General features: G+C 39.3%; 2 protein-coding genes across 4 annotated transcripts; both read right to left on the bottom strand.

Moving 5' to 3' along the window:
- Window positions 1-11,348: 11,348 nt before the first annotated feature.
- On the bottom strand, window positions 11,349-35,631 carry LOC134549390 (desmoglein-2-like). Of its 3 annotated transcripts, none has more exons than XM_063394946.1 (16): window positions 34,994-35,631; window positions 34,252-34,298; window positions 28,956-28,991; window positions 27,954-28,088; window positions 26,835-26,993; window positions 26,439-26,583; window positions 25,075-25,235; window positions 24,109-24,243; window positions 23,782-23,967; window positions 22,622-22,881; window positions 21,679-21,821; window positions 20,834-21,061; window positions 19,130-19,360; window positions 17,964-18,110; window positions 16,487-16,827; window positions 11,349-14,478 (listed from the first exon to the last, which is right to left on the bottom strand). In XM_063394946.1, the coding sequence occupies exons 1-16, from the start codon at window positions 35,466-35,468 to the stop codon at window positions 13,453-13,455; spliced, it is 3,855 nt and encodes a 1,284-aa protein (XP_063251016.1). In that variant the 5' UTR covers window positions 35,469-35,631; the 3' UTR covers window positions 11,349-13,452. The 3 variants fall into 3 exon arrangements, with proteins under 3 accessions (XP_063251016.1, XP_063251012.1, XP_063251024.1); XM_063394942.1 differs by having other exon boundaries at window positions 16,487-16,831; window positions 17,968-18,110; window positions 34,994-35,630; XM_063394954.1 differs by lacking the exon at window positions 34,252-34,298 and having other exon boundaries at window positions 34,994-35,177.
- An 8,974-nt stretch (window positions 35,632-44,605) lies between these two features.
- On the bottom strand, window positions 44,606-71,125 carry LOC134549415 (desmoglein-1-like). Its single transcript, XM_063394964.1, has 16 exons — window positions 70,722-71,125; window positions 63,691-63,726; window positions 63,164-63,292; window positions 62,336-62,491; window positions 62,055-62,202; window positions 60,965-61,128; window positions 60,586-60,720; window positions 59,791-59,976; window positions 59,361-59,620; window positions 58,258-58,400; window positions 57,889-58,107; window positions 56,215-56,748; window positions 53,981-54,129; window positions 53,434-53,494; window positions 51,789-51,997; window positions 44,606-50,309 (listed from the first exon to the last, which is right to left on the bottom strand). The coding sequence occupies exons 1-16, from the start codon at window positions 70,767-70,769 to the stop codon at window positions 49,338-49,340; spliced, it is 3,549 nt and encodes a 1,182-aa protein (XP_063251034.1). The 5' UTR covers window positions 70,770-71,125; the 3' UTR covers window positions 44,606-49,337.
- Between the last annotated feature and the right edge of the window lie 73,054 nt (window positions 71,126-144,179).

Genomic DNA, 144,179 nt, shown 5'->3' on the forward strand with positions numbered 1-144,179 from the left:
TGTTGGTTGTACTCAGGTCTAAGAGAAAGGAAGTTTGAATTCCTGACTCCCAACAGCTTGCTTTACAAACATGGAGTCCTCATAGTGATTTTAAGCATTTTATAAAAAAAAACAAACAACAAAAACACACTCTGCAAGTGGAGTGCTGGATGAATATGGAGCTATTGGGGAATTATTCCCACTCCTTACTCTCATGAGGTGTGGAGGTCAAGTACGAACTGTGATTGCTGTACTGCCCTTCTAACAGTAGTTCCCAGACCAGCCCACTCCTGCTCCTCATCACCCCAGCCTTCATCCAGAGCTGACCTGGGAGCCACATCTGATCCTGGTAGTGCCCTCCCTGTTTGTAGGGCAGCACTATGGTCCCTTCACTACTGCACGATGTGGTACACAGCATCCCATGTCCTCCTGAAAGTGCATCACAGCCCATAATATTGGAGCCACTGGACACCAGCTTAGGGAAATATGTACTGGCAAACTAAATTCGTTTAATCCCCTTCATCTCTCTGATTTTCTCCTCTAAGCGTGATTCAAAAGAATTTTAATCCCTCTCATGTAGGCCAGAGAAGGCATCAAGGCCAGCAGCTTGTCCACACCTAGCAGAATTGTTGCCACACTTCATGTTTTCATTCTGCCTTAACAAACTCTCAAGTATGGCCAAATAGACAAGTCCTTAGAATTGCTTGGATGCTTCAAAAGGCTTTGAAATGTCAGATCAAAATCCTTACCCACTCTTGCTAACTAGCATTCTCCCTCAATAGAGGACAAAAGACTCATGCACTCTGAATGCCTTTCTTTATTCTGCTCTCCTTCTTGCAATTTAAAAGATTGCCTCGGTCTTTAGTATTGGACTTCACTACACTGTTGGCTACTGCTTTGTATGGATGATTTCCAATGAGCTTGACATCATTAGCTATCGGGCTCCTGGTGGCAAGAAAAAGAAAATTTTAGCTTTTTCTTTAAAGATGATACTCAGCACGTAGGTGCTTTAGTCTTTGAAAAATGATGAAAGAAGCATCGCCTGAGGTGGGAAAAACCAGCAAATAACTCCAGCCCACGACTATTATCTGGGGAATATTTGGCTATAGACAGAACTGTAGATCTTTTATTAGTATCAGCTTGATGAGTCTATTGAAGTTTCTCCACAAAGTACAAAAAGTCACATGAAAAGAGGAACACATACTAATTTTGCTCTTTCTTTGTGCCATTATGTGAGGAAGGCTGTAAATAGCAGAAGTGTGTAATTGCTAGTCACACTCCTTTCTTTTGAGCAATTTTTCTTTTTTTTTTACACCCAGGGTTGCCATGCAGAAGCTGGGGAGATCTCAGTTCATGAAAACACTGAGTTAATACATGGCTTATGAGACTTTTTACCTCCTCTGCCTGAAGTGCAGGCACAACTGTGTGCTGCATACACCCTGCTATTTGGGATAGTGAATTTATTCCCTGCACAAGTCCGTAAGTGCTCTCGTAACATCGACCAGCACAGGTGTAATTGCCTTGAGAAACCACCCCCTGGGCTCTCTGGAAAGCCAGAACTCCTCTGACTGTTCCTTGCACACAGCCACTCAAAAGAGTAGACAAGAGGTAACAGAGTGCCCTATTCTGCCCTTCCTCTTTGCCTGCTGTTCAACTACTTCCTGAGGGGACACAGTCCTGTGGCCCATGGCAGGGTACCCAAGAGCCATGGAGCTCTGCAGGCCCCTTGGACAGACCCCTGCCACTGTGTTTTGTTTGGTCAGGAATGAAGATCTCCAGCAATCTGGAGTAGAGCCATGCTGTGGTACAAAGAGCCTCTCTGTAACAGGGTGCATGGGTCTGCATAGGCTTGGCTGCTCAGTTTCAGAGCAAAACATTACTGTAAAAGAAAACAAACAAAAAAAGTGCCATGTCCTTGGCTGAGGATAAATCCAGCAAAGCAAATCCAATCCTTTTAAAATGTAAATATTAATTTAAACTTTAATTTTAACAGCACCCTTGGGTCTGTTTCCCTTTGGCTGGAATACCTCCACTGCTGCTGGGCAGCACTACTGGGATGGGAGCCCATCCTTTTCCATAGCACTGGGGACAAATTGCTCAAGGTGGGAAGAAGCTGTCGTGGTAGGAGTCTTGTCTCCAAGGATCATGACACGAGCAAAGGAAAAGGCATCTGAGTTGGACTATGGGAAGAATCTGCTGAATGCCAAGCAGGCCATGCAGTCTCACCAGGCATTCCAGAATGTGGCTGAGCCTGCTTGTGAAGGCTTCTAGCATGTCTTTGAGCTGTCTCTGTCCCAGACTCACAGCAGCACTGCGAAAGACGATGCCTTGGCTGACTGCTCAACTCTGTAGTCAAGAAGCACAGGAAAAGAAAAAAGGTAAGAAAAAGAAGGGAAAAATAAAAGGTAAGAAGGAGATGGAAAGAAGAGGCTGAGATATAAAGAGCATGGTGGCAGGCACCCAAATTTACCTCTTTTCTGATGCTTATGAAAATAGAGGAACCTAAGAGAGGCCTCAGGTATGCTGGCACTCTGTTGGCAAAATGTCTCTCAAAGATAGGACAATGAAGGCCAGTGGCTCTAGGTAGGGATCATTGCTAAAGAATACCACCCTCCTGCATCTCTCCTGAGCATCTCTGTGACACTGTGAATCTCCCAAAAATATGACGATTGCTGTTTGACCCACCAGTTAAGAACAATTTCCAGTGCAGCAGTTTTGGCCCAACAGTCCTTTCTTCCACATTCCCCCTTCCGAAGATGTATGATTTTAATGAAGTTTGTGGACATACGTGTCTGGATTAAACTTGTATCTCTGCGAGTAAAATTTACTAATTGTTATAAACAATGTTATTTGCCCAACTGAGCTGTTCTTCAGGCATCTTGAAATTCAGGTGTCTGTACTTATATTGTGCTGAAAGGCACAATTCCCAGTAGCTGGCAAACCTGTTGTGTCTGCTCAGAGAGGGACCTTTTTTCATCTCTTCCCAGCAAAGAGAGGAATTTTAAGTCAACCTGGCTTTCCATGCTCAGTTTGTAATTCTGTTGCTAAGTGGCAATGAAAGAAGATTATCGGATCACAGATTAACAGAAACCTCTATTCAGTGCTCTTGTGTAATTATACATTTCAGTTACTTATTTGAGAACTGAGCTTTAGCTTCTGTGCTCCTACTTTAGCCTCACCCCTCCAGAGATTTTTATCCTTGGGGTCTGATCAGGATCCTGATAAATTTGCCTTTCCTTTCTACACTTAGCCTCTGCACCCTGGGGTGGCTCTGCTGCAATAGTACCATCAGGGTCTCTGCTCTCAGGGGGTCTCAGAAAATAAAGTCCTACCCTAGTCTTTTGGAATTATTTCTTTTGGGAGAAAGCAGGAAGAGTATATAAAATGGTTTAAAAGAATGCAGACCCTTCAGAGGTTACCCATTTGCTTCCTCCACTGATAAATTCCCTATTTTTTTCTCTCTTTTACAAGCAAATATGTTTCGCTCTCTCAGAAAAAAGTGGCCAAGCAGCACCAAAAAGTGGAGGAAGACACAAGCATGAGTGGCTGAGGTAATTATTAAATGTTAAGGGTGAGCCTCTGGTAGAAATTGTTTGGAGTGGGTTTTGAGGGGAACGCAGTGGAAAGGGCAGAAAAATCAGGAAACAGCATATCTGGCTAATGTTGGGAATGCAGACAGAAAGGGAAGGAGAAGTCTGGGAAGGAGATGTAGTTTGTTAGCTGTGAGGGGAAGGTGGTAGTACACAGAACGTACATTTATACAAGTGTGAGGAACAAAAGCCTCCTTATGTAGGAAAAATTTTTGATTATTTTAAGTAGAAAAGCTGCACCAGGGAGAACCATGCAAGGAACGGGAGTCAGAAGGGCAGAGCTGTTTGGGGACCCATCTCTGTAACTGAGCAGGAGGAAAGAACATGAACGAAGCATTTAACAGGAGCAGGGAAGGGGGATGGTTGGAGGAATTGCCTGGTGTAAATTCAAGTAAAAGGAAAAAATGGCATGCAGGGATGGTGAGAAACAAGAGCTGCAAAAACAACAGAAGGGAAGGCTGTGTGCAGGGAGAGAGGATTTCAGGCAGTGATGGACTGTCACACAAAACACAGAAACAGAAAGCAGCAATGTACAGAAAAGCAAATATGTTGGCAGTTCAACATGCCTACTTTACAGGGGACTGGTATTTTCAGTATCTTATGCTCAAGCCTCCAAGGGAAGCAGTAACTCAAGAACAAATAAGGCTGAAATAATATTTTCTGAGTCAGTCTCTGTGTTTTAAACTGTAGCTGACATTAAACATGTGCTGTCCCTGTGCCTACTCAGGACTTTGTTTGCTGGACATCCTGTTTTACAGAGCTTTTGCAAAGGAGACACTGGGTTCTTTTGTCTCAAATTTTAATACGAATGAATGAATAGGAAGACATGCTGTCTTTTTCTTATGAGGAGCTTTGTAATTCTCCTGTCAATCCACTCTGCTGTAGCTTTGCATGTACTTTCTCTCTGAAGGTAATTATGCTGTTTCCAAACAGGACAGCCTGGACACTAAGATCAGTTTTAGCTCAGTGGCCGGAGCAGGGCAGCCACAGCCAAGAGTAGTGGGTCCAAAAATGGAATTCCTCTTCTGGGATGAATCAGCTGTTCAAACATAGGATAAACATTCGCTTTGCGGTTCCTACACCAGAACAGATTTTTTCCATGTATATTACAGGTCTCTTTCAGACTCAAAGAAAGAGAATTTGCAAACTGCAGGAGGTGTTTGCTGCACTTGAGGTTTGGGCACTACACTCCAGATGAGGACAGGATGTTACTTCCTTTCCTTCCTCCTCCCAATCAAGTAGGATCTGAGACAAAGTTTTTTCAAATTTCAGTCTGAAGAGGTCACATTGACTTCATCATGGCAGTGCCCATGGACCACTCCAGACCTAAGAGCCTGGAAGGGTTTGCCATGTGGAGATGGTGGAAAACAGAGAAGTGAGCAGGCAGATGAGCCAGCTTGTACTTCTGAGCAGTGATATATAGCTTGAGACTGCTGGCCCATAAGCAGCGTAGCAGCCTGGGAGAGAAAAAAAAAAAAAAAAAAAAAAAAAAAAAAAAAAAACACCAAAAACCCACAAAAAAAACCCCAACAAAACCCCCCCCAAAAAAAAACCCCAAAAAACAAAAAAAACCCAAAAAACAAACAAACAAAAAAACGAAACAAAAAATACCCCACAACTTTTGTCTAGTATTAGGTAGGGCCCCAGCCTTTGGGCTGCAACGAGGCTGGAGCAGTCTCACCGAGACTGGCGTGTGGCGGGGGGCAGTTCTGCTGCCCGCCCCGGCAGAGCTGTCCTCACCCCGGCCCGGCACACACGGGCACCGGCTGCCACCTGCTGGCCTCAGGCACCGCTCGCCTCCTCCCCACACCCCTGGGCGTTCTCCTCCCATTCTAGGAAAAACACTTCTTGTTGTTGTTTCTGTTGGTTCAGTTTTGGTTCCGAGGCCGTGGGGCAGGAGCTCCCCTGCACAGAAGGAAGGCCAATGGGATCCACACCGGGAAGTGTGGCCAGCAGGTTGAGGCTGGTGATCTTCCCCCTCTAGTCGGCCCTGGTGAGGCCACATCTGGAGTGCTGTGCACAGTTCTGGGCTCCTCAGTACAAGAGAGACAAGGAACTACTGGACAGGGCCACAGAGCGAGGGTCACAAAGATGATTTGGGGTCTGGAGCATCTCTCTTATGAGGAGAGGCTGTGGGAGCTGGACCTGTTCAGTCTAGAGAAGACTGAGAGGGAATCTTGTTAATCCATATAAATATCTTAAAGACAGCTGTCAAGAGGATGGTGCCAGACTCTTTTCAGTGCCCAGACACAGGACAAGGAGTAATGGCCATAAACTAACACTCAAGTATTTCAACTCCACAGAAGGAGGAATCTCTTTCCATTTAGAGTAGCAGAGCACTGGAACAGATGCCCAGGGAAGTCATGGAGTCTCTCTCTCTCTGGAGACATTCAAAACCCACATGGACACATTCTTGTGTCCAAGATTACTCTAACTGACACTGCCTTGGCAGGGAGGTTGCAGTAGATGATCTCCAGAGATCCTTTGTAACCCTCACAATTCTGTGATTCCATGTAAAAAAGATTTAATAGTTCTGCTTTGTGAAATGTATTACGCCTTTAGTGACTTCTGTGAAGCAGCTGGTCATCTGTTGGTAATAAAGATAACAAATCAATTCTTTTGTTTTCTTTTAACTGACACCAGGAAAAATGTCACTCATTCCTCTGTTGCTGTGATACAGAAGTTTATCTGTGGTGGCAGACAGAGCCAGACATAATAAAAAAAAATCCCCCCAAAAATCATTGTTACCAAAGTAAACAATATATATATATATACACATATACTGAAAGCAGATTTCCATTTCCCTTCCATTTGAAAGCTTGGGTTTCTTTTCTAATGTTCTGCAGACAAACCTAATGCACTTAGATTGATATTGTCAAACTCCAACTCCTCTAAACAAAAACCCACCCAGTCTGCTGGATGAGTAGGCAGCACTGTGGAATATTTCAACTCCTGTTGATCCTTTAATCTGGCTAGTAGAGCACAGCAGGAAAAGGTGGACATGGGAAAGAAAAAAAGAGGGGTTATCTGAGGGGCAGGGCCTTCCAAAGCCGCTCTCTATGAAATGAACCTGGTGGTACTAGCTGATGATTTATTTGTGGTACAAATTCCTTCCAGTGCAGCAAACATTCCTCACAGAGTATTTCTCTCTGACACAAAGTAATAGCTTCTCTTCTCCTTCCACATGATATTGTGACACATCTTGTGTCACATTGTCCTTTTCTGCTAATCTCAAATTTCAGCTGATGCAGTAAGAGAGCCTCAAATTGCATTTACAGCAGAGCCTCACTGCTTGGAGGATTTCTACCTCGAATTATTTTATTGCTCTTCAGACCACACCACATCAAGAACGTTTTTGTTCCATTCATGTTCCATTCCAGAAGTAGTATTCTTCTTTTCTCATAGGTCAGAATACTCCTTCTCAGTGAAAAACGCGTATAAGATACCTGAGAAATAAGTGAAGCATCATGTTCTGCCCTTCCCTTTGGATTTTGCCCTGTGGATGTAGTGTCCTGGCTGAGTCTTTTCCTTGCCCAACCCCAGCCTGCTTGCTGACAGGACAATTTGAGCAGCAATAAAGGCATCAACACTTTTCAAGTGCTGTTCAGCAAAAACTAGCACAGCCCTGTGTTAGCAACACCATTTTGGTCATAAATGAAAAGCAGCACCACAGGAGCTCTGTGAAGAAAATTAATTCTATCCCAGCCAAAACTAGTATGGTGGGATGACAGACTGCAGTACAAGTTACAAGTGTGATTTGTAGAAAGGGGATCACATTAAAGGGGTGAGATCTTTGGTAAATGATACACTGAAATACCTCTTGTAAATGTGTTGGTGGGTGTCTTGAAAGTCTGTGATTTTCTAGCAGAATGTTTGTTCAAATATCTCCTTTAAAGGACTTCCTTAATCCTTAAACAGACAGCTATACTTCTACACTGACCTGGATTCATTTACAAGTCAAATTTTATTGTGGCTGCTTTCCCAGCTCCTGTTACTGTGTTATGGTACTTGTATAGTCTTTTAATTTGACACTGGTTTGTAAGAATTTTCTTGAATTTGAAAGGAGAACACCACAATGGAAAAGGGTGAGGATTTAAAGGCAGCTAAGTTTTTTTCTTATTTTAACCCTATCTTAAAAAAAAAAAAAAAAAAAAAAAAAAAAAAAAAAAAAAAAAAAAAAAAAAAAAAAAAAAAAATTATCCTGCATGTTTCATGAGTATTTTGAACTAATCTTTTGAAGTCATACAAGCAGAGTGAGCCAGGTAATTTATTAGAGTTTATAATGATAGTTGGCTCTATTCAAGTTGTAAGGGGGATTTTCATGTGAGGGAAGATCTTGTTCAGCTCCATTCTATCTTCCCTTTCTTCGATAAGGCATCCTAACTAACAACGGTGCTGTAAGGTCACTCTGTTTGGACTTGCTTCACATGGTATCAAATATTTAAATGCTCATTAATTCAAAGAACAGGGGTGTGAGAATGACCCTTGTGCTCCTTGTTCAGGACACATCCTTGAGATCTGTCCCAGCTTGTTTACCTGCTGTAGTAGGGACTTCATGTGCCTCAGGTGACAGCTGTTCATCCAAAATGAAGGAAGCTCAACTACTAAATAATTCCACTAACACCACCTAGAAACGGGCATTTGAAGCATTTCTTTAACCCATCTGACACCAAGTGTAATTTGCTTGCCTGCTTAAAGAGATACCTGAGAAACCTCACACAGAACCCTGACTGATATGGTTTGGTTTGTCTGTGTTAGGGAAAAATATTTTATTCCAGTCAGGCAGAGTATAGGGAGTTTCAAGTTACCAGGACTATGAAAAAACAAATATTTGCATATATCTGTATTTCATCTCTCCCACCTCTTTCCCACAAAACCAAGATGGATGACAAGGAAATTTTTGTTAACAGAGCAATTACTTTGACAGTACCTCTCCTGGAGATCTGATGCAAAAAGGGTGTGAGAGGCTTCTTCTTTTCTGATGTTGCAAAAAAATCAAGCTTTGCTGGTTACAGAAGTGTAACACAGATGATAAATAACAAAACAGGGCAAATCTGTCCATCAGTACTAGCTGTGCCACTGACAGGTGTGTGATAGATCAGGAGAGATACATCACTTGGGAGATGCAATTGGGCTCAGTCTAAAAGCTGATGCTGTGAGTACATCATTCCTTCTAGTTGGAAGCTCTGCTTTTAGTCTTATTTTAAAGAAATAAGTAAGTGGTAATACTTGGGGAATAATAATACTAGTAATAGTAATGAAGTAAATCTGCCTTAGAGAGGGACCTGAGAGCTTTTTATAAGGGAAAGAATTCTAGACAAGCAAGGAAGGCACCAGCTTGACTAGAGTGAGTGACAAGATGAGGTGGCAAGAACACCCAGCTGGGATGGAGGTTGTCCTGGGCTATCACAGCTCTGCCCCTGGTACCCAGCCCAGGATATGTGCCCTCCTGCTGTGCTGTGCCATGTCATGCTGTGCTACTCCCAGCAGCTCAGTGTCTGCCACCATCCCATGTCCCACAGCTGTTTGGGAGGCTGGATTCAAGGCCAGAGGGATACCCACAATTGGTACTAGCACTGTCTGCTCAAACTCCTGCTCTCCCCCAAGGTTTAAACTTTAGCCACACTCCAAAGATCTTGGATAATCATTAGCCAGAGAATCAACGCTGTTTTTTGCGTAATCATTGTGAGTGATATCTCCGAGTTCTATTTGCTCTAGCAAATAACAGATAACAGATCTAAGAGAAATAGTCTGATGAAACATTTGAAACATAGGTCAGAAACCAGCTTGGAGCTGAGGTGGGAGGGTTATAAACTCTGCTGCTTACCCAGCGCACAGTAGAACAAATTTTGCCATGTGGTTTTCCCCCAGATTGTCCACAGCACCTTCTGGATGCACTCCTACCATATGGCTGAAGACGCTTGCTGTTATATATTGCAAGGAAATGAGTTTCAGAGCAATTTTAAAACCAGTGCTACCACTCCATGCACACCAGTATCTAACAGAAAATAATGAACTAAGTAGAGGGAATATCTGCACAGTGTGAATCCTTCTCTCCCTAAGCTTCCTTAACAATACAAGATAATGTTGGAAGTTTCACCATTTGGTATGTAAAAGAATTTACTCAGAATTACACAAAAGTAAATTTTCAGCTGTTGGCCCCAGCCTCATGCCCCCTTTTACTATAGCCTCTGTGGCTCCACAAATGGGTAGCTGAAAAAATGAGGATAATTTCCCAACGTACCAGCCTCACACAGATTTTCGGCTGCCAGGGTGCTGAGCTATATGATGCGTATATGATGTGACCACCTGCAGTGCTGGCTCCTGGGGTGAGGTCACAAGGAGAAACTGGGAGCTGGGGACTGGAACCACTTTGTGTGGTTCAGGAGTCACACTGGCAACATGTGCAGTTGTTTCTTGGCAGTGACTCCCACTAGTCACACCAGAGGGTTGGGGCACTGGGCATAGATTATTGGGCAATCAGGGCCCTGCCCCACATATTTTTTTTTATTCAGTGATTGCTGTCTATGCAGGGAAAGCAGAACACCATTTCTCCTCATCCAGTCATCTTAATCCATCGTTTTGCTGCAGGTGAGTGCTGTCCTGTTACAACTTGACGCCAAGCCTCTCCCAGATCATGCCCTAAGTCCTTGTCATCCAGTATCCCAATCCTGTAGCAGCAGCCACCCGAAGATGCCTGTGGAAGAAGGTTTTCCTAACAGGGCTCTCAGCTTCTCCCATGTCTGGAAGCAATTTCTGTGTGTTCAGTGACCCTCAGTGCCTTGGTTCTCCATGCACTTGGGCCTTGAAAAGGTACCCTGAAACGGTGCAATGTCTATGTGCTTTGAAAGCCTGCACAGCAGCAGGCAGAGGCCAACTTTCCTACACATAAGGTAAGAAGAACAGATGGCTGTCAATGCAATCTGAGCTCCCTGGAAACTCAAAAGCCACCAGGAAGGAGAAGGGGCCAGGATAGGAGCCAGCCAGCACCACCAGCTCCACCACTGCAGTGCACCCAGGAGGAGTGATGCATTTTTGAGATGCCTCAAGGCCATAAACACTTCCTATCTTTCTCCTAGAGATAGCAGATGATTTACTTAACTTTTTAAAAACTGATTTACTGCTGATAAGCCTGGCAAGCTTTAAACCTTTGATAGTGGACTATGGTCAAATTCCCAGTAAAGTATGGAGCCTGGAAAAGATTGTACTGTCTTGCAAAGTCTAACCTAGCTCCAACTAGACACTGAGAGATGACACAGAAATAGTTCCTTGTTTGTATGCAGAACACAGGCCGCATCCTTGTTGGGGCAGGCTGGCTCATATTAATGGAGTTCAACATACTTAGCAAGGATTCACAGGTAACATAAATCACAGAAGAGCAGCATGGATATAATCCCTGTCATGCTGGCATTTCAGCATAACTGTGCTCTATTATTCTTAGATAAGAAAATTACAGCCTTTGCTTTTCCTTTTGAAGTCACAACAAGGCATCTCTCACAAAGATAAGTGTCTGGGGCTAGTCCCCCTCTCGGGGTTATCTAGTAGTCAGATGCTAACCAGGAACTTCCATTCATTTGGGTCCGTACATTCCTTCCCCCAGTCACTATCGTTTACAAAACACAGCCCCATTAGAAGTGAGTGACTTAATCTGATGGATGTTCTGCCAGCATTAACACATGCTGATACGCTGAGAGCAGCTGCAGCCTTGGTACAAGACTAAGTCAAATAATGGAGACTCGCTCTGAATGAATCTATTCAAATAGACTCTTAACAAGCAGATCTGTGAAAGGAGTTTATATACAAACATTACACTCTTACATCTTCTTCTGCATATTAACAACTGCATGTTTTAACATGTTATAAAACAGAGACTGTTCTATGCAATGTTGTCTGGAAGCATAAACTGATTTGAAGGGTTTGACTCAAAGCCCAGTAAATCTACAGAGGGGATGCTGCTCTCTTGCATCAAGTTAGTACAGAATTTAGTGCACTTAACCACAAGGCAGAATTCACATTTTTGTTATATCCTTCAAGTTATAGCAGGACACCAACTTTTTCTACATCTGTATCTTTCAGATATTCCTTGAGGCTGTTTGGGAAATCTCAGTTCTCATTCCATCTTTAAACTCTTTATTTGCAGAAGGAAAGCCAGTATTTTCACTGGGGTAGCTGTTTGAATGAAGAATACAGTAGAGTTCTTTATTTTAAGATTGCATAAACCCACAAAGATACTCTATTAGAAAATCAGAAAAGTGGTAACAACTTAGAATTGCAGGCTTGCTTAGAAATAAATACATGTATTTTAAAAATATAGCGTAAGAGATAAATAACCAATAGGTCCAAGCAAGCAGGGAGTCTGATGTGTTTGGAAATACCACTCAATGTAATGGCCCATCTGTCATGGCTGAGCACATCCATGGTTCCTAGTTTATGTATTTACGTTTTTGAAGCAACTTTTACTATTAGCAAACACGCTGAGAGCATTTCTAGTCAAAGGTAGAACACATGCAGCTGCAGGAAAACTCCACGAGATGGAGACAACCTGAAACTTCTGCAGGTCCACAGGATTTGTAGTACCTCATGACCAACTTGCTGATTTCACAGTTATGGAGATAAACACGCTACCTATGCCTCATCTAAAATACTTCTACTCTGAGAAAACATAAGGATTGTAAGTGAATTTTTTCCTGTATAAAATTAACTTCAGAATGTTCCAAACGGCATACAAATATTTACATGTATATATATACATACTGCCAAACAGTGCAGTACTGTGTCCTGCTTTTACCACATAAACTTCAAGGAAAGCAAAGTAAACTCAAATATTGCAGAGCTAAAGGGAGCCTCCTCTTGCCTCATCACAGCCAAGGGAAACAGTCATTGCACAGCACTACGCCAGCCACTCAAGCTCTGGTACTGAAACTAGTGGCACCTCCTACACACAAGGCTGATTTCTCTGTGAGTGCACAGACACAATTCCAAATACTGAATTGCACCTCTAAATCAGATCCTACAGATGTCCAAGGGCCATAAACTTTGCTGACAAAGCCACTGACTGAATCCCTGGCTCTAGGGCTAAGGTAAGCCTTGGCTGTTTCTCATAAGTTAAAATAAAATAAAGGGGAAAATGTACACAATGCAAATGCTTACTTGTCCATGTCAGTGTAGACCCACACCAAGTAATGGAACTTTTAGACTGAGGTAATGAAAAATTGCAGTTCTCAGCATTTTTGCTACTTGCTTTTTTTAACAGCTGTGGTAACATGCAGATATTGATTGTTTAAGTTACAAATTCTGATAAACTGAATTTGTGACATCCCTTCAGGAGATCAACACATCACTGCCCTGAAGGCATACCAGCTTTGCCAGCCTGAGCCTCTCAGGAAGATTTCTTAGCAAGACTCAGGAGGAGCTACCATGGCCCTCAACATAATGGTAAACACACTATGAAAAACTGATTCCCCTCACAGGACTTCAGATACACTCAATAGCAGTTCAAAAACTTTACTTGTGCTTTGCAGGATACTATCCATCACTAGATTGGAGACTTTTTTCCTCTTTTCCCTCCCATACTTACTCAGCTCTGGTTATGTGGCATTGTTACACTATCTGTATAATAAAAAGCAGTAACAAAAATAGCAAACCAGGGAAAAAAAGGTATTTCCCACATCTTTCCACTTCCAAATCATCCCTGCCAATGTAACATAACACCAGATTTCCTTACTTGCTTCCTGGTCGTATAACCCAGATTTACACAAACTAGTGCAAATAAGTACATGTCATTCTGAAAGCTCCTGCAAATTTGGATCTCATGGAAAAGCCTGAGGCAGGATACGTGCAGACAGAAGGGTGCTGGACCCTGCCACCCCTGCAAGGAGGCAGGCTATGAGCGAGTGTACTGCACTGTGCTGTATTTGGTGACCCTGGAAGACTTGCTGAGTGTGGCACTGGCAGGAGGTGGCCCTTGTAAGTCGGAGCCCATCAGGTTAAGTGGGGAGTCTGCGATCAGGGCGTGCTCTTGCCTTCCTGAGCTGGCAGCTGCTGCCTGCTCAGCTCTGCTCTGCAGCCCCGAGGCTGTCACCACCCTTTCATTCAGCCCCGTGCTGTGCTCCTCTGTCGAGGCAGGGAAGCCGAGCGAGCCCTGCTCTGCAGCAGGCACCAGCACCCTCTCTCGCTCCCTCACCACGACGTACTGCGAGTCAGGAAGATCCTGAACTGCCAGCGCTCCTGGCCCTGCACCCGCCGACTTCACCACCCTTTCTGTAACCACCACGTTGCCTCCGTGCGGCAAATCGGGGATTTTCACCATCCCCTGGAGGCTCGATGCAGGTGCCAGCACTCTCTCTGTCACCACTACGTTCTCCTTAAACTGGGGGTCTAAAAAGACAGGGGCTGAGCGGGCAGGGGCCCCCACAGAATAGGATGTTTCTGTCACAGTGACATTGCTCTCCGTGTGGCCTGTAGGGGGGCCCCGGGCACTGTGCTGCCCAGAATGGGATGAAGAAAAGGTTGTTTCTGTGACCACCTCCTTGGACAGGGTGCTTTCTCCTGTGCCACTGCCTGCATGCACGGGTGGGATGGACTGGAAAACACTGCCTGAGGCAAAGGCTTTTTCAGAAGTGGAAGCATTTTGCTGACCTAAGAACTGTGACTTTGCTTCACTAAGACCAAAACCCGATTCATTCTTGTAGCCACCGTCTTTCATGTTGATCTGTCTACCTATACATATTTCTGCTAGAGTCTTAAACTTGTCTCCTAAATCATCAAGAAAATGGTCATCAAAATCCCCCTCAATGAAGCTGCAGCAGCCAACGGAGCCGTGAGGGGAGCCTGATTCTCCCTGGGAATAAACCAGGAGACAGTCTTTTGCAGCTTGCTCTTCATCTTCATCCGCAAAAGAGACAGCTTTCTGCAGAGAGAAAACAAAAGCAAGCAAAAGTTCATTAATGCCAGCTCTAGACTTAGTAATTTTGAAAAATCAGAAATGCTTGGACAAAAAAGTTGAAGTGAAAGATTTAACTGATCCCACAGAAACAGTCAACCTAGCAAGGGCTGTACCTAACTTTTTTTGCTTTTGTAAAATTTGTCTGAACTTGACAGTACACTTGATGAGAAGAAAAATCTGAGATTATATTTAGAACCTTGGATACCATCACCACTTGCTGCTGTTCCTTCCAGTAAATGTCCCATTTGTGCTACTGCTCCATATTAATGAAAAAAATGTTTTAGTTTTAGTTCAGTGAATGAACTTCACCTCTAACTAAGTTTTTGTGGGAGAACAGCAAGACCATTTCTGAGAGTATCCTTACATTTAAACACACTTTTACTGAGTACAGGCTGACATGTTATCACCTACCATGGCCCTTTTCATTAGTGCAGACTACAGGATCACATCCAAGATGCCCAAAAGGAAACTAATCAAGAAGTTAAATGGATTGGTAAAGCATGGATGCATAGTCCATCATGTAGATTCTTAGACTCTATGAAGGACATGTGGCAATGAGAAGGGCTCACAAGTTCTGGCTTACAGGATCAGCTCAATCTGAAAGCAGTATCTCCCACGGAGCTGCTGCGGTGCTGGTACAAATATCTGTGTATGTGTTTGCATCAGCTCCAGTTCCAAAAGCAAAGACAGCCAAACCCTCTGGGCCTGCTGAACCAGCTTTATCTAATATGGCTCCTGGCTTGTGCTCAGAACCACCTTTCTGCCACATCTGGAGTTCTGGACTGCCAACTATCTCAGGCATCTGTGTAATGTACTATATATCCAGACCCAATTTGCATGTTTATCTGCATTTGATCCTGGAAGTAGGCACACAACCCAAGATTCTGCCACAAAAATCAGCAGCTAATGTTATTTGGTTTGGTTACTTGTCTGTTCCCTTATCCCTAATCTGAGATATTTTAGCCTCCCACAAGTTGTATGGATACTGAGTATGGCGTTCCTCCTGAAGACTTCATCAGGCACTTATGCTTCATGTACGTCACAAAGAGTGGAAGAAAAGGAGATTGCTACTCTTGCTATCTGTTTGCCCAGGAGACCAGTAGCTAGAGCACTCTGAGACATACAAGTACCTAAAGCTCAAATCCTTCCCTGGCCTGAGGTGGCGATTCAAATCTGCACAGCTACTCCCTGGCAAAACCACACCAGCTGCCAGCTGTAGGGTGAAGATGTTTTACTTGTACAGGTGATGGTACATGGAAGTCAAAACTTTCACTACAAGGAGCTCACCAGCCAAAGGACTAATGATGTGTGTAACATGAAGAGAAACAGCTTCAACAAGCAGGAACAACCTACTGGCTAATGGTTAGGTCAGTAAAAAAAAAGAAAGAGGATTGCAACATATGCCTCATACACTTTTGATGATTGGCCCTTTACCCAGGCTGCTGGGCAAACAGACAAGTCAGCACCACTTACTGCATCAGCTACTTTGAAAATACAGCCCCACCCACTGGTGTATGACATCTTCAGCTTATCTTTCAAAAACCTGCTCCGTGGTAAAGTTTGGAGCTGTGACTCATGATGACTCACAGGTGCCTCCCTAGAGACGAGTTTCACGTTCTTAAGTCCCTGAGATTTAGATCACACAGTCTTTCTCAGGGTTTTTTCCCCCGGAAAGGCACTCCTTTGCTATTGCTGAATATTCTGGATTCCATCCACAAACATTTCCTTGATCAAAAGATCTAGTTGTGTGATATCTTGCAAGCATTCAGTGCTAGAAGACTGAGCATTGTCACACCCCAAGCCCTGCACGTGTGGCTAATCCAAAAAAAACCTTAATGCCCCCAACTTCACATGCATAATATCAGGACTGTTTATATCTACATATCTACTCATCTCTGTCATAACATGAATGACATTTCACAATGCTAAGTGTAAACATCAAAATACTGTTATTTTTGGGTCACATGCTTACATCATTGAAGTAGTCTCTTAAGAATTCTTCATTCATGGCTCCTGCTGCTCCCACAGCAACTCCTCCTCCAGACACGACTGTCTTGCCGTCTACACCTGCCATGCCTCCAGCTGCTCCAGCTGCAATGGCTCCATAGTCAGCAGCAGAAAGAAGACGCCTTTGCTCTTCCCATCTTTCCCTGGTAACAGTGTTGTGATGCTCTCCTACGTGAGAGGCAGAGCTGCCTGCTCCTATTAGAGCTTCCTCTCCACTCATTCCTGCCGCTGCTGCTGCTCCTGCCGCTGCTGCCGTTGTTCCTCCTTTCAAGTTCCCAAGTGCAGTGGGTGAAATGAAGCTCAGCACTGACTACATAAATAAGACAAATTAAGATGTGACATGAAAGCTTTGCTGTATAGCACATGGAACTCACCAAACCAGCAGTGGGGCTGGGTGGGAACAGGGAGGGTGCTGTCTTACGACTTGTTTGAATTTGCACTTATACATGTTGCTGCAAAGAGTAAAAGGCCTCCTAAAACAGGGTGCAGCTTCCACAAATGTATTGCCAAGAAGGTTCATGGAAATGTTTCTATAGATCATTGTTTTCTTGAAACTCAGAGGATTGACAATGAAAAAACCAAGAACAACAGAAAAACCAAACCACCAAAAAAAGGCTTGCAAAACTCTAGGGAGCTCAGCTGTTCCAAGAAAAACTCTGCCCAGTCTTCCTCAGACACAAAGTGGGGAAGTATGCGCTGCCTGCCTCCTCTGTGGTGCTGCCTGCTTTCTTCTTTCCTAGCAGTTTGGCTTCCATGTTAATTATCTTTTAACAAGAATTTGGTGCGAGCACTGGCCCTAAATCAAAGTCTTTTACCTTCTGTTTCTGTTACTGTGCAAAAGCATGTCAGTGTCATGCCCTTTTTTGAAAACCTTGTTTTGTAGTGTAATAACAAAGGGCAAATTTCTCTTTGCATTTACTGTTCCCTCTGCAGATTTGCACCTTTTTCTGCCTTTTCCTTTTTCACTATGGAATTTCCTCTGTTTAAAAAAGAAAATACACAGGGAAGTAATTTAAAACAGGCTGAAACTTTAAACCAATGAAGGGAAGCCCAGCATTACAACCCATTATTTTGCTGCCTTATCATTCTCCCAAACGGGTGCAGAGCATTCCAGGCTTGCAAATGCAAACGTTTCACTCTCTGTTGGTTCAACACTTTCCACACAGTCCTATCTTTTGCTCAGATATGATCAACATCTGCTTGATTGCTTTCCCTATATTTTGGGATTTAAGTGCTACGGTTGCTTTTTCTACAGCTGCTGGTGGAAGCCATCTCCTCCACGTGCCCTTCGCTGAGCCTCACAGGGTTAATTTTAATTAATGTCCATGTGTTGTTAAAATCTGTTGTAGAGCTGTGACATATCCACGTGTATTGTGGAAGAGGCCCCAGGTGCCAATCTGAACCCTGGGACAGACATCAAAGAGAAGGGCTGTTAGGGATACATGCCTTCTCCTCAGGAGCTGCTCCTTCACTGTTCCACTGACGCAGCATCGCTTCACTGTGGTCTGGTATGTCGGCAAACGTCTTCGCTCCACCAAATCCCTTTGCTCCCAAGCCACCAGGACACAGCAGCAGTAACAGTGGAACAACTGCAGGGAAACAGAAAGTTGCTATTAACCATGGTTATTAGGACCTTAGCATACTTACAGCCACTGTAAGTTTGGCCAGCTCCCATACCCACATGTATTTTCAATGAGCTAGTGATCAGTATGAGGGCTGGCAAGGACTGAAGACAGGTTCCCAAATACTCAAGGCATTTCCTAGAAGCATATGCCAAGGCCAGTTTCCTAGAGAGCAAACTGACAACTGACACATCACGGCCTGAATCCTGCAGATGGCCACACATGTATGTAGCTATACTTCTATAAAAGATTTCATATACCAGTTCCATGCCCTGGCTGTCACTGTACAACCTCAGCATTTCTAACTCCTCTTCTTCTTTTAGTACTAGATAACAACATGGCATCATGTACATTCCACCTCACCACTCCTTTGACATGCCTGGAGTGTTGCCTGGGGGACTCAAAATAACCCAATTTCAGAAGCAGAGAATATTATTCCTGTGGCATGGACTTTGTTTTATCACAATTAGATTGCTGCCAGCACAAGCAATAAACTATTGGGAGTTTAAATGCAGCACTGCTACACCTGGCCACACCATAATTATAAATATTCTTATTTTTCTTCTGTTTTATCTCATCGAAGAACAATGTCACATGCTGCTCTGAGCAAGGCAGTGAATCTGCAGTGACAGAAAAGAGAGTGGAGAATGTGCTGTGGTTTGAGTAGGAAGAGTTCGGGTTCACTTGGGGACATCTCAGAATACCAAAAGCACTCCCCACTGCTTCCCCACTTGTTATTTACTGCACCATAAACAAATATTAAAAGTTGTTCATATTAATTATAAAATGCAGAGCTTGAAATCCTTTGAGGGTGAAATGCTGATATTACCAAAATTAGCTGGGGATCTGCCATGACTTCCCACAAGACTAGGAGTTTACACAGAATGTACCAACATGATAAAGCCTGGGAGCTGGACTGTTTCTTTGCTGATGCCTTGCAGACCACATTTACAGTGCTTCTGAGATAACATGAAACAATTACTTACGCAGCAAAAGTAAAAATGCCAAGATGATTAGTGCAACTGCTGCTGGTCCCAGACCCACCGACTTTCCGCCAACAAACTTCTCCTGGCACACACCATCATCTGCACACTCACAAACAGTCAGCTGCAGAGACTGTGGCAGAGCACAGCTGACCCCTTGGAAATCCTTTATTAGCATGGGAACTTCAGTTCTGCCCGGCTTCAGGTTTTGTGGTACCAGCTGTACACTGGTGTCTGAGGCAGAAGTGGAGGGAGGTTAAAGAAAAAAAAAAAAAAAAAAAAAAAAAAGGACAAGAAGTGACCAGAGAGAAAACTGACTCCTGTAAACTAATTAAAATACAACTGTTACAGTCTTCCAACAAATCCCCTCTAGTTAAGCCCAGCCAATGCAATGGAATTAAGTTTAATTAGCTGCTCTTATAGTATATGTGTTTTTACTTTTATCAAGTAATTCATGGTGGTAAGTGAGCCATATTCACTTGCAGCCTCAGATAATTGTGAAATTTTCACATGACACAGACTTAGCATGGAAGATAGCTCAGTCACCTGTATAGCATCAATTACGTCATCTGGATAGATACAGGCTGAACTCACAAAGAAACAGCTTCAGTCTCGAGAAGATTACTCTGTTGTAGGCCACAGAAAGAGATCAGGAGCCAACAAAATACCTGCTCCTGTGGCTATGTCATGTCAAGGACTAACTAGGCAGAAGATCACAGAATGATTAAGGTTGGGAGGGATCACAGTGGAGCATCTGGCCCAACCTCCCTGCTCAAGCAGGGCCATCCTAAAGCTCATGGCACAGGATTGCATCCAGACAATTCTTGAGTATCTCCAGTGAGAGAGACTCCACAACCTCTCAGGGCAATCTGTTCCATTGCATAGTCACTGCATTGCACAGTAAAGAAGTTCCTCCTTGTTTTCAGGTGGAAACTTCCTGGACATCAGTTTCTGCCCATTGCCTCTCGTCCTACTGCTTGGCACCACCAAGAGCCTGACCCCATCCCCTTGGCACTCTTCCATTAGATACTTATAGACCTTGATGAGGTCTCCTCTCAGTCATCTCTTCTCAAAGCTGAACAGGCCCAGCACCCACAGCCAGACCTCTTAAGAGAGATGCTCCAGCCCCTTAATTATCTTTGTTGCCTTTCACAGGATGCTCCAGCAATTCCGTGTCTCTCTTGTTCCAAGGAGGCAGAACTGGACACAGCACTCCAGATGTGGCCTCACTAGGGCACAGGAGAGAGGCAGGATCACCTCCCTTGACCTGCTGGCAATGCTCTTCCCAAGGCACCCCAAGACAGCATGGATCTTTCGGCCACAAGGACACCCTGCTGGCTGGTGGACAGCTTGTCATCTATGCCCAGATAATGTACTGCTGCATGTTTTGCATGAGAAGATGGGGACAGCTTGATCCTAGAATTATTCAGGAAATCCTGGTCACCACACATGAAGTATCAAGCCAGGCAAAGATGATCCAACTGAGGGAAGGCAACACACCCTAGAGGACATGTCTGGACTTTGACCTTTAAAGAGAACCTTCAGGGACAAGGGAGCAGAATGCAAATTATGGTCTTAATGCCTGACTCCATATATAGGGTTGTTTTATTGGTCTCAGTCAGCCAAACTGTCAGTTTGACTGGAATGAATAAATTATGACCTTAGGACTTCAAAGAACTGAAAGTAATTAAAAATACATTTTCTTACCATTTCCAGATGCAATTATCCATTTTTCTGCTGTCCCTTCTGGCTCATCAATGACAGAAAAGCTGAAGGGATAACTGTTTGGGTAACCATCCAAATCATGAGCTGTAACATCAACTAATTTTGCATCTGAACACACAGTCTGCACCGGGTTCACAATAACTGGGCAGTTATCATTCTCATCTTTAACTTGAATGACAACTGTGCCAGTGACTGTTTTCCTTGGGGAATCTAAGAATTTAAAATATGAAAAATTAAATTGACTTATGCACAAAAATTTATCTTAAAATAAAAAAAAAAAACCCTAAGTATTTGCCAAAACATCAACATTGCTGAAGTAAGTAGAAAGAGATCTTCCTGGAGCTTATGAGAGCAGTGCTTCATTCCCAATGTTAATAAATATATTGACAAAGTTCTTCTGAAGGCAAGCTGTTTTATTACTTGGAAAAAAAATCCTGTATAGTTGCACATAACATGCAGATTATAAATGAAGAATTCTATTTAGATACAAAAGAAGTTCAGAGAGTCTTTCTTGCTTAGAAGTCAAGGAAACATAGGATTATGAAGTCTGATGATAGGCATACTGAGATATTGGCAATTCCCACCATGACCATAGTTTCCTATCAGAACTATCTTTGAAAACTTTTATAAAAAGTTCACCTCCATCTAGTCAAAGGGGAGAAACAGACACCTTGAGAACCCATTCCAGAAAAGGATTTGCCTGCATCTCTCCTTTGATTACCAAGACTGCACTTGGTGCCCAACTTCAGAGATGGGTAGATTAAACCAACTACTCTTGTAGATAGGCAAACAAACCAATTTGAGTGAAAAAACCCCTCTCAACTTACCAGTAGTTACACCCAACATGGTGATAGTGTAGGTACCATTCACTACATGAGGTGATTCGTAATCAAGATTTTTAGCAAGTCGGATTTCACCTGTGACTGAATCTATAGTGATCCAGTTTGCTGCATCTTTTCCTTTCATGTATCTGATGAAAATCACACAAGGATGGACACACTTATAATGATGAAAACAACCATCAGTAGAAAAAGCAGCTTCACTGTACGTTTACTTGTCATTTAAAACAGATCAAATCCCTAAGTCTGAGGTCTGATGCTCCTGCCACTGTAATTGCTTACAACTGTAAACCTACCCTGAACATTGAGAGCTGCTTTTCCCTCTAGATCAAAGATTTAGGTATGAGTGCATTACAGAAAGTACAATCAGGGAGCAAGACTGGAACAGGAGATGGAGCTGCACTGCTGGGCACCATCCTCTTCCCCTCTGTCTGGGCTCCCAGCAAAAGTTGAGCATTAGACACTCATGAAAAACTGTATTACAGGCATGGGGGAAAAGGGTCCACCCCTGGGTGTGCAACTCTACTTTGCACCATAAAGGCTATGATTCAAAACGCATGCATACACATGCAGACATAGCTGTGTCACACCCTTTCTGTCTGACTGATAAATGTTTCTGCATATTCCTAGTTTTACTGGAGACAATCGAATCAGATGGGTAAATCTAATCTCAAAAGGTACGACAAACACACCAGGCAAACACAGACAACTTAGGCCCAAACACTCAAGTCTTGTCATATACAACAAAAGGAGGATTTTCATATCACCTGTTTTCTGCATAATAGAATATTGAAAATCATGATGATGTTTAAGGTGTGAATCATCCTTAGCAGAAAATTATTTTAAATTATTTCTGTTCAACATGCAAGTGTTGACAATAAGATATGACTTCTGACATACTCAGTTATGATGGTTATAAGAAAATTCTTACGTAATGTGCTCTGCTATTTTTCCAGTGTCTTCATCATAGGCTTGATACTGTCCAATAACCTGTTTTATTTGCAGTTTCTCACTTGCTTCAATAATTTTTGTGCCACCAGGGAACACAGGGCCTTCCCGCACATTGATCACCTTAATTTTGATTGGAATTGTTTCTGCTTTGTAACTGGGTTTAATTGACTTGTGGAACTCTGCTTTGTTTGTAACAACAATACCCAAGTTTAGGCTTTGCATTTTTTCATAATCCAGCTCCTAGAGCAATAAAGAAAATAATAAAAAAATCAGAATTTGTCAGAATCTGATATCTAGAAAACATGCATACATTTAAATATTTAAATAATACTGTAGTGTCCTTATTTAAATAACAAGGATGTAAATATTTAAGTAATATTTAAGCAGTAGGGATGTTACAGTGCAAGGAAGTTTCTTAACCGGTTACTCTCGCTCATTTTTAATGGATGACACCATAGGTATGGCTTTATACTATTAAACTAAACTAATTTAAGGTATGTGAAAGGATATTCTGCCTGTGCATTCAGTGAACCAATCCTCAATTACCTGGCTCCTCCAAATTTATGTCTGCCTTTTTTTTTTAACCAAATCATTTACTTAATAATGCTCAATTTTTTTTTTTTTTTTAATAATTAGCAGTTTTTAGATAAGGAAACCTGAGCAGGGAAAAAAAAGGCTGCTTAGGGCACTATGCATCTTCAGTACTTGTGGACTAAAGAAAAGCAAAAATTTTAAAACAGACATCTCCATTAACAGAAAATAATTTCATCATCATTTCAACTTACCAAAATTCATAACATAGTCTGTGGCCAGGGGAAATAAAGAAATTTATACTGAGATAATCAAGCACAGCAGAAATGTGAAAGTTTACAGCATGTTAATACTGTTGCCCAAAGGGCAAGGGAGGTTGTGCCCTACTAGGTATATTTGAGATCACACAGAATGCAATCAGAAAAGCTTGACAAAATTATTATTTTGCATGGAATTACTGAATGTATTAAAAATATGGCAAAGGAGGAGTATCCACATATTTTACATACTGACTGAATTTTACATACTGACTGAATAAACATAATTTGTCAACACAGGTGGATAAATTATTCTAATATTTAAAGTAGAATCTCTAAAACCTATACTTACCTTCACAACAGTCAAAATTCCTTCATTTGTTCGGGTATCTGTTACAATTTGGAAAAAACCCTCTTCATTGCCAGAAACAAAGGTAAAGTTTGCCAGCCAGTTATCAGAAAACTCTTCATCTTTGTCAAATACTTTTATTCGCATAATTTCCACATTTGCTCTGTTTTCTTCAATGCTTCCTTCAAACTGCAATTAAAAAAATCCACTCTTCAAAAAGATGTCATGGTTTACCTCATTTCATCAGTGCAAGGAATTTTTGCACAATGTCTTATTATGGGATATTAGCAGGTGGAGGAACATGCTAAAAACTGTGATAATTGTACTTACTGCATGACTTTCAACAACAGGTATATTGTCATTGACATCCAGAATCTTGATTTCTAAAGAACATGTTGCAGCATTCCCACCTTTTTCACCACCACGGTCCTTTGCTTCCACCACCAAGGAATAGCTACTTTGTGTCTGTCATGGTAAGAAAAAGGTGTTTAATCCAGGCTAAAAATTTTTCCTTTGCTGTATTATCTCTATTACATTTTGGTAATGTCTCTTATGGTCAATTGTAATTCCTCTCTAGATAGAAGTAAATCTCACACACAAGTACCTTGACAGATTCTGCTGGAGTAGAACTGAGGCTTTCAAAAGGATCCAGGACTTTCACATCTTCCCCACAAAGACTCAAACTGTACTTAAGTAGCAAAGTAAGAAGATTCTAGTGGCCATGAACAGGGACAGGACCAGTGACATCTGCGTGTCAGGACACGGCCAGAGGCAGAGCCACATCCCTCAGCCACAGAGCTAGCATTCCCATCACCATCTGCTGGCCAGGGAAAACTCTGCAGGCACAGGTCATGTCCCTGGTGACGTGTCTTTCAATGCAGTTTCACAGTAGCACCTGTCCTAACACTCTGAACCATGATTTGCATGGCAGGCTACAAAAGTCCAAATGCAAGCTGTAGTTTTGCAAGTGGTGATCTAGGTTTATCTTTGCCATGCACTCCCCAGCAGGAAGAAATGATGCCTTGTTTTGGGTACCTGCTGCCCTGACTGCACAGGAGGGATAGAAAGAAACAGCCATTGGGCTGGTGCTGTGCAAGGGAGGTGACGGTGGGGACACAGCCTTGATCCCATCACCTCTTCCCTCAATCCCTGAAAAGCATGCATCAGCCAGACAAGGCTTCGATCCCAAGGGAAGTTAAGAGGGCCAGCTCTTCACCCTGCAGGCAGGCCTGAGGTTGACACAACGGGCACCAGAAAACCAATACTAACAAATATCAAAATGGGAGGATTTTTTACCTCTCTGTCAAGGTTTATTTTTGCTACTCGAACCTCGCCACTATTCTTATCCATGCTGAATGCAGTGCTAGGACTTTGGGAAACAATCCTGAAAGCAATTTTAGAATTTAGATTATTCGGTTCATCTGCATCTGTTGCATTTATCCTCATTACAATTGTACCTGGAAAATACAAACAAAATACATCCCTTGTTTACACCACCATGCCCTAGTAAATATCTTTACTGTAATGTCAAAAACAAGATCATTTTATTAGATGAACTGCACAATTTTTGGATGCTCTTGACTTTATTTATTTAATGCATGAAGTTGAAGAAGTGTTCTTAAACCCAAAAGGTACAAGTTAATAGCATATTTCTAGCCATGAAAAAGATTGTATCCACACAGCTGTAACTCACAGAATTCAATGCACAAATTAAACAACAGGTTAATACAGAAAAATGTAGATGCCACACAGAGCAGAAAGTACAGGCTTTTGAACAATGAGCTACATTTCCCTCACACATCATTCTAAATAGAGCTATTCCTCTACCTGGACATTATTAAAACCATTGATCTGTGCTGATGCCCTCCAACAGCTTCACTCAAAATACACAGTGGTACCCATGGTTCAATGCCCTTACAACTTATGGCACAGAGTTTTATCCTTTGGGAGAGGATGCACCTCAGCATCTGGAATTCATGCCAAGAGCCACTACATATGGCTGCTATTGACTTGAAAAATGGCTGAGGTTACTCAAGACCTCACCCAAGTGGATGGACAAGAATTTGTTTCTTCAGATTACAGTGACATTGAAATGGACACACTGCCAGGTATTTATTAGGTTGTTTTATTCTAGCTTTCCTAATGTTCTTGAAAATAATCTGTTGCTCTTATGTTCACTAATGTCAATAGGAAAATGGCCACTAACTTGTTCTTCAACGGTTATGGCATAGCCACATGTGCTTACCAGCAAAGTACCTCTCCAGCCCACAGATAAAGCAGGGCTTTGGATGAGGGTGGCAGAGTGAAGTCCCTCCTAAATAGACTGTGACTGGTAGGCCAGAAGGCAGATTGCATTTCCTGTGCAATTTCTGCAGAAGAACTCTGGTTCCTGGACTTGTGGTAGCTGTGACAACAAATCAAAGGTGCCACAAGAGGAAGTATTGTTCTCTCTTGCCCCTAGGGGGATGCTCTCCCTTAATCACACAATGCAGCTTAGCCTTGAACAAAACCCTTCATTCACACATAGATAACCTGGCTTATGTCAGCAAGAGAATGTGCCTCTGTTACTGCAGATATACTGCTCCAAAGTGCATATTCACTTGTCCCTTTACAAATCTTGGGAAAAAAACTAAAAGAAAAAAAAATTAAAATACTGTTACCTATTTCGCTTAATTCTTCAATTGAACCAACAAAAACTTCATGTGAAAACACTGGAAAATTGTCATTTATGTCCACAACTTTAATTGGGAGGTCTATTGGCTCTTCCAGTTTTGCCCCATTCTTATCCAGTGCGTGGCCTCGGACCTGATAATACAGACAGAAACAATAAACGAATCTAGTGAGTGACTGTCATATATACAAACACAAAGCAGAAATACACCCATTACATATAACAAAGTCTAAATATTACAAAGGCTTATTATATATGCTTATAAATACAAATAGCTATACACAAATATCCAGAAATACATTATATAGATGTATTATTTCAAGCAGATACCTTTAAAGAAAATAAATAAAAAATGGACAGGAGGAAAAAAAAAAATTCAACTTACAAGGAGGATTGGAGTCTTTTCTCTGTCCACCCTTCCTGTTATGTTCAGGTCACCAGTCTTTCCATTGATAACAAATAATCCATAAGGGGGTTCTGTTACTCCTTGACCAGATATAGTGTAAGTTACTACTATTCCTGTATCTTCAAGATCTGAATGTATCTAGTAGGAATATAACAAATTAAACAGCACTCAGTAAATAAAATCACATTTAGGAGTAACAAAATATGTTTTCTATCTTGTAATGAACAACCAAAAATAAACATTTAACACATCTCCCTGCACTCCTTTGACTGTGGAAATGTAGAGACGAATGCAGGAAGGGCTGCATGTTCTGTTTGATAATCTGGTGCAGGAAGATGAGAAACATCTGGATCTGGGAGCTGATCTGGGAGGTCCAACCTATGCTAGCAAGAATACCAGGACTGCAGAAGGGATAGGATGGAGGAAAGAAGGTCAGACCTGGAGATGAACACACAGAAGAGGCTGCAGAGACTAGAAATGACAGCCTTTCTCTGCTGTCAGCAGATATTCAAAACGTCTGAAAACATGTGCATTGTGCCAGTATCACCATCAAGGGGCAGTCCAAGCAGAGGGCAAAAGCTTGCCACCACCTGCAGTCACATTTTATATGCTGAAGTGGCAGGAGTGGTGAATTTATGTTTCAACACTGGTGCTGACCCAGATGCATATCACTCTTTCACAAAGGTTTATTTTTAGCTTGGTTTATTTTTAGCTCTGTTTCCTAAATGACTTGGTATACATAATCATGCTCCATGTACACCCTTCTGCCCTATCACCACCAGCAGATCTGGGACCCACTTCAACCCAAGTTCAACCCCAGCTGAGTGTGAGTGGTGGGGTTAAAAAACCCCAAAGATACTGCATTCCCCAAAAGCTTAATGAAAAATGGGGCTATGAAAAGATAGTGAGTGACTGAGCCAAACCAGGCTTTAAAAGTAAAGGAAACAGAAGGAAATGTTTCAATTTTCAACTGGGATTCAATAGTCCTTTAAAATTAAAGAAATGTTGGTGCATCTGTGTAGGGAAGCCAAACTCTTATTTTACATTTGTATCTCTATTTTTATGGGTATTGCATATTTAACTGTTTTCTGGGCTTACTCTAGCAATGGGATTCTTATAGGAATTGTCCTCCTCCTCCCGTATGAAAGCTGGAGGGACTGTCCATTCTCGCTTCTGTCTGACTAGGCTGTTGGGATGAGACAACATGCCACTCCTGTCATTTCGATTATAAACCTGTGAAAAGACAAGATATAACGTCAGCATTACATTTAGTCATTTCAGATAAACGCTTTATTGCTGCTGTAGCCAAGACTTCTCAGCAACTTTTGCTCTTTCAGTAGCTAGTAACCTCAAAATCATGGTGCAGCATCAGCCTTCTGAGTCACAATCTAAGAGCTACACAGTCCTCAAGTTGGCTGAAGAGGAAGACTGCACTGGCCTTTTCATCAAGACAGAATTAAGCAAGACAGGCTTTAAAAATATGAGCAGGTTTCCATAACCAGCGGTTGGTGAAAATACACCTGCTCTGGAAGATTTAAACATTTGTCATCAGACGTGGGAAGAAGTTGGCACTAAGGCAGTTTTGAACCACCATTTCTGCCTTACCACCATGTTTATCTTCCCACCAATACTGCCTTGCGTATTTAGCCTCCTCTCTGAAACAGAATACAGGGAAAAGCAGGTCTCTATTCAATCCACCCAATGTCTCTGCTATCCCTGTTTAACTACAACTCACTCTCACTCCGCATGACACCCCTCATCCTTCTGTCCACTTTAGTTTCTACTGTCTCTGTTGACTCCCAGATTAACATATTCAATAAAACAGTGGTTTTTCATCTACTGAGTTCAAAAAAGCGACCTACTTTTTTACTGTGTAAGGGGAAGTTTCTCAAAGTTCAATGCCACTCTAGGTGATGGATGTAGGAATCTATTCACTTACTTTTCAGCTTTCATTTCTCTGTTCATTATGCAGCTTTCACATTTCAGAAAATGGTAGAATTCAAGACATTTATCAACTGAAATAAGGCATGGCTTTGACATGTTGCTCAGAGAACCCTTCTATAGGAACTGATAAAGAAAAAGTTTTCCATTATACCCTACCTTCACGTAGAGCCCATGTCCATAACTCAAACAGATCTGCAATGGAAATGATGACAGTCATTATTAATTCTATGTCACTTCAGCAGTACTAAAACTGAACTTTTGTGACCTGCTTAGTAAAAGCAGCAAAACCACAATGAAGATGGCTTCTGACTTGTATAAATTAATGTTTATTATTTACCTGTAACAACTTCTGAAAAATTCACCCATAACCATTGACATTCAAAACATACACTCTAAGTACATAATAATTAAGTTTGGCACCATTTTCCTAGCAGGAAACAGATTATAATCAATTAGTATTTTTTTCTAATAAATTCAGACTTTATAGTAATTTTTAAACAATCATTTTTTTAGTCCTGAATAATGTTTCAGTATTCCAAAATGATGATGATGTGCTGTTGATGGAAACAAGTGTTGGTTGCCAGCAGCACTTTGGAGAAGCTCCCTCTTCTGGGCAAGCCTTGGATTTGCGTCTGTGGTTACCAATCACATCAGAGAAGAAAATCGGATAAATGGTGTTTAAAGTTAAGGACTAACCCAAACACCTGCTGAAGTGCACACGACAGAAGCATCTCTCTTACTCAGAACCTTGCTGGCAGGATAAATGGCATCACTTATTTAAACAAGGCAGAGGCACTTGCTCTGACAAAATCTTGCAGGCTAACATTCAGTACTGGGACTGCCCACCTCTTCACACACCAGGATAAGCCAGGACAGCTATGCATGGCCTTGAATGACTCAGTTAGGTGACAAATCCTGGCTGGATGGAGCAAACTTATCAGAGACTCCATGTTTGTGTCCACTCTCCAGGCACCAAAGACTCTGCAAGTAACAACACCCCTCAAACTGCAAAAAATGTAGGTATTGCAAAGCAGCAACAATAAAAAGTAGGCTATTACAACATGGGAATCCTACAAATCAAGCTTTTGAACTTTGTACAGGCAGCAAATACTTCTGTACTGTTATTGTTCTGAAAATTATTATTATTTATATTTTGCAACTTAGGTGGTTATTTTCTTAGGTATACTACTGCCTAAGGCAACGTAATCACAGAAAAGGTGGTTTTCTACTCAAAAAATCAGTCTGGTTTCTAGTCTGTTCACTGGACTCTCCCTATCCCTCCCTCTGACTCAGCCTTGATTACTGAATTGATGACAGCTACTTTTTTAAGATGTTATCTTGTACTCACACAATCCAACAGACTGTGTTGAGCAATACAGCAGATTTCTGTTTCAACTTGTTTAACAAAACTGTTTTCTCAAATGGTATTTTTCCCAATGTATATATTCTGAAGACAAAAATTATCAAGCAGTAAGTTTCCTAATGGATATGCATCATGAAAGGTACAGGATCTCACACCAAGCTGTTCTCATGGATGTTCTTAGTATTATTTGATGTTACTAATTGTATGGATTTTCAAAATTTATTTTCATGACTAATGAGATTACACCAGCAAGAGTGACAGGAAAATTTTGCCTTATAGTCAAGGTTTTCCACAGGAGCTACAACTCTCCTGGAAGGTGATTGTCGAGATGTCATGAGAAACATCCTTGGTAGTTCTAACTGGCAAACTGCAGGGAAAACTGTTTCTGTCTCAAAACTGAATGGAGACAAGAGGCACATGGTGAGAAGTTTCCTTGTATTGGAAACCTGAGAATCTAGTACAAACAGAAGTGTCTGAAGACCAAGGATAAGCAGATCTTGAACTGAGATGCATATCAAAAATGTGTAAAAAATTCCACTAGTCATTACAAAAAGAAAATCATTAAGAGAAGTAAAAATCAATTTATTTACATAGCAATGAATGTCCCTCAAAACATTCAAGGTTAATGCTAAGATAGTAAAAAATACTTTTGCTCTAGTATTAGTCCATCTACAGTCCACAGGTAGCCTCACAAGGGACTTCAAAGACATCTACAAAAAATGCTTAAGAATGACAATTTTACTCACCAAGATGCATAAATACAAGGGAAAAAAAAAAAGGGGGATCCAGCCTTTTTACTGAAAAATTTTAAAAATTCCAAAAAACTTTAAATGGGAGAAAAGCACTTTTCAGTGACATTTTCTTCAAGGGCAAATGAAATGTCAGAATTTACTGCCTGTTGACCATTTGAATTTTCCCCCTCCCCCTGACTCTTTTTTTTTTTTTTAATATCTTACAGCTGCCTTCTGTTCAATGGCTCAGAGTAGGAAAGATCTGTCATTTGCTGTGGATCATAGCCTTGGCTCAAAACCCAGACGTCTACTGATGACACCTGTTGACCAGAGCTGAGAACATGTTGTCAGAAGACAACTGGATGGTTACAAAAAAAAAAAAAAAAAAAAAAAAAAAAAAAAAAAAAAAAAAAAAAAAAAAAAAAAAAGAAGTATGAGGCCTGAAATAATGAAATTTTCAAATACTACAGGAAAGCTGCAGGAATAGTCAAGAGAGCATGGGAAGAAGGGAGTGGCTGCCATGTGTAGTGACTGTAAGGCTGCTTTTGACCAAATACCTGTTCATCTGTAGTCAGGAAGTGACTAAAGGACTAAAGTGACTGAAGATTTCCCACACAAAGCTCAGATTTAAGCTGTAAAGCTACAAAGACTGAGTAACCAAGAAGGTATGTGTCTGTATTTACTACACCATGAAACAGTAATGCCTAGAAATGTGGTCTTTTCTGTGTGCTGTGTGTTAGGAGATTTGGAGCTTGCACATCCTGTGAATCAGTTTGGTGTTGAAGACAACATGAGAAGACCTCAGAGAAGCAAGCAGGGGGAACCATCCAAGGTCATCTACTAGTACATCTCATGGCCCTGAGGAAAAACAAACTACACCCAAACACTTCCTGGCACCTGCTTATCCTATTCTTAAAAATGAGGGACAGAGGTTCCTCAGCCTCACTAACCTAAGGATATGCCTAGATAGTCCTACAGATGAAAAGTCTGTTAATTTTCATCTTCCTTTTATTATCCGAATTTTTAACTCCTTGCAAGTTGACCATATTGCTGCCTGCATGATATTCAGAGTAAGGCACACAAATTTACATATCTAAATGAAAGCCAAGTGCCTAAACTTTCATTATGACCAGCAGAGATACAGCCAATACTGAGATCAGAAAGCTGTTCAATTTGCCCCCAAATTAGTCCATATTTACTTCTCTTTGAGTTCTCCTGACTGTAAGTAGGTCCAATTAAGTATTGTAAATCCAACACAGGAGGACTTTTAGATCAAAGCACTTGATGCAGAGAACCCAACACCATACAACCCCTTTTTTGATGGATCCTTCAGACTAGGATTAGGTTGCTCCCACAGCTCAAACATCTACAAGCAGATGCGTGCACCTCTCAACATGGTTCCATCCAGGAGGGATGCAATTCACACACTCTTGAGATTTTCTTCAAAAGTGCAATCTGATCCAAACAGGTGCACTCAGCATCCACTGCATATCCATATACCTTAACAGAAACGTAAGCATCTATATTGAGTTGTCTTAGCCTCAAACCCGATCTCCTTTTTCATGTTGACAATGCTCACAATTGTATGGTGCAATTCCCTTTTCTTCTACCCTTCATGTATCTGCAAACTTATCAAATGTCTTACTCACTGTCTTTTCTCACATACCAGTTCTTTAATTTCCCTTAAAAAAACCATAAACCAGAATTTTGTCACTTTAGATTGCATTTTTTTGTGTGTTCTGCAGTCTCTACTAGACAGATTTACTTTCTTCTGAAGTCTGGTATCAAAAGTAACATAAGACTTCAGTTCAATAGGATGGATAAAATTCTAGACCTTATGTATTTCTCAGCTACTTTCAGACCTCACCACAGCTGGGTTTTCCCTCAATTATGGAACAATATTAAAATGTTGAATCAATCCACAGATGCTTGTAAATACTTCTACCACGTTTCAACACGTTACTGGCAACAGAGGCTAGGTTGCTTTGAATTAGCTCACCTCTGCTCTTTGTAAAACCAAGCATCACTTTGTGATGGTTTTTATTTAACTTGTTTATATGACTTCTGAAAATTAACTACTACTGACTCTGACATTACAGTAGTGTTCTAATATATTCAGGCCTGAATTTCATCATACTCAGCCTAAGTTTAACATCCCACACATCAATAAAGTAGAATCTGAGGAAGATGTAAAAGAAAAGGTAAATTTTGCTACTCCCATAGTAAGATTCATACATCTCTGTCAACTATTCTTTCAATCAAGTGCAGGAAGTGTTCTAAGACGACTTCTCTTGAAGACAAGATGTCCACCCCCTTTAGAAATGACCGAGAAACCTCCCAGTCTAATAATCCTCGAGAGCCGTGCCCGCCTGGCAGGCCCATGGCTCTGGGTGTGTGCCCTGGACACGCTCCAAGTCAAGCCCAACCCTTTGGGTGCACCACCATCCAGCACAGCCAAACATTCCTGGAAAAGGGTCGGAGGCAGGGGCCTGGGGAAATCTGCAGTGACTGCTGTGAGGTACCCAGGGATGATGATACAGGGATGCAGCCTGCAGGCAGGGAGGGAGCACTGAGAGATACTTCCAGGAAAAACTGGGAGAGGAAGAACCTACCATCCCTCACGCTTCTAAAGTAGAAAACGCTTCGAGAAGGTACTACTTTTGGACCAAGTTTCTTAAGATTCATAACAAATAAATGATCCTAATCCAATACTTGCAAATAAGAAGCTTTACTTTTTACCACATGAATGCCCAGATTAGGAAAAAACCCTCAAAATTTCAAAACCCAGCAGGCAAAACCCAGCCTCTCTTTCTCGTCTGACACCAGCCAACTAAGGAAGATTTATTCACTCTAATATTCTATCCAACAATGAGTCTTTTAGGCCAAACTAAGTTGACTCAGTACATCATATCCTAACTCAGCCTTAGCTGAAACTGAGGATGCAGGCAAAACTAAGAGCATCCTGAGCCAGTGCAAGCCCATCAAAACAGATGATGGTGTGTGTGGCTTCAGGTATTACAGAGAGAATATGTAAAAACAAGTGGCACTCCACATTTTCCATCGTTGATTTGGACAACATGAGGATAAAACACTTCCCAACCAAACCTCAACTACCAGCTTGCTGTAAAATCAGTTTTACCTGTCGCTGGCCAACTCATGCATAACCATATGTCTGTATTAAAGTTATCAGGCAACAGGTCTCCAGATAACAAATCTGATTTTGCAGGTTCCTGAGCTCGGGGAACAATGCCCCGACCCCCAGCGTTTTCCATTCTGTCCATGCAACGAGACACTACTGATCCCTGCCCAGCTGCTCGGCAGCTCCCAGCACAGCCCAGGGCACGGCCTCCACCCTCACCTTTGTCTGAGTGGAGGCAGCCCAGCTTCCGCAGGCATTCTGCCAGCCTGGAAAGACGAAAAGCAAAAGAAAATGCCGCAGATACAACGAAGAGTTTTCTGTAAACCACCTAGAAAGAGCTACAAAGCAGCAGTCCAAATCCAACAAACCAAACGTTTTGTTCTCAGCTTGTTATGAGACAGTCGTTGCTTTTAGCCTGAGAAAGTATTTGATAGGATGGAAGATCCAAAGGCTTATGGTTAAAAATAGTGAGGGAAGGGCAGGAGAAAGCCTGAAGTGTCCTGGATTGTTAAGAATTTGATGTAATTTTTCCAAGGCGATAAAGACTTCCAAACTTTTTAAATTCACCTTCCCTTCTGGCACTGATCCCTTAGAACGGAAACGCAATTTAGTATAGCGAATATGTTGAACATGAAGACGGCAACAACGTGAACTCCTCAGTGCGTTCCTGTTCCTCCCGGCGCCTCAGCAGCCCCACCCATCCCAGATACCGTTCCTGTCGGGGTTCCCTACCTCCACCTGCTTTCAAGCAGCAAACGGTGATGGCTTTTACCTAATTCCCAAAGAAGAAGAGAAACCCCCTTGCCAGTAGCCACATGCAGCCGGCGTTGGGAGGGCTGCCAAGTCCCGATGGGAACACCTTTCTGCGGCGGCCGCACTCGGGACCCCGCGGCTCCATCCCCGGGCAAAGCAGGGCCCCCGTACCGAGGGACCCCGCGGCAAAGCCGCGCCCCGCACTCACCAGCAGCGCCAGCAGCCGCACCGCCGCCACGGGGCCCCGCGACATGACCGCCGGCCCGGGACAGGCTCCGCTCCTGCGGCCGCCCAACACGGGAATGCCGGCGGCCTGTAGAGGGGGGCACAAGTAGCCGCGGGTGGGTGGAGTGTGCCGGGCGGGATTCACGCCGGGAGGGGGCAAGAGGCAGTCGGCCCTGAGCCCCGCCCGGCCCGCGGCGGCGAGTCCCGTCCGCGCCCGCCGGGCTCCGCCCGCGGAGGCTGCGCGGGGCAGCGCTCGGGCTGCCCCGGGCTGCCCCGGGCTGCCCCGAGGTTTGTTTGCCCCGCTTCCGCCGAGGAAGGCGAGCCGAGCGTGCAGGAGGCGCGCAGAGCGGCTGCCACGACAATCTGAGACATTGAGGAGTAATTGATACAGGGAGCGCAGTCTCACGGGGAAATAAAATTGTGGGCGTTTTTAGGATAACCTGCCCTGTAATCCTCATTTTTTTATGCGCTCCGAGCCATATCCTTCCTACGGTTATCTGGCAGAGATCTTTCCTGGATACACCTGATTAATTGATGCTTACGAAGGCATAAGTGATTCTCCATGATGGCGAAACAATTAAATGTGCTTTCTGTACCTCCTCTCTTCTTTGAGGCAGTTACCTAGTTAGTCTTTCCAGGATGACACTCAGCTGTGGTAAGTAACTTCAGAAGCTGCTGGTTATGATACTATTTGTGATACTTACTATTGGAGTCGGAGAGGGGAACCAGCCTTATGGGAGTCTTTCCAGTCACATTATGTACCTTTATTGGATGTTGTAATAATGCACAATAAATAACTCAATGACAGTTGCAACAATTATAATTTCCATGGCCGTCATGAGGGCAAGAGCTTTGCCTCAAAAGTTTTCTGAAGTGACATATATGTGTTTGTGTTATTTACTTAGAATATCCCAATTTACAGAGTTAGCTGATACTCCTGCATAAAAATAGTTGTCTTAATTTAAAGAAAACAAAAGGCATAAATGAACCAATATAAGTGAAATGCACAGGATTAGGGGCTTTTGTATGCATTCTTTATTCTTTCACTGAGTCAGTGTGCTGGGCTGATCACTTTGTAACCACACAGAACTATGCACGTTCACAGCAGTGCACACTGAGATCCTGTGAGGATTTTCTTTGGGGTCTCACCTGGCCCAGGTTTAACAGCTGTTGTAGCTACTGCAGCTAATGGGAATAGAAGTACTGTGAAGTTTTCTTTTAGCTGTTTCTGTTTGAGATAAGTGAAGCAGAGCATGTCTCGGAGAGCATTCATATTACAAGCATTTAATTTGGTGATTTAGAAGTAGATTCTGCTTTCAGATGTATATTACATTTCCTAGACGGAATGGTTAAGTATTTCTTTACATCAAAAAGCTGTAAGAGAAGAGCCTTGATTTGCAACTTTCTTCTCAATCTGTGGGTTGCTTTGTGGAATTCTGAAACAGTTTTTTGTTGCTGATCCCGCACACTGTTAATGAGATGATAGTATATATATATATGTGCACACATATTTATATATTTACAACCATTTGCCAACTGTAAATGCTGATATGGTCGAGTAAAAACCTAAATTTTTCTTTTGAAAAATCCTTAGCACTGATTTCCCTTTGGAGTCACAAGTGCTTACAGGAGAAATGATTGGAATAGTCTTTTCCCAGAGCTGAATAGCACAGGAGCTCTTCTGCAAATTATCTTGCCAGAGCTTAGATATCTGTTCTTAAGTTGCTTATAGCTTAAGTGTGGGCCAGCTACGTGTCTTGGACATCCTACAAGAACCCCAGCTATCATAAAATAGTTGTTTGTTGTTTTTTTTTTTTTCATTTTAACTTGGCTGCTTTGTATGAAAAACTTCTGTTATCCCCATTTTACAAAAACATTTTGCCTGCTGTTAGGAAAAAAATGTCAAGCAGTATCAATTTTGTTTTAAAACAGCTAGTAAGTGTGTCAGCAACTACTGAAGCTGAATTTCTTTCTGCCTTTCCCTCACTTTAACTTGGCAGCAACTAAACACTCCTCCTCCCACATCCAGGCTGCAGTTCTGTCCCTGCAATCAGTTTGCACAGGAGGAAACACTGAGCATTGGATCTTTTCCTGCTGGGGACAGCAGCAATTTGGAGTACACTGACACTGCAGACCTAAGAGAAAGTTAATCTTTGCTTTTCAAACCATAAAAGCAACTGAGCCCTTCTTGGTGCCTGGTGAGGAGGGGGGCTTTCAAGGTGTGAGGCATGTGCCAGGTTGCTGTTCTCTCAAAGTACAAACAGTTGTCTAATTTCTCTTGATAAACTTTTAACATTAAATTAATTATCGTCTAAAACAGCCTAACTTGTGTCAGGAGGGAGAGTGTTTGCTCTCAGGAGGAACAGTTGTAGGCACAGGTGTTCCAGCAAGTTACCATCACACCCTTGCCAGAGTGGCTGGATCTTGGTGACTCCCCCGAAACCTTGCCTTGCCCCCAGCTCTGCCTGCCGCTCCCTGTTCGTGCTGATTAATCCTCCTTACAGCACTGCCAGGAAACTTCTGGCTTCCCTGGGGTGGAGGACAAGGACATGCTGGATCAGAGCAGCAGAGTCCATCTCTGCTTCTTGCAAAAGCAATGTTAACTTGACAATTGTGGGTTTTGTTTTTTTGTTGTTGTTTTTTCTAGAACAATACAGTTTCTTCTTTTCAACAAATGACTCAACCAAATGAGACAAGTGCATTACCTAGAAAGTGGTGTTAAGGTGGAAAATCCAGTGTATATTCTTAGTAATGAAATGTTGGAATTCATTTATATTCACATGAAGCTATTATGAATATATTTTGCATTGTTTGAGATTATGCCATTAATCTTTTTTGCATTGTTTAAAGGTTCTTTACTGCAGTATGGTCGCAGATGTCACTCATTTTTTTGGGAAGAGATCCCAGTAGAAAGCAGTGTATCAGGGCAGTGCACGGATATATCAAAATAACACTTATTTATTCAAAATAGGTAATGGATAATACATAATATGTAAAACGTTATACATATCACAGAGGTTTCTAACCCCCAGACAGCTCTTGAGACCAGAGCAATTGCAATAGGTACAGTTACCAACTTTGAAGTGCTCACACGACCAAGCACCTGCATTTTTTGCAGGCAAAAATGCTCTAACTGAGGAGAGTAGATTAGCACCAGGATTTGATACTTTAAGCAAACACTTCGCATTCTAAAAATGGAGTCACTGTTGTTCCTGTGTGGGTTAACTATGTTTTTAATTCTCCATGCCTCCTGTCATGCACTTTAAACAAATTCAAGCAGGAATAATCCTCACCTTTCTCTTGCTTTACCTCCTCTCTCTTACTTAATAGCTTTTTCCTTATCTTTGTCTTTCAGCTCTTTCCCTTATATGCATTCTTCTATTTGCTACTTGCCTCTGTTTTTTTTTTTCCCCTTCTCTGGTGTGGCCAGGTTGTTTAACTTTTCGGGTGCCAGGTGCAGCTGTGGGAATGAGTAAGCCTGCTGAGCTGTGAGCAATGGGATTGGCAGAGCTGTAAAATAGCCAGGCAGATCTTGCCCTGAACACAGGCGTTTTGTTACTGACAGCGTGATATATGGTCTTTTATGTGTGTGTGAAACAAGGCGTGGCAGAGTAACCCTTTTGTTGCTTCCCTCTGCATTGCAACTGGCACTGCTCTGAAATTGCCTGTAGACTTTTTTTCAAGGTGGTGTGGCTCTCTTTCTGGAAAGACCCATAACAGAGAGCATTTAGGTAGATACAAATAAATGATTGCTCTGCTGTGCAGCTAGTAGAACAGAACAAAATAAATAGAATAAAATAGTTCAGCTGGAAGAGTCCTACAACAATCAGTCCAACTGCCTGACCACTTCAGTGCTGACCAAAAGCTACAGCATTTCATTAAGGGCACAGCTGAAAAGCCTCTTAACTATTGATAGCTTGGGGTGTCAACCATCTCTATCTAGGAAGCCTATCCCAGTGTTTGAACAGCCTGTCGTTAAAGAAATGCTTCCTGAAGTCCAGTTTGAAACTCCCCTGGTGGAGCTTTGAGCTCTTCCACATGTTCTGTCACTGGACACCAGGGAGACTAGATCAACACCTCCCTCTCCACTTCTCTTTGAGAGGCTCTAGGTATTGGAAAGGCTCAATACCTCCGAGGGTCCAGCCTTGCAGAGAAATGGCTTAATAAATAGCGAGATGGCTTCTCTGGATATGCTTTGTAAAATAAAAGGTTTTAATAACAACAAAAATAATAAACATTATAAAAGAAAGAAATACAAACTGAACACAGTTTAGAAACCACTCTTAAACTGGCTAAGGCATTCCAAAAAAGTCTTGAGCACCACTGTGCTGTCCCTTTAGTACTTGATTGTTTAGGTGGGCTATTTGGCACATTGCCCAATGAACTTGGCAACAGGCTTTGAGATACACTTCCAAAGCCCAATCACTGTCTTTGTGCTGGCACTGAACCAGTTACAATGAGCAGGCTATAAAAAATTCTAGTTTAACGTCCTTATATGTTTCAAGGTAAGCTGAAACTCATCCTTATATAGAAATACCTGTTTGGGTGTAAGAATGCGCTACTACATGTAGGAAGCAACAAGGTTGCCCCTTAGCCGCCTTCTCTCCAAGCATAGACAAACCCAAAGTCCTCAGACACTTCTCATAGAGCAGTTCTTTCCAGCCCTTTCACCGGCTTTGTTGCTTTCCTCTGGGCACAATAAAGGACATTCACATCTTTCTTGACTTATGTAGGGCCACTGCACACCGTGCTCCAAGTAAGGCCCCACCAACACTGAACACAAGGGAATGATTTCCTTTCGAGAAAGGACTGGGTGTGCTGTTTGATGTACCCCAGGTTGTGGGTTGCCCTCTGGGCTGCCAGGGCACTGCTGACTCCCACTGAGCCTCCTGCTAGCCAACAGCCCCAGATCCCCCTCTGCAGGGACTGCTCGGCAACCACTCCTTTCCCATGTTATACTTGTGTATTAGCCTCTTTTTGGTCTGTGATTTTTCATCAGAGCTGAACTATATTTAACAGAAAGACAATATTAGAAAGTTGCATCTTTGATGGAAAAAAATCTCTGCTGATCTTAATCTATTCTGTCAAGTCCAGTATTAGCTGCAATGGTACAGTGTAAGTTTTCAGGAACTGTGGATACAGGAATGTGGCATTCCCAGTCTCAGAAGAAAAAGAGTATTATTCTACCATTTTTCTGTTACAACTGAGGTACATGAGCTAATAAACATAGAACTATTGTGTGTGACTCTATGCTGTGTCAGTAAGTAACCTTAGAAGGGGTTGATTTAGCAAAAAAAGAGGCCTCCATTTTAAAACTGAAGAAGAATGCAGGCAGGAAACCAGATATCAACTGACCTGAAGTTTAGGCTGGAAGTTGGAGGAATGTTGAACTATGATTGGTGGAGTTTGGAGTGTCTTGCTTGGAAATTCAGGGATGAGAACTCAATGGATTTTTGGGACAGGTTTCAGTCAGCTCATAAAAGAGGTTCTGTAATGCGTTTGCCAGTTTTTAATGGACTGGTGGTGATAACAGAAAATCACATTTTTGTAGAGTCATAGAATGGTTTGGGTTGAAAGGGACATTTAAAGGTCATTTAGCCCAATGCAATGAACAGGAATATCTTCAACTAGATTGAGCTATAATAATGTAATAATAAATATGATAATACAATAATAATAATAATAAATTGATAATAATAATTAAAAATTAACTAAAAAGACCCTCAAGATGCAATATATATACACATTCTCAAGTTTTCTAAGTCTTTGATAAAGTGAGAAGTGTGCTCAGGAGGAGTCACATGATTCATGCTAATAAAGTGGCCAGTCTGAAGATAAAAAGGAATCTTTGTTCCCATGTCCTTCCTTACAGGCTCACAGAAACTTCAATAAGGCAGTAATCACAAGCCCAGGAGACTGGACTAGATAATTTTTTAGGAGACCTTCTGAACCAATACATTCTATGATTCCACAATTTTTTAAAAGGTACATTAGAAAGGACTTATGTGCTCTGTGCATTTACAAAGAATGACAAATTGCAAAAAAGGAAGATTTAAGCAAGCTACCAGTTGAACTTTCCAGTAGGAATAAAAAGACAATGGGGAGCCTGTTGAATCCTCCTTACTGGAAATTCTTAGGATTAGGATGGCCATAGTGCTAGAATTGATCTTTTATTGACTGTCTTCTGTTCCCATTTGCATTATTCAAGTTTGACTGAATAAAACACAAACAAGTTATATGGGACAGTGAACTCCAGTCCTTTAAAGCACCAGGCTTTCCTATTCAGTGTCTCCTGGTGACATGAGAGGGGCTGCTGATGTAGTCAGGTCCTGTTTATTAGTGATTGGGGATGTAGAATCACAGAACCTTAAACATCATCTAATTTCAACCTCCCTGGATGGGATGACTTGCAGAGAGATCGAGATGGAGCATTGGGCAGGGATTAACGGAATGAAATTTAACAAGTCGAAATGCTGGATTCTGCACCTAGGATGGAGTAAAACTGGGTCCAAGTATGAACTGGGAGAGGAGTGACCGGAAAGCAGCCCTGCAAAAAGAGGCAAGGACACCTTCCACTAGATCAGGTTACTCAAAGCCTCATCCAGCCTGGCCTTGACACTTCCAGGGATGGGGCATAGTGTTTCAGCACTCTCACAGTAAAGATTTTCTTCCTAATATCAAATATAAACCCTCTTTCAGTTTAAAGCCATTCTCCATTGTCTCTCACTACATGCCCTTGTAAAAAATCCCTCTCCAGCCCTCTTCTAGGTCCTCTTCAGGTTCCAGCAGGTTACAGCAGGAAGGCTGCTGTAAACTCTGACTGTCGGAGTCCATGTTTCCATGGATCCTCTACAGAGAGTGAAAAGTACAGAGATAGAATTAAAGCCGTTAGAAAAATTAGAATATATAAAAGCTTTAAATGCATAAAGTAGAAATCTAACCCTTAGCTTTAAGCTTTACATGCCCTAAGTCCTAGTTCAGTGTAGAAGGACACAGCTTCAGGCCTAGTGACAGAGTACAGACATAACAAAAATAGAGTAGGGTACTGTTTATAATTTTTAGTATGAGTTTTATGTACAACAAGGTAGAACCTTATGCTAGTAAGATAGAGTTTTACGTTAATAGATATGCTATGTGCGTAGGTTTTAACGCTGATTTTTGTAGTTTCACGAACTTTAGAATTGTACCTAGATTAGTTAGTGTGTAGATAAAAAATATGAATATGCATTTTGCAATTTAGGATAAAAAGCCTCTGTGTCAGTCAGTCAGGGGAACGGATTGGAAGAATTGGTCGAGTGATCAATCTGATCAATCGATCCAACCTCCACCTCCTGCAGCCTGAGGAAAGAGCCTTGCCAGGGAGCCGGATGGGATTCTAAAGGTAGCCTAGGATCTGGGCCCTGGGGTCCCGTCCCTTCCCCCTGCGAGGGTTCGGGACCCCAGGGATCCTTCCTTGCCTCTGCGATCCCGTCCCTTCCCTTTTCCCCTGCGGCGTTTGCCCCGGGACTCTGTTTGGGGCTGCTGGAGAGTCTGTGAGGGTTCCTGTCTCTGCAACCGGGAACTGCAAAGGTTTGGGACCCCGGGACCCTTCCTTGTCCCTGCGGCCCTGCTTTCGGGAACTCTGCCAAATCTGACCTTATAACTTTGTGTGCACTTGTTTTTTTCTTGTAATTAATTGAATGGATAGTGCTGTGGTCTAAAGCACTTCCCAGAATTAGATTTTTTTCTCTCTCTCTTTTGTTCAGTCGCACCCGACCCTCCTAGGAAAAAGTCTAGTTGTACTTTCACCTACTCTTTCACTTTTAACCTACAAATCAAAACAAGAATAATATTGCTAAGAATTTTCCATGTTGCCTAGTTTTACATGAACTGTGCACCTTGGCCCCTGTTCTCTTGAATATCGCTTGTGGGCTTTACAAGAATCTAGGATTGAAGAGATTCACTTTTCACTTATTTTTGTTCATACTATAGGATTTTCCTGTGACCAACTTTAAAAATGTTTAAAAGTACTCACTGATGACAAAAGGGGAAAGAGGCAATGTTGTGAAAAAGACTCATTCCTGTCACCAAATATTAGTGTTAAAGGCCTGAACATACTTTAATCTTAGCTAAATTAAATAACAAAGTATTTTCAGGATAAGTGACAAAATAATAAGTGACAAAGCTCTAGTTTCAGAAGCTTAAAATATCAAGTGAGTTACTCTGTGAATCACAAATGGTGATAGAACAAAGTAAGAGCTGCTCTGGTAAGATTTCTGTCAGAGAGGTCCATGGACATGCACACTTCTGTGTGGGATGGTTACAGGATATGTATCCCACCACTTCAAGACCGCTGATATTCTGTTGAATCAAAATATGTACTGACTTTACTGGCAAAGAAGAAAAATCCCAAATAACCCAAGAGCTGCATTTTCTTTTATTTTTCCCCAGTAATTATATATCTATGAATGTGCAAACCATATCGGTTAACATTAGTGTTGACTGACAACTTTCCATTAAGGCTTGCCTGTTTCAGGTGCTTTCAGATGGTTCCTCCATAAGAAATGTGAATCCCAGACAATCTGGGTTTTCAAAGATGATGAGGAAAGCTATTTGCAATCACTGGCAATCCTGCTGCATTTTTAGTTTAAACTCTGAACTTAGGTGAAATAAAATTTAAAGCAACCCCCACATGACAGTGGAGCAGAACTGATAAGACTCAGAATGAAAATGGGTGCATTTCTTTTCATTCTGTCTCTGAGAATGGCAATGGGAGATGCCATTTAGGAAGTGTGTACATGCCTGGACACTGCAGTTCATCCTCTAGTACTCTCCCAGATGGGGCTACTTAGTTTGTATTTGTTGACGTGTTACACATGAATTTCTCCAGTCCCTTTCTAGGAGTCTTGGTGCACCTACAGCTTACCATGGGTCCAGAAACAACACAAGAAAAGCATTACTTTCCTACTAGTATTTATAAATTTTGCATGTCCAATAGCTGTTATCTTGTTATTTATATTCAAACATTTGATCTAGAGTGGATTTTATAGTCAAATAGCATTCATTATAATAGACATTCAGCATCAAAGACTCAAAATGTCCCTCTGCATGTGTGCTTCAGGCACATTGCTACAGTGTATTTATGGGGTTACCAAAACACTTTGACACCTGAGCATCTTGCAGTCATTGATGAATTTGTAATCATATTCCTAAGGGAAAGAGATTAAGTTGCAAGTCCCTTTTTCAAAGACAATTTATAGAAAATTCAGAAAAATAAACCACTTACCGAGATCCTATAGGGAATCCTGAGGAGCCTTTGTCTTGAGTTCTGGTGTCACAATTCACCTCCCTGACAACCTGAGCCTGCAGTGACTGGCAGAGGAACAGACCTTCTCCTAGATCTTTGGTACTGGATCACTGTAAAATCAAAACCTGCAGGTATATAATTACCACTTGTTTTACCTAGATTTTGACTGTCTTGAAACAAATCTTAAATGAAGGAGCTGGAAGGAAGCCTGTAATAATATATGTATTTATTTTTTGTTGTTTTTTAGATTTTTCCTCAAAAGTAGGAAAAATAAAAAGATTGAACGTGCAACTATCTAAATTTGCAGGTAGACCCAACAGCACATGATGAACATCAGAAGTTGGGGTACATGATGGATGTCAACCAAGCAGCTTTTGTTTCCTAAGTTGTCATTTTGTGACTATTCTATTTCGTAACTTATTGCACTGTATCCTGGATTACAAGATGCTGTTTAACAACTGGTCACAATAAGAAAACATGAGAGATTCATCATTATATAAATGTACATCCAAAACTGTCACCAGTTGTAATTTTGTCATTATTCTCCTTTTTATAAAATTTAAGTGCACTTGGAATATGAAATAACATTGTCTATTGACCCATTTTTGACTTGTATCTGTGCTCCCATGTATTTCAACTAAAGTTTCTTGAGCATAAAAACTAGTGTTGTGTAAAATAGTTTTGGTTCATTTCTGTTTAGGCAGATTCTAAATACAAAAGATAAATGATAAATTATCTTTGTTGCACTGGAATTGGCAACATTATCAGACTGATAGCAAAGTTGCTATAAATTTGAAGATGGATAATTTTCTCTTCTAACTTAACTTCCTGAAAAGACACTTGAATCATTATCTGAAATCTGTGTGAGTGCCAATAATCATTCTGTATGAAACTGCAGAAAAAACATGTCAAAGTGTTAAGGCAAAAAAAAAAAAAAAAGATAATTAAATGACATTTGCTTACTACATGATAGTTTTTATAAAAGCAGTAATTTACTAAGTTCAGAAAAATCTCTGCACAAAAAATAATTATTATCATGAACAGGGGTCTGGAATGTTAGAAAGAAATTTGATTTTAGAGCCAAAGTGCTTTTCTTTGGTTCAACTCATTTTGACCAGTATGCAGTGAATGTACCTGTGATGCCTGTGTTGTCCAAATACTTTGTTTCTAGAGACCTTTGCTCTCCTTCTCTCTGTGGCTTGTAGTCCAGCATTAATTTATAGCTCCTCTGAAGCACTGTTTCAGAGTTGCAGAACAGAAGGGTATCACAGAAAAGGCTGTCTAAAGAGAGAGAACAATGCAGAGAATGATGGGTTGAGGAAATTGTACTGTAATTCTTGTGAGACCTGACACACATTTCTGCTTGACAACCTGAAATAAAGTATTGTAGTCAATTTGACACATAAAATAATTTTGTTTTGGAACGACCTGATTTTCTAAATCAACACCTTCTGTTTCTTTTTGTTTTCATGAAAGAACAAGATTTTTTTCTGAAAAAAACCCGTCAGTTTTAAGGAAACTGTATTTCCTACTGATAAATGGAAAAAAATATCCTGAGCCACTCTATGTTAAACATGACGTTTCAAATGATCATTTATTGTATTTTTTCAGTGCCATTCAGAAATTATTACAAACAAATCTCTAATTTTTTTATTTACGAAAACACAAGCCCACAGTAATATTACTTACATTTTAAATAAAATTAAAATGATATGTTTGGTGACTCAATGGTGAGGAGCATTTGAATTATGCAGTTATGTTAACTCAAACAGAAATTTTGAAAAATGGCAGAATTTTTTCAAATTGTTACTTAAATTGTGTGGCCTTTTCATATTACGCATAGTAAAGTACTGCTCACAACAGTTTTAAAGTGTTATTTATTACCACAGAATTAGGACAGAGTAAAAAGTATAGAAACTTGCAGTTCAAATTGAGACAGTGTTCCTAAGATAGAAATCTAATGAGACCCTCAGCCTGTAGCTCTCTTTTCTTCCTGTGGACTTCTCGTCATGCCAAGATCTCAAAGAGCCTGTTTAAAACTGTAGGATCCTATTCCCAAATAAACCCAAGTTAAAAAAAAAAAAAAAAAAGGCAAACCATACACTTGGTATTGCTGCTAACTCTAAGTAAGAGCATTTTTCTTGAATGGTTTAGAGCAGAACTGTTATCACTACTGTCTTTCTTCCCTGAAAACCATTTCTTCTTCATTATTGAACAATATGTATGATTAAAGGTAAGACAGCAAACAGGCTTTTAAATTACAACTGGAAGAAAAGAAACAAAACTAATGTCTGCTGGTCAGAATTAAACTGTATGCTATTTTTAAACAATGAAGTTAGGAAAAGAATTTGAACAGAATTTTACATGTACCAAATATTTGTTCACATCTTCACATGCATTTTTTTCTTCCACAATTTGTAGTAACCTAGAAGAATCCTCAATTCACTAAAAAAACAGTTTTTAGAAAGTTTGTGAAAATTACACAGCAATAGGAGTTAATATTCAGAAGTGCACTGGATAATGCCATTGCTGGTTTTTGTGAGAAACCAATATTAAAGATGCTAGAAATATTTCAAGAAATTGTATTACATAATAATGAATAATTAAAAAGTTGGTAAAAGTACTAGAAGTAGACAACCACCACATAACCAAAATCTGTCCTTTGAAACAACATTTTCCCTCAATTTTTCTATTAGTTTTCTATTTCTCAAATTTTTTTCCTATCTCTCTATTTTTTCTAGTAATTCTTCCCCTGTTTCTAGACATGCAAGAGACCATAGTTCAGACACTCATACTTCACATAGCATTCTTGTTCAAGGAATTCTGCATGTGCTCCTGAAGACTGGTTTCATTACTTTGAACACAATTCAGAAAAATATTTCTGCTTTGCTTAAGATGATTATGGAATTATTTACACTCAACTTATTTTTTTTTACATTAAAATATTTTCTAGTGGGGTTTGGCTGTATTGTGTAGGCTTTTTATATGCCTAGTCATACATATTTTAAATATTTGGTTTTTTATATGAACAGGTAGTTAGGAAAATGAAAGGGAGTTTGTCAGCATTTTTGTGAATTTCTGCACAGATTCTCCAGATGTAAAATGGTACAGCTTTATATATTAGTACCTCTTTTCATTCTTTAAAGAATGGTTCCAGGAACCATAATTAGAGTTGGTACATAACTTATAGGAAAGACTAATACCTTTGAAGTCAATGCAATTTTAGTGATACTTAAGATAATCAAGGCTACAGATAGAAGCAAGACCAGCAATACATCAGATTTTATGGGGGAGAGCATCTAGCATGCTCAGTTGCTGTAGAAAAGAACCTGAAGGTATGGAAGGGACCTTTCCTGGAGGTAGCCTTGGATTTGGTTGTAACTCCTTAGGATTACTGATGTTGACAGTGGCATTGACTCAGGGGACACTGCAGGCTGTTGTTGACAGCAGATCTAGTTGCATTTCCAAAAACATCTTTTAAAAAACCTTTTCTTGGTATCAGATTCAGAAACCCGTCATTTGTTCCTTCTGAGCTAAGTTGGTCTGGATACGCAATTGGGTTTCTTTTCCATTTTATAGACTGGGAGGTTCACAGACAACTCTTAAACTTTTCACTAACCTATGTTTCACTAACCTGTCAAAACCAAAGAAGCAAAATTTAGTGAAACTACTGATTTGGTGGTCTAGCAAAAAAAGCTAGTCCCTCCCTATAACTCTAGTTTATTTACACTGAAGCAATGTTGGGTGCGCTATGGTTACTATACATATGATACAGAAGTAAAATGAGATAGAAGATATATTTCAGTATTTTGTTCCTTCAGATCACATTCTAAGACATGTTAAGGTATTATTAGAATAATAGAGTCCGGTAGAGCTGTTTTCATGGGAAAATAAAAGCCAGATTTAATTAAGTTTATAGACTCAAAGACTTTTTCAACTAATACATTCAAATAAACTTTCAAAATATCAATGCAAAATACATTGGCATATGAAATAAAAATTTTCCACATTGCTTATTAGCGAATTTATATTGCTTCCAAGTGTTTTTTCTTTTCAGGAAGACTTCAGCTACCAGTGTCAGTAATACAACACTTGCTATTGCCTTCTCACGTTGCAAAGCTTCCAAGATTTTCTTTTTGTATCAGTATTTGAGACGAGAATAGGCACAGTGTGTTATAGCCCTCTTAATACAACCTGACACTGGCAATTTGAAGGGTATAGTTTGGCACAAAAATCTGACTAAAAGTTCCTGGTTGTCACTGAAGTCCTTTTAGATTTAAGCAAAGCTGTAATGGCAATGGAGAAAGGATGAAGCCAACATCTTCCTGGGTGACAGTGTCAATGCGGCAGCACCAGCTGCGACGAATCGCTCCTCACCAGGACAGGAACAGCACGGAAGGCTGTGTCAGGGTGTTTGTTTACTGAGAACTTCAGAAAGCAATGGAAGTGTATTGTGTTTATATAATTATTATTTATAACTATTGTTGGTGATGGGAGAAATAGTTGAAAGTGCCGTTTTGTAGCGCTTCTTGAATTACATGCAAAGTAAAATGATGCGTTTGAAAGTGCTTATTTAGTCTTGAGTTGACTAATTATTAACTACATTCTTTTCCTCTCGTCAGTGAGGGCCTATTAACCAAAATCTTCTTGTTGTGAGAGATCACTCAGCTGCACAGTATTTTAACATGCTTTTGTATGACATTAATTTATGCTGGTACTGTGTGCACACAAGGATCCCCTCTCACTGCTCTTCTTGGTCATCAGGTATCTCTCCAAAAATACTAGTCTCTTTACACACTTGCAGTGCTTGGTGGAGAGAAAGAAATAAATTTAAAGCTACCTTCTATTTTCCCTTCACTGACAAAGTCCTGCATTTGACCTCAAAATGGGGCACCCGTCAGAGATTCTCACACAAGCAGGAATCCCTGAAATTTTAGCGCTATTTCTTAGTTATAAATAATAACAATATTCTTGATGGGTGGCAGCTAATAAGTGTCGGTGCAAATGGCGATTTCAGCAGGAAGGGGAGCCAGCAGAGGCCTTACTGACTGGAATATTGCACGGTGCTGTACTTTGTCACTCGTCTCCGGGAGGTGCCTGGAGATGCCGCGCCCATTCCCTGGCCAAGATGACAGTCGGCACTGAGCATCTGACCCGTGCTGCTCAGGCCCCCCAGATTTGCTCCTCCCAGGCTTGTTCCTCCCAGGCTGCTCATCCCAGACCCTGACACTACTCTCTCTGTGACTACCACATTGTGGGCATTAGATAACTCTGAGGGGATATTTATGAGGCTGCCTGGCATGCCGGAGGCAGGCCTGAACACCCTTTCTGTCACTACCACATTTGACCCATCTACCAAATCAGGAATGCTCAGAGATGCCGGGAGTCGGGAGTTGGGCGCGATCACTCTTTCCGTGACGATAACGTTGGAGCCCTCCGTGAGATCGGGGATATCTAGCATGCCACGCAAATCAGAGGCAGACGCAGGCCCAACAACCCTCTCTGTCACAACGACGTTGGATGCACGCAGAGGGTCAACGCAAAGAGAAGGGGGGCCCGAGGTGTAGGTCTCGGTCACCGTCATGTTGCCGTGGAGCAAGGGATCCGGCGCTGGCCTCGGGGGCTGTATGGTTGTCCCAGACGTGTAGGTGTTTTCAGTAACAACCGTCGTAGTGCCAACTGGGGGAGGCATAGGTGCACTTCCATTGACAACGATGGTGGTGCCAGGTGGTGGGAGGTTGAGATCACTTTCAGGGCCGGGGAAGGGAATGTTGACGCCTGGCCAGGGTGGGTTGACGTCAGGGAAAGGTTCAATCTCTTTGCCCAGACAGATCTCTGCTAAGGTCTTAAATTTTGGTCCTAATGTATCCAAATATGTTTCATCTGTATCTTCTCCAATAAAGCTGCAGCAACCCACGGAGCCAACAGGAGTACCGACTCCTTCATGATCATAAATTAATAGGCAGTCATTTGCTGGCCGACCTTCATCTTCATCTGCATACACAAATGCTTTCTGTAGTTTGACAAAACAAAAAAATGGAAAGAAAAAAAAAGCAACCAAACAAACAGAAAAAGAGAGTGAGTTTTGTCAGTTTTTTAACCATGAATACTCAAACCACAGTAAAGTTTCCCTAACCACAGTAGGGCCCAGCTGACTTGAAAAATAGGACATCAACAGACAGACTATACCATCAATATTTTTAACCTTGAAATAACTTTATTTAAATATTATTGTGTTTTATTCTTGTTTCTGCCAGCACATAGCATCTTGCATTTGGTCTATCGTCAGTGGCTCTGCCTATGGGGCAAAAGGGACGGGCAAACATCCTTCTTTGGGCAGCAGTATCTCAATAAAGTAGTTGGAAGAAGAGTGAAGCAGGGTTGCAAGGGGAGCAATGAAGAACAGGAAAGAGGAAATGCGAGGGAGGATTGTCCACAGTGGGGGAGACTTGGTGAGTCCAGAGGGAACTCCATTTTGAGCAAACAGGAAATAGCCAGCTGGAGATGATGTTGGGGATCCTGGCATGGTCATTGCAGGGAGATCAGGCAGGAAAGAGGAAAATTTAAAGTGAATCCAGAGTGGGGTTGGAGGAAGCAGAAAAGGAAGAGGAGGACTGGCAGGGAGACTCAAAGAATTTGGGGATTGAGATAGTCCAGGAGGATAGCAGGAGTAGTATGTGGAGGCCTATGGCTGGCAGACAATTAATATAGTGCTCCAGGCCTAGGCAGGAAGATTGCAGTCTGGGAGAAACCCATGCTCAGAATGTCAGGACTGCCCTGTTCTCTCCTCTACTGAACTTTGTTTGGATTTTGAAATATAGCAATCCTTGTATCTTAATTGATATTTTGATGACATGCAATTATAACATTTATGCCTCACGGTTCATGCATATGAATAAAAATATAGCCCATGAAACCATTAATCATATAAATTCCACACCATTTTTTTAATCCCATATGTAAAGGCTAATTAAGGCGTTGCCAATTGAAAAACTGCATATTGTGTCACTGGTAATTCACAAGTCTTTTAGGGAGCAGAAATGGCAATAAAAATAAAGAACTGATGTTTAAAGTTCTTTAAGGATTAAAATTATTTCATCAAACAAGCTGTACAAGAAGTAGGGGGGAACAATTCCAGAATGTTATTATGTATTTATGGACTAAGAAAGGTAGAAAATACATAAATTTGGTGGGTACTTATGAGGTTGAAATAATTTAATTGCTTCCCACCCCTACCTGCAGTGTGTCCATCAGTTTTACAAAAAGGCTGTTGAACAATCCGTCTACTATGGCAGCAGCTCAAAAGACAGTACTACTACTAGTGCTGTAACTTTTCCTACCAGTGTGGTCAGCTTTGCTCTCACAGCAGTCTTATATCATGGCAGTTTCAATTTGAGTACATTTAATGTGGATTTCCACCATGTAACCTGGGAAGGAAAACCTAACAGAAAGCATGCTCAAAGATGTAACTTGAAGAATAGCAACTAATTACCTCAGAGAAATAGTTGTCTAGGAAGGCCATGTTCACTCCTCCTTCTCGATACTCTTTTATTGTTCCTCCAATTGACCCCTTTACTTCCCCTGTTCCAGAAATTCCTCCAGCTGTTCCATAGCCTGTACCAGTGCCATAGCCAACACCTGTAGTTTCTTCAACACCAGAAGCTACAACTCCTCCTCCTCCATATGTGTTATTATATATGTCTGAAAATAGAAAAAGTTATCCTTCCTGTGCTCTGTGAAGCTTTATACACAATTTGTCAGTTGTTTCTACAAATGCTATAATACACTACTGTGTTTCTAAAGGTATTTTAGCCAATTTTAGTAACAGGTACATGCACATGTACCAAACATTGAAACTGCAGTAATAATTAAATACATATTAACACACATCTAAGCACTTGATTTTATTCCTGAGGCTAGGCAGCATGTACATATGTGTTTTAGAAAATCAGTGATTTACTCTATTATTTGCTGGAAAGATTTTTCTGTCAAATGTATATATATGCTGTCATAGGGTTTGTGTTAGAAAATCAGATAACCTTGATTTATGCAAATACATACATGCATATTTATTATCACATTGGTGTTAAATTTTTTCCCTTACACATTTAGAAAATAAAGAGTTTTGTAAATCCTAGAAAATAAAGACTTTTGTAAGTACTTTCCCATTTTCTAGTAGTGAGATTTTTTAGGGTAGAACATCAATGGATCATAATAACCACCAGTTTATAATCCAGAATGGAAATGGTCTTTAAAATAAGTTATAAAGTAATACTTAAAGAATTTTATCTTCTCAGTATTTTTTGAATACATGATAACAAGGGAAGAGTTTTCTTAATGATCAACACGTCATAATAAAAAAATTGCATACAGTAGTCTTGACTATGGTTACACTGGGAAACATTGACTAAATTATATATTTTTTTCATTTTTATGAAATGAGAAATCTGAGAACATTCTTGTATAATAAATAAACAGCACAGACGTTGTCTCGCAGAGTAGCATTTCTTCCTGTCAGAAGCTAGTGAAAATGGATCTGTGCCAGCATCCTTCCTTCGTCTTCTGAAGTAAGGAATGGGGGAGAAGGAGGAAGTGGCACTGCACAGCTGGGCTTATTCCCTATGGTCATTGAATTCCTGGATGAACCTTATCTCAGAAGCATACATTTACTGTGTTACGTATCAGCTTGTCTGTTAATGCATAAATTGTCAATAATTAACTAGCTACTTGACACGTTCTCTTGTGGGAAGCAGGAAGCTGGGAAGAACTGAAGATTTTACCCAAGTTATGAAAGCAAATATCCTTATTCTGGCTAAAGATTGATTTCTGCTAAAACCAGTGTCTTGAAAAGGCCCTCCATTCAGTAGCTGTGCTGATAAATTGCCTGGGATTTGAAAGCCTTGGCAGATATTTCAAATAAGTGTAGTTTGCAGAAATTAAACTGCTCAAAGCTCAAACCCCAGACTTTTTATTCATACTGGATGTCCTACCAGCTTGAGTTTGACTATCTGCAGATGTGAGATTGGAAGGGTTGGGTTATAGCTGGGAAACCAAAGGACTCCATGAATGTGAAGGCATCAAGTTCTGAAAGACAGCTTTATGACAGCATAACATAGAAGATTTAAGAATTTGCTTACCAGAAGGTTCACCAAAATCACCTCCTGCAGCAGTTGTTGGGGCAAGAATGTGTGAGACATCCTGGAAAAAAACATTTTGACTCTTTGAACGATTACCTTGAAATTCCCATATGAAGACCAAGACTTTGTGAATTATGTTAAAGAATTAGCAGTCCAAACTGTTTATGATAACCATTATCACTATCTCCATTAACAAACAAAACAAAAAAGGAACTACAAGCTTTTCCTTGTCAACACAAACAATGATTAGTGAAGATGATTTGTGTTCCTTTCTCCTAAACTTGCATTGAAGAAACTTGCTAATTATTATGCTTCATCTGAAGGAAAAGTGGCACCAAACTGTTGTGCCAAATTAACTGACCACTGCTTAAAACACATAAACCCCATCAGCGAATGTTAATTAAGAATCATCTTTCATATCTGCCTGGCAGTTGTTGACAATGCCAGACTGGTTTTAGATGACACAGTGTTACTATAACTTTCTATAGTCAAATGCAGCCTTTAAATATGAGTTACTTCTGGTATTAGACACATGGGATGTACTGACCCTGTCTTCAGGCTGTGCACCTTCTATTCCCCATGGATGAATTGCACCTTCTGTGCATTCAGGTACAGGTTCAAATCCAGTTCCAACTCCACCTGCAGCGCCGCGTCTACAGCCACAGCAGTCACTCATTGACATCAAAATTGGAATCACTTAACAGGAAAGGAACAGGAAAGAAGGATTTAGGACAGCTCTTCCTCACAGGAATAGCTGCTCTCCCCAGAGGGCAGGTGCTCATGAACTTTTGAAAATATGCTTTAAAATGTTTCTAACCAAGCAGCCTGTAAGTCTGGCTTTCAGAATCATTAGCTGCTTATGGAGGTGCCTATATTTGGAAATTCAGAAATTCAACTAAAGGTTGTACCTTTAGTTATAACAGAACAAGGCAGGGGTGGGGCTCTTACTCCAAATTTATGCTTATACACCTGGGAACAGACTTTGATCTATCTCAGCTAAACCAATTAAGGTTGCATGCATATGAAAATTAAACAAACAGAACCAGTGCTGCTTTGTATAGCATTCAGTGCCATTCTTTCCTGATATATAAGCATACATTTTTCTCTTTAAGTACTGAAAATAAATACACATTAATAATAATAGACATATGAGAATCAGTGGAGAATCCACCTGACTGCAGTGATCTTTGGCTAAGGCTCCGGTTGCATTTTTCACATTATATACACATGTTGCTTGATTTGAAAAAGCAGTAGGGGCAAACCCCAAGCCCTAGTTTCAATTAATGTTTACGTAGAGTGAGTCAGCTTTCCCAGAGTGCTGTATTATGCTTAGTTGTGTAAAGAACTCAGTGCTGGAAATTGCAGAATGCTTGTAATGGCCAGCATCAAAAACACTGCTTATTTTAGAAAGGAAATGCAATATTAATTCACAGAATCATAGAATGGCTTCGGTTGGAAAAGATCTTAGTTACCATTTAGTTCCAACCCCTCTGCCATGGGACGCTTTCCATTTACCAGGTTGCTCAAAAACCCATCCAGCCCAGCCTTGAAAACTTCCAGGGATGGGGCATCCACAACTCTGGACAACATGTCTCATCGGCCTCACAGTAAAGAATTTCTTCCTAAACCTACTTTCTTTTAGTTTAAATCCATTGCTCCTCATCCTATCACTACATGCCCTTGTAAAAGGTCCTTCTCCAGCTCTTTTGCAGGCCCCCTTTAGGCACTGGAAGGCTGCTCTAAGGTTTCCTTTGGAGCCTTCTCTTCTCCAGGCTGAACAGACCCAACTCTCTTAGCCTGTCTTCATAGGAGAGTTGCTCCAGCCCTCTGATTACTTGAACATCAAAGTGAAATGAAAAGGGGAAAGAACTATACTATGTACAAAGCGCTGCCTCATACAGCACTACTAAGGATGGATTTAGTCCAGACTATGAGAAGAGTATTCCAAAGGCAGAAAGGCAGTCTGTCTTGTAAGATAAACCATCTGGGGACTACAAATTGAACAGCCTTTTGAAGCTTCGAAATTCTGTGTTTGTTGATTCCTACTAAACAAAGATCAAAACCCAAAGCAAACCTCCCTCCTTAAAAAAGCAGGAGAAAAAACCCCAGTGTCCTCAGGTTTTATAGTCAGTATTTCTGCAATGGGAAGTTTTAGATGTTGATTACTTGATGCTCAGGCCATGAAAGAAGGTTGATCATCTACGATTGTGGTAGTCTGAGAAATAATTGCTTGTATAAATTCTAACTTGAATCCATGAAGATCATAGTTCTTCATGAATGCTAGGACAAATGAATTAATGTCCTGTTTTGATCCTGTTATCATAAATGCTACTTGTTTCTCATTAGATGTTATGTATGGAAGGAGTAGCCAAAAGTTTCAAAATATATGATTTATTGCTGCACTACTGAATCTGGCTTTGAGTTCAAAGAAATCTTGTTCTTTAGATCCTTTCATACCCAACTTGGAGCTGATACTGCCCATTTCTTGTAGTAATGTAATGGAAATAAAAATTGCAAAATGTAAGTGACAGGACAGCTCTAAGAATTGGATAACAAGTCTTAGAAAGGAAATGCTTAATTTTGAATGAAAAATGTATATACGTATAACATAAAATTTATGGAAATTCTTTTTGTTTAAAAGACAATTTTTTTCTCTGTCCAATAGAAACCAATGGATTAACAACCAGCTGAAAAAATAACCTTATATTAGAAGAGTTTAAAAATGCATTATTTACATTATTTAGAAAAATAATAAAATTGTTTTCTTAATTTTATACTTACAAACAAATATTAATCCACCAAGAAACATCAGGCCAATGGCAGCACCGCTGAGTGTGGTGTTTGAGTCGAACTGTCTGCCATAATTTTCATTTCCATAACCATCGTCAGTGGAGGCCGTGTATCCATCCTCACCTCCGTCGTAGCCATCAGTATAACCCTGCCAGTCTGTGTTGTCCTCATAATCTCTTCCTCCTCCTCCTCCAGTATGGTCATAATCACCACCACCTTGTCCTCCTCCATCTTCCTGGCCACCTCCACCAGTTCCACCACCAGTGCCACCACCAGTGCCACCACCTGTGCCACCACCTGTGCCACCACCAGTGCCACCACCGGTGCCACCGCCAGAGCCACCACCACCTATGATAATTATTCTTGTGGCCCCACTGGTGCAGTAATTCCTACTATCACACTGGCAAGCTTGCACAGGAATTATGTGTGGTCTAGCACAGCGCCGACCTTGGCTATCTCTTACAACGACATAGATCCTATAAAGGTAAAAGTCTATGTTCTGGGCCACTAGTTCTGCAGAGGAATCTTGGAGGGGAAAAAAAAAGAGAAAAATATTTGGATGAAGGTATTGACTATAAGTGTTCTACAAATCTATACTACTTGTGTATTACGTTCATAGAACAGAATGAAAGAAATTGTTCCCTTTCTAAGCACCTCAATTACTTATGCATCTACAGTACTTACTCAAAGCTGAAACGTAAAATACTCATCTATGCTTGTTATTTCCCTTGCAAAACCTGAGCCAAATCAGTCTAGTTATCACTTCTAAAACTTGATAAATAGAAAAGGAGAAAATGAAATTTTTGATTTTCACTGCTGCTTTCCCTGAAATTTATTCACACAGTGGTAAAAATAGAAGTTGAAAGTTTTATGCATTTCTTTTTCCTCTCTCAAGGAACTGATATATGTTTTTCCAAAAGTTTTTCAGTAGGTTTAAAATATTTAAAATTACATATTTGCAACTGTTTAGGACAGGTAGGAGACTCAAGAATACTTGCGATTGTGATAATTGCCACTTAATGTAATCGTCTATGTATACAGTAAGTTATGCAAATTCTGTCATTTAGTAATTCATGGGATTTGATTAATTCATTGTTTTGCCATGTGGTATTGAAGAAAACTGGCAAAGCTTCACAGGGCACTGACTAAAACAATTTTCTTTAAAATAAAAGTAGGCACAACTGGTACAATGAATTTAAAAAGTTGTAATCTTAATTTGCCTTTTTCATATACCTCTCATAAAAGTAAAGCTCTTCTAACTATGAACTTTATTAAACTATTTTGAGATTTTTTATACTCTTAGGATTTTCAGATAACACAAAAAAAAATCAAATTACTCCTTTTGAATGACTTCATTATGTTTAGACCAGTAAAATCTATTGTCATAGTTACACCCAAAGTACAGTTTGCTGCTCTGATTTTATCAGTAAATTTTCTATTTCCTTTAAAATATAACACGTTATAATTCTGATTTAAATATTCTAATATATATATATATATATCTGCATATATTCAAATTTGGAGTAACTTCTTAGATTCATATTTAATTGAGATTTGAATAGATTCTAATAGGTGTTTTGTTTGCTAATAAAGTAATATCTTAACCAGCTTAGATAAGAGCTTATTACTATGATTTATTTTGTTATAAAATGTAGGTTAATTTACCATTTATTCGTCTGATAATCCATGTAGTCTGAGGTTCACCATGTATGCTGAATGTGAAGGGGGTAGCATAGAGATCACCATCCCTGTGCTTTGCTGAGATAATCACCGATGGGGAATGCATGCACACTTTCCTCATTTCAGTATTAATAGTTGGGCAATTGGCATTGATGCCATCTAATGAAAGCACAACGGTGCCAGTAGCAGTATATCGAGGAACCCCTGTAAAAAGAAGATATTTGTGGTAAAATTTGTATCAATATTGATACTATAAATAATGCAATTAGGGTTGGAAAACTGAAAACAGAAGAAAATATTGAGAGAAATCTGTAACAGAAAGAGTTTATTTTGGAAAACTTAATCTTTTCTTACCTCTGGTGATAGCCAGAACCTCTGCTTGGTACTGCCCGTTGACTATGTAGACTGAATCTCGGTTAATAACTTTGTTCAGAGTGATTTCACCAGTGTTTTGATTGATTCTGAACCAGGCAGCTGGATCACGTCCTATACTATAGCTGTGTTTGGTGAAGTAAAAAATATTCGGTATTAGGATACGAATATATGTATTACATATTTATTTTGCAGATAAAATCTGGCACTTTGGAGCATTTTTCTTTAGGCTATGCTAGATCCTATTGCATTTCACCCAGGTCAAGCAAAATCCATGTAGATTCCAAAAGAGGGAGACCAGAAAAGTAATTAGGAATAAAGCAAATGTGTAGAAGTCCATTTTATTTTGAAAGTGGCATCATGGTGTAAAAGTAAAAATTTTCTGGATCCTGTAAATCTTTACTAGAACCCTTGCTGATATCAATAGTTAAATCCACAGCTCTTCCTATAACATTCTACAGTTGTATTTGCTGACACAATTCTATGTTTTAGGATACTTTTTTCAAATATTTGTAAATAGGCTGTATTTATTTCTACATCCACTTAAAAGCAAATGATAGTCTCAGTTATTGATACTTTCAAGAGTAGTAAGTGTAATTTTTTTTTTTTACTTGAGAATGAGCTAGTAGGGATCTATTCTAATTGGGTAATATTGACAATTATTGGGATTTTCTACCTGCTTTTCTCGAGATGCTAACAAATTCCCTCCTTGTAGCAAATGTTTCAAGAAGAAACATTCTTAGGCTGAGTAAAAAAACACACTATTTTCTAGTCTATTTAAGTTACAGCCTGTTAGAAAAGTGATATTTTCTTTATCTTGTGCATAAGTCTAAGGAAAATAGTCAGGAAAGAAAAGAATTATAGCAAAAAAATGGGTTATATACTATTCTATAATATTTTAGCATATAATACTATATAATACATAACAATATATGATACTATATTATATACTATTCTATTGCCATTTTTCTATTGCTAATCAATAAACATTGTTTTTTAAAGCATCCTTTAAAACACATATCTTCATCCCATTGGAATCTCAAAAGGATTATTCTACCCAGGGAGATGAGCAGAGCAGAGCTTACACAACGTTTGATGCAATAGTTCTAGTGTCCTCATCCATGGCTGTGTACGTTCCTACAACATAATTCACTCTTGCGCCTTGTGGCAGGGAGAACACAATTGAAGATGGATGAAATCTTGGTGGTTCGATCAAATTTTTTACTTCGACTGTGAGGGGTGTTCCAAATATTTGGTACTCATGTGCAACAGAGTGGTGGAAGGCAGCTACATTCCTGACACCAATCATCAGTGAGTGAGTTCGCATATGTTCGAAATCCAGTTCCTAAAAGGTAAACCACAGAAAACTGGATTATACATAAAAGCTCCTTTAATATTTTAAAAATGATTTTTATTTTAAATGTTTGAGTGACAGTGTTTTTACTGCCTATTTAATTCTGTTATCAATTAATTAAAATTTTAAGTCAAGAGCTGAATCACAATATGTATCCATACCTTAATTACTCTAAGGATTCCTTGATTTGTAGCTCGATCTGTAACAATTTCAAAACAGTTATCTTCATTACCGGATATAAAGAAAAACTCTGCTAACCAGTTGTCTGTAAACTCTTCATCAGCATCCAGAGCTTGTATTCGTAGCAGTTCTGAACTGAGTGAATTTTCTGAAATACTTGCTGAAAACTGAAATGACAGATAAATACCTATTAGCAAACATATATATATATATATATATACACACACATATATGCAAGGAAACCACAGCTGTATGCAGAGATTCTTTTGAAGGGTGTTCTGAGCACAGTACCAATTTAATAATTGCACACAATACCAATTTAATAAAAAAACACGTGTTCTGGGCAAACTGTGATTATGGTTGCAGATTTGAAAAGCTGTATCACCTCCAAGGTTTGCAGAGGTATCTTAGAGGAAAAGGATTTATGCTTTGTATAAGACATGATCTTCCAAGGATTTGGTTATTCTGCATAATCTGGCCGTATTGCAAGGATCTGGATACCTGAATGACAGGAATTCTCTGAATACAAAGGAGTCAGTCCTGACAGTGTCAGGACTGACATCTCTGAATACAAAAATGATCTATGTGTATGTTAGCAGAATTGTTGCATAAGTGACAGATTGTATTTTGAGCATGTTTCAAGAGAACAACCCTGTAAATCCCATGGGGCATGTAAATGGGAAAGTTCTCCATGGTTTAGTAAGGGCTCTGTTATCAATGGGGCTTTTAAACAGGGCTTTAAATCACGTTTGCTGCTTTTGTTTTTGGAAACTTACAGAGCTTTGAGCAAGAGTTGGAAAGTTGTCATTAACATCTATAACTTTCACGTTACAGCTACAAAGGGATGATATTCCATCTGCAGCCCCGTCCCGGTCTGATGCCTTCACAACCAGAGTGTAGCTACTATGTTGCTGAAAAGAGAAATGAGTATGTTAGAAGATCATCACTGGATCTTATAAATAACTCATGCTTGCTGCTATTTCCTAATGCAGGAATTTGACTTAGACATTTTATTGTGACACATCAAAAACATGCATTTCTCCATTAATGTTTGTAAAAACCACAACCTTTCCCTCTCTTCTATATTTTTCTTGCTCTCATAGCACATATATGCTACAACATCATGTCATTTAGCTTTGGTATGGGAAATGTTACCTCTCTGTCAAGATAATTTGCAAGATGGAGTTCTCCTGTGTATTTATTCATAATGAACATGGGTGGGCCAGAAGGTTCCTGACTCTCTATTTTGAAGGCAATTTTAGAATTCAAATGGTTAGGTTCATCTGCATCTGTTGCAATGATTTTCATCACCAGTGTGTCTAAAAAGAAAAATAATAATCATAATTTAAAAAAACCCCACAAAACAAACAAAGAAAAAAACCCAGAGAAACCCTCAGAAAATCTCTTGAGTTCCTGCAAACAAGTCATCAAGACAATGCTAAAATGGTGTATGAAAATGATAGAAGGCTATCTATTCCTTGACATTTACAAAGAAAATCAAAACTTTAGTTTTGTAGTACTGATTCTGACAATGCTAATGATTCAAATGAATTAAAAATCAAAGTCAGAAGGAATAATACAGACTTTCACTGAACTTCTTTAAATCACCATAGGGAATATGCAAATACAGTAAGTACTGAGCTTGTAGAGACTACTATAAGAATCACAGCTTTTAATGAGTATTTCTAGAAAGAAGAAAATGAGTGTTAGGCACCATTGCCTCAGTGCTATTTGTGTGTCTAATGTTGATTGCTGCACTTCTGGTAAAAAGAACCATTTTAATGGTTTAAGTATGGAATTATTTAGTAATATTCTACTGCAATTGCAAATACACAGGCTACAAGTACAAATATTTGAAAGAGAAAAACGAGGAAAAATGTGTATTACCCTCAAAGGAAATAAGTGTAATGATATTTTTATTCTAATGAGAAAGAATGAAATTATTTATTTTACATTTTCACATCTGAAAGAATTTGCATGATGGTATGGTTAGAAACTGGAACATGCAGCAATCCTGTGTGGGAGGCAAGGGAGAAGGAAGCATTGCTGTTTAATTTATAGCAATTAGCTCAGGCCCTGGCTCAAACAGCACTTGGAGAAGCATCTGCTGCTCCCTCCTCTGCAGTGGCCCTGGCCAAGATATGTCATTGCCTAAGAAAAGCAGAAAGGGCACCCCAGCTCTATATTAACTGCGTTCTGTGAATTTCACTAGCAGTATGGTAAAAGGGATAGCGTAGTTACGTACTGTCCATGCTGCTCTCTTCAACAGATCCCGTAAACACAGTTTGTGCAAATACAGGAGGGTTATCATTTATATCCAGGACTCTGACTCGCAGTTCAAGAGGTGGTTCCAAATCTATACCCGTCACTGAGTGTTTAGCAAAGCAACGTATCTAAATAAAGAGATTTACTTGTTTTAAAACCAAAAGTTAAGTAAGCAAAGTAGCAATCTGAAACAAACAAATATGTTGTCTGCCCCACCCTGGATCCATCATTATAAAGGTAAAGAAAAAGGGGAATACTTACAACAAATACAGGCGTTACTTCCCTATCCACTATTGATGTTATATTAATTTCTCCTGTTCTTGGGTTAACAACAAATATTCCATAGGGCGCACGGTCAATCCCAACTCCAGAGATGCTGTATGTGATTGGGTTGTCTTCTTCACAATCAGATCGGATCTACAGTGACAGAGGGTAAAATTTATGCCAGTTTACCAAGGACACCTGCAGAGTTTTTTCTCCTAGTCTTAGTTCCTGTAAAAAATTCTGTATAACTTCAGTTTCTCAACCACTAATTACAAGGTTCAGTTGACAGAATCAATAGAAGACTCTTGTACAAACATCGACCTAGACATCCATCTCCCCTGAAGGGCTGGATAGGCTTTCTATTTCTCTTAATTCTGTCAAGGAGTGGAGAGGGAAACCTCCAAAAGTATCATACTGCGGCTGGACCTTAATAAGGGCATGGTCACAGTGAGAGAACAGGAAGGTATTTCTTTTTCTCTGTTTCATGCAGGTCATATACAATCTTTGAACTTCTGCTCAGGGGTTTTTCAGGGTGAGAGAGAGAGAAGGATGTCATGATCTAGAGCAAAAACACTGGTTGGAGCCTGCCTGGGAAGTAGACTCATGGTAATGTTCTAAGAAGCCTCTGGTCACTCTTCAGCACCCACATGGGTTCATCTTACCATACTGTCTCAGCAAATCTGGGAATATTGCATCATCTTTCTTTTCTTCTACACTTGTTTGATTACTCCAAGCATACACACTTTTAAATCTCTCTTCTTTTATCAGCCTGTCTTTGGCAAAACTTCCTTGTCAGTGCATACCTGTGTTTTTCTTTATACTTACTCTGGCTATTGGATTCCTCTTGGAATTATCTTCTCCTTCTCTACAAGCTGCAGCAAACTTGATCCATTCACGTTTTTGCCTTCTAAAGGTTTTCCATCTTGCCATTCCATTTTCATCCCATTCTTTTACCTTTGACAGAGAGTTCCAGTATCATATGACCTCAAACCATTTTAAATAAATACAGACAATTATAATTTCCAACAACAATGAGAAAAGAGATATTTGTAGACCATGTGCTTTTTTACCATGTGCTTTTTCACCATGTGCTTTTTCACATCTGTGAGTTCCAAACTCTATGAGCATACATGTTTATTTTAAAATTACTCATTTGTATGAGATATTAATTTAGATTTGGGTGAATTTCTCTTGAGATGGTGAGCATGTTATTACCTGCAGCTGTTTAATATTTAAATATGTTTTCAAACATCAGGTTCAGAAGTGTCTAAGTTGAGTATTTCCCACTTGATTTTTTAGTTTGTTGCATTTTGTTTAATCAGAAAGAGAGTTTCTAAAGAAATATATATTACCTCTACATGAAATCCTGTGCTGAAATCCAAGAGTACCTGCAAGAACAGCAAAAAAAAGGCAGGTAAAAATGCAAGGCAAAATGCAGCAAGCAAAACCCAGCTGCAAGACATTGCTATACTGCAGGCCTGAAGGAGGGCTTTTCTCAAGCCTATTGCAATACCTTATCTAGCTGCAAGACTTCCACAAAAGAGTTTGTGAAATTCAATTTTTCCTATATCCAGCACTTGAATTCCTTGACGGTTAAAACATTCAAAGTCCATTCTGTCTTCCAAGACAAAACTTTGAGTTTGAATGGATATGTCAGAGCATTTTTCAAGCTAGTTTTCAAGCTTCATCAAAATAAAGCTTTCACACAGATTTTTAACACCTCAGCTGATGAGAGAAATGGTTGCAAGAGTTGTTACCAAACTGTCTAGGAAACCAGAGAAGTATTTATCCCAAATAAGTTGTTCTTTTTTCATTTTTTTTTCTTATTTACAAAATCAACAATAAACCTGGAGTACTTAATTATGTAATTTAACCAAAAAGAATGAAAAGAAGTTTTTTTAGAAACTTCCTAGTGAGATTGAAGAGATTCAGTGTAAGATGGAAACCCACCTGCCGTTTTCAGGCAAATATCCATGGTGTGCAGTATATTTGATACTGGAACCATGCAACCATGCAACTGAGATTTGAGACTGAACCATGCAACCAATCTTGAGTAAATAAAGGTAGCAGTATATAATTATTTTAAAATTTAAATGAGAAGAGCCTCAATTTCTACATTAGCACAATTTAAAAGAAGGCACAGTTTAATTAACTTTATTCCCAAATAAGGTGTGAAACTGAAGTTCACATGCTGAATGTACCTTCTTCAGAGCATCTCTTTCAGGTTTAGAATCTCCTTCTGCTCTCTTCAGACAATAAAGGGTGAAAAATGTGGGATTTTCAGGACTGGATTCTTATTTCTTTCATCATTGCAAGAAACAAAATATCCAGGTGACTCTAAAATTGTTGCAGTGTTTCTCTTTTCTCAAGAAATGTCAACAGCTGCAGTTATGAATATTTCACTTCCTTATAATTTCCCATAGCTTTTTGTTTTGGTTTGTTTGTTTTTTGTCTGATATATCTGTGGGGTTTTATGTCAGTTATACTTGGATAAAATCTGTGACAATCTTTTATCCTACATGACATCATGGGACTTTCCTCACTTCAAATTTATTGCATTGTACTGGCAAGACTGGAACATGGACACAGAATTTTTTCCACTTACTTCATGTTAAGACAACTTCTTACATGCAAGAGATTATTGAGCAGCATCTTCACCCTACTTCCTCTCTCTCCTTTTCCCATTTACCTTTATGCTGCAAGAGTTCACCATATATCACTTACAAAACAATGTTTCCAATGATCTGGTTTTACCCAAAGCATTCCCTGAGACCTTGGCCTATTATGGATGCTTTAATCTGCTTCTGAATGAAAGAGTTTAGACTGTGGATCTGCCCATTTGATGTGCATATAGCTTGAAATCTTTTTGACTATTCACAGAGGGAAGATTTTTTCCTTGTTTGTTTGGTTAAGATAAGTACTAAAATGGTTAAGAAAAATACTCTGCAGGAAAATCACTACAATATTTTCATGTTGCACTAAAAGCATCAATATGTCTTTTAACTTATGTTTATGACTGTTTAAATCTTCAGCTTCAGAATAGGGTTCAAATTCATGTGCAGGCCTTCCTCATCTCAGAGAAGGGACAATTTCAGACTCCATGTGAATAGCAGGGTTTGTTTGCCCCAGTGGGAGCTCAGTCCTGTTCTTTTATAATTCCCGTGGAAGCCCGGGAGAACGTGAAAGAATCAAAGGGAGGACAGACTACACCCTCACGAGAGAACGTAAGTGATGAGGTCCACCAGAAATAACACTAATTGAATGTCTCTTATCAGTCGATCCCACCTCCTCTGGTGAGCACAATGAAATCCTCCCCACCCTTAGGTTGAAATCCCTTCTGGCATGCAGACAATTGTCTTGACCCGGCAAAGTATGGGTATGCACCTCCCACTGCAATGTTAGTGAATCTTGTCTGGTGTCTGCATCCTGTGGCCTATCCTGTTACTTAACTGTGAGACTAATACTTCACACCCAGCCTCATCACTCTCATACTCTGAAAAACTATTCCAAATTTTTCTGAAATAAGAATTATACCTGTAAAGAATTCTATTACTTAAGGACATGAATATTCATAAACCTCTTGATTCCAGCCTATAGGGAGTCCTGCTTTTAAGCAGTGGAAGATACATATTTTACACAGGAATCTCATTCTTTGTTTTTGAGAACTGGTAATGGGAACATCAGGAATTTGTCCATTGGTAATGCTAGAGATTGTAAATTTAGGCCCTGCATTTTCACGGTTCTCCTGTGATAGCTAAGGAAAACCACATTTTGTTAGTTGTTGGTAATGGAAGATCTTGAATTTAGAGTCCTTAGTACACCGCATGTTATTTGAAAAGGCTGATTCAATGAACTTGGTGGCTGTGTTTGGTCTTTCCATTATGACTGTGGTGTATAGGAAGGAGGGCAGGCAGACATCAGGCAAAAAGTGTCCAGTTCACTAGGTAAACCTGAACAATTTTGAAATTACATTTATCCTACTTGATCCAGGGATAGAGGCTCCTCCACCTCTCCAGCTAATGCCTTCTGGTTCTCCACTGTCACCTGTCACTGTTTGCCATGCTGAAATGACTACATGGAGACTCGGAAAGTTGAGAGAAAGAAGAGCAAGGGCAGAAAGCCCTCATTTGTTTATTTCATCCTGTTATATACTTTTAGAAAAGTAACCATGGATTGAAGGCTGGAATTCCCACCTCTCAACCACATTAGCCAACAAGACTGCCATTCAACCCTCTTCTCTCCTAGAGAATAATGCAAAAACAATGGCAGTATTTACAAAAATCTCTTGTTTACAAGATTACAAAGCGTGAGAAGTAAGAACTTCTACTTTAATATGAACACTCAGAAAACTAAGAAATCTCATAGTGACAGTCACCAACAGTTAGAAGTCTTCCCCTTACCCAGTTGTCTATTTTTAATATTTTTCAGGGATGCAAACTTTTTTTTTTTCCTGGTGCTGTTTCCAGCAGGTAAGTTCTGTCTCCTAGCATCTAACCCCAGCAAAATTCTAGGTAGTTAAAAAAATTCCCTTCTAAACCCCTATCCAAGTACAGTACTTTCCATAGACATAGGGATAAACAATAATTAAAGCAATAGGAGCCACTGGAATGTGTGGGATGCATCCTGAGGACCTTGAGGTAGACAGGCTGGTCAGAATGATGCCAAGATTTGCTGTCCTGTTAGTCTCTGAGAGATTGTGAAAAAAAGGAAGCTGCAGAGAATCTAGAGGCTGGTTGCACAAGCTGTTTCTGTTTTGGGTTGGGAGATGTGCTGGCAGGTAATAAGTTTATAGTTTCTGTCATTTGCACAGTGTTCTATCTGAAAGATTTTATTGTCTTTTGTTGTAACGATACCTGGACCCCGTGTCCAAAATGTCACCTTAGAGTCACACTGGAGTTATTCTGGATTTATTCTGATGAAACTGGGGGCAGAATTAGGCCCATAGGATGTGTATTGTTCTTTGCACCCTCAAAGCAATTTACAAACAAGAATTAACTAATCATTAATTGAGTACCAAGCAATATCATATGTAATTATGGAATCCTCCCTCCTCCACCTACTCAAATCTAAATGACTGAACACGCCTTTAACATCTTCCCAGCATTATTCATATGGGATCTGCTTCTCTCTCTTTGAAGTCAACAGTGGCATTGTTGTTGGCCTGGATGGGAGGAGTGCTGAGAACTCACACGTATTGTGTTAGTCATCAGGCTGCTGTGGTAGCGCTGGTACTGTCAGCGTTTTGGGGCTTTTACGTCTTTCTTACTCATCCAAAGCCCTGACTAGAAAAGGGTTGCAATAATGAACCCTTCCTCTTTATTCATTCTGCATCTCTTTAATAAAATGATACATCAGTGCATATGAAATAATGAGAAGCAGAGTTCAAATATAAGACAAACCCTGATATTTAAAAAATATGCCATTTGATAATTTTTAATTGAAACATGATTTTCATTTTCTATACTTCACCTTTTCATATGTCACTTATGAATGTACTTCATCCAGTTTAAAGGGAAAGATTTTCTGGATGATTTTTCTGGCATTTTGTTTCCCAATTAAGAAGAGGTCAGGTGTTTCCTAGGTTAGCACTACTTTGAATTGCAGCCAAGATAGAGAATCCATTACTATTTCAACAATAGTGACAGGAATAATCCAGGAATTATGAAAATGCTCATGTCAGGCTGAAGAATATACTTTGAAGTTTTATTTAATTTAAAATAAGTTTACTCAAAGAACTGACCACTTTGGGTAAGTTTCCATTGAGATTGTTTCTGTTCTGCTATTGTATCTTCTATTGTATGCAGATACAATATATTTCCATAGAGTAACTGAGTTTAACCATTAGAAAAATGGAGAGGAAAGTAATTTCAATATAGGGTGTATGCCATTATCATTAAAATTTGAGTTTTTCAAATTAGTCATGCTAAGTACCCTCAATAAATCTCCTCAATAAAACCTGAATTCTGATATGACAGGGTGTTCTGGCTGCAAATGCATGTTTGCTTAACGGCCATTTTTCTTAGGTATGTAAAACTGCAGGCTTAAATACCTAATCTTAGGTGATAATTCCTGGATGTGGAATTGCTTTAGTTTCTATTTCTACAACAAAATTATTTGGCAGAAGAACCTGCAGGTTCCTGATTCAATCATGGCAGATGTTTCAAATGCATATACAAGGAGAGGATTTGGCTTCTGACTATTTTTATGTGCAATGAAGATACGAGTAGGATGTGTAACTATAGCTTTACAACTGGGGGGAAAAAATAAGCCTAGATAACACATGGGAAAATGTATCCAGACAAAAGTGCATATGAGATGTGGTGAATTTAAAATTATTGGCTGTCACATGATAGCTGGCAGGAGAAGAATCATTTCTGATCAAACAGGTTATTTCCATAAAACGTGTCTGTGCTAGTATCACAAACAGAACTCCCTTACTCATGAGAATAATGCCTTTGAAGTCACATGAGCAAGGGTTGCAGAATCAGTCCCACCAATGTTGAAATCCATAGAGAATATTATTTGTTTCAGGGCTGGTAAGTTTCTTTTTTTTTTTTTAATGCAGTAGTGTACTAAAATATGTATAACTCCATGGTAATTTTATTTGATGCAGCTTATTAACAATATACTAAACCAGACACACCATTCAGACAGGTGATTTTCATGAAAGATTAGTTAAGCTGAAAGCCAAAATTCTTTCTCAGAATACACTAAAACTGGATACATACATTTATAATTTATTTGATCTCAACAGTTTGTCTGTCATCTTTCTATAAAGCGTTGAAAGATGCTATGAAGCCGTACAGGCCATCATGAACATTGCTGGGTTTCAGAACAAGAACAAGGGTTTCCTCTGGGTAATAAAAGTTCAGATATTTGATAGTCATCAAAACACAATGGCATTTTTCAGAATTGCTCTTTTCTTCTGACCCAACACCTACCCTCCATCACTCGCAATTGTAAAAACAATATACTGAAAGAATGAAAATGGCTCCAGAGTTGTTGTGAGAACTAAAGCAGCAAAATGTCTTTTGAGTGGACACATCTTGGACATGAAACAGTCAAGGTTTTTGAACTTTGACACACCGGGAGTGTGCATCACCAGTTAGCTGAGTAAAATGAATAGTCACTAGTGCTTCATGAAAATCCAGAAGTGTTAGTGTGATGTGCAACAGGCCTGTCTCAGATACCTCTCTGCTGCCTTGAACAAGCAGAAACTTATCCGAACCGTAACTTGCTTTTGCCAAGTTTTGCCCTTGTTTGCTTGGCAGCTGCTCTGTATTAATTAGTTCTACTTTACTGATTGCAGAGCTGTCACCTAAAATTAATGGATTGTATTTTCATAATAGTTTTAGGATTTCTTAATCTATAACACAAACTTTTTCTCAGACTACAGCATTTTTAGAGAAGTCAGTAATGAGAAGTTAACAAACATTTACGAATACCAATACACTGCGTAAAACGTAAAATTGCATGAAAACAATCAGACATAACTATACTAGAAATCCTGCTCTTTTCAATCTTCAAGGCCTTAAACCTCTACTGGATTTCAAGAGGTCAGCACGAGTGAGTAAAATTAATCCATACAAAAATCAGATTGCAGGGGCAGTAGTTCACCCATAGCCCTTTAAAGTCCCTTCTGGGTAATTTCCATGCGTTGATGAACACATTGAACAACTATGCCACTTGACCATAGCCACAACTTCCCTTTTACAGTGAGAAAAACAAACCCAAAGAGCAACACTTTCATCATGCATTCACTTGCTTAGCACATGGCGACTCAGACACTATTGCACAACAACACAGGAATCCTTTGCAATGTGAAATAATAGGCCAAGTCTTGATTTTTACTTAGCTGAGGTCACTAAATTTTGTCATTTTTTCTCTCTTGAGTATAGTTGTAGGATTTGGACAGCTCTGAAGTGATCTTTTTAATAATTTTAGAAGAAAGAGACTTGAATTTTTTAGAAAAAGGTATTTCCTCAACTGATAAAAAAGTAAAGACATAGAACCAAACTATATCCAACCATTAAAATTTTTATAATTATAAGAATTTTAACAATAACTATGACCTTTAAATAGCAGCCAAAGAAAACATTTGCCTGAAAAATCGTGCATTAAACATAGAAAATCACATCTTGAATACCAACAGATTGCCAAAAGTCTAGAAAGAAACATTTGTCAGTATTTAATGAAAAGCTAATTTAATTCTACAGGATGTGCAAAAGTGCTGTTTAAAATGAGCAGAGCTTTAGTTTTTATGGTAAATTTCACAAGATATTTTTGGGGAATAGTTTACATTGTAAAATGTAATGGTCTGCTGAGGAAGATGAAACTGGCGTAGTCACAGAGTTTACAAATATTGTTTTAAAATCCGACTTACCAACAAAAGGAACAGAAAAGCAGCCGTTCGGTGAGGGAGCCAATCCATGGCATCTGCCTTCTCAGAAACAAGTCCAACTGAGTTATGGTTACAAGCCTGTTCCTGTGCCCCTCCCCCCCCAGCTCTAGTGACTATTTAAAAAAGACACTCCGTATATGTCCTTATACTCAGCCCTTCAAGGTGCCTCTGCCTCCCTCTGAGGGAAGAACTGAAGATGCTGTATAACAGAGTGTCTTTCCCCACCCCAAAATCCTGGGCTGGTCTCACTTGAAATGCTTGACAACATCATTATTGCTTGCAGGTAAAAGCTGAGAGACACACCTTAATTCTTATTGCACTGAAACCCTTTGTTGGATACTAAAAGGTACGTTTTAAAAACAGAAGGCAAGCTTCGCTGAGGAGATACCGAGTGATTTATAAATTACTCACAACATAAGGAATCATTAAAATGGTAACTTATCATTGCTTTGAATGCAACTTCTAGTTTTCTCTTTGCACCCTGTATAAGAAGAACTTAATGAGTATTACCATAAAGAATACGGACTTTAAGAAATTATTCATTTAAATTAGAAGACCATTTGTTTACTTCCAGGCAAAAAGGAGTGAGTTCCATGCACATTGTTGGCTGAAGTGAAGTGCTCAGAGCAGAATGGGGTTGTCACTAAAGAGGTATCATATTAATTTCGGGGAAAATATAGTGCTTTATTCATGAGGCAGCAAGAGTGTCTGATGCAGAGGAAGATTTTCTTCCTTTACCGACTGCAAAACCTCCTCGTGCTGTACCTTTCCTTTCCAATGGGCTGTGCTCTCGCTGACACAGTGGAGAGTGTTAGAGAAACTGGAGAGCTGCTCAAAACAACAGGTAGTGGAAGAGAGAGAGGATGTGCTGCACAGCTCGTTTCTGGCCTCGTGTTTGATGGCAAGGGCACACTTGTGTGAGGGACAAAAAAATCAAAAAGGGTTCCCCATCTTGTTGTCTGTTCTGCAGCACAGGTGTTGTTAGGTGCCTCCTTTTGTCTTTGGGACACCTGGACCCCCCTTAATGGACAAGGAAAAGTTAGAGTATTCTTCTGCTCTGTGACTGAAGCTGGGCGGGGGTGCACAGTTCTTCCCCAAAAGTGCAACACCAGTGGTGCACTCCTGAGCCTGCTGAGCCCTCCGTGGTGCTTGGCATCTCCCAGGGCTGGACCTGAGCTGGGAAAAGGGTGCTCAGCACCTCTGGGGCTGCTCAGCCCCTGCCAGGGTGAGGTCCCATGCTCCTGCTGGGTAAGCAGCTTTGCAGCACGCCGTGTCTCCGTGCCACTCAGCACAGGCACTTGCTGCCTTGGCTGGGGCTGCCAAAGCCAGTCGAGCGTGTCCCCTTTTGTCACAGCTCTTGGTACCAACCTCAACATGCCCATCAGTGAGTCAGTGAGGCAGACCAGGACAAGCAATGCTTCCTTTTTCTGAGAAAATCTCAACAATCTGAAATTTGCTTTTGGCTTAAGTAAAAAGTTAATTGTTTGTACATATAAAATATGCATATTCTTTTATGAACCCAAGTATCCTTTTTCAGAACTTTTGCTTAATCCTATATTAAAAAAAGGTAAGTTTAAAAATTTTTACTTTTAGATTGTTTAGTTGTTCTGTTTGGATGGATTTTGTTTGTTTGTTTGTTTGTTTGCAGAATTTGAAACATCGTTTCTGTATTTTTTATTCTTTCACACCAGACTGATAGCCAAGAAAGCCTGACAGTACATATCACTCAAAACTGCTCCTGGCAATGCTGAAATTCTAATTTGACCACTGGATAGAAGAGGTTATTTCTTGCCACTGCAAAATTGGCATGTTCTTTTACAGACCAAAATATCTCTTCCTGAGTTAAGTATTTTTTATTATAACAGAAGTTAATTTGATCTACAAAAGATGATAAAATGCCTCAAACAACAAAAATAGCCTCAGCAGAAGTGAAAACAAAAGTACCAGCTGTTACACTGTATCTTTTTGGTCATATTTTGAAGACGGACCTGGACTTATGAGAAAAGACAAATAAGAACAATTCTTCAATGGGAAAACTTGTAATGAAATTTCAAATAGGATTTCCAAATAAATGCTTTAAAAATATAATTTGCACATTTAAAATGTTTAAAAAATAGTTTAGTCTAAATGAAAATTACTGATAATGTACAGTAGTTTGATGCAGCTTGAAGAAGAAATCTTAATCTGCTGATCATTACCCTTTTGGAATTTGGGAGTTAATAAAAGAGTACTAGAGACATCCACATAACAGTAATTTTCTACTGTTGGTGCTTTTCTCTCCTTTATATTCTGGGTGAAGTTTTTTATCTTTTTTTTCTTACTCCTGTTAGCACCTTACAAAACAGTACAGGAAGGGGCTATGGATCATTTTGGAAACAGAGATGCATAATTAAAAATATAATTGGTGTATAATGCAGTTAATTAAAATTTTATTTTCATGGAAAGATTTTTCAATTTTTTTATCTGAAAATTCAACCAGTCACCTACTGATATTATAGACCCAGCTAAGAGTCCACATCTTAGTAACTCTCATTTTCAGGAATTAGCTGACATATTCGAGTGCTTCTGAGAGCATCCTTTTTCTATGGTAGTGGTCTTGTTACTTTTAAAACACAGTTCTTGAGTCAGTTTTTTAAAATGGGTCTCCAAGATTGCAAAAGCCCAAGCCTGCAACTGATTTCAAACTTGCTTCATCCATATTTGATGCTTTTTCAGACAAATATATACATATACACACATTTCAGTCAGGCTTCTGAACATTTCACAGGAAAATATTTGGTCCTGTACCCCTCCTGGCACAAAGTCCCCAATATTACTCATGACCTGTTGTGGGGTTTGGAGAAGAGGCTTTTGATCCAGGTCAGCAATGAGCAATTTCCCCCTCGAGGGTCTTGTATCTACATGAGATAATAATGAACACACACCCTAATACTGCACTCTTAAATTAACCTTCCTGTGTGGGAAGAGAAAAACCCCAACAACAGAAACAATTAAACTTTTCTGCTCTAGCTTTACCCTCTTGATTAAAGGAAGCATGTTTACTCAGCAATTACCTGGAGAATCTGTCATATTTAAGTCAACAAAGACCTCCATTCTGAAAGAGAAATCCAGCCTCAGTCCTGAACTGTTTTTCTGGCAAACACCCAGGAATGTGGATTTGAATTAGTTTATCAGTGTTACATTCAGACCTATACAGAAGGCTACAAAGGAGAGTTTCTGTAATAGGAAGAGAAGGCAAAATGGAAATGCCATGTGCTCTATCAAAGCAGCGTGTGATGATGTTGGCAAGATGCCCCTTGTTTTAATATGAGGAACCCAAGGCACAGCAAAATGCAGTGTGTTGTCTGAAATATCTTAGCAAAGTAGGGGCAGGACTCTGGCTCACCTGGTGCACTTGAAGATAACTTATGAGTGGCATATGGCAGTGCACTCACCTCTGATATACCTTATTTTACATTTATGGAGCTGAAGCTCCTGGGACTTGTTTGACAGGTAAGGCACACAGACACGCTTTGCGATGCTTACAATACATGGGTTTCTATTTCATCATATATTTACGTTTTGATATATTTTGAGAATCTCAAATATCAGCAGGACCATATTTTTTGCTGGGAAAACTTTTATGCAGTATGGGCTTCTCCTGTCAACATTATTTTACATGGCTGAGCATACATATCAGTGCAAAAGAATTTATCTCATTATATTATCAAGTCATCTGTCTGAGAATAAAATTGAATGTTAAAATTTGATTTTGGCAGGATCATGCCAAAGGCAATTTTCAGTTTCCTCAGAATAGATGATTTTTGCAGCCCATTCATTCAGCCTACTGCTGCTAGTGAGTGTTGATAATAATAATCACAATTATAAAAATGTTGTTTCTGAATTACTGAAAATGTATGGGGCAAACCTAGGAATATAATCAGAAAGACAGCCTTGCAACTAAACTAGAAAATATATATAAGAAAAAGTGTGCAGAAATAAGAATGACTAGAGCAATACAATCACGAAATTGCTCACTCTGAGATTATGCCTGTCATCTCTGTCAAACCTTTGGATTCAATAGCAACAGAAAAATATTTGGATTCCTAAGAGCTCTGAGTGGCAGTCAGTCATTTGCTATTTTTTCAAGCAGTTAGCATTTCTTGGCTGCCTTCTTACTCTCCCATTCTGGGGTACAATTTTCCTTTTATTTTTAATGAACAGCTAGCAAGTTCTATCTTCTGCTGAAGCCAAGTTCAGTGGCACAGGGGTTTGCAGATTGGTCTAGGCTTGCACGTAGGATACGGATACCTGAACGAGTTACTGCCACGGCTCCCCCTAAATGATGAGTCCCACCACTGAAAGACAGTCTTGCCATCTCTACTGTTACAATCATGGGAGTACTTCCCAGCTCCTGGGCCTGACTGCACAGCCCAGGAACTCTCCAAGACCCATGTCCAAACCATGCTACTCCCTGAAGTTTTCTGCATAAGGCAGGTCTGCTGTGACAGAGCACAGACTTCTGGTGTAAAATAGAACATTCACTGGCATGGCAGCATCTGGAAGCTGAAATCAGAGAATAGACGAGGTGCTGGCCAGAGAAGTTCTTCAGAGAACTTCAGTGTCATCTTGGAAACTCAAGAAAGTCTTTGGACAATATAGCCCTCCCCATCTCTCTCCAACCCCAAAACTATCCTCTGTCATTCATAATTATCTCTTAGAAAGGAAGACTTCATTGAGAAGGTAGAATTCACTTACTACTGAAATCATCCCAAGCTTCTTCACTTTCTTTATGTCTTAGAGGAAAAGAGGCTAAGCAGATTCTTATTCTCATTGAGTTTACTTAGCGTATCTTCAGGCCTAGAAAGGAAGAACTGAAGGCAGGGCAATAGACATCAAATAGACTCTAGAGAGCAGCAGCAGCAATCCAGGAGCAGTAAAGATCAAAGAGATCTTTGCTCAGCTAGTGAGTTTAATGTGTAGTGGCCAATCTCATAAATTATTCCTTTAAAGACAGGGATCATGATCACCTTAATTTCATTTCCTAGATTTTGCTCCTGATTCACTTTTTCTGTCTTTGATTTTCAGAAACCAGATGCAGCTGCCTCCCTCCAGCAAGATCTAAGGATGCTTGGCCTTGGCTTTGTAGCAACCTGGGTCTCCAAAACAGTAGATGCAGTTGTGTATAAAAGATTTCTGGTATTTGTCCAGACTAGATTTTGCTTTTGTTTCTGGTGGAAGAGTATCGGTTTGTAGAGAGTGGACTCTGCCTTGATCTTATCTCACTCTCAGCAGAGAGAGCAACAGAGAGTCCCAGGATCATTGCTCTGAGCAGGATGCAGAAGTGCTGGAGATTGCTGAAGACAATGACTTCCCGGTACAGAGAGAAATTCTGAATGCATCCAACATGAGCATTGGCCTAACTCTTACTTCAAAGTCAAACAAAAGAAGGGAGATGTTCAGAAACTTCCGCAGTTTTTACTCAGGTGTCACAGAAAATAATAATCCTTGAAATTTATTGTTCGTATAATGGAAGGCGAGCATCTTGTATTCCTGGTGGGATTAGCAAAGTCATCATGAATCCATACCTTCACTGGCTTTGGCCTGTGATGGTGACCTTAGAGCTGCTTTTTCTTAAGATGTTTTTCAGCCAGGAACTGGAACCAAATGAGAAGCGTACTTGTTGCTTACTAGAGGGAGAAAATGGTCTTAGTATAAGAATGCTGGACAGGTCATTGGCAGGACCTGTGTCCTTCTTTGCTGCAGGTTGCTCCTATCTGTGATGCTGCGTGTAAGAACAGAGCTGCCTGTATGTTGGTCTGCTTTCTCCTAGTTTACTAAATAAAGAAATAAAACTAAAATTTTCTGATACAATAGGACAGAGGAAACCTGTTCAATTCAGACAGTAAGCGAAGGTCATGTGAGTGTAAACTAAATGATTTATATTACTACTTTATAAACATAATGTTTAAAACATCACTTACAACATATATTTATCTTCCTTCTTGTTAATCAAAGACATTGATCTAACAATATTATATGAAGAGCATCCAATTTATAAATGTATCTCAGCTAATAATTCGCCTGATTTGCTTTGGGTAGGGATGAAATTGGTGTATTTCCCTGTGCTGTGACAATGTCTTGACAACATTTTGAAGATCCAAATATAATCCAGTGCAAATTTCTATTTCGATTTGGGGTTGGAGACAAAGAACCACACTCAAAATTGAGGAGCAAAGGGAAGACAGCTATTTGTTTGACTTCAGAAGCGTTGGAGGGCAATCAATCTCTGCCCTTAAAACACATGAAAAAGTAAAAAGCAGTTTTGTAAAAAAAACCCCAACTCATATACTTCTGGAATTATTTCATAAAACACCTTACTTCATTAGAGCTATTGAAAAGTTGTTCTTTGTAGCATATTGGTACCTAGATAAATAATGAAAGACTGTCAAAACTGAAGATACAGTAATGTTAGTGAAACATCCGTCTGAAACCAGAAATGATCAACTATTTATATCAAAAATATTTTAACATTATTATGTCTTTAATTATTTATTTCACATTTTTGAATCATTGGTGTTATGGGAAAGATAATTAGCGGTATCTGATTATATTTCTGGCATTTAAGCAATGCCAAAAAAAATGCATTTTGTGCACAGAAATTTCCAAAAATGCCAGGCAAACAGAAAAAAACCAGTAAAGTACATGGAAAGGAAGTTAAGGTTAGTTTGGGGAAGAGCAGGGTGACTAAAGCAGTGTGGATAAATAAAACTCTGTCATAATGTTTGAAATATGTTCTATATTTTGCTATCTAGAACAAGTTTTTAGTGCCTAGTGAGTAAAATACTAATATTAATTTGGAAATTTTGCTTTTCCAGTATATCTTGAACTAAAAATGAATTAGAAATCTCATGAGCTATCCTGCTTAGACATAAAGAAGAGAACCTCTGTGCTGGGACAAAGAACAGTTATAATCCTAGATTTAAGGGAAAAAGTGCCAAGAAAATAAAGATCTAGGAGGATAGGAACAATATGGAGCTACCCAGGACTAATTTTACGACAAGCACAGGCTGAACTTTAAGCAACAACTCTAAAAACTCTTACCAACTAACAGACTTGTGAAACCACATCCACACATCCAGGTGGCATGACACTGAAACCTGTCAAGCACCACTAGATCAGTGCTGCTGAAATCAGGCCTGCTAATTAGAAAGCCATGTTGGGGAACAGCATCACAGCATCACTTCAAAAGAAGATGATTTAAGCAATCTAATTTCAGCAGTCAGTAAAAAAACCCCAAACAAGCACAACAAACCAACAACTAGAAAACCTTGGCTTGCAAAGCCGAAGCATGAACCCTTATACTTATGATAGTTAAAGGTGAATTCTATTTAGATGGTGAAAAGTTAGGTATTGTTTTCAATAGATTTGGCTTCAGATAAACAAGTGGAACAGCAGAAACATGCCTGGGCAAAAAAGGCAAAGCTATAAAACTGTGTCTGGAGCCCTGCTTCACTCTTCTGGGTTTTCTCCCTCAGCTGACTTGCTAACTTTTAACATGATATGAAGATAACAGCAAGGATAAAGTCTGAGTATAAGCTTGAGAAGCTCAACATTTGTGACAGGATAATTTGGATTTTTTAGATAAATATTCACATATATTTTTTGTATATAATTCCAAATTCATGTTCAGGCCCCAAATGAGCTAGTATGTATGTCTAAACTAACACAAAAAATCTCACCATCTCTAAGTATGTTATATTAAAACATTCATGGATTTGAAACCCTGAACAATATTTTACTTGGTCTTAATACTTTCAGTACCCAAAAGCAAGTAAACTCCTGCAGCATAGTGCTCTCATCCTGCTTTTACTTCCAATTTTTTTCAATTCTTGGCAAGAGACATTGCATTCCCATTTTGGTTCAAAGTCCTTTTTGCAGGACCACTGTTTTATATCTGACACCCTGATGTGTTTCCTTCCTCCTGAAAGCTGCTAAGCAGGATGGGCAGATGAGAGACAGATGGACAGGCAGGCCAGCTGAGTCCAGCTCTCACTGCAGTGGAGCTAGAGGAGAGGTAGCAGTATTGCTGCCTGAATGCTCCTCACAATGCCTTCAAGAGTGTTGTGAGGAGAGTTGATCCCTCAACCTCCCCTTCTTCCTTGGGAAGAATGGAAGGAGAAATGAGAGAAAGGAAAGCAGTGCCTTTCCTTCTAGCCCTTAGAGCCTGTTCTCTAATTAATGGGTATGTCTGACAGTGATGAGAGAAGTCCCAGTGCAGCCTTTATATAGCAACCACCAGGTATTTGTAGATGCTGCTGCAGGGCACGGTCAGCAATCTTCATCTGCTCCCTTTGCTGAAGCTCAGGGAGCATTTGTGCTTCCACAGCACTAACAAACCAGCTCTCAGGACAGTTCTGGGAGTGTGATCGCTTCTTTTCAACTGACTACATAGTCCAGGTATGTGAGCTACAAGCAAAGCATGCAGTTTCTTGTCTAATCTGACTGCTCAGGCAGTGATTGCTGTGTGAATTGCATGACTAATAGCACAAAGATATTCTGAATCCAGCCTTGTTCAAGTATGAACTGGGTCCCTGAAGAAGTAGCCATGTGCTTGGATGTTTTTTACTGTCTTAGTCATGACGTTGATAGTGACTTCAGGTGCTGCCCTGCCCCTCCAAATAATTTTGGTGCATGGATACCCATGTCATTTTTTTCAAGGCATATTTTTGTGGTGTAGCTTGCATCTGGGTGTTAGGGGTCAATGAGAAAGTGGAAGCCATGGGGTTTAGCAATCATCATTACAGTATTGCCATTGGCAACTGTAACCAGTAGGTTAAAATCACATTTCCAACACAGTGCTTTATTAAAAATTAGTAATTAAACATGAAAATTGCTAAGTAAAATTCAAATATTTTAGGATGTCAGATTTTTTATTAATTTTCTGGATGAAAAAGCCAATGGCCAGGCTTAAGTCTTGGAATATGTATTTTAATATTTTCCATAATGTAATACTTCTGTTTTACATTTTATTTACATAACATATTATACATCGACTTCTTTAGTGTGGTGGCATTGTTATTTTCTGGTTTTACATGAGCACTAGTAATGTTGGCATCTGACCTCTTTTTATGTTTCAGACAAAGCCTATAAAGTATTATGTCTGTCTGAGGATCCTTGTGTGTTCTATGCTTGCATACTGAACTTGTGAGACTTGACACTTGACACTTGACACTTAATAAACATATTGTGTCATTTTAATGATGTAAAAATACATCACTAGCCACAGATATCAGACCATAGTTCCCTTTAACTTAACAGCTTGAGTCTGAGAGTGGCCAACAGCAATTGCTTGGTGTAATAGCCAAGTTCAGAAAGCAGCTCATGGAAGAGGGTCATTGGTGGTTAGGAACTTCATGAGCTGGGAATTGCATCCATACTGCTATACATAACAGTATTTGATGCACCTCTCTTCATTAATTGAACAATTTTGTACCACCAAAACACCCTGTGGCAGTGAGTTCTTCAGATTTAGTTAGATGCAATGTGAAAAAGTTCTTCCTTCTCTTGTTTTAAACATGAGGACCGATTATTTCACTGAATGTACTCTGTTATGAGAGCAATAAGTAGCTGTTCATTAGTCACCTTCTCTAGGTCATTTACTGGCATCTTACAATGGGGCCTTACACAACAAAATAAAGAGCATACCTTCTAAGAATGACAACTAAACTTCTAATCAAGAGTAAGCCTTCCCTGTGAATAACCATCATTATGTACCATTAAGAATTAATGTGGTGCATTGCTGGAAATAAAGATAATAAAGCTTGTTTTATCTTTCTGGTTGTTCTGGAGTCCATCTTTCATCTCTGGGAAGTGACTGACCCAGAGATTATTGAATTAATGGGAATGAATGTCCTTGAGTTTCCTGAACTTTGGAATAGGTCTCATGAGGGGAAATCTGTTTCTGTGGGTGAAATGGGTTTCCCCATATATAGTATAGCAAGAAGAATCTCTACAGGAGGTTTGAATCCAGATCTATGAAGCTGTAGTCCTAAATTATGTGAATCAAGCTTTTAATTGATTCTTTTGACACAGGTACTTTTGAACACTTGTCTAGTTAGACCTTGCCAACTCTCTGCTGAAGAGCAGATGGTGGAGATTTCTCACATCTCTAAGTCCAATAAATAAATCCCCCCAGGGCCTAAGGGGATCACCTGAGACTGGAGAAGCATTTAATAAGCTATCTGTCTACTATTTCCCATGCCTATCATATCTGCTGTGTAGACCAGCTTTCCCTACCTCCCTCCAAGGCCTAGGTTCATGTCATCTGCCTAAGTTCAGCATCCCAAATGCTTCTATTGTCCTTAGAGTGTCATCTGCTCCAGGCAGCTCAAAGATGAGACTCCAGAGATGGTTCTTTCTGACTCTTGAGAAAGCTGAAATGACTGTGCTTCTAGCATCACACTCTGTGCTGCCTTTATTGGGCAGACACTTAGTTAGCCAGGTGGGATTTATCTATGCCTGAGTTCCAAACTCTGCATGAGCTGAAGATATGACCAACCCTTGGGCTGGTCATTTGACGATGGGCAGGCTCATGGTGTGTTATTCCATTGTTCCTCTGTCAGCTTCTGTTGCAATCTGGCCCATGGACATCTCAGACAAGTTGCTGAAGAACATCTAGACTGGGTTGGGTGCCTATTAAAAGCCTAATTAAAAGGAAGCAATTACTGGGATTACATGTACAACCAAGATTCTGTGCAAGCAAATATCCACTTCAGTATTTATTGAAGCTTCATTTAAAAAATACTTCTTACAAAAATATTTGTCTATTAATTTGCCTTAATTGTATATACAATGCAGCAATTTAGATTTCTTATAAAGTTCTGCATTTTATCCAGATCTGTTTCCTTTTGAATCTTAAGAGACTAATTTTCTAGTTTGGTCACCATCACATGGAGGAAAGATATTGCCCCTGTGAAATGTTTTAGATCCTACTGCTCTCCAGTTTAATTAACACATCTTTTACCACACCTGTGAAAGCTCCCTGCTTTCTGTTGTCTACTCACACTTTTCACAGACACCACAGCTCCCAACACCCATGATGACAGTGCTGCCTCTGAACACGGGGGGAGCAGATGATGCCAAGAGCTCACTCACCCTGTGTATGATATCTAAAGGAAACATGAAAATTTTTAAGTCATGCTTAGTTAAATATTTTGAACAAGCATTCCATGTATATGAGAAAATCTAGGGAAATAGGTGTTCTCCATGTTGACTAATCTAGCTTTTGTTTGGTTGGTTAGTTGGGGGATTTTTCCTATTTCCCCCTTTGTGGTGGTTTATGTGGAAAATTTGCATCTAGGCCCTTTAAAAACCCTTTAAAAACTAGCAGATAGGGATTTTTCTAATTTTGTTTGCATAGCATTTTGGCTAAAATGTTTCAGACCTGAGCCATGCAAATCTAAAAGAGTCTATTTTTCTGCTAGCGCCTGATACACACTCCCAGTGGCAGTACAAATTTGCAGTGCTTGCAGGGACTGGTGCTGAGCCCTGTGGCATCTTAGGGGGTATCTCAGAGGTGTCCCTTAGGGCAGACCTTGTCACTGTGGTAGATCATCCCCTGGTACCTGCAGTGGGGATTTTCATTCTCCAGACCTTTACCATGGCCCCCACTCTTCCCAGCCCACTGCTTCCTCTTCTGGTGTCATTGCTGAGGAGAGCTCCCTTGCTGCTATGGAAGATGCACAGGTGCTGTTTCTGATCATTTGGTGTATCTAATCCATGCATGAAATACGACAGTGTACTTGAACACACATTCAGAAATTAGTCAGTGTGGTGGGAATGTATAAACACCTTGCATCTGCCAAAAGATGTTGAGATACCTATGCAACTTCAGACAAAATTAAGTTGTCTGCCATTTCACTGAATTCATAGTCATCCTTTCCTTGCCTTTCCTCTGCAACAGTTTCTCAGCTAGGTATGTTCTGAACTTCGAGAGAAAGCTGCCTCTTGTAGCAAATTTTGAAAAAACACACAACCCTCTCACATGCCATCTTTGAGCTGAGCTTCCAGGGCACTTTGAAACCCTTTCAGTTTCTTTTACACAAAGACTAAGGACGGGAAGGTGACGCCAACAAAAGAAAAGCAGGTATTAAGAATAAGTATTCAAATATTGGATTTTACACTAGTGTTTAGTTCTGTAAAAAGTAAATCATTACCAGCAGTTTATACCTTTATGGCTCTGATACATAAATGATGTCAGAAGAAGCAAAGATTAAACACTAAAAATATCTCAATCACTGTTAAATATAAAATTGATGCCTCAAAAATATAACAAAAAATAGAAGCAGGAAGCATTGTCATGATATTAGCAAGTTATCCAGTTGGTTTCACAAGATATGACAGTGCACACATAATTAGACAAGGAATGAGAGTGGTGAAAATGTAGAGGTGTGGCTTTATAGTGCACTGAGTACTGGCACACACCTAAGAAAACAACCAGTCACTCAGGAAACTGAGTGATAAACAGTTTCTGTACTCCACATCCAAGGTGATAAGCTGAGCTCCAGCAAGGCAGAACGCTTCATCCACTGATTCAGCTGTGTACCTGAGAAGTGTAGATCTGCCAAACTAGCTTTAGAAAGATGTGTGAAACCTGGGTCTACTTCAACCAAGCATTGACTTCAAGTTGACTGGGAGACTGTAACTTCAGGAAGAAACACAGAGGGTACTGTGTGTTCTGCAAGGACAGGAAACTCTGCTAACCATATATACTCTTTTTGCCCTCCCACCTTTGGACTGTGACCTGATTGTAACTGTGTCTATCTTTTTTTTGTTAATTAATGGCAAGCGTCTTATCACAGTATGGTTTGACTTGAAAGGGACCTTAAAGATTTTCTGGTTCTACCCTACCTGCTATGGATAGAAAATCTTACATGAGACCAGGTTTCTCAAAACCTTATCCAACCTGGGCACTTCCAGGGATGGGGGATACACAACTTCTCTACCCAACCTTTTCCAGTACCTTACCACCTTCAGGGTAAAGAATTTCTTATATATCCAATCTAAACTTACCGTCTTTCAGTTTAAAGATATTCCCTTTAGTCCTATCACTACATGCCCTTGTAAAAAATCTCTCTCCAACTCTGTTGCAGGGCCCCTTCAGACACTGAAAGGCTGCTATAAGTCATCTCTTGGAGCCTTCTCCTCTCCAAACTGAACAACTCCCACTCTCTCAACCTGTCTTTATGGGAGAGGTCTTCCAGCCCTCTGATCATATTCATGGCCCTCCTCTGGATTTTCTTCAATGGGTCCACACCCTTCTTATGCTGAGGGTCCCAGAGCTGGATGCAGTACTCCAGGTGGTGTCTCACAAGAGCAGGCAGAGGGCCAGAATCATCTCCTTTGACCTGCTGGCCATGCTGATTTTGAGCAGTTCACATTGTGGCTGGATTTCCAGGCTGCAAGAGCATGTTGCTAGTTCATATTGAACTTATCAACAGCCCCAGGTCCTTCTCCTCAGCACTGCTCTTAATCCATTCTCTGCCAAGCCTGTATTTGTACTTGGAATTGCCCTGATCCAGGTTCTTGCACTTTGCAGTACCTTGAACTTTGCATTGTTGCACATGGGCCCACCTCTCAAGCCTGTTCATGCCCCTCTGGATGGTATCCCTTCCCTATGTTGACTGTGCCACCCAGCTTGGTGCCAGCAGCAAAGTTGTTGAGGGTGAGAATGACAAAGATGTTAAACAGTGCTATTCCCAGTATCAACTCTGAGTAATGTCACTCATCAGTGGTCTCCATGCAGGCATCAAAACACAGTTGATGACAATTTTTTCATTTGTGACCATTCAGCCAATTCATTACTGACCGACTGACCACCCATCATTGTTGTAGTTAAATTTTTGGGGGGTCCCCAGGGGGGGAGATCCCCTGGGAGCCCCCTGGGCTCTAGGGTCCTGGGTGTTCCCGTGCTGGCAGGCAAAGAGACTCAGATGTCTGCTGAGGATCTGATGAGATGAGGGTTTATTCATAGTCCCACTCCAGGCAGGGAGCATGGGATCACTGAGGGAGGGGGGGGAAGGGAAGGGGAGAGATGGAAGGGGGGAGACGGAAGGGGAGCGTCCGGAGGCCTCCAGGGGGAAGAAGGGCAAAGAGGGCGAGACCCCTGCATTAGCACTCTTAACACCGAGGTTCAAAGGGGCGCGGTAACATTCTCCAGCCAATGAGGTTACAGATACAGGATAGTGCAGGGAGGGTACAGACTTGAGATAAACCATACATTTTCCAGGGGTGAACAGGAGCAAACCATTTCCATAAAATGCAATCTCACAATCATGTTTGTCCAGTTTTAAGAAAAGGATGTTGTGCCAGACAGTGTCAAATGCTTTGCACAGGTCCAGGTGGATTACATCAGTTGCTCTTGCCTTATCCACCAACTTTGCAACTCTGATGTAGAAGGCCACTAGGTTTGTCAAGCATGATTTACCCTTAAAGAAGGCATGTTGACTGTTATCAATCATCTTCTTATTTTCCAGTTCCTTCATCACAGTTTCCAGGATCATCTGGTCCATGGTCTTGCTGGGCACTGACTAAGACTGACTGACCTTAGGTCTTTCTTCTTTCCCTCTTTAAAAATTTGGATTATGTTTCCCCTTTTCCCATAAGTGACAACTTCACTGGACTGCCAAGGCTCTCAAATATGATGGATAGTGACTTAGCCACTTCCTCATCCAGTTGCCTCAGGACTTGGGGATGTATCACATCATGTCCTATGGTTTTCTGCACCTTCAGGTTCCTTAGTTCTTAGTTCTTGAACCGGATCTTCTCCTACAGCTGGCAGTTCTTTATTTTCTCAGTTTCTGCCTTTACTTTCATTGACTTGGATGATGGTGTACTTGCTATGAAGATTGAAACCAAAGAAGTCCTTGAGTACACTTGTTTTCTTCATATCTCAGGTAGCCAGATCTCTCATTTCCTTCTTGAGAGGACCCACATTTTTCCTCATCTTTCTTTTATCACCGACTTACCTATAGAAGGTTTTCTTTACGTCCCTTGCTAAATCTCTGGTCAGGGATTTAGCTTTCCTAACCTAATCTCTGGCTGCTGGAACAATTTCTCTGTATCCCTCCCAGACTACTTCTCCATGTTTTCACCCACCGTAGACTTCTTTTTTGTGTTTGAGTTAGTCCAGGAGTTCCTTGTTCACACAGGCTTTCTGGTGTTCTTGTCTGACTTCCTTTTCATTGGGATGTATCATCATGTAGGAGGTTATCGTTTAATATTAACCATTGTTCTGGAGCCTCTCTTCCCTCCAGCAATTTATTCTGTGGTGTTCTATGAAGAAGATGATGGAAGAGGGCAAAATCTGCCTGAATGCCAAGGTAGGGAACTTACTGTGCACCCTCCTCACTGCAATGAGGATCTCAAATGACAACAATTCATGGCTGCCCCAGAGCTTCACATTCCCTGCAAGCCCCTCCCTGTTTGCAGAACAAAGGCCCAGCACAGAACCTCTTTTTGTTGGCTCCTCTGTTACTTGGAGAAGGAATTCACTATTGATGCCATTCCAGGAACCTCCTGAATTGCTGTGTTGTCCCTCCAACAGATATACTGGCAGCTGAAGCCCCCCTGTGAGCACCAGGGCTTGTGAATGTAGGGTTGCTCCTATCTGTCTATAGAGGGTCTCATCTTCCAGTCTTCCTGCTCCCATGGTGTGTAGCAGACCTCCACTACAAAACCACCTGTCCCTGCCCACCTTTTAATCCTGACCATTAAGCTTTTGGTTGGCTCTTCATCCATCCCCAAGCAGAGCTCCATGCACTCCAACTGGTCACTGACTTAGAGTGCAACACCACCTCCTTCTCTTCCCTGCTTGTTCTTCCTAAAGAACCTGCATCCTTCCCTTCCCTTCCAATACTCCAGTCATAGGAGCCATTCCACCACACCTCTGGTCTCCATGATGTCAATAGGATCATAGCCTGAAGGCATGTGCACATCTCTAACTCTGTTTTTTAATTCTTTGTGGAAGAGAATTTGGGTTTTGTCATGTTCGTAAAAATCACAGTATTGTATAATTGTTTTATAACAGTAACAATATTATTAATAATGATAATAATTAATCATAGTGGGAAATCATAGAATCACAACAACCTGAATTGAAAGGATTCCAACAAATTATTGAGTCTAACTTCTGACCCTGAAAACATGAAAATTTTTGTGTTGTGTACAATAGAATCTTTCTTTAAAGGAAAAATTTGGGGGTTTTTCCACTCCAAGCAGTTTTTCAAATATTTTAAAGGATTTGAAATTGCTGAGACTTGAAAGGAACAGCAAACAAAACCATAAATGTAAAGAATCTATAAAAAACCCTGGCAGAATAAAGGAATGCTGAATATGTTGGATAATGGGACTAAGTGCCTATAACAAGCTTATAGGAGAACTTAGTATATTATGGATGCTATTGATTCCCTCTATGTGAAAAACATGATTGTCTAAAATAAGTTAATAGTCTTTTTCTTTACAGCTGTCAAAAAAAGCTAATAGAAGGCTAATAATTCAACCTCACTCTACTGGTACAACTGGACTTAGGAAATGGCTGAGAAAGACAGTGACACAGTTGATAGTTTGGTATGGAAATCGCTAAGTAAGCAAAAAGCAGACTGTCATTCTCTTTAATAACACAGCCCTTTCCACTTATACCAAATCCATAGATTAGAGGGGGGAACAATGTTTCTAAGAATTCTTTTAAAATTCAATCATGATTAATCATGAATAAGTAGCCAATACTTCAAAAAGAAATTCTACCAAACCCACCACCTCCCACTATGGACACTACATTGGCTATTCTTTGCTGTTGATTCCCAGAAATGGCTGGAAAATCTTATCTGATGCATTTATAACTCTTAGCACAATCTTGGATTTTCTCAATTTATGGAAAAAAATTAACATTTTACAATAAAGTTTAAATGGTTTTAAGATAGATAATCAAAACCTTCAAATTTTTCTAAATCACATCTGTCTTTAGTCCTTACTTCAGAAAAATACACAGTTCACGCTCAAACAGCTTTTGAGTAGAAAGAAACTATCTGGAAAAGTTTGAGGAATCTGCAAATAAGTAATTTATGGTGGGCGCTGTGAGCTAAGTTTACACTTGAAACTTTTTCCTGGGGAAGAAAGACACCCCCTTCATGAAAGGTGGCGCTTGGATAGTGTCTCTGCACAGACATAGAATGCAGACCTAGAGAGCTGGACCACCAACACCAAAGGGAGAACATTCTTGAATCCCAGCTTTCACTCTCAGTTGTGATTTTCCAGATGCTTCTCCTGGTTGCCCCAGCTGGTGCAAACCATGGTTGTTCAGAGAGCAGGATGAAAGAATCCTCTCTCTGTGCTGGTCGCTGTTGCCTTTCATTAACCTACCACACCAATTTCCTCGCAAGCACCTTTCCTTTGGGGTGTGGTTTTAAGAGCAATGGCTGGTGCAATAAACTCCTTCTTCCATCAGCCTGCTGAGTTAGGTTGCTGCACCAGAGGAAGCAGTTCATAGTTTTAAGGCTAGAGGGGACCATTACAATAATTTTACTTGTCATGCATTAGAAACAAAGTACATAATTCAGAATACATCTATTTGTTCCTGACTTTTGATGCAATAATCAGAAAGTCACCCCAGGACACTGATGCAAGGCTGTTGCATGCTGGAGATTCCATTGCTCCCCATGGTTATTGGTTTAAGGTTTATTTTACTTCCATCTGAAAAACTGGTACTGCATTTACAACTTGTGTTTTTCTGGTATAGATTTCAGCTTTGAAATCTTGCTTAGTTTACTGAAGTTAGAGAGTCCTCTAATGACCAAATTTTCTACTCATGTACATAATTGTGGCCCATGAAAATATCTACGGACCTTTCTGCCCCCAGTCACAAGTTGTAACACCAGCAACAGGCACAACTTGCTGCTCCCCTCCTGGAAGTCATGAGCTGCAAGACATTTTCCTCAGTCTCTGTTTGCAAAAGCTATCTCCATATTTTAATCCAGAGCTCCCAGTTTTCCTTCTCTTTGCATCTAAAATATGCAATTAGATTTAAATACATAGATGGCTGATTACATGCTACCAACAACAGACTTTGAGAGGAGAGAAGCAAAAGAGGTGGTCAACAGTTACTCAAAAACTCTTTATAAATGGTTATCAGTGTAAGTGACAAAGAGTGATTGATGAGGAGATGTTAGACTTGGTATCCAAACACTCCTATGTTATTTGCTTTCTACCCACCATAAATCCCTTGAACACCAGGCCACAGTGTGCTTTGCTCACTCTTCTCCTTTCCTCATGCAATCAACCCTTCACTGGAAAGGTGACCGCTCAGAGAAGCTATTTTCCCAGAAGGAGCTGACCAGAAAGGCAATATGCATGTCTGAGGAGGAGTGGGAGGTTTTTGTTTCCTTCTAGATTTTTGTCTCCTTCTACCCCCTAAACTAAATCCATCAGTAAGACTGGAAACTCCAGCTGTAGGAGCATACAATTTATGTCTAAAAATGAAAGGAGCTAAGTAGGCCCAAACCATTCCAAAAATCATTTGGATAAAGTCTTAGTGAAGTTTGGGATAACAATAAGTAAAATAAACCTGATTATTTCTGTGAGAAAAAGATGTTGTGGCAGTCTAGATATGTCTTTCTCAATTGCAGAAGGGAATGCACATGTTTTAAATACAAATTCCATGTAACTTGCTTTCCAGGACAGAAAAGGAAATGAAGAGGGAAGAAAACATTGGGATTTCCCTGACAAGTCTGGAGAACTCTTTAGCATATTTAACTTTAAACACTTCACTTGGGTAAAGCAAATAGGAGCACTGCCTCCCCGGGCAGCCACTGGATGGGAAGTCTCCGGTAGATGATGAATCAGAGTGTCCAAATTCTCAATTACTTGCTGGAGATACTTACCTCCTCCCAGTGACTACAGATGGAGCACAGGCTGATGATGTTCAGCAAGACAGAGCATCAGCTGAATGCCTACAGTGAGCTGGCTTTCCATCTATTTCTGAAGAAATACACCATACATGTATTTCTCTGCTTATAGAAGTTGTTCCACATGGTGTGACTACAGAAAAAATGTTGTATGACTTAAGTGAGCTGCATGGCAGATCTACTTCTAAACCTTGTTTTCTGGATGCTTAAATGAATTCTTGAGCAGCCTTTTCAGTCACCTTGCAGCATCATATTGCCATTTTGGCTAAATTCAAAGCAAGTACACAAATTAATAAACCACTCTTAACTCTTAAGAAGTTTGCAGTACAGGCTGTTTACATATAGTATTAGCTGCAAATTGGTTGCCTAGTCATCTGCAAAACTTTGTGGACATTTAGCACAGAGCTACAGCTGACACCTAAAAAAGCAGAAGATTCTGTGATTAGGGTGTACTTCTGGCTCACTCTCTCTCCTATTACCCTTCCTCTATGACACAGGGTCAGACATCTACCCATGATTCAGCTTCAGTGCTCACACTATCCATGAAATGGAAAATATTGTTGTTTTCTAGAGCAGTTGTTAGAAATTATACTGGAGTCAAGCACTATCAGGGTGCAATCTGGTCAGGTACAAGATCAGGTGTTCACCCCTTAAAGTATTTTCAGTCAAAGCTTTGCTCGGTGAACACAAGTTTTTAGGCAGTTTTTATAACTGCAGAAGCTCTTACTCCTTTGGAGCTTTTGTCCTCTTTCACTTTGTCACTTTATAGCTCCAATTCATCAAGCAGGACATGTAAGCTTCCAGAGATAAATGAATACCATGCATTCCATCAGGCTCATGCTCCACAGTCCTTTCAGTGCCTTAAACACATGATAGTTTCAAAGCTTTGACAGCTGGCTGGAAAGAAGCCTCAAGGCTTATGCTGTGTTTAGTTATGCTACCAGCCCTCTTCTGCATATCTTGCAAAACAAGCTCTGGTGTCTATGCTGCAGCTGAATTTACAAGAAATTCCACAGAGGTCTGAGAAGGCAAATGAAAACCTATCCTGTCATTTACAGATTACAAAGCCAACAAGGAGGCATTCATGCCTCTTGGAAATTAACCATACAAGCCGCAGCAATGGCAGCTGAAAATTTTTTGGCTTAGAAACCATATGTGAGTTGAAATATGCCGATTTTGAGCATGCTTTAAGACATGGACAAGAGAAGGATGAATCACCCCTGAGAGTTGGCATAATTCAAACTGCTCTGGCCGGTGTCAGCAGCAGCCACTGAGCCTGAGGGACAGCCGAGCTCCTTGGTGACGGGAAAGGAGCAATTCTGCAGTGGCATGCAAGACAGAGGAGGTTTGAAAGAGTTGTGCCTGCAATTCCTGCATGTCTGGTTGCCACAGCTCCATGTCTCACAAGGTATGTCAGTAGTCTCCAGACACCCTGAAGACACACAGATGACTGAGGGCATGACATTGCACTGGAGTCCTCTGTTGGGAAGGTTATCTTCACCAGGCACTGCACAGCAGACTTCCTTTGGGTTGTGTTGTGGTTTCATCCAGTAAGAGCTAAAGCACTTTTTCCCTCTGCAAAACACAATCTTGCCTTTCCTCCTCCTGCGAGGAGTCCCCTGCAGCCAGAGGAACAGGTTGGGCTTGTAGGTTACATACATATCAGTCTTTGAGCTGAACTCTACCTCCAGTTGCTCCTCTGCGAGTTAGAAAAGCCTTGAACTTCAGTGAAACCAGCTGGGAAGTTTCATTGCTCATGCAGAGGAAAGATGGCAGTTCCAAGAGAAATTTCCCAGTATGACAGCAAAAGGCCAAGTGAAACAGATTTTTATTAGTGTAATCATTAAATCACCCTTGCTTGCTGAAGACAAACATATTCAGAAAATAAATTCTTAACGTACTTCTATAAAAAGGTGTTCATTGATAAAACTGAGCTACAGCTTTAAGTAATAGATTCTATTTAGAAGTCCAAGGAAGCTTAAAAAGCGTTTATCAGGTTTATTGACCTTGTAACTTAAAATTTAAAAAAAAAAAAAAAAAAGTAACAGGACTTTTCTGCAGAGAGAGGTAGTTTTTCTTCCATTTGTGGGAAATAGAAAATAACAATGTGAAAAAGACAAACAAATCAGACTGCTGTGAAAATTGTGATTTTGCTTGTTTTCCCTAAAGCAAAGGCTTTTAAGGTAGTTTCTGAAACAAATGTTTGTGAAAAAAAAATTTTACAGAGAAAGATACACTAGCAATAAGTTTGGCTGAAAAGAGCGGAGGAAGCCTGTGAAACAAGAAAAAACAGTTCATGTAGAAACTTAGTTTTAATAAGATCAAGTTTTGCCCTGCCGTGTTTTGAAACTATCTGGAAGAGCCTGTTGCCTTCCACAAAGAACAAACACAGCTAAAATTACTAACGCAATGACTCTACTTAACAAACAACTTAATACCTGAAGACTTTCTAACTGGGTGTGGAGGTGTAATTTGCTCTTTTGGATATTTCTACTTGGATGGGAGCCAGTGTAAACTCCCAAGCCAAGTCATCCTGATTTAAAAGCCATTTTCTGAAGCTCTCAGTTCCCATGAAAGCCTAATAGCTATTTGATACTGGAGATTCAGATACAACTGAAGGCCTTCCTGTGGAGGTTTTCTCTAAGTCCATAAGAGTAGAAGAACTGACATGTTTTTGAACACAGAAATAAATACGCACAATACTTTGTTACTTCTAGATTAATAAAAGCAAATACTTACAAATTGAAAAGATCTGTTTATGTGTATTAGATCATCAAGCAGAAGCACCTGGATTAAAAAGATTTTTTTTTAATATGAAGGTTACATTGTACTTGTAGTATCTTTTCTTATAAGGTGTCATTTATAATTTTAACAGGAAAAAATCTCTGTGACGAATTCTAGCTGCTTTCACATTGTCAGAAAAATATAATGAATATTTTTTGTAGATGCAGCAACCAGGTGTAAAGGTAAAGCTTTCTGTTTGTAATTAAGAGATCATGTACATTTATGTTTACCACTTTTAAAACAATCTTGGACATCTTTTAACCAATGAATGCTGAAAAAGCTTCATTGTGCAATTTTGTTGACTTTTTTTTTTCTAATAAATCAGATTAACTTCTATTCATCAAAATATGATGAGCAGAAATCCAAAACACAGCTCTATACCAGCCACCATGAAGAAAACTAATGCCACCCCAGCCATGTCATATACAGTGGCAAAGTTTCATCTGGCATGTGAAGCTGTCAAAACCTTAAATTAATTTAAAAATACAAGGATTTAAATCAATTGTTGGAAAGGCTTTTAAGCAACTAACTGGATGAACTTTGAACTTTTGTATCACTCAGCTAAATCTGAATGGTCTGTAAAGTATTTATGGCTTATCTACTCATAGTCTTGGTGAAAGCTCAAGGCAGAGGGAAAACAGATTTCTGAAAGTATTGCACTTTAGTGAGAAAGCAGTGGAGGGAGAAGTAAAGAGCTGGTGTGCTTCCCCTCTCTTTGTGTTGTGGCACAGGCATGAGTGGACACAGAGGTGGGACACAGACAAGCTGCCCCTGCAGAAGTGTGCAGAAGAAGGATTTTGTTCTAGTGATTGACCCTCCTGTGTCTGGGCACAGCCCAGTTTATATTCTCTGCTACACTCAGGGCTCTTCTACAAGTCTAAGCTTATTTCAGAAACAGAAGGAAGTCAAAAGACTAATTTCCACTCAGTTTAATTTTGCTCTTTGTTATATATAATGTTTTCTTCTTGAAAGAATTCTTTTTATCCGTATTACTAAGAATGGCAGGTCAGAAACACTTGCTATCAGCTGAGGTAATGCCTCTCAGTTACTCCAGTTTTCTTTGCTACATATTCTGACATGTTGTCTTCATATCTCAGTCTCCAAGCAGGTCTGGAGCGCAATGTGGCCAAGGTAAAAACAAAACCACAGGTATAATACTGACAGTCGTGCAACCACACAAGGGATGAGCTAATTCTGTCTTGGCAGAATTCTACCTTGGATGGGGCCAGGGGTTATGCAGTGGATCTCTGACAGATGCATTTTTGCCAGAGAGAACTGATAAAAATTTTTTGGAGTGAAATCCTGCATCAGAAACTTCCCAGCACAAATAGCAGCTGGCCAGCACCAGTGCCATTTCATATGTGCTAATAGTGCAGATATTACAGGAGCAGAGCACATTCATTGTCTTGACTTTACTCAGGTTATATACACATTTTTACAGAGCTGATGGTTAAAGCCTTTCTTACTTGCCTGTTAACATAAGGAATGTTTGTGGTAGGAACTAAAAATAATGAGGGTAAATTGCAATACTAAAATTAAGCAGAAAAAACCCTTTTGAAGTATTGCCCTGTAGGACTAGCTTAGACTAGTTTGGTCAGGTTTGGGAAGTGTAAGAAGATGGAGAAGCTGAAAATGTGGTGAATCTCCATTCTGACATGACAGAAAAGGCATTTTACCTCTCTCATCACTGAGAGATGTAAGACTGAGCAAGACAGAGACAAACCCCTGAAAGGATTTTGATGTGGAAAAAACCATGACAAGCAGGTAAGCTAAGTATTATTCATACTATTTCAAAAAATTTTAAGATGCTTTCTCCTAAGTGCTTTTTTTTCCTAGTTAAGTAGTATGTGCTTTATGGAGCTGGATGGCTGCTGGGTGCCTCTGAGAGAGAGCAGCACACTGGGAGAGGTGCAGGGAATCCAGGTGACTCCCTTCAGCTGTCCGGTTCCTGGAGCGGAAACCCAAATACAGAACACTGGTCTGAAGGCTTCTGCTCCAGGAACCTGCCGACCAAAAGCCTGTGCTACAGCAGGGAGAAGGTCTTTTCAGACTGGAAAATATGCTTTGCATACCAGAAAATGGCTAGGAAGAGCTAGGGAGTAGTTTGCAACGTTTAGGTGTAGCCGTTACTAAGGAATGATGTAAATTCTTCCAGGAGGAAGCACAAGGGAACGTGCCCACATATTGCTTTACCTTGCCATAGCAATGCCATCTTGCATGGGGTGGTTTGCCCTGCTTACCCAAGTGTGAAAGGTTGGACTCACCCTATCTGAAAAGCCTGTTTTTTTCTGAGTAGATGGGGATGAAGTAGAGCTTGTCTTCCTCTAGGGACAGAGTGAAATTCCCTCTGGCCGTCCCAAGGACTTTGTAACAGCAACCTGTAGCTCTTCTCTGCTTTTTCTGATATGAGTCTAGCCAAAGAAAAGGTTTATCCCATGATCTTTAAGCCTAATGGAATCTTTCCCCTCTGATTTCAGTATGATCTCAAGTGTTTGTTACTAAAGGCAGTTCTAAAATATTGCCTATGTAAAAAATTTTGATTCGTGCCTCTGTGTATATAGGGACACGGGTGGATGAAACCCTTATCCCTTGTTTTTCTGTAACCATCCAGTCTACGCACGTATTGGTAGTAACTACAAGGAATAAAGTGGAGGAAAAAAACCCAGCAACAATAAAGAGCCCTTTGCAGACAAGTGGAGACTCCCTACAGTGTTCATTTCACATTATGAAGAGATTTTTAAAGTGTGCAGAGAAGACAAAACTTCTGTGCTGTGGCTACTTTTAAAGTGCCTGTGTTATGTAAAATAACTTTTGCAAAATGAAGAATTAGGCAAAAATATTCCAAATTCATATTTTTTTGTATGCAATTCTTACAGTAATTAATGAAGAATAGTAGCATGAAGTTCTGAAAGACATCTAAGGGAAAAAAACATCTTTTAGTTTTACAGTTCAAGAGAAAGATATGGGAAGTACTTGAACCAACTGCTATCACAGAGCATACTCAGTTATACGTGTTAAAAGTCGTATGTGGCACTACTGTTAAACTAACACTTATAATTTCACAGTGATGTTCTAGGATTTTGCATACATTGAAGACTGTATTTAGGTTTAGCCAGGATGCTGCCACTTTCAGGAATGAAGTTTTGTGTAAATTCAAGGTAACTGCAGTTGTAAAATGAAAGAATTCTGGTGGTAATCTCAGTTTAGCTAATTTTCTGGGCATGTAAACCGCCTTATAGCCCCACTGAATTCCCTGTTCATCTGTAGTCCAGCTCTGAATTTATCCTTCATTGTCTAAGAGTAAGAAATTCTAGGGCAATCTAAGGCTGGTTTAATTAGTGTGGCAAGGGACTGGGTAAAGGTGTGCCATGTTAAGCAGGCAGCATAAAGCTATATGAATGTGTAAATCACAGTTGATCAAAACCCCTTTTAAATTAGTTCACTCCATGTATATATTATACCAGATGTATCAAAAGGGTTAGGTGTTCAGTTATGCCTTAGAGGCACACTGGAATGAAAAAATGGTGTGGAACTGAAATGTGCAAAACACCTTTTTTCCATCTCTTTGTACTATTAGAGCTTTTCAAATAAGTCCTTTACCACACTGGATTGAAAAGGGGATTCTTAAAAAAAATTTTAAAGGATATTCACATCAGAATAGTCACTATGGTAGCCCTGTAGTTATCAGACTTTTATAGAATGTAAAATATGCTTATTTCATTCCAGTTTGAATTATTAAGAACAAACATTTGTCCAAAAGTCTTTCCTTTTTCAAGAAATAACCCAATCAGTTGGCTATTTTAAACTGTGCCTTGATCTTGCTCTGGTATTAGTTGTGTTTGATATAAGAGTTACTTTACAAAAACAGTGCTCACAATATCAAAAGACATTGCATTCATTCATGCAATTTTTGATGTCTGAGGTGTAGATATCTACATCTCAGCTAGTCACACAGGCAACCCAGGGTCACCAAGACATCATCTGTTGTCGGTCAAAGTAGAATAAATACAATCAATGCCACGTAGTGAAGTATTAATCTGAACAAACATAGGGACTGAGTTTAGGATGAGACATATCCATCAACTGTTGGCCAGATCTTTGCTGATAATAAAAGAGCTCAAGCTCATATATATGTGTTGCTGTAGTAAACATTAATTTAGTCAGATGAGTCTCAGACAATTCCCCACATTACCTAAATTTCAGGGATAGGTTATGATACTTACCTTGAGTGCCTGGGAACAAGGATTAAATGCTTCCTTAACCAATTTTCTCCCATCCTCCTAACCAAACAGACCTGGCCCACACTGCAAAAACAATTAGATACTTTTTGGTCATCAAGCCTGATTCTGTTTGATGTGAGTAATAAGATTGTTACAGGATATAGCTTCAACTTGGGTTTGTAAGCAAGTATTGTCCCAACTCTTGCCCTGTACCTTAAATTTTCTTTCAGCTGAAATAAAAATTGTACATATATATATCTATATACACATATACATATATTAATACATAAATATATAATTACCTATTTTTCCTATAAATCTTCTCAGATATTGCAACTTCCCTGTCTAAAACTTAGTGAATGTCAGAAGAAAAGGCTTCTAGCTTATTTTTTCTTTTATAAAAAGTAGCATTAATCCTTCCTTACTTTCAGTTTTTAAAAAATTAATATAAAGCAGTATTAGGTCATCCATGTGTGATAAAGTTTTAAGTTATTATAAAGGAAAAGATGCAAATATAATGAAAAGTATTATAATTGTTTTTAGCCACTCCCTATCATATATTCTACATTTTCCAGATAATAAATACATTTTCCAGTAAAAAACCCCAACAACTCTGGAATATCCTCGTGTACCCTACAGATCTTATCTGTTTCTAACATCTGATGATCACAGCTTTATAATTATATATAGTTATCTAAAAAAAGACTTTGCTCTGAATTGCTTGAAATGCAGCATAAAAAACCTGCCCACTCCAAACGCACTAATGACTTGGCTTGTTAGAGTGTTGAAAGAAGCATGCAATTAAATTAATTATGGGACAGAAGGTTTATGTCTTGTCCAAAACTACACCACAAACCCAAGAAAGCTCCACGCTCAAGTCAGAGGATTTTTTTCTTGTGACTTCTGTAGGAAATTTCCTGGATCCATCAAAGAAAGGGAGGATGCTATCAGGCATCAACTGCTTTGTCTCGAGAGAAGTCTGAGACACATATAGGACAGTTACTTTCAACAGAAAGGACAGACCCTTAATGCTGTAAATACACAAATACAGCCTCACCTTCAAATATTCCCTCTTCTGAATCTGAAACAATTGTGTTAAGTTTTCAAATATTGCCTTTTGCTTTATCATTTGACTGCAACTTCTGTTCTGGCAGTACTGTACATCAGGTGTAACAGGATTATTTTTACTTTTTTAAATGACTGAATTTAAGAAAAACAGTGTGAGTGAAGATGGAAATGGGAGACAAATCCAAACAGCTGTTGGGATAATAAACCCGTGGGATAATAACAACTTTCCTTCTAGTATCTTCTAATAGGAAGAAATATTTTGTGCAAATGTTTCCTTGTCCGAAACCAGGAGATAATTTTGTTGCCTGGCTGAGCAAAGCACAAGGCAAGGAAAAGTGACTAGAAGTAGGAAGCTGTTCCCATGTCAAGTGGGGCCAGTGGTGCCCTTGGAGAGCTCCAACTCTCCGTCAGCTAGGGAGGGATGGGAGGGATGGTCCAGCAAGGTGAAGGTAGGGAAAGGAAGCTGGGTAGGCACATTGCCCATGTTGAGGGGTTGGGAGATTCTTACAAATATGAAAAAAGATCATTCTCTGTTTTGTCTCAGACCACTTTGCCTTTGTATAGAGACACTCCCATGGATCCTCTCACAGTTTTATATGTCCTGAAATTACCTTCCTCTTTTTCTACTCTCCTCTTTCTGCAGAAGTTTTGAACAAGTTATGATTCCTCCTCCAGGTCTCTTCTTCTTTGGACTAAGCAACACAAGTTCTGTCAAGCTGTTGGGGCAAGTTTCCCAGGCCTTTGATCAATCTTGTCTCTCTCGTGCAGGCATCTTACAAACATCCCACAGTCTTAGAGGTTAGGAAGTCAGAAAGTTGGGTTCTATGTCTTACAAACAGTGCTTCTGTTTATGTATAGGAGTTACCTGGATAATGATAATTTTGTTATTCCTACAGGCTGCTTTTCTTCTTCAGTAGTTGAAAGCCTTGGATCCAATTTAACTTGTGATCCCCAAAAAATAAGAACTTATTCTGCCTATTTGTTGCTTAGATAGCCATTGTCTGTCTCTTATTTGTAAAATGAAATATTTTTTATGCAAAAGTAGAATGTTTTTAAGTTACTTGGGTCAGATTATTACCTTTCTCAAACTTTTAAAACTACAGGTATTGCTGAATTATATTAAAGCCAAACTTACTGTTGTGACACAGAAAAGAATTTGTTTCCGTAGATAGAAGTTTTCTAGTAGTAAACATCAGTGTGTATTTTGTGTTTGCATCTGTTGTAGTGAGTTGAATGTGGGAGTACCTGAGTATGTGGAAATAATTTTAATAAATTGCTGCTAGCATTTGTACAACAGCATGCATGTTGCAGCTTGGGTTTCCTAGTATTACACTACACAGGGATCAGAGCATTCCTTGCTCTTTTCAGTACCTATTAGCCTTGTTTAGAAGTAAAATGCATCCGAACATCTCTAAAAAAAAAAAGAAAAATGGAAGGAAAGTGGAAAAAATGCTTTCAGTCTTTATAGTTTTCTGAAGGCTGAATACATTTAGTATTTAAATGTAATATTGTTTTCATTTGGATTTTTGAAGAAAAAAAGAAAAATAAGGGTCAGAAAACTGCCTGGAAGTAGATTTGGATCACTAAATCATTCCTCCTGGATTTCATTTAACTGCACAAAGGGCAACAAATTGTTTCAGATTTAAGTTGGATTTTGTGTGCTCTTCGGGGAAATTGTTATTTGAAAGCGTTACACACACAAGGGAAACATAAACAGTGAAAAGGACAAGTTGTCTTCTTCAGATTTCATGTGGTTTGATATGGTGTAAATATGGTAAATAGCAAAGTAATGTATCAGCAAGCTTTGGAGAACTTCAGAGATTTTGCAGAAGCTTATGGCATGCAGACTTTAAATACAGAACAAGATATTGCCTGTTGCTTAGGTTTGACAGTCCAAGAAACACACAAAAAATAGTCTTGACAAGTTACTTTTTACTTGATTGGCATGCAATCCAGTGTGTTCCATCATGCATAATAATATTTTTAAAGGATAGTGAGTAGGCTTGTTTCTCAGTTCACATCATTACTATCAGTTACTATGACCCATTCCAAAAAGATCAACAGTATTATGCAGATGAAAAAGGAGCAAACAATCAGGAAACAGGGCCCACTGTGCTTACAACTGTTCACTGAATGTGCCATTAAGTAGTTACTCTTTACTCCATTACTCTCTCCTCTGTCTTTCCTTGTAGAGTCACTTATAAAGTGAGAAGTAGCAATTATATATTTCATATTACAAGCGTCCATGACTATAATTATTTTCTGCACACTTTCCACAGGAGAAAAAATGACTACCTAATTTACAGTTCTTTATTCTAGAGGTGTCAATTTTTTGTGTCAATCAAAATATTTTGGAGTGCTGCAAACAGAGTTAAATTTTTCTGGAGACAACTTCCTTTTTATTCTTTAAAGCATTTCTTACCTGAAAAACTAATGTGACCAATGACATACAATGTGATGATGATTATAAAGCATGTGTGCAGAACAATGCCCCTGGTTGGCTCAGAATTGTTCATTATACATTATCCTGAGTAATTATACTAAAAATAAGGTCAAAAATAGCCAGTATTATTCATATAAAATGTGTTACTGAAATCTTATATGTAATTAACTATTTCCTAAGAGTAATTTCTTAGATGGGAATAAACTATCTTTGTTGACCATAATTAAATGAAAGATGAAACATATAATACAAAACTTTAAGAGTTTATGATCTTGTAAGATAATGTTCAAAGCTGCACCAGGGAAGGTTCAGACTGGATGAACCAAGAAAGCATTTCTTGACTGAGAGGGTAGTGTAACACTGGAATAGGCTTTCTGGGGAGGTGCTTGATGTCCCAAACCTGACAGTGTTTTAGAGACATTTGGACAACGACCCTAACAACACACTTCCTTTTTTGGTCAGCCTTGAAGTGGTCAGGCAGCTGGACCAGATGATCACTGTAGGTCCCTTCTATTCTATTCTATTCTATTCTATTCTATTCTATTCTATTCTATTCTATTCTATTCTATTCTATTCTATTCTATTCTATTCTATTCTATTCTATTCTATTCTATTCTATTCTATTCTATTCTATTCTATTCTATTCTATTCCATTCCATTCCATTCCATTCCATTCCATTCCATTCCATTCTTTTCTATGCCATGCCATGCCATGCCATGCCATTTTGAGAGGCTTCTTCTCCGATCATGTTTGTGCCACCAACCATTTTTTGGCTTCAGTTTGTAGTGAAAGTGCTGTCACACCTGGAGAAAAAAATCTTTCATTTAGCAACATGACTAGAACTAAAAGACAGCATCTCAAGCCTCAGAACTGTCCCAGGAAACTCAGCTGAGAAACAACTGTTCTTAAAGGCTAATAAAGAGTAATCAAACAACAGATAAAGACTGAAATGCCATTGGACTGTAACCGGACAAACACTGAAATCAATTTTTGACAGGCATGTTTATCTTTTGAATACCTGGAAGGAAGCAATTGCTAAACATAAAAGAAATTTTCAGATTTCCTGCAGTAAATGCAAGCTTAATTGATTACTTTCAAGTTTATGTAAAAAACTTTGACCACTAATCTCTAATACAATGAAAATTGTATTGAAATTATGCTCTGTACTAAAGAAAATACATATATCCTCAGTGATTAATATTGTATTGCCTATACAATATACTATTGACTATACCATAAAAAAGTGTATGAATTAGTGAGAATGCTACAGAAAGGACTGCAACTGTGAGTTTTTACAGCCACCATCTATTTAGTAACAGAAAGAGAATAATGCATTTCTTCATATGTTTTTATTGCCATTATGAGACACATTCCAATTGCTTTCAAGAAAAGTACAGAGAGTTTGATGCATTTCAACATAAATTGAGAAAACAATCCTCCCTTGTGAGCTACATGGACAATCCAGAACACAATAAAAAAGTTACGGTATCTTAATTTTTGCATTTGTAGAAACATAGAATTTTTTATTTGCTGGCTGAAGGGATACAATCACTCTGCCATTTACGTAACCCATTCTTTCAAAAATAATTAAATTGCTTTTTATTTCTGTGAACTTTAACTTTTACAGAAGCTGGTATCATACTGATGAGAGAAGCAGCTCTGTGTTTTGCTGAGTGTTCTCTGGTTTTTCCTAGCCCTCTCTCCAGATTTTCTAGCCCTCTGCACATACAATGTAGAGCTTTTTTTTTCCTCCTAGGACTAAGCAACACTAAACAATTAGGCAACAGAGCAACTAATGCACCCTGAGCCCTGCTCTGGCAACCCACATGGGGGGGCTAGGACAAAACTGGCCATGAATCTGTACACTTTCCCAGTGAAAACTTGGAAGTTTAGTTTATCCTGAGGAATAGAGTGGGAGGAGGGTTAGTATACAATCTACTTATCATATAATAATAAATAAATCATTCTTGCTCACCAATTGAAGCAGATTCTTTTTTTTTTCAGGTGAGGATGTATTTATCAATGCAGGAAATCTTATATTATTTGTGATTTTTATTCACATATATCCCGTGTATGTTCTACATAAGTATACAAAGTACATATGTAACAGACACATTTTCAAACAAATATAAAAATATTTCTAATTTTAACTAACTTGGGTGACTAACATGCTGTATTTACTGTTTGAAGGTGATAATCACCTATGCAATAAAACATCACAAATATGTCAGCTAACTGGCAAGCTTGAATTGCTTTTACCACCACAGAGGTGAAACCTGAGCCTCCGGTGAATGTTCAGAAGCTTTCATTTGCAGACATCATCACAGCCTGGCAATCAGCTCTGCCTGCTTCTTTATAGGGGTGATCACAGCATTACACCAAAGGAATATGTAAAGAGGAGCCATGAAGTGTGGCCTAGCTAACCACAGTGGGGTAGGCACAATCTGCCCTTTCTAAAGCCAATCTTGTTTCACACTCTTACAGAAAAAACAGCTGGGATAAAATAACAGCTTAACTTGTTTAACTAGTTCTGTTTTATTTAGAGTAAAAGGCATAGTTTACATTGAAGCCTGAAACCTTAATCCCTTTTCCTTCATTTTCTCACTCCTATTGTGGTGTCTATTTTTTAGCAATTTGTAGAATTACAAGATCTTATGTTGGAAAAAAAAAAAAAAAAAAAAAGGAAGATACAGCAGAGACATTTTATAAGGACAGCACTGGGGATGCCTGCCCCACCTTTCTGCTTGTGTTTGGGTCACAGAAGTGGATGTGAACCAGTTCCTCAGGCATGGCAGTTCACAGCCCAGCGTAGTGATGCCAACCAAAGTGGATGTTGGCTAATGCACCCGACCGTGAATTACAGCAGCCAAACACGGGCCCAGTCTTGCTGACTGTGAGAAATCTGAGGGGAGAAGAAATTCTTACACCTGTTATCTTATTCTTTATAGATTAGGGAGGTTTCTCTTCTTTTCCCACTAGGATTTTTTGCTGACATGTACCATTATTCTCAGACCCATAACAAAGCAGGAATTGTGTTTTGTTTAGGATTCTCACTGTAGCATATGCCATACTAACACAGAATTTCATAGGCTGGGGTTAGGCAGAACAGGGCAAATGAGGAGGAAAGAAGAACAGATAGAAAAAGTGATTCTTTAAGTATGCAAGTTCATGCTGGCGTCACAGCTTTTAAAACCATACTTGAGATATAGGGAAGCACAGCACACCCACAGCAGGACAGAGGGCTATAAGAAGAGCTGTGCAGTGTGATTGGAAATTAGGCTAATGAGAAGCCTGGGTACTATTCTACCTCTGAGCTATACACTGGAAAACTCATCTGGTCCTCCAGTTCTCTTGCCATCAACACTGTTACCAAAACTTTTAGAGTGCTTGAATATGAGTCCCAAACTAAAATGCCAAATTAAGTGAATCTTAACAGCTTACCAAAACCATCTTGTGTAGGTCTTAAAAAGAAACCACATAGTGAACATTTTGCTTGGTGTCTCAGCATGAGACACAGCATGCAGCCAAACAAAACCACATTCCCCTGCTTTTCAAGTATCTTGAAAATTTTATTGCCCATTAAATATTTGTTTACTCAGCCTGTAGTTGAAACCACAGCACTGTAAACATTGCAAACCAATGCTATTTGAGGTTTTGACTAAAACCTCACTTAGATGTGAGATTTGTTGGACTTTCTCAGGGAATCAGCCACGAGTCTGAGCACAAAAACAAGCCCTGGTGATGGGGGAATGTAAGTCCAAGGTCCCACCCAGGGTGTCCTCCTGGCTCAACTTTTCCTTGACAAGTCCCAAACCTGAGAATCCATGTGGTGGAGCCATCATTGCTAAGGAAAGGGTGGAAGAAGAAGGATTCACAGCTTCTTTGAAGTTTAAAAATAGAGAAAGTCTTCTATTCAGGGTATCCAGGAGTCAATGGGATCAGAAAATCAGGAGTTTTTTTGTCATTAGAATTGTGCCTTTTGTTTTGGTTTATTTTTGAGATACAAATGGACAGAACAATTAAATTTTTTTAGGAATCATCTACTAAACAAAGGTGAAATTTAATGTGTTAAAGCAGCATTATGCTTTTAATCCCTTTTTAGGTATTTCATCTAAGCCTAGTATGGGACTGTCTATAGCTGGCATTAGAGGATAAACCGTGTTTTGTTTCTGCTACAGCCACATAAAACTTTGTTGGAGAGAAATACATGCATGTTCATGATTTTTACCTGAAAATAGGAGTATATGCCACTCTCTTTTTTTGTGTATAAGGAAAGATATTAGTGTGTTTTTGTCAGAGGCAAGGTCATTACAATATGGTCATTACCTAAGGCTCAGACAGTGTTGCTAAAAGTCTGCTTCTTCCTGCCTGTAAAGCACTTACTTTATTAAAACTTCTGAAAATATAGAAAGGAAGGTTTATTTATTATTTTGAATTAATCCATCTCATAAATATTTTCTTTTAAAATAGATTAATTTCAATAAAAAGTCAGGGTATGTAACAAATGTTACTCTTTTAGCATGCCAATATTCAAAGCAAGATGATAAATAAAGTTCCCTCATCTTGAATTTCTCTTTGAATGCGCAAGCTAGCCTGACTTTTTTCAGCACTCCATAACATATGAAAGAACTACAAATAACAGGTACTTTCCTAATGATTTTTTCACTACTGAGATGGTTACTTCTTACTAGTATCAATCATATCAGTTCAGTAAATCTAAATATTTATGTGAGGAGTGTGACTAAAGCAAGGTCAACAGCCCAGCTCTGCAGATACATGTTGCTTTTATTCAAGGACTACTGATAGCAAAGATTTCACACTCACAACAATGTGTTGAGTCTAGTTTGTCAGCTAAATGTTCATTATTTTTTTAATCAGAAGCAATTATAACTACACAGGGTAGAAGAAGTAAAGTCTTTTATTCTTGAGAGTTTTCAAAACAACCATGTGTATTTGCAGAACCTAATGATATAAGAGATGTACAACATTAGACAAGCACAATCTGTGTTTGAGTTTTTCTAGATTACACAGTTACAAATTCATTCACTTGGGATACTACGTTAGTATAAACACGAGAAGACTGCAGCTAACAATCTTTAAAATGGCAAAAAAATAATCAATTCATTCATCATTATTATTGTTGTTCTTATTTCACATGTAAGAGAGAGACAGAAATTCATGGATTTGCCCAAAGCTGCAGGTAGAGCTGGAGGTGTCTCAAGGATTAAAGTGGAGGACAAAATGGTTGTCATTGTGTTCATAGTTCTTGTAGAATGTCCAGTAAAGACCATATGAAGCTAGATCAGATACATGAGACAACTTGACTCTGTTATTTAATAAAACTTTTATCAAAAAAAAGGGTATTATGTGCAAAACCCCCAAAACGGTACATGTTGCAAATTATTTATTTATTTTATTTTCCAGCCTTTGACAGTTGTGCCTACAAAATAGGTCAGGTAAAGATTCTGCTCTGTCAGCATAGTGATTGTTGTACATATTGTTCTGATGCTATCAAGACAGAGTGTGTCACTGAGTCTCATCTTTTACATGAAAAAAAAAAAGAAAAAAATAACAAATCTTAAAGTGATTAGGCCACACCAGAATGAACAATGAAGAAACACAATTGAATGGTGATCCTTAATAACCATTTTTACTATATAAATATATACATATATTATATACATATACCTATATACATGTATACACATACACACAAGTATATTTGTTGCAGTATATATGCAAGAGCAAAGATTTTATCACCTGCAACATCAAGATAGTGCATAAACTCTCTAACTTGGTTCTAGCTGTATAAAGACAGATCAAAGATTCAGCCCAGGTGTGGCTCTGGAGTTTCATTGCTCAAGGCTAATTATTCACAAAAAGTCCCCACCCCAGAGACCTGTTAGGCCGGTTTACCTTTTGGTTGGTAGACATTTTAGAGAAGACACTACCTAAGCTCAGCTATTTTATATGACACACTACAGCATCTAAAACAATTTCACAGATTTTATGAGATATTTGATGAGCTGCAGATTACACGTGAATGTAATTTTGTCACCCAGAAGCAGAGAGGAGTTTCCAAGACGTTGAGCTCATGCTGAGCTGTTATTAAAACCAATTTCAGTGATTAGGCCAAAGCCCAATACTGTAGAGATGGCTCAATGTTTTAACTTCATAATGATCAAATCTACTAAAAATATTTGTTTTGATCATGACCAAAATGTGTGAAACAACATGCAATAAAATAACTAATTTAACAGTGCACCAAATATTATCATTTTTTTAAAAATCACTCTTAGAGATATTTTATAAGGATGGCCTCTACCTTTATTTACTTGTGAGTCATTAACTGTGATCAAGGCCGCTCTAGTCTGAATCAAGAAAAGACAAAGGATTTATTGCAGTCATCTGTCCTTGTTATATCTACACAGAGGATTAGCAAAGAAAAACAGTGACATTTTTGTAGAGACAATAGCTCTGTCCTGGGCACCAAGTGGAAGCTAAACAAGCAGAGATAATCCTGCTTCTTGTTGTATGCTCTTTCAATCTTTTCTCCTGGATTTGCTTTTAATGATACAAATGGAACATTCATGGGCCTTACTCAATTATTTGAGCAAGAACTCTATAAAGAACATAAAATTTATTTGTCAACACTAGCAGCCCATTTCTTAAAATAGTTACCAATGTTTTATTTAAACAAGTTATGTTTTTTTCTTTTAATAGTTGAGATTGTGGGGACACTGGTTCTGTCTATTTTCGCTTTCATTCGAAATAAGTTTTCTTTCTCTTCTCTGCTGTTTCTGGTATTTCTATACCTGCCTTTTGGAAATATCTTGATAGTACTGAAAAATATCAACATGTACCACATCTAGGGTTTTCAAGAGGTAGGTAAACTAAACAGTCAATTTGCATAAATATTTGAATTTGGTAATAAAAGTTGAGATTAAAACTCAGTAAAAATTCTCCTGGAAGACAATTTCCAGGAACTGACTCAGGAATGAGTAGTGATTTCACACAAGAGGACATCTGAAGAACGTGTCATCTTCTATTAATATTGTAAACATCAACAAATCAACGAAATATGTTTGTTAGAAAGGTGTCATGATGCATGAGCTAGGATACTGCAGATACTTTAGTAAAGATAAATATGTACTAGTGATTATGTGAGAGCTTGCTGGGATCAGAAAGGGTGTGCTAATAATGTTGTGTCTAGTTCAACGTATTACCTGCCATAAAATATTGCATGTACTTATTAAGAGTTTATTATTGCTGCATGGAGAGAGGCTGACTGGGTCACGGGGCAGGATGCTCTGGCATAACCACAGCCCACCAAAGACTGGCCTCCTCTTTTAGGTCGGTAGGCAAGTATCCTCTTTCCCTGCATAGAAACAACATTTTAGTCAATTAACTTTATTGGGTGGTTATAACTCCCACGAATAGGTAAACAGAAACTGTTTCTGTGTTTTGTGGCTTTGCAGGATTCAGCCTTTCAGGCAGATGGAATATGTGTTGAAATGTAAGTAAATTGAATACTTTTGATACCAATGAGAAAGATTTGTTCGACTTTTCAGCAGACTCAAAATAAAGTAATAAATCAAACACAGTATTTTCAGGTAATTCTGATTTGATGTGTGGTTCTCCCCTTTGTTCAGTTTGTGCATAATCTTGGCTATTTGTATCAGATTAGAAGATCACAAAGATACCTCTTTTTTTCCTATATCAATGAATCAATTTCTTCCTCTGTTCCAATGTATGAACTATGTAATTGGAAAAATATTGTATTACTAGATTTTGGATGGCACTTTCTATCACTTTCTGAGCAGAAGGATGTGTCCTTAACTTTTTTTTCAGTTCAACAAGATGATGTAGAAGAATTCAAATGATAATAGCTTACTCTTCCTGCCATTTTGCATATGTGTTTATGTGCATATTCTCCTCACTATGTTACATCTGGGCTTTTGGCAAGAGTACAGTTTTCTTGAAGTCCTACAGAAAACAGCACGTTCAAAATGATTCTTCATGATGTCATCAGAACAACTTCTGTAAGTGACATCAGCTTGGAAGAGGAAGTAGAAGTTACCTGGGATCCCAGGAAGGGGCACATGAAAGTGTCTTGGTCCATTTGATCAGAGGTTCATCCTAACAAATATGGCCCTGGCATGGATGCAGAAATAATGTTATTCGAAATAAATAAAAACTTTAAATACTTTAAACTCTCAATTGTGAGATAATTTCTATTTTGGGTCTTGTGTGTTATATGAGACTTGTAAATGCTTAACAAAGTTTCAATCAGAGCAATTATGAGACCTCCGAGCTTTTGTGGAGGCTGTTAATATGGATTAATCCCCAATGGTTAAAGGCAACAGCTTGTGAAGAAAGCATATAGATGGTGGTCTGAAATTAGATCTATTAGATAATCTATATCAGTTACTAGTCCTTTTCTGTTCAGTAAAATTATGGCATGGAAAAATAGCATATAAATGTAGTTTCTATCACTTGATGTCATGCCATCAGTGAAGCCTTTTTTGCTACTAACAGCAAAATGCTGTTGTAATTTATAGCAAATACTATATAAAGAAATTAAGTATAACTTACCTGACCTTGGACTCAAATGTATGTGGACTATAACAGCCTGCATGCCCAGTAACTCCACTCAGATGGGTGGAGATTAAGTAAGCACTAAATAAGTAGTGTTTATAATAGCTTATACTTGATTTAGTGTAAATATCTCTAAATAAGCAGCATATAAAACAGCATAACAAGATGGCACAATTTGTTAATAGTGTTGTCCACAGCATATGTGTCACTTCCTCCTCTGGAAAAAAAAGGGAAAGGAGGGAGAGGCAGAGGGAGCAGAGAGGTCCCTCAGGGACACCATGCCTCCTGAGGGTATCCAAGGGTGAACTAGAGCTCTCTGGACATGTCTGGCTCACAGATCTGACCTGAAATACTTTTCATGCTAGTATGGAAATAGGAGCAAAGAGTTGATGTGCATAAACCTGTGAACATGTTTGTATGTGCATATGTGGGATTGGTGAAAGAAAACTGGAATGTGTGGAATTTTGTAAACTATGACTGGAGATTTCTAGTTTTCTTTTGAAGCTGTGTATGTTGGAGGGGAAAGGAGGGAGCAGTAGCACTGCAGAAAGAGAAACTATGTTATATGAATAGGCAGTCAGTGTTTTCAGGAATTTGCAAATATTTAAGAAGTTGAAGGTGCTAAATAAGAAGCAGAACTTTAATTTTTTCATGAGCTTCTGCCCACGACACACCTCATTTTAACTGATTATTATACAAATCACGAACTACGAAGATAATTGCTTCCCTGGCCAAATGACAAAGGAAATCTTATTTCCAGCCCTGTTGAATGCCGAAGGCATTGTACATGCTAAGGCTAATGCTTTGCTGTATAATAGACACCTACTGATTAGTAGTTCTCAAGCTTAATTTGGTTATGGTATGATAAATTAGGGAGTGTCTTTCTAAGTAAAACTGACATAATGCTTTTATTCCACTGGACCTAAGATAAGTCTGTGCTTCCAATACAGCACCTCCAGAAAAGTTAATCAGATTAAATTTAAAGCATCTTTTATATTTCATGTATTTGACAATAAAAAAAAAAAATTATGCCATTCTTCCCACATTTGAGTGTTGTGCCTGTGTAATTATTTTCCAGAGTTACATTAAGCAATATGAGTACCAGGCTCACGTGTGGCTCCTTTGTCTATATCTCTCCCCAGAGGAAATGTCTGTGTTTTTTCTTGTACTAATGTTTTTATTCATAAGAAGCCAAAGACTGCTTATACTGATTTGGCTTTTGCACCAGATACACACATTTTTCTATTTTAAAGCCTACCAGAGGGAGCAAACTAAATGCATTTACCTGGAGGAGATTTCTGAGAAGACTGATGCTGGAGTATCACTGTAAAGGGAATAAAAGCAGGATCATATTGATGACGTCTCACTGGTAACTGAGAATGTGAGAGATCCTAATGCTTGCTGCTGGAATGAGAGTGTGCTTTGTGTTTTTGAGAAAGTTTTTAACTGAAAGAAAGGAAAGTGCTTTTGTATCCCTTGGACCTAAGAAACTGCCTAGCAATCAGCAAAGGCAGCAAAGCACATGTGGCTGGCTGTCTGGCTGTCATTTTGTCTGGATAAGTGGCTCTTTCTCATGCTTGATAAAGATTGATGAGATTCTGAACCCTTGCCAAAAATACGCCAGTGTGATTCAAATCAAGCTTATCTTTGAAAAGATGATCTATACAGCTTGAAAGCCATTGATATTGAGGCTGTGAGAAAGAGCAAGAATTTGGGAACTGGGTCAAGCCTAATCTGGTGGGCTTGGGCAGTCCTGTGTCCGTACATCTGCAGCAGGCTGATGTGTCTGTGGTAAACAGGTGGCCACAGTAAAGCCCTGACGTCTGCTCAGATGAGCTGAAGCTGAGGAGCCAAGTGTATCCCCTAGGACCATGCACAGCAATTTGGCATAAAGTGGTTTAAGATTAGTGGTTTTCCACCTGTTTACCTGCCCTAAATAAGCTCTGAATATGTCTGCTAAAGTATACGGATAAAGAGTCAAATTGCTAGCAAAAAAATGAAAAATTCATGCCAGAGCAAATATATGAAACATTCAAAAAATATTTGTGCAGGCAAATAAGGGGCTTTGCAGATATCAGGGCAGTAGGAGGGAGAAACTTTACACCATCCTCTGATGTTTGTCCTGTGCTGTTCATGTGGGAGTGATTACCAAAGATCAAAGGTCACATTTCAACAGAGGAAAAGATTAATGCATTCACACTAATTCACATTATTATTCCCAATTAGCTAGAAGATAAACATAACTGTCGTTTATACATTTTATGGATTCTGTTTTTACATTTGTAGGTCAGACAATGAAATATCACAGACATTACATTACAGACTGACTGCACCTTAAATTTAATATCCCATGAGGACAATAAGACCTACATGACGAGAAGGTGACTCCTTGGTGTTCCTACTATTACTGACCTAATACTATAAGGTAACAAAATAAAATTGAGTCAGTACTTTAATCAGTAATACTCTTGTAAAGGAATACCCATGGAATGACCACATATAACATACCATATAACATATAACATACCATATAACTATATAACAAGTATGTATGCCTATACATATTTCAGATTGGCTTTTCCAGGAGACAGGTGGTTTATCAGGGAAGATATGAAATAATTATTTGAATTCCATTAATAATTATTTTTAGTTTATCTAGTCACACAACACTCAGAGTCACCTACAGCACATTGCTCACAACCTAATTTTATGTGAATTACTGTAATTTATTAAAAAAAATCATCCCTTACTATTGTGTCTATAGTTCTAACTTCCTATAAGATTGGACATTATAGGTGGATGTTATGAAGGAAGCATTATCCATTCTCTCCAAGTTCACAGCAAATATTATCTGTCATTCTTTCTACATAAAAGTCTTAACATGAAAGTACTGTTACAAATGACATCCAGATTTGCCCATTCAGCAGTTTAACACAGATTCTACCATGGATTCTTAAAACAGTCATGGGGCTGAAGATTACAGGGCATGCATAATAAAATAAAGTCCTTGTAGCTGATGGGCAGAAGTCAAGATGTGATTGTACCTCCCAGATGCTCACTGTCTCATTTGGGGTACTGCTGATGTGGGTGTGCAGCTGACCTGAAAGGTGACCAAGAAGTCCCTGCTTACTTGCTTCCAGCCAAATTATTGTGAGGATGTAAGTCCTTCCTTTGTCCTTCACCTTGGGGCCAAAAGACAGTGGAAGCCATTAAAGCATTGCAATGAGTCAAATACATGTTTGGTGTTGAAGAAAAACTCAGGAAAGGCTGCAAGGAACAGGAAGGGCAGGGAGAATTTGTTGTTTAAAAAACCTAGAGATTTTGTGTGAAAACAAACAGAACTTTTCAGCTCTATAGCACCTTGAAACAAAAGTTTTCCATGTTGGAGAGATCTCAGCTGGATAGTCTGAGTTGGATGTGGACTTATTCAAAGATTGCAGTCTCTCAGAGGGTACCTGGACCGTGTGTTGTCTGTGAGACACTGTCTCTTCAGGGGTGTACCTGCTTGTGGCATAGACTTATCCACCTTTCCCTGGAGGTGCCTGGCCCTGCAGGTCCTTCTCCAGGGACCAGTGCCTTCAGAGATGGACCTGCTCCAGCATGGCCATACCCACAGCCACAGTCCTTTCAGAAACACCTTTTCCAACATGGCCTCACCCTTGGCTGTGGGCTCTTCAGGGGTGTTCCTGCTCTGTCGTGGGCTTATCCATGGCCACATTCTTCGAGGTGCTCCAGCACAACCTCGTGCACAGCCACTGGTGCTACAAGGTGCACCTGCAGCAGCATGGATCATCCACAACCACAGATGCTTCCAAGTATACCTTCTCCTGCATGGACTTATCCTTGGGCCACAACCCCTTCAGAGGTACCCCTGCTGTGATGCAGACATAACCATGGATGCAGAGTGTCTCATCCACAGGGATGGTGCCTTCAACTCAAGCTCACACTGCAGTTCCAGCCTGTCCAGGAGAGCAGCACAGAAGAAGCAGTGATGTCCTGGCCACCTGCCAGCCCAGGCCCATCACTGCAGCAAGGAGTGAAAGCAAAACTGGTCACTAATGAGCACTGGACTCTCATATAAGCTAGGCAAGCAAGGCCCATGCCAAGCACAGGAGCCTGTCAGTTAGTAGTTAAAGAGCAATAAAAAATGAAATAAGTGATCTAGTGCATTTCAGTGTCTGAATGTTACCTCCTTCTTGCTCCAGCTTTCTAACAAAAAAATGGCACATTTTTTTCCAAACAGTTAAAATCTTGCATCTTAGCATTCTCGTTATTACATGGTGATAAGCCCCTAATCTGCCACCAGAAATAATTACTGATACTATTTGTTCAAAGTATTCTGTACCTAGATTATGAGATAATGAACCATTCCTGATTGAATTCAATACAGCTTTGTATTGGAATGTTCCACAAAGTATTCAGCAAAAGGACATAGTATTTTCAAAAATTATAAACCCCAATATGCTTAGAAGCAAATCTATATGATGCTAGCAGTGATTGATATTTGAGCTAATGTGTTCACAGACACATAATAGCACCATGAAGAAACACTAGGTAAGGTTTTGAAACAGCGTAACTGCTTTCCAGCTAATTAGTCTGAATGCAACATGCAACCGATGCAGTTAACAGTACTAGCTCAGTAATACACCAGGGATTTCTGCTCTATTACACAGTACAGACTCCCCTGTAATGTTATGCATCTTAAAGTTTTAGGTGCTTTTTCATGTTTCCTGGTTGTACATAAGGTTTTGTTTATCTGCAGATTCACACTGAGTAATTTTAAAACATGAATACTGCATAAAGCATCTGGAATATGTGCAAAATATATTGGTTAATTCCAGGTGTTTCTTAATCTAAGGAACATTTCTTACAGACATCATGCTTTAGCACTGGGATCATAGACCCAGAGGATTAATATTTTGTACCACCTCCTTCTTCCTTCTTTAAGGGATGGGCTAGTAAGTGAAATGAATAAAAGAAAACACATTCCCTGTTATCGTTCATGGCTTGAGTGTGGGTAAGCTAAGCCTGCTATCTTATGACTTGAGATGGGACTCTGGATCTCAGACTTTTCTTTCCTGTTTGGCTCTCCAGCTAGAGATGGCTCCAAGGCTCAGCAAGGACTTGAGTTCAGTTTTCCTAGTCTTGCAGATTGTGACAAACCCACACCTATTTGACTACACATGTGAGCAGTGAAGGATCTCACTTGACTTGCTGCTGAGGACTGTGATGGCTTCCTACAAACTGTCTTACCCCATCATCAGACAAAGCAAGACCCAGTGTGCAACTGGGCCCGAGGGATAAGCTGCTCCAGAAGAAATTATTTGTTTCTTTTTCCTTAAGCAAGGTTTTGGGCACAGAGTTGCTGCCACAGCAACACCACTTTGCTGTAAGGCTTTTGGTAGAGCAACCAATGAAACTACAATAAAACCAGAGAAGGGACATCCCGAGGCAGCAAACCCAGGACAGAGGGATACTGTTTTCTGAACAAGCACCACTGCATGTAAGGGATGGAGAAGTAAGCTGCAAAAGGGATGCTGACTATAAAACTGTTTCACTGTATCCTTGGTGCTATTTTTTAAAAAGGCTTTTCTCAATAACTCAGCTCATGTGCCAGCTCTCTGACAAAGTCTGGAGTGGGTTTGTCCATATGGCACTCTCCAAGAAATAAGATGTAATGATTACTTTCAATATAAAGCAGACACAAATAATTTGGCTTGAGTTAATCTTGATCCAATATTTTAAAAAAGAAAAATCAGATGAGGGTCAAAGGCTATACTGGGACTCAACTGATCCTAATCTTTTCCTGGGCCTTTTCAGCACAGACCACATCCTTGGACTAGTCACTTCATGGTTCCATACCTTCATTTTCCTCCCTATAGAATGATCTATAGACATTCCTGCCCTGTGAGGTGTTTCCAGGAAGTTTCAGGAGAAGGATACTACTTATAAACAAACAGCCACAAACCAGTAAGTAACCTCATGTTGATTTTAACAGCTGCCCATCAATCAGTGTCACAAATATCAGCGTGACTGAGTGCAGAAGATCCAGTAATGTCTGTCTTTAGGACTGCTTTCACTCTCCTTTCATGAACAATGCATTAACATGGCATTTTCAACCATTCATTCTTTGTTCAAAGCAACTGCCCTCTGGATTTTGTCTGCTTGGGTATAAAAATGAAATTAAAAAAAACCCAACGTGACCTGGCAGTGATTCATTTCAGGTCCAGAACCATACAAGTGAGAAAACATCCAGTATTTCTCCATGTTCATTACTGCCAGGCCCTCTGCCTTTTTTCCAACAAAACGTGCTGTGTTATGCATGGATCCCACTGTGCTTGCACATGGCTTCATTTGTTTATACTGTTCTATGCCTGTCTGTCCCTCCTGTGTATACATTTATTATATAAATAACTATGAGTTAGTGACTTTTCTGTGATCTACCCATGAGATTTAACAGTAAGCTGCTTAATTTCAAGAGGAACACACTGATATTAGACACAATGATAAAACTCTCCCCAAACAAGAAACACAAATATACAGAGAATGCTTGACCTTGATGTGGAAAACCTTGTGTATTCCCATGGTCCTGCAGATACTCCAATGGCAGTGGTGGTGCAAGCACGACCCTGTGATCACCCAAGTTGAACAGCTAGGGTTCAGAGCAAGGGATATGGCACTGGTCTTTTGGTGTCCCTATGGAAAATATGAGGGAACACAAATAAGCCATGAAAAGAACAGAAACAACAAGGTCATCCCATAAGGGCTTATGACGCTGACCATGAAAAAGCATTGAATCTTTGGAGAGTTCATCTGCACTCTTAACAGGAGCTAGAATACACTCCAAAACCAAGATAGAGTGGCTGGCAAAAGTTGGCAAACTTGCTGTGCTACACAATTGTAGAGAGACTGAAAAACCTTAAATGGGAAAAGACAATTCTGGAGAATATGCTGCTGCCTTATCAGCAGTTATCAGCCATATAGAGACCAGCAAAATAATAAAAGGTATCCTCTCTCCAAAGACACAAAAGAAGTAAATATTGCACCAATGAACATACAACAATCTTCCAGGATGATACTGAAAGCAGCAAGGATGAATGAAAGAGAAAAACTGTAAAATCAGCTATGGGGAATAAAAGTTTTCATGGTAAAGGAATGACATTAATTTGTATTTATCCATTTTAAGATGATATTAGGAGGCACATTGTTATCGCATAAATACATTCACAGGTGTATGTGGTTTTGACTATCAAGTAGATTGGCCCAAGGGGAACTAATTGCAAATTGGACTATTATCTGCTAGTCAGTGATATAATGTCTTTAACATATTGACCTCAACTATTCATTTTAATTTAATGCATTGTAATAATTTATTTTATCTTAATAAATTTAGCAAGTTTTCTCTCCAAATTTTTTTAAAAAGTGATGTTTTATACTATCATACTGTAAAAGAAATTATCATCTTTCTATGTAAGAAAAAAATACAAACTAAATTGCTATTAAAAGAATTTTTACTATTCTTATGTCTTTATATTATTATCAAGGTCCTGTTTGCTTTTTCCACTTTTTTTTTTTTGATTGCAGTGTGAGCTTTTTCAAGGGCATCTTCCTGTTTTCCAAACTTTGAAAAAATCAACAGTATTCTGGAAACCAGAACATATTTTCTTTCTTAAGAGTTATATTTACTTAAGGCACAAAAAATAGGTGATTGTACAGGACATATATTTTTTATACCAGATGTTTAAAACACATACAAACTTACTTCCCTTGCATTATATGCAGAATATTCTCAATAAGAAAAGTACCATATATTCTCTATGATAAAATGTAAACCATTTGGCAGTAAGTACAATGTCTCAATTTTGTACTCTTGAGTTATGTGAGAAATTAAAACCAAAGATTATTTCTGGCAGTGTGCTCTTTGCTTTAAAACTTGAGACTTTGGCTTGCAATTTACATCTTTCTAGACCTCTTTCTAGAAGGACAACTTTATTCAATGCTAGACTGGTAATATTCAAAAGTCCTTTGATCTCAATATTATGCTCAGTATTCTCTCTGTCTGGCAATGAGCTTGAAAAAACACCAAAATCATTCAGTTGCTCTGTCTTTTGTCATCTTGGCTGCATGCTGAAGGCAGTGTTTCTTGTCTCATATATCAATGAATATTTCTACCTGCTCCATCTTCTCTACCAAGTTCTGGTGAACATTACCAGACTCCTGACTTGCTGTCTGATACTGCTAAAGGAACTCTCAAGGAAAATCATCCTACCACACCATGAAAACATTTTCCTATAATAATGAGTTAGAGTTTCTTCTGCAGTTTTTCTAACCATTTTAACCATACAAGCCTTTTGCTCATTGCTGATACCTGCCATAAACGTCACCTGACCTTCTCACTGGTTCTGAACTGCTATCTAGTATTTCCCTGTAGAGATTGAATTTTTTTTAAAGTTGCTGATATTCTTGTCACGAGTACATTTTGATGGAGTCTTTATGTTTCTTTCTTGCCCACAGGAAAGCTAGAAAAGGATCCTGGAGTTCAGGAGTTAAAGCTTTATGGCTCCTGGGAAAAAGGGAATGGGAAAAGGGAATAGGAAAAGAGACAGGCAATTGCTCTCCTTTTGATCTACCATTAGGTCAGTCGAAACAACAATATGAAATGCTCCAAACAAAAACAGGGATTGGTCACTTGAGCCATGCCAACTGCTGGAAAATCTGATGCCCTTTCCCTGGCACCCACACAGCATAGTGATTAATTGGCAGCCTACTGACCTAGACAGTTTCCTGTTTTGCCGAAGCCTGCAGCCCTCCCCGGATCCACGTTCCCAGTCTGGCAAACTAACGCAGGAGGCACAGGTATGACAAAAGCCCGGTGGCATTACAGGCAGTCCTCACGTCAGACTTGTAGGTGCCAATGGGTCTTTGCTGGTGGTAATGTAATGATGCAGGAATGCAGCTACTGCCAGTGGTGACAGCAAGTGACAGGCTTTGGAGATGCTGCTTACATGCCTGCAGTGTCAAGTATTTCCTACACCTTTTCCCGTAGCTTCAAGTAACTTGCCAATGTATTAAGGATGCAGATTTATTTATCTAAAGCCATTAATGTTAAGCATACTGATTTCAGATTCACCTGCCTGAAAGTTGACCATAAAAGTATATTAAATAGTACTAAATATCTGTAGATGCCTGAAATTTATCAATAAATAATTGATCAAGAAACAGAAAGAGTGGAGGACAGAAAATAAGTTCTTGTTAAGGAATCAAGTATTTAGTGGGATCATATTGCTATTTCTGATCAATTCTGAAGCATAGACTTGCTCTATATATCTATCTATTAAAAAAACCCTTTAGCTCTTTCTCTCACTCTAGTAACCATCCAGTCTGAGCTTTGAAACACTAATGAATTTCAGTACTCTGTCCTATCCTGCAGGGCAATTATTGCAAGAACACACCTAAAACATAGGAAATTTACCCTTAGCAATCCATTGTTTTCTTTCCCAGACATTTTCACTAATTTCCCTTCTACACCCACTTCTGTTTTATCTGAGGAGCAAAACAGAGAAGAGATGAGACTGTTTTCTACATAAGATAGAGACAGGGAAAGGCAGCTCATGTCTCTTGACCTGAGTGAAACCTGCCCTTCAGGACCAGTTCCAAGTTTCAAAGTAGACGTATCAATTCCTCTCACAGCATTCATTATGTTGTGCACTGGAGGACAAAAAGATTAGAGAGGCATGTATTTCCATACATCCTGTTTATGTGAATGGCTAAGGTCAGGTCTGAGTTCTCCTGAAGATATGGGGAGAGGCATTGGAAGACTCTCCTCTCCAAGGGAAGCTCGCTAGGGTTTAGATAGCAATTTCAAAAGCCTTGTACAGTGTCTCACTTGACACACGGGCTGTAATCAGAGCAGGCTTTTCTGCCAGGGATAGGTCTACATGCCCATAAAGACATGATAGAACAGAAAACACAGGAAGGTTCAGAGATTTCAAATCTACTAGAAGTACTGGGTCATGCTGAGCTGTGCAACATCTAGCAAAACAAGAGTAGGAGAACGCTTTTACTGTTGTCATTGTCCTTCCCTTTCTCTTCCCCTGTTCAGCATCTTCCATGAGGCCCAACACACTGATTTGAACAGCAGAAGGAGCACAGCTGTGCTATTACTTTCTTTTGCCCAAATTGCTTAGCTGCATCAAGGTTTAGATTACACTGTAAGTACTCCAGCTGAGCTCTGTGTTTAGCCAGCAGTTTGTAAAGCAGCAGCAACAGCACAAGAGCTGTGATAGCCACAGGGTGCTGGACATCTCTTTGTGAAAACAAAAGATTGTGTATAGGTCAATATTTTTAAAGCATTCAGTCCACAGTATTTCAAATCTGAACATTAAATGGGATGAAAAGTTGTTTGCATATCCACCATTGTCACTGAGGTTTGAGGCAAGTTAGGCTGGATATGGAAAGGCATCTTAGTAGTACAATGTCTCTGAGAAACCCTGAGTCAGCTCTGTGAGTACCTGCTTGAAGTCTCTTAGAAGAGATTTCTTGGTACACAAAACACAGATTTGAAGTGGGTAGTCTCCATTTACAAGTAAACATTAAATATGTTACATTGTGTTCTTTGGAATGGGATTCAAGGCTGAGCCTCCCAATATTTTCCTGATGGAAAAACCATCAGACACCTGAAACTTCTCACTGCAGACAGTTAATACCTTGGGCACTCACATGGGTAGTACAGAAAAGAGGCAGAATTTAAATACTAGAGTAAGTACTATAGCCCGAGTAGTACAGATGGCTGATTATACCTTGCCTTCTCACATTTTATGAGAAATAATTGGTTGAAGCACCCAACCTGAAGAGGAAATTCAAACAGCAAATAGATGGCTTCTTAATCCTCTTTACAGCCATGGATTAACTGCTAAGATTTCTTCCTGAATACTTCTGAGTTGTCAGTTTAGGGCTGCTCCTTGTTCCTTTAGGATCCTTGCACATGATCTTAAGCTTTGCATCTACATTCTACTGGAAGAGTCAGCATTTTATTCAAGGACTGTGTGTACTATTGCTGGTGAAATGGCATGAAATGAACATTAAAGACTTTTACATGACTTGTGCTACATGAGCATATTTCTGGTGGTTAGGGACCATCACTAACTCTGATGGTCAGCAGTTGAACCTGCACTAACTGCAGTGCTGCAGAGTCAATCTCAGCATCGTGCTGGCCAGAGATCTCCAATGATGGAACATGTCCTAAGATGTGAGGTATTTTCATGGAGATTATGAATAGAAGGGTGAAACAAAAGGCTCAGAGACCATGGAGTCTTGAGGCCTTAGCCAGCATAGATGACAAAGTAAAGAAAGAGCAAACGAACTTCACTCACCAAGTGCTTCTTTCTAATGAGAGGGCTGGTTGAGCCTCATTTGACTAAAAGCTTTATTACAGATTGTGCACATATCAGCCACAAGTCAGTCATATAAATTGCTGTGATTGCTGACTACAGAAATCTTTGCTGTTACCTAAAATGATCCTTTCTTGGGGAGGTAATAGAGTAAGACAGGTGCTCATCCATCACTATAGTGTAATAATAAGAGGAAAACAAAAAAGGTAAATATTTTATGGAGCAACATTTTAATTTAGAATATAATACTATATAATTTATAATTAGATACAATAGAATTAAAAAGCATCATTAACTCCTGATTAAAAATAGTCAGTTTCTCACACATCAGCTTCGTGGGGTAGAACTGTTCAAAGGCCTGATCAGCTCTGGTTTTCTTTCAGGAGACATCAGAGTGTATTTACCTCAGCCATAATGCAGAACAGGTATTTGTCATTGTGGGGGCTACACTGTAGGCTACAGACCTTTGAAGCTTTATTAGTGCCTCACTTCAGCTCATCTTTAATATTTTTCTCTCATGGTGCTGGCACCACTGATATTCCTGCTATTGGGTGATAGCTGGGCTTCATGAAACATGACTCTGGCATTGTGTCCTGTGTGCAATATAATGTTATTATTGCTGTGCTACCATGCTACAGGTTTAATTGAAAATATCCACATGGCCCTCACCCTATACACAGCCAGCTGGCTTCAAGAGGTGGTGTGTAGTCATTCACTAGATAAAACTGGACTGTGGTTAGGCCTTTCCTGGGGCAAACTGCAGCTAATTGATTGCATGGGAAAGATGCACGATCCCAACGCGGCACCTCCCATACATTCATTGTTCCTTGTTCATTCCTTGACAAGGAAGTTACAGTTTTGAAGGATTCATCTACAGCCTGTCCAGACCTGTCAAGTCACGCGCTGAGTGAAGGTTTGCTCACCCTTCTGGCCCCCATTGCCTGTCCCCTCCCAGTGACATCTCAGGGTTTGTAGCACGTAGAGGTGGCTTCTCCCTTTGTTGACCCCGTGTCACATGCAGCTGGCCACGGTTATCAGCTCTTTCCTAGGAGCAACGCTCTGCGTAGGTCCTGTCTTATCACCTGTGCTTTTCCAGCATGATTCCCATGTCTTGCAAAATCTGATTGCAACACATTCAACGGCTTCTCTTACTGCAGTGTTGTTGATGTTCCTCTAAACAGATGCAACCTGTATGCCACTTGGGAAGTAAACATAGTCCTGGCTCCATTTACACAAATTTCTGTCTACCTTTGAATGGAAAAGACAGGCAAGCCTGAGAGGAGTGCAATATTAGTCAGTGTGTACTGAACTCAGTACAATGCTGTCCCCATTCTCAAAGACCATGGGAAAAGTTTGGTACATTTTTTGCTGATTCAGTGCAGAGCATTTTCAATTGTTTCCTCTCAAAGCAATGTCATTCTCAGTGCATGTCATTCACTTACTAATGCAGTCCTAGCTTATATTTTTCAGCAATTCTTTTCCTTGCTAGTCTTTCATATATGCATGGGTGGAGTACTCATGGTAGCTCAAACCTGTCCAGCAAGAAAGAAGTCACTGCCTGGAAGATGTGTCAATCTCCATTACACATTTAAAATTGTAACTGGCAATGTGTTCTGGAGTTTCAGAGTGATTCCACAAGGTTTTCAATAGCATCTTATTAAACTTTTATTTAGAAAAAAAATTGTTAGATGATGTTACATTTTTTTTGTTTAAGAAATGTTCTTATTTGGTAATATTTTATTAGGCACAGGGTATGGTCTATTGTACTGAGATTATTGTGTCTGGTTTTCACAATTTGGAATTCACAGTTCCAAACTAAAAAAAAAAAATCAAGCTCTTGTTCTATTGTTTAATTGACTAATTTCTTGTTGAATTCAAAGTTTAGGATAAGTATTTTTGTTGCTGTAGCAATGTGATAATCACCAAATACTCCAAATTATTCACATGTTCAACCTCAAGCACCTTTACATTTTTTTAATTCAAATTTTCAGTCATAATGTTGAACTGACATTTTTTCTTATTGCTTTAATTTTTCAAGTTATGCATAGAAATAAATAAATGTTCATTAAAATACATATCCATTTTGGACTCCCTGCATACTTCTTTAAGATTGTTATGGAAATAAAAGTTCTGCATAATTAAGAGCAGATAGTAAAAAAATTTGAAACTTTGCCAGAGTTTTAAATTTGCAAAATGATCCAGTAAGAAAGCCAAGAAACACAAGAATGCCTAAAGTAAAAAACATCCTTGTAAATTAGAAGTAGCAATTGATTTTATTCAAAAAAAACATGCCTATATGTTGAAACTTCTCTGTGTTGACAAGTCATGAAATATTATGATCAAAAATGAATTGACTAAATTAAAATATGTACTATGTTGAGAATAATCTGATGAAATATTTAATTTTAAAAATATTATAACTTATAGGATAAGCACCTGTTTCTTAAATATATTCAAAAACCTGTAAAGACAATTATACTTCTAGCACAGAAAAGGGTAAAAGATGTCATTTATTTATAATTCTAGTAGAATTATAGCTGTTAAATGAAAAATGGAGTCAAATTCTTCCATCACATTCAGAAAGAGCTGATTCTGTCTATATTCATGAATGGTCTGTCAGATGTCTGGGATGAAATTACACTAAATATTTTTTGAGTAACTGCATGAGAATATGGGCAAGGGACAGGTCTGGTAATGTTTTCCAGAGTGTCCTGTTTTGCCTTGCTGTCTTATAATATAGGACAAGTAGTCTCAGCTGGGCTATCAACAGAGCTTGGACCCCTTTAAGAGGACATGTCTAGCTCACATTGCTCCTTAGAACATTGGACTGCCCTGGTCTATTAACATCTATGACTCACTTGTGTCTATGACCCTGTTTAACATATTTTATAATAAATTCTTTAGTGAGCTGAACTGCTCTAGACAACCTCTATTAGCATGAATCATTATTATCTAAATAGTCAAAGGTAGAACTGGATCTGGTAGTCTGGTTTTAGTATAGCCAAACCTAGCTTGCAAACATATTCTAGCCTGGAGCTCTATCACTTAAAAACAAACTTGAATTTACTATGCCAAAAGCAGTATTCATTAGTCAATCTTGAATTTCAAATCCTGGTTGTAATAAGGAACCAAGAGAAATAAAGGTTTTAATAAAAGTAAACACTAAAATTGTTTGAGAAATAATACTTATGATTATCAATGTGTTGCTTTATCCTTGCATCATGAATATTCCATGTAGCCCTGATTCTCCCACATCAAAAAAAAAAAAGGAAATGGAAGAGGTGTAGTAGATAGAGAGAAGACCAATAAAGATGTTCAAAGATGACTTCCAAGGCAGGAACAATTATACAGGCAATTAGGAAACAACTAGGAAATTTAGCCTGGAAAACAGATCATTGAGGTGATATATGATAAATTCGTAAAAATTGGGAGTGGCATTAGGTAGGGGTGAATAGGCAACACCTGCTCATTGTGTCTCTCCGTGGCAGAATCAGAGACATCAAATTAATCCATAGGTGATTGGTTCAAAAGAAAAAAAATGAGGTGGTTTTTTCATGCAGCATGTGTTAAAGTTAAGCGCTACTGTGAAAGAATTTTTGAAAGTTAAAGCTTGCACAGGTGGAAGGCCAAACTGGAACAGTTCGTGAAACAGATATCTATAGGGTCACAGAGTACACAGTGCCCGTGAACCGCCCACATTGCAAGTAATCAGTCTGCTGCAATGCTTGGGGGAAGCACGACTACTCACTTGCCCTGTGTTCATAATTTTTCACTTGGTATCCTCTTCTATCCATCATCTTGATCTGGTCCAGCACAGTTATTCTTATGTTCTTTGTTTATTAATTGATTATCTTGAATGTTTATACAGCACATATGTACTTTTTTGGGTACCTACCCAATAATTATGCATTTGTGTCTCAAGATTACATCTTGAAAAACATTGCAGAAAATCTGTCAGAATAGAAATAAAATATGAATTATTATAGTGTGATGTGCATTTCAAAATGAAATAAAACATAAACACTAGCCAAAAGTTTGTAGCTTAAATATACATGTAGAGTTTTACTAAGTCTTCCATTATAGTATAAAACATTTAAGAAATTTTAACATTGCTATCAAAATGCATTCTTTTTCCCCATCAACGAAATTAAGTACCAAAATATATTTTTAAAAGTAATTATATTGGAAATGGAAATAGTATGTAATGAGGACTGGGAAAACAGACAATTATAGGTTGAAGAGTCTGACCTGTAATACAGGTAGAATTGCTAGCTATTATTTGGACCTCTTATATTATTTACCTGCTTGAAAATCTAGTGAAACATACTCTGATTTTGATCGTGAAATATGACTTCTAAGTATGTGTTTTACTTGATAAATTCATGGTAGAAAATTCAACATTTGGGTATGCTACTGAGAGACCTCAGTGAGACACTGCATGGGAGGGCATTCATTTGTTTCTGGTGGATCTCCATTATTTATCTGGCAGGTGAAATCACTCTGCAGTTGAAAGCAGAAAACTGGACTGCAAAATTGATACTGCTTTTAAACTCATAGTTAAGTACATCTGTCTGGTTCTGATGATTTCATGGTTTTTTGGGAGATTTGGGCTGGAAAGGGGGACAGACTACATGGACACATAACCCTGCCCCACAGGATGTCCTGTCTCTAATTTGGAAAGACATGTATTTGATGGATGGACCACTCAGTGGAATTGACTGGATGACGGCACTGAGAGAGCTGTGGTGAACATCTCTATGGCCAGTTGGAGACCAGTGATGAGTGGCCTTCCTCAGGGGCCATCACTGGGACCAGCACTGATCAACATCTTTGTCAGTGTCATGGACAGTGGGATTGAGGGTACCCTGAGCAGGTTAGCTGCTGACACCAAGCTGCAGGGAGGGGATGCCATCCAGAGAGACATAGACAGGTTTGAGAGCTGGGCCTGTGCAGATTCATGATTCAACAGGGCCAAGTGCAAGGTCCTACACCTTGGGGTGCCCCTGATGGGGGCAATCCCAAGCACATACAGGTTGGGCAGAGAATGGAGTGAGAGCAGTCCGAAGGAGAACGTTTTGGGGATGTTGGTTGACAAGAAGTTCAACATATCTCAGCAGTGCATGCTGGCAGCCCAGAAAGCCACCATATCCTGGGCTGCATTGAAAGTGCTGTGGCCAGCAGGTCAAGGGAAGTGATTATCTCCCTCTATTCTGTTTTTGTGAGATCCCACTTGGCATATTACATCCAACTGTGGGGCCCCCAGCATAGGAAGGATGGGGACATGATGTAGCAAGTCCCGAGAAAGGCCACAAAGATGATCAGAGGGCTGGAACACCTCTCCTATTAAGAGAGTGGGGAGAATTGGGGTTGTTCAGCCTTGAAAAAAGAATACTCCAGGGTGACCTTACAATAGCCTTCCAGTTACTAAAGGGGGCTTACAAAAGAACTGGAGCGGGATTTTTCATAAGGACATAGGAGAAGAGGGAATGGCTTTAAATTGAAAAAGAGTAGGCTTAGATATTAAGAAGTAATTCTTTGCTGTAAGGAGACACTGGAACAGTGCCCAGAGGAGTTGTGGATGCCTCATCCCTGGAAATGGCTGGCCAGGTTGGATGGGGTTTAGATCTCATACCTTAAAGATGATCTAGTTCCAGTCCCCCTGCCATTGGTATGGTGGACAGTGTCTCTGCCAGAGGCAGGGGGACTGGAACTAGATCATCTTTAAGGTATTTTTCAACCCTAACATTCTATGATTGAATGATAATTCAGATGGGTCAGTGGTGTGTTTGTAAAGGTAATGTGAATCTAACGAGCAAAACACATTCCCCATGTCATTGGGAAAGTTGACACTTTCGCAGAAGTGAAAGCAAAGGACTTATACCTCCTTTGCTTCTTACTTTCTTTGAGGAAGAGGGAAGTATTTGCCTTGGTAACAGGGACTAAAAATCAACAGTAGCAAATAGACAAGTATCTCTACAGTAGCAATAGAATATATGAAACGAGATGTCAACTGGTATTTCTAGCACTGCTACTCAATGAACAGCAGTTCCTTCTCTAGCGCTTTCTCCTGCCATCGGGCCCCATAGTACATATCCCCAAATGACTCAGCAGGAAGTGTCAAAGAAATCTGACTAGGCTAATCAAAGGCTTCTGACTGCTCCAGAGGGCAGTACATGGGACAAGGTGGAGTATCAACCTCTTGGGGAGATGCTGGAGGGGAAAGACTGTTCACTCCCCAAAGAAACAACACTTTGAACAGTCATGCCTCTAATGTGCCTTTTCTTTTCTCATATTTTGCTCATATTATCCAGCTATTAAGAAAGCATAAGTTAAGACCCAGGCTGTTTACAATGGAATAGCATTTAATTAATTAACAAGAAACAGACTTGAAAAGTAGCAGACTCAAAAAGTAACAGCAAATGTCTGAGTAACCTTTATTTTGGAAGGTTTTAATGTACCTCAACTTGCATGCAGACTTGCACACCAACAACACTCATTACTGCATAAAACATAAAAAAGTATTAAAAAATCTTTTGAGATACAGATGGTTTGCTTTGCTATTAATGTTTGTATTCAATAACAGTTTTACTTTCTGAATTTAGTCCTAAACTGATTGTCCTTTGCACTTCATATCCTTTGTTTTAGCCTCACCAATAATATTTTATAACTGACACTAAATGACAGATTAAAGCACAGTTCTACTTAATGGGAATATTCCACTCTGCACAGAAAGAATGTGTAACAACACATTGACAACATATCCTAATAAAATTATTTGTTCTATATTAACTCATTTTCTGTGTTCTTTCATCATATCAAAATTGGAGGAAATGAAACAATGGACCAGCTATAATACAGCACACTGCTTCAAACTGGCAAGCAGGAAAAACTGCTGTTATCAAAATAAAACCCAGCAACAGTGGTCTCTTATTTTGTGTTCAGTAGATCGATCATCACCAAAAAAAAGTCTCCTATCAAAAGTTATAAGACGAAGACTCTGTCAATCAAGAGAAGTGTTTCACTATTCTCAAAAATTCACTAGGCAGCGATCTGTGAAAGCACTGGTTTATGAGAAATTAGTGACTTTTGGGAGAGGGAGAAAAGTGTAGGTGAAAATCATATGAAGGTAGAGTTGGGCTTCTCTCTCTGCAGGGGAAGTTTGCTGGAGAAGATTAAGAGGCTGTTTTTGTAAAGAAGAGATACATGAGAAGATGAAGTAATCATTTAGAAGACAGGTGATTAAGTGAAAGAGAGCAAGTTGAGGACAGAGGGGCACTGAAGAGGGACTTTGATAAATCAGAGGACTGGGTAATCACTAAATATATGAGGTTTACAAAGGGAAAGAAAGGGCCAGATTCTGCATCTGAGATGTACAGACAGACTGGGGAATGAGATTCTGGAAAGAAGTATGGTGGAAAGGGACTTGAGGTCCTGGTCACAGACAAGTTGAAGGTGAGCCAGCAGTGCCCTGGCAGCCAGGAGGGCCAACCCTGTCCTGAGGTGCATCAGGCACAGCATCAGCAGCCAGGCAAGGGAGGGGATTGTCCTGCCCTGCTCTGCACTGGGGCAGCTTCACCTCGAGTGCCGGGGGCAGTTTAGGGTGACAAAATATCAAAAAGACATGAACCTATTAGAGAGCATCCAGAGGAGGACAACAAAGATGGTGAAGGGCCTCGAGGGGAGGCCATTTGAGGAGCGGCTGATGTCACTTCGGCATTTCCCCCTGGGAAAGAGGAGACTGAGGGGAGACCTCATGGCAGGCCACAATATCCTGAAAGACAGACCCTGATCTCTTCTCTGTGGTGACCAGTGACAGGACCAAAGGGAATGGTCTGAAATTGTATCAAGGAAGTTTTAGATTGGATATCAGAAGAAGATTCTTCACCCAGATTGGTTGGGCATTGGAACAGGCACCCCAGAGAAGTGGTCATGGCACCAAGCTTGCCAGGGTTAAAGAAGAGTTTGGACAACACTCTCAAGTACACGGTGTGTGTGTCTTGGGGTGTGCAGAGCCAGGATTTGGACTTGATCCTTGTGGTTCCTTTCCAATTCAGAATATTCTGTGATTCTTTGAAGTATGTGGAGGAAGGCAATTCTAGGGAACCAAAACTGCAAATGGATGGGTGAATCATGTTAACACTGAAGAAGACTGAGTTTAACATGTTGTAGAAAAGGGAATCATAGAAAAAATATTGAGAGAAAGAAAATGAGCAAGAATGATTCAGGAAATGTTTGTAATGTAGGGAAAAAGGTAACCAAACCTTTCTGAAAGTTTGAAATAAGGAAAAAAATGTGGATGATTATATAAGAAGCTAAACTAGAAAGAAAATTTCCCCTCCTTCTCAGGTTCAGGTAACATTGAGTAAAGAAAGAAAAAAGATTAGAGCAAAGTGGTAGTGACTGCAAGATAAGGCAAATCACTGAACTTCTGTTTTAGAAGGACACCTGAAATAAATCCTTATCACGGACGCCAGATGAAAAAAATCTTCTCCTCTGTTCCCTTCCTTCCTCTATCCAGTTAGATGCACCTCAGAGTTGTTAGACTTTATGTCATTTCCAGCACAGGTGAATTCTGTAGGTCTGCTACTTCAGGCAAATTGAGCTCCCAGGATATAAACACTTAACAAGTCAGCCCCACTGAAATCAGAAACATTTATTTACTTAGGAATTTATTACTTCCTCAATTCTAACTTCTATTTACCATGCCAGACAGAAACCACACTTATAGATGTCAATCAAATAGACAAACAAAAATTGAGCATGTACCCTAAATCCCATTTTTCCCAATTGTTAGCCCAGGAGGACTGATGTCCTTCAAGGACTATTGTGCCTCTCGGTGTAACAGAAATCCTCTGAGCAATACCTTCTTCTCACCAGGAAATATAATCTCCCTTTAAAGATTGCTATTTTTATATCAGGGGTCAAGGACAAATTTCTGGCTTTGTCTTGTAAAAGCGAAGTGACTTTTCAGAATTTATTTACTATTAAGATTAAAAGAGTCGTTATTTTTTCTTCTTTTTTGTATTTCTTTACAAAGCTGTATTACAAAAATGTACTAATTGCTGGGCATACACCATTACCACAAATTATAGCAGAAATCCCATGGTCTTGTAATGCACACTTTAACTACATCTTGTTGCAGTAAGTATTAGAAGAGGTTTATTACAGTATCTGAAGGAGAGAGACCTGTGCATGTTCCACCCAAAGGTGTATTATTTTTCCATGAATTAAAGCAATGTAAACAAGGAAGGGACCAGTTTTCTGAAGTGTCACTGAGGTTATAATTAAAGGACAGTGAACAACACATCTAATTATTAGGAGATGGGAACTTGATAACTTTGGGGAAAGGAACTCTCTGATGTTTTGCTTACAACAACCAGTTGGACTCAGTGAACCTGTAAATGCATTTTATAGCCTTATATTATGAATGTCAACTCTGAACTTATCACCATTTAGTCAGACTGGAGACAACAAGGACAAAGATTTGCTCGAACGTGTCAGCCTTTTGAATATCAAGCAGATTCTGACTGCTTATTAAAATCCCGTCCCTCTTTGGCCTTTATAAAAGGAATTAAATAGTTTTACTGTGTTATTTGATCACTGAAAACATATCACTGTTATCCTGTATTACCTTCAATTCTTTGCTATCTGCTTTTCATCATGGAATGGTTTGGCTGGTTAGGGATTATCCAGTTCCAACCCTCATGGCCTTGGCCAGGGACATTTTTCTCTAGACCAAATTTCTCAAAGGCCATCCCACCTAGCATTGAATGCTTCCAGGGACAGGGCACCCACAACTTCTCTGGACCAATGTAAGGTTTCTCATCACCAACACAGTCCAAATCCTTCCCCTCAGGGATGATCTTAACTCATTCTCTGCTCTGCCTGCATTTTTACTTGGGACTGCCCCAGCCCAGGTGCAGGACCTTACAATTGGCCTTGAACTTCATGAGTTTCACATGGGCTGACTCTTCAGGCTTTCTGGATGGCCTGTCATCCAGAATGTCAACAGCACCACACAACTTGGTGCCAGAAATCTTGCTGAGTGTGTGCTCGATCCCACTGTCCGTGACACTTACAAAGATATTAAACAACACAGGTCCCAGTATCAACCGCTGAGGAATGCCACTCATCACTGGTCTCCACATCTAGGCATTGACCCCATTACGCATAATTACCAGGCCTATTAATACATTTTCAAAACAAAAGTTAGCAGTTAAGTTTTTATGGTCTTAAATCCACATATATTACACATGGAAGGAGTACAACTGCTGAGCTGCAGTAGTGATGGGAATGACAAAATTGTTGGTAGGTAGTATAGGATGATTTATAAGATCAAAGTTTCCATGTTAAGTGTTTTAAAATTGTTGAAAAAAATTTTTGAAGTGTCAGGCAATTTAAAAATCCTTCCCAATAATGATGAGTCTCTGAGACATCATTATGTGGTGTTGCAAACCGATGAAATATTCAAGACAGCAAAGCCCTGGATATGTCACTGGATACACAAATCAATCATATGTGATCGACATTGGTCAGTCAATGTGTTTTGTGGAGTGAGACTGACTGAAAAAAGGTAGTATCAGTGATGGAAGGAAGAAGGTGCTGCATGAAGGGGTGGTTAGTGCAGCCTTCAGTGATTAATTTAACAATCCTGCTGTGATGACAGAGGCAGATGGAGCATTTCTATTGAGCGGCACCTGAGGCACAGTGGCACTCACTTCAGAGATGCACAGAAAATAGATGCCAGATGAAGAACTTACATTTGATGGGGTGTGTTTGCCTTCTGTAGCTTACTGGTGGTAGAGAATCAGTAGAATAACTAGACAGAAATCGGCTCCCAAATTTCACTTTCAACAAAGGAAAAAGCTACAGGACCTTGTTTCTGCTTTCACCATGATATGAACTTCAGAGCTGAGCACTCTGGTATGCAGAAAGCCTCACCACGGAAGGTTTACTTTTTAAAGTTTTGTTCCTGTCTAGACCAACTAATCTGTATGAATTGGTATGGAATATTACTTGTTATTCTGAACTTTCTGTACCTATGGATTACCTACATTATTTTAAAATATTAAAAAAGGCAGGCTATGCAATATGAAAATCGTATTTAAACAGAAGAGAAAAGATTTCCCTCAGGAACCAAAGAGGTAATTTAAGCCTCAACAGTACAGACCTTTTCCACCATTTGATTAAGAACATCCACATATAATCTTTGGAGAATAATAGATAAGCTTTTGAGAGTAATAAAATCACTGATTGGAATACAAGAATATCTGATGGCCTTTGATTCTTGTTAACTTTATTTGTGGATTTTTTTTGCCTTATAGAAACACCAATAACACAAAAAATGTTCCAACACCATAAAAAGCAAAATAACTCCACCGAAGAGCTCTGGACCACATTGTTAAACAAAGCTAAAGTAGTGAGATGGTCAGAGACAAACATGCAGTGTTTCTTCAAAGTGTTATTTTCTCTGAAAAATATGGTTATTATGTCTAACTTAAGTGAGAGGTTACAAATAACAGTGACAGGGAACATAAAAAATGTAGGTCTCAGAGAGTTTCTGGCTTTTACTACTCATTGCTTTGAAAAGGGAAAATGTAAATGAATCAAGTTCCATCTTGTACAGAAGATAAGGCCCTTCAAGCAATTGCAAAGAGTAGGAGGTGTTGACAAGTGATATCTGCACGAGTGCCACTGGGAGAACTTGTATTGCTATTTGATTTGGACAGCGATAGGGGAATAAAATTTTCTTCATTATTATTCAGACTGATTCAAAATGTTATTACTGACCAAATGTAATTGTTGCAGTTGTTTGAAATAATCAAGCTCTGTTCTCTGATTGTCCAAACATTTTTGTGTTTATTACATAAGGAACTCAAAAAAAAGGTAACTCCTTATGTCGCAACATTTCTCATGTTAATGCGCAAACACACAAGCAAAATATCATACACAATATGTGCAAATGACAAACATCTAATTTGTATTGACAGTTATCATAATTATTTGCTCAAATTAATGTCATATACATATGCATAATTAGTTACATTCAATAACCAATTTGTTTCCAGATTGAAGTGTGCATTTTCCATGTGCAACACCACATCTGAATAATTTGCTATTTTCCAGATACTTTCATGTTTTTGATCTCCAAGATAAGTATTTTCCTTCCCCAAATATTACCCAGAGGTGCACTTCTAAAGACAAACAGCTGTTGTTCTGTCCTGTCTATATGTCACCGAGAGGAAAGTCATCACTGTGGTATCTTCTACCTTTTCTCTTAGTATAATATATATATATATATATATACACAATATACTTAAAATACTGTAAATCTTCTTTCTTGCACTCTACATTCATCAAATCCCAGACACATACAGTTTTCCTCTTACGGTGGAAACAACAGGCAATTAGGCTATGCCCAGAGTGATTTTTAAAAATAATTTAAACTGATGATGGCAATTATTATTTTTTTCTTTTTCTGAAACACCATAGGCAGTATGGCAGCAATACTGAGGATATGAAAAGAAACCAGAGTAAACAGAGAGGAAGCACTGGGCGAAGCTGCAGCCACTTGCTGGATCAAAGTCACGCCTCAGTCTCACAGCGGTGCTTTTGCCCCTGGCTGCGGGCCAGGAGAAAGGCCCAAGGGAGCGAGCTCCCTGGCGAGTCACGGCGTCTCTCCGAGCAGGCGTGACATCTCCTACAAAATCAGACTTGGCCTCACCCTGCCTGAAAGCAACTCTCTGCCCAAGCTAGGAGTATCTGAGTTAACTTCTAAACTCAGTACCAAGCCCATTTTTAATTGGCAAGGTAATCGTGTGAAAATGCTGACTGAACGTCACTCATAAGTACCAGCCTTTTAGTTAAGCACATTTGTAGGTGGGGCATACATAAGCATAAAAAGGCCTGAGGACAAGTTGGAAATTGAGCTCTGGCAGCCACATTGTCCCCAGATTACAGCTTATACATGATGTTCGCCAAAGCTACATAAACTTTGCAAACTCTACAGTCTGGTAAATCCCATGAAATCCAGTGCTTGAGAGACTTGGCTTTTCCTTGGTAAGGAATTCCCATGGTGAACCCACATTTGTGCCTTTTCATTGTTTTTTGCACACCTATAGGACTGTAATTAGGTTGGATTAAAATCTGAACTAGAAGTAGAATAAAATTCTAAATTCTGTTTCATTTCAAGCTAAAATCTCAAATTAGGTCAATAAAGCAAGTTCCCCACGTCTTCATGTTTGGGTCATAAGGAGGTCTTTGAAGTCACTTGTGTTACAATCCTCTAAAACAGTCTTAATGGCCCAATTCTAATTTAAAATCCAGTTTTATGGCATTCCATTCATTTCCATGATGTTTGTTTCTCATTTGCAAAGTCAGATTAGAATCAAATCCAATGAGGTTTGCTGCAGAAGGTCAGATAAGACTGAAAAAGTATCTCCAGGCTTTTTTTCCTATGGAAACAAGTCCTCTAAATCATGTTGACTCTCCCAAAAAGTATCAGGAATGATTATTAAACAGCAATTGTCTTAATTTTATTTGTTTGGTCTTCACCTTAGAGGATGAGCTTCAGTCCTCCAGAGATATCGAGGGTTATAAAAGCAGCAGTACCAAATTAAACCACAGCTGGCCCAGTTCCCTTTCTGATAATGGCCAAATAATGGATTCAGGGGAGAATATATGAACAAGGTAGGTATAAAGTGGCACGTTCCTAATGAACTTTTACAGCCTACAGCAATCTTTGGCACAGTGACTTCCCCAGGAAAAACGTGACATGCTTGGTTCTTACAGCAGAGTGCAAATCAAGAGTAATTGCATTGAAATTTTGTGGAGTTGTAAAAGGGTACACAGCCAACAACAAGAGGTGCATCTTTTTTCCTGTAGACCCAGGCAAAGCACTTGATTTTAATATCTTCCTATCCTTGTGGATTTCAAATTATGTTTAAAAATATGACATTTTCACGAACAATACCTCCTTACCTCATGGTAGAAGTAACACAGTTAGAAAAAGAAATATTATTGAAAGATAAATGATAATTATATTGAAATCTGCTTGCAGTTTCTACATTTGAAATCAAATTATTGATAAAAGAAGTAATATTAAAATACCTTTAGTTTACGTTCCAGCTATAACTTATATTGTAAACTTTAAATGCTGTTTGTTTTTTTTTTTGAATGAGTTCACTGAATGAGATTTTTAGTCACATCTGTTATTCACTAAGTAGGTTCATGATCATTTACTGTCCCTATGGTGCCCCAGGTGCAAATTGTGTGGATGGAGGTTGCAAACACAAATTTAGACGAGATTCCTGCCCTGAGAAATTTGGGGCCTATTTTGAACAACTGCAACACTAATAATTTAAGGATTAGGCACAGGAATAGATATAAAGAGACAGAGAAGCTCAAAAAGTTACGTAATAGGACATCTGAAACTCACTTGATCACAGGTGGAAAAAACGTGTTCTCAGTAGATGTACTTTTGTGCAAAATTTCTTCAAAATATTTTTTGAAGGACAGTGAAGGCCTTCACAAAATACAGGAGATAAGAACCGATGTGCATATGAACTGTTCATAACTAAAAATGACAATTTCCTAACACCTGAATTTCTTTCCTTTTTGTACAAAACTGGGCTGGCAAACAAGCTCCTGAATTTATATAGCTTTTGCCTTGCCCCAAACTAGTAAGGATTGCATGACTAGTGTTTTAATTTGGTGTAATCCAACCACTTCTGTTTACAACCTTCAGGCCAAATTGGAGTGATTGCAGGGAAACCCACACTTTTCTAGAAAGGAAAGACCAAAACTGCAGGGCAGTCCTAGATCAAGTCTTTTCTCAACAAACATGCATTGGGGCTTGTATACTCGCTAGCCTTTTTCTTGGCTCTCTTTGTGAATTCCTTCTCTGTCCCTGCTTAGAAGGGGTTGGTTGTGCCTGGTGCCCTGTGGAAATGGTACAAAACAAACCCTCTGCCCAAGGGCCTTATGGCTCTTCAGGCATCATTTGGGTTTTATCATGGCTAATCTGCAGAACAGCTTGGACATGGATTTGGCAAAACTCTATGTGCTTGGGCAGCAAGAATTTGTTACTAAACTTTTAAATCATTGTTACCTTATACATAATCTGTAAATCACTTTTTTACCTTAAAATATAATGCTGACCACAATTCCTGGTTTTGTGCCATGAAATTGATGACTTCAGTGTTTTAGAGATTAACCCATTTTAAAAATAATCTAAACCTGTGATTTTTTTCTTCTTACAATCTCCTTTCTTCTCACCATTAGAAACTGATGTTAATTTTTTTTTAGCTAATATGCAAGACACTTGCATTCAGGTGAGACTGTGCCAAAAGTGTTGTGTAACATCAGAAAGAAAACATGTAACTTGCTAGTTTGAAAGTATCATTTTGCTTTTTAATTTTTTATTAACAAAGTCATTTTACATGATGAATTGAGTTGATTAGGTTATTTCTAAAGGTAAACAGAGAAGGAAGGAAATCCCCTAGTTAAGAGAAATATAGAAAGATAATAAACAATCTCCTGAAACGTATTTTGTTGGATACACATGAGAAACAGAACAAATGCAAGCAGAAGCACATACCTATCATGTCAATGAGCTACATGTACAAGCTAGGGGAAGGGTATCCAATGCTGTACAGTGTACTGCTATATACTTGTGATTTTTGCTTTTCCACTTCAGTGTTTAATTGCTGCCTCTACATACTTTGAAAAAAAATACAGTGTGAAATTACATAACTGTAAATCATAACTGGGCATCAATATAAAGCTGAACCCTTAGAAAAAGCTGCCATGACTGAAATGCAGTTAGTGTCATGAAAGCAAGTAGGGACCTGTTAAATTATGCATTTTAACACAGCTGTCTTCAAAAGGACACAGATTAAAAGGATACAAAAATTATATATGGAAACAGAAAAAAAAAGTAAAAACTACAAAGACCTTTTATAAATTATACTTCTCTGGTGCCACCGAGACCATGACTGGAAAGATGAGACTTCTGCTAATAATAATAATATATATATATCTCATATATATATATATATATATATATATATATTCTTTGTTATACTTTGGTATTCATATGAAAAACAAAAAAAGAACAACAAAATAATCTAAAATTACCAACACACAGCACATCACTCTCTATACTTCAGTCTCTCTATACTTCAGAGGATATGCAAAGAGTCCCATGAAATGTGTTTGTTTCAAGGTGCAGCCAATAAAAGGAAGGAAATACAACCTAGGAAATATTTGCATTTCCTACAATATACCTTGTCTGTAGAAAACATTAATTGTAGAGTGGAAATCATTGTTTTTTGTCAGATTTTTTAAAAAAATGTGTTCTTTTTTCAAATCAGATCACAGAAAACCAATAAAAGCAACAGAAAAAAAGATGAAAAGTGAATAAGAAATGTTGGAAAAATACAGGATTCAACTAATGGCACTGGAAATGAAGCTGAACAATAACCACAGTGCCAAATGGCAAGTACACTCTCTTCCTCTGGGCAAACTGAAACAAGCTAGGACAGCCTCAGAGCATAATCCTGTGAAGTTCTGGACCTGGCAGAGACAGTGCTGCAAACACAGGGCTAAGGAGGAACAAGCACAGCTGCAGCATACGCCCCATTTCTGAGAAGAGGCCTTAAACATCCTTTCTTCACTCCAACCCAGCCTGGCTCTCTCTCCTAGGAACTAAAGCTGTTTCTGCAAGTCTGTAGTAGAAAAGCAAGAGCAGAGAACTAATGAATCACTCTCTCACTGAGTAGCTGTAAAAGCATTATCTATGTTCAGTTAAAATACTCAAATTGTTGTAAAAACAGATTTAAATGGGCTCCAGCCTATTCTCACCTTCCCTGTATAAAATTAATAAAAAGACAACCAATGAAATTGTCACCTTCTAAGCTGAGCTCAGGTCCCATGCCCAGAAACAAAAGGCTTGCCTGCATGTTCAGTTTCCCCCAGTCACTTTCTAACCCAGTCTAAACTCTAACTTTATACTTATGTATAAAATGTATGCTTCATGTGGACCTCCAAAGACCTTCTCTTAATTACCCAGGGCTGGAAGAGGGACTGCTCATTTCACAATGGAAATGCACCAGATCTTCAAAGTTGAGGTCCACCCCTATAGACCTGGTTAAGCCCTGCAATTCTGGAATCTCTCCAGTAAAACTACAAGCTTATGGTGAGCCCCCCCCCATTCCCAGGGCTTTCCCACATGCCCATGTTTTGCTCCTTATTTTTCCTGCACTGATCCTTCTTTTTTCAACACACCCAATAAGCATGAAGAGAGATGCACAATTTTCATCATGGTGATGCAGGAAATTCCTATGGGATTATCCCATAGGAGAAAGCCAGATGGCATCAATTCCTGTCATCTCTTTTCGGGCTCACCACAAGGAGACAGATTCCAGTGAAAATAGGGATCTTGAGGAGGATTTCCAGGGAAATTAGGGGCAGGGTGCACAGGGAGCTGAGGAGGCAGGAGAACACAAAACCCTGCATGACAGGAGGAAGACGGCAGAGAGAGAAACAGTGGACTGCTGGCAGCATTACAAGAAGAAGTTTCAAGATTTCTCTTACTGTCTTTTTTCTGTGAAATTTTGTAATTATGTAGGAAAGGTGGGTTTAAGTTTAGGGGTGAGGTGTGTGTATCTGTGAATGTAAAATTTGAAAAGCAACTTATGCCTGGAAAATTATGACAGTAGCATAACATATCACAAGTCTTTCTCAGGGCAGTTGTTGTATTATGTCTTCTGAAGGGTACCTTAGAATATATAGGATATATATATTTCATTTGTGTCTCTGTCTGAAGCTAACTGAAGCTTGTTCCTAAAGTCAAAGGAATCAAGATGTGAATCTATGTCTGATAGATGCAGGATAAGGATAGTAAAACAATAAGACAGTGGGATATAGAAGCTAGCAAACATCTTAAAACCAAAGAAACATTTTAATATTTATATAATGCTCCTTTTCCTCTCCTGGAAAATGGCTAGAACTGTATAAACTGTATTGTACTCCAATGTGCATGACTTAAAGATGGTTTAAGAGTCCTACTTTAGTAACAGAATATATAATCAAGACTTTCAAAAAGGATTTCTCTCTTAAAGAGCCTCTTTTGCCAGAAGGTATGTTTTCTGGCAAAGTTGTTTGTACAGACTGTTTACCAGGTTATTTACTTCCACTGATTAGCATGTAGCAACTTCATAGTTAGCAATGAGGGAATAAGATGCTACTTAAATGGGAATTTCCTTACAGTTTTCCAAAGCAGATATCTTTCTTGATTTCATGCATATATAGTAAAAAGTTTGTACTTTGTCCAAAAATTTTGTCCATAATTAGTAGTAAATCACAAAATTAAGTTTCTATATAACTATATTTACATAGACCCTATTGGTCTGTCAATAGAGTTGGATCTCTGAGAGAGAAATAAAGTAACACAGGGGTCACTGATCTTGCTTTGTCTGTTGTTCCTTTTAGTAGGAATCCATGTGTATTTCCAGATATTGGAATATTTGAATATTTGAAATCATACAGAAGTTTGCTAATTATTTTTCTGACCCTTGATATGAAATAAAGAGATCAAAAGCTTTAAAGTACTAAACACAATTAGGAAATACTACAACGGATGAAATTTCCTCATGAATCTCATGAATCCTCATGAAATATCTGATAAAATATTTCTGGCATGTACATGCTACTATTACCATTTCAAAATCTGGTCTTGCAGAACTGAGAGGCAAGCTTCTGTACAGTGGCTACACCTACAGTGAATAATTCAGTTGCAAGAGCACGTGAGTCATGTTAAGATTTCACCTGGCTGCCTATTCCCGGGATAAAGCCTTTAGCAGATGCACTGCTACCCAGGGGAAGGTGTGGCTGCTGCCTTCCTTTCTACAAAATATAAGTATCAATGTGGTCTGATTGGATTAATGAGCTCAGATACAACTAGACCAGACCATTGCTATAAAATTCTTTTGGGGGAATGGTACAGAATTGTATTCTGAGACATCACAAGAAAATCACCCAATAGTTTATTTGAGCTATAATTATGGCTCACTATAAAATGTGGCACAATTGCCCTCAGACGGTGCCCAGCCCTGGTCCTGTACTAGGGAAGGTAGCTGGGGACAGAACAGCTACAGAAGTGACGTCTCACATTTCCAGTCAAAGGCAAAATCAAACCTGGTGTAACACAGAATGAGCACTTGAATACTCCTCCTGGCAAAGACGGCCAAACTCTTTGAAACTTCAAAGTGAACACCAATAAATTTTAACAAAGAGCAGACTGGCTCTCTGACAGAGTATCTTCTGGGCAAAGCGCTAGATTACCCACAGAGTCTGCACTGTTAAAAGCAACCTTTCCCCACCAATTAAGAGGCACAAAATATTTATCAGAAAGACATTCATTAACCTTAAGATTCAAACTTCAAAATACTTTTCCTGACAATCTGAAGTAATTGGAATGAGTGCAGAGGAAGGCCACCAAGTTGATTAGAGGTATGGAGCATCTCTCGTATGAGGAAAGACTGAGAGAATTGGAATTATTCAGCCTGAAAAAGAGAAGGCTTTAGGGTGACCTAATTGTGGCCTTCCAGTACTTAAAGGGAGCCTTCAAGAAAGATGGAGAGAGACTTTTTACAAGGGCATGCAGTGACAGGACTAGGGGAAATGGCTTCAAACTACAAGACAGTAGGTTTAGATTAGACAGTAGGAAAAACTTCTTTGCTGTGTGGGTGCTGAGGCACTGGAACAGGTTGTCCAGAGAAGTTGTGGATGCCCCATCTGTGGAAGTGTTCAAGGCCAGGTTGGATGGGGCTCTGAGGAACCTGTTCTAGTGGAAGTTGTCCCCATCCATGACAGCAGTATTGGAACTAGAGTATAACCAAGGTATTCTCCAACCCAGCTAATTCTATGATTCTATGATACTACACATAACTTATTTAAAACCATTCTGTACTTAAGGATTTTTAACACTTTGCATAAAATGGACATTTAGAAATTGTGGTAGATGTGCTACAAACTACACCTGTATTTTGAAAAACCCTCATATCCGTTTTGATGTATAATGCAACAGGCATATCTTCATAGACTAATTTCCTGACCAGACTGTTGCATATGTGCCAGGAAGTTCAGTGTGTGTGGGTATATTGATGGAGTGTTCACATAAATGCGCTGGTATAGCCTACTGTTACAATACTTGCCAATATGAACAGTTTTAGTGGAAATATGCAATAAAAATACTTATTGTTATGAGGGCCACAGATGGAGATTTCTGTCATCTTCAGGGTTTTCATTTTCAGCTACAGGACACCCTTCTCAAAGGTATTTTTTTTAAACATAGGCAATTACAGAATCAGGGAATGGGTAAGACTGTAAGGGACCACAATGGTTCATCTGGTCCAATCTTTCTGCTCAGGCAGGATCATCCTAGAGCATGTGGCATAAGATTGCATCCAGACTGTTCCTGAATATCTCCAGTGAGGGAGATTCCACAACCTCTCTGGGCGGCCTGTTCCAGTGAATGGTCACTTGCATATTAAAGAAGGTCTTCCTCACACTTGGTGGAAGAAGGTCACTTTTCCACCAAGAAGAACTGGAATTTCCTGTGAATCAGTTTCTGCCCATTGCCTCTTGTGCTATTGCTAGGACAATTGCTGTACACCCACAGAGATGGACAGTAAGACCCTGAAAGGCAGCTGACAACACACGATAAAATTACATACATTTATATATTGAACATTTTACATTATTTAATAATATCCTTTTTAGAAAAAGGTACAAATTTAAGTATACTTATAACTGCTTAATTACAACTGAGTATATTAGCAGATAAATGTTATAGAGATGAAGACTATAACTGTAATCTTACTTTGGTGTCTGAACAGCAGCTTCCCAACCGAATACATTGTAAATGCCTGTTAGTAGCATAGTCAGAGATAATTTTCCCATTAATCCTTAGATAAAAGGAAGATCTCATTTTGTGCTGTGAATAACATCTCCAATGATCTGCTTTACACTCACAGTAAAATTGTTTGCCTAATGTACAATACTAAGAGGATGTGACACTATTGCTCTTGCCTATCCAATAAGGCAGCTAACCTATTGATCAAATTCTCCTTCCAGTATTACATTAAAAGTGTAAACATTTGCCCATTTTTTAACTGAAAATTCACTCTTGTCTGTAATCTCTAATTTGCAAGTGACCACAGCATTGCAGATACCTCTTCACATAGTCACATTTCTCTAACAGTGAGAAGAGAAACACAAAGTAAGAGATAGTGTCAAGAGCCGTGTTTAATTTGAAGGCACTTCAGAATATTTCTCATTCCTTTTGTTACTACTAGTCACAGAAAGGTGAAATAGAACTATTTTCAAAATTTCTTAGTTCCTCTGTGACATTTAGGTACCCTGGTTATGTGTTCCAAACAACATTTTTTTCATCACTGCTCATGTTTTCATTCAAATCATGATAAGAAAAGCAGATATTTCAGCATGGATTCTCACTGTCATTCAGTATACATGTTCTGCCAGCATTTTATGCAGCTTTGGATGTTATGCAATATAACAATATTTTTAAAGTATATGTAAATTGTCTTTTTGAATTCTCTGACAAAAAAGTCCTAATCTTGAAAACATTTAATGATATGCATAAGAACTACTAGTAATCTCAGTTTAGCATGTGAAGAAATGTGTTCAAAGCTAGAGGACACAAGTGTGCTTGAATTTAAATTGCATCAATATTCATGGAATAATTTACAAAAAGTATAAATTATGAAATGGACTATGTATAAGCTTTCACGTGTGAAGGTTTGCAGCCCATGAGAAACATCAATACCAAACTTATTTCCATATCATAGAGCTGGTTCCTTGTAAGAAAAGAGCTTCAGCATACTCTGATTCTTGTAACTATTCATCTGACACTGGTACAAACTTTCAGATCAAGAAAGTAGTATGTACATGCATATAATTGTAGAAATTCACTTTGTCAATAAACAGCTTGTTTTTTTCCATTAGATCTTTCACATAAAGTCTTCACTCCTTCCCCTCAAAAATAAATCTACAGAATCCTGAAGAAACCTCAGTTCTCCAAAACCGAACTCCTTTTATACTTTTGTCAGGAAAAATCCCCAACTCTTATAAGATTTTTCTTTTTACTCTATGACATCTTTAAGATCATGAATATTAGGTAAAACAGACTTGTGATGATAGATCCACTACATAAACCCAGCTGTTGAGCACATTTCTTTCAAAGAAGGGATGCATTAGAAATGAGCTTTTGCTGACCACAAGAAAAATTTTCAAAGATTTTCACAATTTCAGTTTGCTTACATTGCAATTGAAATACCCAAATAAATAGAAATAAATCAGCAATTGAGCAGTTAAACCAAGTACAGTTCCAACAATGTGGGTTTTAGATTAAAATATGAAGTAATAAACTATATTTTCATCATGTCTGTAAAAACATTTTTAGAAATTTAGGAGTATGACTCATATTCAAAATCATTAACCTACCATAGATTTCAAGGTCAGAAGGGACTATTATTTCACAAAGGCTCAAACTCCGTAATCTGCATCAAGCCCATAACTACTATTTGAAATATGCTGGTGTCCAATGATCCATAAATTAAAAGTACAGAATGCACTGGCTATTAGGACTAGGCCACTCTGAGTACTTTAATCACTGACTTCCCTCTTGATTCCTCACACTGTCCATTCCTGACCAAGTAGGGCCCAGCCTCAATAGGAAAAGTGGCCCCACCCCAATTAACCTGATATTTAGGACAGTTGTAGAGGAAATAAAAAACGTGTGGCCTTATTTCTGCTAAGGTTGGGGAAGGCATTAATTTAGGATATCCTATAACTATTTTAGTTAAGTACCTGTCTACTTGCCTTGGTCTTCTGTGGGCACTGTGGGCATTCCAAGAGGAATGATAGCTTTGGGCATCTCTAGAAAAGAACAAGCTCATTGTTCCTCAGAATAGCAAAAATTGATGTTTTTAATGTCCCCTGTATTTAAATATGTTCTAAATCAACACTAATATTTCAAATGCTCCATGGCAAATTATTTTAATGTCTTTGATACAAGATTGGAAAACACTGCCTTATAAATATTAAATGACATTGCATATCACCCTTGAAGGCTAGAGTGTGACTTCAAAAGGCCATTTATTTATACACAGCCACGTATTTATTATATAGCCAGCAACTTTAGCTGGGGCTTGTTATAAATGTTTTGAACTGATAGCTGTGTCCAATAATGGGAATTCATAATTTTGTTTTCAGAAAATACTCAATATAAGAAACAGTATTTTAAAAAAATAACATTTTGCATAAATAGAAAGGTCTCTTAAGGGTATGCAAAAGTATGAATTTCATACTCATATAAATTATTTTCAAGACACTAACATTTTCAGAACATTAAAGGTACATCATCTAATTTACAGACAAATGGAAACTGATACTGAACTACCTATTAATGCAATAAAAACAAATTAGAAGCATGCATTAAATGTTGAAATAATATAAAGTCATGCATTTTTTCTCATTTCCCCTTTAATCATGCAGTATTATAACACAGATTTCTGTGCAAGTGTATAATCTTTAATACCATATTTACAACATAATTTAAAAATTATGTACATCTCATAAGAGACAACAGCAGAATGATAATGTTAGCTTTTCTTTATTTGTGAAAAAACCCCATACCAAATGTGTTTAATATGCTTTTCTGCTTTATTACTCTATTGACAATATAAATGCACAAAAACTGAACACTTCCAAGTGACTTCATTTCTCCTAAGGAAAGAATGGTTTTCAAAAGCTGCTGTTATTATAATTCTGACCTTTAAGCATTTGCATATACCTGCAATTAGAACCATGGCAATAGTCTATTATTTTGAAGTGACATTTGAAATTCTTCTGTATAACTGTACTCAACAAGTTTGTATTTTTAACTCATATTACAATACTATGAGTCTCA

The sequence above is a fragment of the Prinia subflava genome, chromosome 1 (genome assembly GCF_021018805.1).
Source record: "Prinia subflava isolate CZ2003 ecotype Zambia chromosome 1, Cam_Psub_1.2, whole genome shotgun sequence".
Lineage (NCBI taxonomy): Eukaryota > Metazoa > Chordata > Aves > Passeriformes > Cisticolidae > Prinia > Prinia subflava.

Bases quoted from the DNA above. Each gene is read 5' to 3' on its own strand.
- LOC134549415 (XM_063394964.1), bottom strand. From the start codon at position 70,769: ATGGATTGGCTCCCTCACCGAACGGCTGCTTTTCTGTTCCTTTTGTTG. The intron at 60,721-60,964 runs GTAACATTTCCC...TTCTCTTTTCAG, and splicing joins CAAATTATCTTGACAGAGAG to CAACATAGTAGCTACACTCT. The intron at 58,401-59,360 runs GTAAGCTCTGCT...CACCAAACACAG, and splicing joins ACTATTGCATCAAACGTTGT to CTATAGTATAGGACGTGATC.
- LOC134549390 (XM_063394946.1), bottom strand. From the start codon at position 35,468: ATGAGGATTACAGGGCAGGTTATCCTAAAAACGCCCACAATTTTATTT. The intron at 28,089-28,955 runs GTAGGGTATAAT...GTCTTTTCACAG, and splicing joins GACATGGGCTCTACGTGAAG to GTTTATAATCGAAATGACAG. The intron at 14,479-16,486 runs GTAAGCATGTGA...TTCTCTCTGCAG, and splicing joins TAAGAGACTACTTCAATGAT to AAAGCTGTCTCTTTTGCGGA.